The sequence below is a fragment of the Lissotriton vulgaris genome, chromosome 8 (genome assembly GCF_964263255.1).
Source record: "Lissotriton vulgaris chromosome 8, aLisVul1.2, whole genome shotgun sequence".
Taxonomy (NCBI): Eukaryota; Metazoa; Chordata; class Amphibia; order Caudata; family Salamandridae; genus Lissotriton; species Lissotriton vulgaris.
The window spans coordinates 1,119,345,326-1,119,489,504 of record NC_141696.1 but is presented as its reverse complement, the minus strand read 5'-3'; the positions used below and the strand labels follow the sequence as shown (position 1 = coordinate 1,119,489,504).

Sequence of the window (144,179 nt, the reverse complement as noted above, 5' to 3'; positions counted from 1 at the left end):
TCGTGCTGTAAGGGCTGACGTGCATTCCCCAGCCCTTCAGAACAAAGTCCAGTTCAGTGGCGGTGCTAGCCTCCTACGGCAGGAGAGGCCGCGTTTAATTTATTCACACAAGCTCCAAGCTTAAGGCAGCACTCCACGAAGGTGAGTTTCACAAAACTTTTTATTTCAGAAAGCGGCATGATTGCACAGCTGTCTCTTTCCTTCCCAACGCGTTTCAATGCTAACAAGCATCTTAGTCATGGGGCGGCATGTGGCAAGACCTGGACCGGACCTCTGCATTCAATCCCTTTATTGGCGTTTGTTCACCAGTAAACAATACGCCAGGAGTAGAAGTCCCAATTATCCCATTTCAGTATGGCCAGTGTTCCGCCAAACTCGAGCCGATTTTCAGCATTCTTTACTTCCCTTCAGTGGGTCTCTGTGCCGCTCACCCGCTTTATTTCTTTGACACCCTCGTGCTGTAAGGGCTGACGTGCATTCCCCAGCCCTTCAGAACAAAGTCCAGTTCAGTGGCGGTGCTAGCCTCCTACGGCAGGAGAGGCCGCGTTTAATTTATTCACACAAGCTCCAAGCTTAAGGCAGCACTCCACGAAGGTGAGTTTCACAAAACTTTTTATTTCAGAAAGCGGCATGATTGCACAGCTGTCTCTTTCCTTCCCAACGCGTTTCAATGCTAACAAGCATCTTAGTCATGGGGCGGCATGTGGCAAGACCTGGACCGGACCTCTGCATTCAATCCCTTTATTGGCGTTTGTTCACCAGTAAACAATACGCCAGGAGTAGAAGTCCCAATTATCCCATTTCAGTATGGCCAGTGTTCCGCCAAACTCGAGCCGATTTTCAGCATTCTTTACTTCCCTTCAGTGGGTCTCTGTGCCGCTCACCCGCTTTATTTCTTTGACACCCTCGTGCTGTAAGGGCTGACGTGCATTCCCCAGCCCTTCAGAACAAAGTCCAGTTCAGTGGCGGTGCTAGCCTCCTACGGCAGGAGAGGCCGCGTTTAATTTATTCACACAAGCTCCAAGCTTAAGGCAGCACTCCACGAAGGTGAGTTTCACAAAACTTTTTATTTCAGAAAGCGGCATGATTGCACAGCTGTCTCTTTCCTTCCCAACGCGTTTCAATGCTAACAAGCATCTTAGTCATGGGGCGGCATGTGGCAAGACCTGGACCGGACCTCTGCATTCAATCCCTTTATTGGCGTTTGTTCACCAGTAAACAATACGCCAGGAGTAGAAGTCCCAATTATCCCATTTCAGTATGGCCAGTGTTCCGCCAAACTCGAGCCGATTTTCAGCATTCTTTACTTCCCTTCAGTGGGTCTCTGTGCCGCTCACCCGCTTTATTTCTTTGACACCCTCGTGCTGTAAGGGCTGACGTGCATTCCCCAGCCCTTCAGAACAAAGTCCAGTTCAGTGGCGGTGCTAGCCTCCTACGGCAGGAGAGGCCGCGTTTAATTTATTCACACAAGCTCCAAGCTTAAGGCAGCACTCCACGAAGGTGAGTTTCACAAAACTTTTTATTTCAGAAAGCGGCATGATTGCACAGCTGTCTCTTTCCTTCCCAACGCGTTTCAATGCTAACAAGCATCTTAGTCATGGGGCGGCATGTGGCAAGACATGGACCGGACCTCTGCATTCAATCCCTTTATTGGCGTTTGTTCACCAGTAAACAATACGCCAGGAGTAGAAGTCCCAATTATCCCATTTCAGTATGGCCAGTGTTCCGCCAAACTCGAGCCGATTTTCAGCATTCTTTACTTCCCTTCAGTGGGTCTCTGTGCCGCTCACCCGCTTTATTTCTTTGACACCCTCGTGCTGTAAGGGCTGACGTGCATTCCCCAGCCCTTCAGAACAAAGTCCAGTTCAGTGGCGGTGCTAGCCTCCTACGGCAGGAGAGGCCGCGTTTAATTTATTCACACAAGCTCCAAGCTTAAGGCAGCACTCCACGAAGGTGAGTTTCACAAAACTTTTTATTTCAGAAAGCGGCATGATTGCACAGCTGTCTCTTTCCTTCCCAACGCGTTTCAATGCTAACAAGCATCTTAGTCATGGGGCGGCATGTGGCAAGACCTGGACCGGACCTCTGCATTCAATCCCTTTATTGGCGTTTGTTCACCAGTAAACAATACGCCAGGAGTAGAAGTCCCAATTATCCCATTTCAGTATGGCCAGTGTTCCGCCAAACTCTAGCCGATTTTCAGCATTCTTTACTTCCCTTCAGTGGGTCTCTGTGCCGCTCACCCGCTTTATTTCTTTGACACCCTCGTGCTGTAAGGGCTGATGTGCATTCCCCAGCCCTTCAGAACAAAGTCCAGTTCAGTGGCGGTGCTAGCCTCCTACGGCAGGAGAGGCCGCGTTTAATTTATTCACACAAGCTCCAAGCTTAAGGCAGCACTCCACGAAGGTGAGTTTCACAAAACTTTTTATTTCAGAAAGCGGCATGATTGCACAGCTGTCTCTTTCCTTCCCAACGCGTTTCAATGCTAACAAGCATCTTAGTCATGGGGCGGCATGTGGCAAGACCTGGACCGGACCTCTGCATTCAATCCCTTTATTGGCGTTTGTTCACCAGTAAACAATACGCCAGGAGTAGAAGTCCCAATTATCCCATTTCAGTATGGCCAGTGTTCCGCCAAACTCGAGCCGATTTTCAGCATTCTTTACTTCCCTTCAGTGGGTCTCTGTGCCGCTCACCCACTTTATTTCTTTGACACCCTCGTGCTGTAAGGGCTGACGTGCATTCCCCAGCCCTTCAGAACAAAGTCCAGTTCAGTGGCGGTGCTAGCCTCCTACGGCAGGAGAGGCCGCGTTTAATTTATTCACACAAGCTCCAAGCTTAAGGCAGCACTCCAAGAAGGTGAGTTTCACAAAACTTTTTATTTCAGAAAGCGGCATGATTGCACAGCTGTCTCTTTCCTTCCCAACGCGTTTCAATGCTAACAAGCATCTTAGTCATGGGGCGGCATGTGGCAAGACCTGGACCGGACCTCTGCATTCAATCCCTTTATTGGCGTTTGTTCACCAGTAAACAATACGCCAGGAGTAGAAGTCCCAATTATCCCATTTCAGTATGGCCAGTGTTCCGCCAAACTCGAGCCGATTTTCAGCATTCTTTACTTCCCTTCAGTGGGTCTCTGTGCCGCTCACCCGCTTTATTTCTTTGACACCCTCGTGCTGTAAGGGCTGACGTGCATTCCCCAGCCCTTCAGAACAAAGTCCAGTTCAGTGGCGGTGCTAGCCTCCTACGGCAGGAGAGGCCGCGTTTAATTTATTCACACAAGCTCCAAGCTTAAGGCAGCACTCCACGAAGGTGAGTTTCACAAAACTTTTTATTTCAGAAAGCGGCATGATTGCACAGCTGTCTCTTTCCTTCCCAACGCGTTTCAATGCTAACAAGCATCTTAGTCATGGGGCGGCATGTGGCAAGACCTGGACCGGACCTCTGCATTCAATCCCTTTATTGGCGTTTGTTCACCAGTAAACAATACGCCAGGAGTAGAAGTCCCAATTATCCCATTTCAGTATGGCCAGTGTTCCGCCAAACTCGAGCCGATTTTCAGCATTCTTTACTTCCCTTCAGTGGGTCTCTGTGCCGCTCACCCGCTTTATTTCTTTGACACCCTCGTGCTGTAAGGGCTGACGTGCATTCCCCAGCCCTTCAGAACAAAGTCCAGTTCAGTGGCGGTGCTAGCCTCCTACGGCAGGAGAGGCCGCGTTTAATTTATTCACACAAGCTCCAAGCTTAAGGCAGCACTCCACGAAGGTGAGTTTCACAAAACTTTTTATTTCAGAAAGCGGCATGATTGCACAGCTGTCTCTTTCCTTCCCAACCCGTTTCAATGCTAACAAGCATCTTAGTCATGGGGCGGCATGTGGCAAGACCTGGACCGGACCTCTGCATTCAATCCCTTTATTGGCGTTTGTTCACCAGTAAACAATACGCCAGGAGTAGAAGTCCCAATTATCCCATTTCAGTATGGCCAGTGTTCCGCCAAACTCGAGCCGATTTTCAGCATTCTTTACTTCCCTTCAGTGGGTCTCTGTGCCGCTCACCCGCTTTATTTCTTTGACACCCTCGTGTTGTAAGGGCTGACGTGCATTCCCCAGCCCTTCAGAACAAAGTCCAGTTCAGTGGCGGTGCTAGCCTCCTACGGCAGGAGAGGCCGCGTTTAATTTATTCACACAAGCTCCAAGCTTAAGGCAGCACTCCACGAAGGTGAGTTTCACAAAACTTTTTATTTCAGAAAGCGGCATGATTGCACAGCTGTCTCTTTCCTTCCCAACGCGTTTCAATGCTAACAAGCATCTTAGTCATGGGGCGGCATGTGGCAAGACCTGGACCGGACCTCTGCATTCAATCCCTTTATTGGCGTTTGTTCACCAGTAAACAATACGCCAGGAGTAGAAGTCCCAATTATCCCATTTCAGTATGGCCAGTGTTCCGCCAAACTCGAGCCGATTTTCAGCATTCTTTACTTCCCTTCAGTGGGTCTCTGTGCCGCTCACCCGCTTTATTTCTTTGACACCCTCGTGCTGTAAGGGCTGACGTGCATTCCCCAGCCCTTCAGAACAAAGTCCAGTTCAGTGGCGGTGCTAGCCTCCTACGGCAGGAGAGGCCGCGTTTAATTTATTCACACAAGCTCCAAGCTTAAGGCAGCACTCCACGAAGGTGAGTTTCACAAAACTTTTTATTTCAGAAAGCGGCATGATTGCACAGCTGTCTCTTTCCTTCCCAACGCGTTTCAATGCTAACAAGCATCTTAGTCATGGGGCGGCATGTGGCAAGACCTGGACCGGACCTCTGCATTCAATCCCTTTATTGGCGTTTGTTCACCAGTAAACAATACGCCAGGAGTAGAAGTCCCAATTATCCCATTTCAGTATGGCCAGTGTTCCGCCAAACTCGAGCCGATTTTCAGCATTCTTTACTTCCCTTCAGTGGGTCTCTGTGCCGCTCACCCGCTTTATTTCTTTGACACCCTCGTGCTGTAAGGGCTGACGTGCATTCCCCAGCCCTTCAGAACAAAGTCCAGTTCAGTGGCGGTGCTAGCCTCCTACGGCAGGAGAGGCCGCGTTTAATTTATTCACACAAGCTCCAAGCTTAAGGCAGCACTCCACGAAGGTGAGTTTCACAAAACTTTTTATTTCAGAAAGCGGCATGATTGCACAGCTGTCTCTTTCCTTCCCAACGCGTTTCAATGCTAACAAGCATCTTAGTCATGGGGCGGCATGTGGCAAGACATGGACCGGACCTCTGCATTCAATCCCTTTATTGGCGTTTGTTCACCAGTAAACAATACGCCAGGAGTAGAAGTCCCAATTATCCCATTTCAGTATGGCCAGTGTTCCGCCAAACTCGAGCCGATTTTCAGCATTCTTTACTTCCCTTCAGTGGGTCTCTGTGCCGCTCACCCGCTTTATTTCTTTGACACCCTCGTGCTGTAAGGGCTGACGTGCATTCCCCAGCCCTTCAGAACAAAGTCCAGTTCAGTGGCGGTGCTAGCCTCCTACGGCAGGAGAGGCCGCGTTTAATTTATTCACACAAGCTCCAAGCTTAAGGCAGCACTCCACGAAGGTGAGTTTCACAAAACTTTTTATTTCAGAAAGCGGCATGATTGCACAGCTGTCTCTTTCCTTCCCAACGCGTTTCAATGCTAACAAGCATCTTAGTCATGGGGCGGCATGTGGCAAGACCTGGACCGGACCTCTGCATTCAATCCCTTTATTGGCGTTTGTTCACCAGTAAACAATACGCCAGGAGTAGAAGTCCCAATTATCCCATTTCAGTATGGCCAGTGTTCCGCCAAACTCTAGCCGATTTTCAGCATTCTTTACTTCCCTTCAGTGGGTCTCTGTGCCGCTCACCCGCTTTATTTCTTTGACACCCTCGTGCTGTAAGGGCTGATGTGCATTCCCCAGCCCTTCAGAACAAAGTCCAGTTCAGTGGCGGTGCTAGCCTCCTACGGCAGGAGAGGCCGCGTTTAATTTATTCACACAAGCTCCAAGCTTAAGGCAGCACTCCACGAAGGTGAGTTTCACAAAACTTTTTATTTCAGAAAGCGGCATGATTGCACAGCTGTCTCTTTCCTTCCCAACGCGTTTCAATGCTAACAAGCATCTTAGTCATGGGGCGGCATGTGGCAAGACCTGGACCGGACCTCTGCATTCAATCCCTTTATTGGCGTTTGTTCACCAGTAAACAATACGCCAGGAGTAGAAGTCCCAATTATCCCATTTCAGTATGGCCAGTGTTCCGCCAAACTCGAGCCGATTTTCAGCATTCTTTACTTCCCTTCAGTGGGTCTCTGTGCCGCTCACCCACTTTATTTCTTTGACACCCTCGTGCTGTAAGGGCTGACGTGCATTCCCCAGCCCTTCAGAACAAAGTCCAGTTCAGTGGCGGTGCTAGCCTCCTACGGCAGGAGAGGCCGCGTTTAATTTATTCACACAAGCTCCAAGCTTAAGGCAGCACTCCAAGAAGGTGAGTTTCACAAAACTTTTTATTTCAGAAAGCGGCATGATTGCACAGCTGTCTCTTTCCTTCCCAACGCGTTTCAATGCTAACAAGCATCTTAGTCATGGGGCGGCATGTGGCAAGACCTGGACCGGACCTCTGCATTCAATCCCTTTATTGGCGTTTGTTCACCAGTAAACAATACGCCAGGAGTAGAAGTCCCAATTATCCCATTTCAGTATGGCCAGTGTTCCGCCAAACTCGAGCCGATTTTCAGCATTCTTTACTTCCCTTCAGTGGGTCTCTGTGCCGCTCACCCGCTTTATTTCTTTGACACCCTCGTGCTGTAAGGGCTGACGTGCATTCCCCAGCCCTTCAGAACAAAGTCCAGTTCAGTGGCGGTGCTAGCCTCCTACGGCAGGAGAGGCCGCGTTTAATTTATTCACACAAGCTCCAAGCTTAAGGCAGCACTCCACGAAGGTGAGTTTCACAAAACTTTTTATTTCAGAAAGCGGCATGATTGCACAGCTGTCTCTTTCCTTCCCAACGCGTTTCAATGCTAACAAGCATCTTAGTCATGGGGCGGCATGTGGCAAGACCTGGACCGGACCTCTGCATTCAATCCCTTTATTGGCGTTTGTTCACCAGTAAACAATACGCCAGGAGTAGAAGTCCCAATTATCCCATTTCAGTATGGCCAGTGTTCCGCCAAACTCTAGCCGATTTTCAGCATTCTTTACTTCCCTTCAGTGGGTCTCTGTGCCGCTCACCCGCTTTATTTCTTTGACACCCTCGTGCTGTAAGGGCTGACGTGCATTCCCCAGCCCTTCAGAACAAAGTCCAGTTCAGTGGCGGTGCTAGCCTCCTACGGCAGGAGAGGCCGCGTTTAATTTATTCACACAAGCTCCAAGCTTAAGGCAGCACTCCACGAAGGTGAGTTTCACAAAACTTTTTATTTCAGAAAGCGGCATGATTGCACAGCTGTCTCTTTCCTTCCCAACGCGTTTCAATGCTAACAAGCATCTTAGTCATGGGGCGGCATGTGGCAAGACCTGGACCGGACCTCTGCATTCAATCCCTTTATTGGCGTTTGTTCACCAGTAAACAATACGCCAGGAGTAGAAGTCCCAATTATCCCATTTCAGTATGGCCAGTGTTCCGCCAAACTCGAGCCGATTTTCAGCATTCTTTACTTCCCTTCAGTGGGTCTCTGTGCCGCTCACCCACTTTATTTCTTTGACACCCTCGTGCTGTAAGGGCTGACGTGCATTCCCCAGCCCTTCAGAACAAAGTCCAGTTCAGTGGCGGTGCTAGCCTCCTACGGCAGGAGAGGCCGCGTTTAATTTATTCACACAAGCTCCAAGCTTAAGGCAGCACTCCACGAAGGTGAGTTTCACAAAACTTTTTATTTCAGAAAGCGGCATGATTGCACAGCTGTCTCTTTCCTTCCCAACGCGTTTCAATGCTAACAAGCATCTTAGTCATGGGGCGGCATGTGGCAAGACCTGGACCGGACCTCTGCATTCAATCCCTTTATTGGCGTTTGTTCACCAGTAAACAATACGCCAGGAGTAGAAGTCCCAATTATCAAATTTCAGTATGGCCAGTGTTCCGCCAAACTCGAGCCGATTTTCAGCATTCTTTACTTCCCTTCAGTGGGTCTCTGTGCCGCTCACCCACTTTATTTCTTTGACACCCTCGTGCTGTAAGGGCTGACGTGCATTCCCCAGCCCTTCAGAACAAAGTCCAGTTCAGTGGCGGTGCTAGCCTCCTACGGCAGGAGAGGCCGCGTTTAATTTATTCACACAAGCTCCAAGCTTAAGGCAGCACTCCAAGAAGGTGAGTTTCACAAAACTTTTTATTTCAGAAAGCGGCATGATTGCACAGCTGTCTCTTTCCTTCCCAACGCGTTTCAATGCTAACAAGCATCTTAGTCATGGGGCGGCATGTGGCAAGACCTGGACCGGACCTCTGCATTCAATCCCTTTATTGGCGTTTGTTCACCAGTAAACAATACGCCAGGAGTAGAAGTCCCAATTATCCCATTTCAGTATGGCCAGTGTTCCGCCAAACTCGAGCCGATTTTCAGCATTCTTTACTTCCCTTCAGTGGGTCTCTGTGCCGCTCACCCGCTTTATTTCTTTGACACCCTCGTGCTGTAAGGGCTGACGTGCATTCCCCAGCCCTTCAGAACAAAGTCCAGTTCAGTGGCGGTGCTAGCCTCCTACGGCAGGAGAGGCCGCGTTTAATTTATTCACACAAGCTCCAAGCTTAAGGCAGCACTCCACGAAGGTGAGTTTCACAAAACTTTTTATTTCAGAAAGCGGCATGATTGCACAGCTGTCTCTTTCCTTCCCAACGCGTTTCAATGCTAACAAGCATCTTAGTCATGGGGCGGCATGTGGCAAGACCTGGACCGGACCGCTGCATTCAATCCCTTTATTGGCGTTTGTTCACCAGTAAACAATACGCCAGGAGTAGAAGTCCCAATTATCCCATTTCAGTATGGCCAGTGTTCCGCCAAACTCTAGCCGATTTTCAGCATTCTTTACTTCCCTTCAGTGGGTCTCTGTGCCGCTCACCCGCTTTATTTCTTTGACACCCTCGTGCTGTAAGGGCTGACGTGCATTCCCCAGCCCTTCAGAACAAAGTCCAGTTCAGTGGCGGTGCTAGCCTCCTACGGCAGGAGAGGCCGCGTTTAATTTATTCACACAAGCTCCAAGCTTAAGGCAGCACTCCACGAAGGTGAGTTTCACAAAACTTTTTATTTCAGAAAGCGGCATGATTGCACAGCTGTCTCTTTCCTTCCCAACGCGTTTCAATGCTAACAAGCATCTTAGTCATGGGGCGGCATGTGGCAAGACCTGGACCGGACCTCTGCATTCAATCCCTTTATTGGCGTTTGTTCACCAGTAAACAATACGCCAGGAGTAGAAGTCCCAATTATCCCATTTCAGTATGGCCAGTGTTCCGCCAAACTCGAGCCGATTTTCAGCATTCTTTACTTCCCTTCAGTGGGTCTCTGTGCCGCTCACCCACTTTATTTCTTTGACACCCTCGTGCTGTAAGGGCTGACGTGCATTCCCCAGCCCTTCAGAACAAAGTCCAGTTCAGTGGCGGTGCTAGCCTCCTACGGCAGGAGAGGCCGCGTTTAATTTATTCACACAAGCTCCAAGCTTAAGGCAGCACTCCACGAAGGTGAGTTTCACAAAACTTTTTATTTCAGAAAGCGGCATGATTGCACAGCTGTCTCTTTCCTTCCCAACGCGTTTCAATGCTAACAAGCATCTTAGTCATGGGGCGGCATGTGGCAAGACCTGGACCGGACCTCTGCATTCAATCCCTTTATTGGCGTTTGTTCACCAGTAAACAATACGCCAGGAGTAGAAGTCCCAATTATCCCATTTCAGTATGGCCAGTGTTCCGCCAAACTCGAGCCGATTTTCAGCATTCTTTACTTCCCTTCAGTGGGTCTCTGTGCCGCTCACCCGCTTTATTTCTTTGACACCCTCGTGCTGTAAGGGCTGACGTGCATTCCCCAGCCCTTCAGAACAAAGTCCAGTTCAGTGGCGGTGCTAGCCTCCTACGGCAGGAGAGGCCGCATTTAATTTATTCACACAAGCTCCAAGCTTAAGGCAGCACTCCACGAAGGTGAGTTTCACAAAACTTTTTATTTCAGAAAGCGGCATGATTGCACAGCTGTCTCTTTCCTTCCCAACGCGTTTCAATGCTAACAAGCATCTTAGTCATGGGGCGGCATGTGGCAAGACCTGGACCGGACCTCTGCATTCAATCCCTTTATTGGCGTTTGTTCACCAGTAAACAATACGCCAGGAGTAGAAGTCCCAATTATCCCATTTCAGTATGGCCAGTGTTCCGCCAAACTCGAGCCGATTTTCAGCATTCTTTACTTCCCTTCAGTGGGTCTCTGTGCCGCTCACCCGCTTTATTTCTTTGACACCCTCGTGCTGTAAGGGCTGACGTGCATTCCCCAGCCCTTCAGAACAAAGTCCAGTTCAGTGGCGGTGCTAGCCTCCTACGGCAGGAGAGGCCGCGTTTAATTTATTCACACAAGCTCCACGTCAGCCCTTACAGCACGAGGGTGTCAAAGAAATAAAGCGGGTGAGCGGCACAGAGACCCACTGAAGGGAAGTAAAGAATGCTGAAAATCGGCTCGAGTTTGGCGGAACACTGGCCATACTGAAATGGGATAATTGGGACTTCTACTCCTGGCGTATTGTTTACTGGTGAACAAACGCCAATAAAGGGATTGAATGCAGAGGTCCGGTCCAGGTCTTGCCACATGCCGCCCCATGACTAAGATGCTTGTTAGCATTGAAACACGTTGGGAAGGAAAGAGACAGCTGTGCAATCATGCCGCTTTCTGAAATAAAAAGTTTTGTGAAACTCACCTTCGTGGAGTGCTGCCTTAAGCTTTGAGCTTGTGTGAATAAATTAAACGCGGCCTCTCCTGCCGTAGGAGGCTAGCACCGCCACTGAACTGGACTTTGTTCTGAAGGGCTGGGGAATGCACGTCAGCCCTTACAGCACGAGGGTGTCAAAGAAATAAAGCGGGTGAGCGGCACAGAGACCCACTGAAGGGAAGTAAAGAATGCTGAAAATCGGCTCGAGTTTGGCGGAACACTGGCCATACTGAAATGGGATAATTGGGACTTCTACTCCTGGCGTATTGTTTACTGGTGAACAAACGCCAATAAAGGGATTGAATGCAGAGGTCCGGTCCAGGTCTTGCCACATGCCGCCCCATGACTAAGATGCTTGTTAGCATTGAAACGCGTTGGGAAGGAAAGAGACAGCTGTGCAATCATGCCGCTTTCTGAAATAAAAAGTTTTGTGAAACTCACCTTCGTGGAGTGCTGCCTTAAGCTTGGAGCTTGTGTGAATAAATTAAACGCGGCCTCTCCTGCCGTAGGAGGCTAGCACCGCCACTGAACTGGACTTTGTTCTGAAGGGCTGGGGAATGCACGTCAGCCCTTACAGCACGAGGGTGTCAAAGAAATAAAGCGGGTGAGCGGCACAGAGACCCACTGAAGGGAAGTAAAGAATGCTGAAAATCGGCTCGAGTTTGGCGGAACACTGGCCATACTGAAATGGGATAATTGGGACTTCTACTCCTGGCGTATTGTTTACTGGTGAACAAACGCCAATAAAGGGATTGAATGCAGAGGTCCGGTCCAGGTCTTGCCACATGCCGCCCCATGACTAAGATGCTTGTTAGCATTGAAACGCGTTGGGAAGGAAAGAGACAGCTGTGCAATCATGCCGCTTTCTGAAATAAAAAGTTTTGTGAAACTCACCTTCGTGGAGTGCTGCCTTAAGCTTGGAGCTTGTGTGAATAAATTAAACGCGGCCTCTCCTGCCGTAGGAGGCTAGCACCGCCACTGAACTGGACTTTGTTCTGAAGGGCTGGGGAATGCACGTCAGCCCTTCAGCACGAGGGTGTCAAAGAAATAAAGCGGGTGAGCGGCACAGAGACCCACTGAAGGGAAGTAAAGAATGCTGAAAATCGGCTCGAGTTTGGCGGAACACTGGCCATACTGAAATGGGATAATTGGGACTTCTACTCCTGGCGTATTGTTTACTGGTGAACAAACGCCAATAAAGGGATTGAATGCAGAGGTCCGGTCCAGGTCTTGCCACATGCCGCCCCATGACTAAGATGCTTGTTAGCATTGAAACGCGTTGGGAAGGAAAGAGACAGCTGTGCAATCATGCCGCTTTCTGAAATAAAAAGTTTTGTGAAACTCACCTTCGTGGAGTGCTGCCTTAAGCTTGGAGCTTGTGTGAATAAATTAAACGCGGCCTCTCCTGCCGTAGGAGGCTAGCACCGCCACTGAACTGGACTTTGTTCTGAAGGGCTGGGGAATGCACGTCAGCCCTTACAGCACGAGGGTGTCAAAGAAATAAAGCGGGTGAGCGGCACAGAGACCCACTGAAGGGAAGTAAAGAATGCTGAAAATCGGCTCGAGTTTGGCGGAACACTGGCCATACTGAAATGGGATAATTGGGACTTCTACTCCTGGCGTATTGTTTACTGGTGAACAAACGCCAATAAAGGGATTGAATGCAGAGGTCCGGTCCAGGTCTTGCCACATGCCGCCCCATGACTAAGATGCTTGTTAGCATTGAAACGCGTTGGGAAGGAAAGAGACAGCTGTGCAATCATGCCGCTTTCTGAAATAAAAAGTTTTGTGAAACTCACCTTCGTGGAGTGCTGCCTTAAGCTTGGAGCTTGTGTGAATAAATTAAACGCGGCCTCTCCTGCCGTAGGAGGCTAGCACCGCCACTGAACTGGACTTTGTTCTGAAGGGCTGGGGAATGCACGTCAGCCCTTACAGCACGAGGGTGTCAAAGAAATAAAGCGGGTGAGCGGCACAGAGACCCACTGAAGGGAAGTAAAGAATGCTGAAAATCGGCTCGAGTTTGGCGGAACACTGGCCATACTGAAATGGGATAATTGGGACTTCTACTCCTGGCGTATTGTTTACTGGTGAACAAACGCCAATAAAGGGATTGAATGCAGAGGTCCGGTCCAGGTCTTGCCACATGCCGCCCCATGACTAAGATGCTTGTTAGCATTGAAACGCGTTGGGAAGGAAAGAGACAGCTGTGCAATCATGCCGCTTTCTGAAATAAAAAGTTTTGTGAAACTCACCTTCGTGGAGTGCTGCCTTAAGCTTGGAGCTTGTGTGAATAAATTAAACGCGGCCTCTCCTGCCGTAGGAGGCTAGCACCGCCACTGAACTGGACTTTGTTCTGAAGGGCTGGGGAATGCACGTCAGCCCTTACAGCACGAGGGTGTCAAAGAAATAAAGCGGGTGAGCGGCACAGAGACCCACTGAAGGGAAGTAAAGAATGCTGAAAATCGGCTCGAGTTTGGCGGAACACTGGCCATACTGAAATGGGATAATTGGGACTTCTACTCCTGGCGTATTGTTTACTGGTGAACAAACGCCAATAAAGGGATTGAATGCAGAGGTCCGGTCCAGGTCTTGCCACATGCCGCCCCATGACTAAGATGCTTGTTAGCATTGAAACGCGTTGGGAAGGAAAGAGACAGCTGTGCAATCATGCCGCTTTCTGAAATAAAAAGTTTTGTGAAACTCACCTTCGTGGAGTGCTGCCTTAAGCTTGGAGCTTGTGTGAATAAATTAAACGCGGCCTCTCCTGCCGTAGGAGGCTAGCACCGCCACTGAACTGGACTTTGTTCTGAAGGGCTGGGGAATGCACGTCAGCCCTTACAGCACGAGGGTGTCAAAGAAATAAAGCGGGTGAGCGGCACAGAGACCCACTGAAGGGAAGTAAAGAATGCTGAAAATCGGCTCGAGTTTGGCGGAACACTGGCCATACTGAAATGGGATAATTGGGACTTCTACTCCTGGCGTATTGTTTACTGGTGAACAAACGCCAATAAAGGGATTGAATGCAGAGGTCCGGTCCAGGTCTTGCCACATGCCGCCCCATGACTAAGATGCTTGTTAGCATTGAAACGCGTTGGGAAGGAAAGAGACAGCTGTGCAATCATGCCGCTTTCTGAAATAAAAAGTTTTGTGAAACTCACCTTCATGGAGTGCTGCCTTAAGCTTGGAGCTTGTGTGAATAAAATATATATATATATATATATATATATATCGTAGCTCCAAAGTCCCCCCTCTCCCAGCCGGGAAGGAAGGAAGCGGCACTAGTGGGGTGGTTTGATTCACAAGACTCGATTTATTTTTTCAATAAACACAGACGCGTTTCGGGAAACCCCTTTCTCAATGTGTTCACAGCAGTGAAACACAGAAACTTATTTTTAAAGGGACCCAACACGTACATGACTAAGGGATAGAGAGGTAGGACTACTCACCGACACACATCAGTGAGCGCCATCTTACAGAGTGCAAAAGTACAATGTATTTACAGTTAAAAACAGTTATGTTTTAAATGTACATTCACTTAAAATCTAAAACTCTCATTAAATCAATAACAAAAATATTAATAATTAGATATTTGATGAATTGTTGCACAAACTGTATAACAGTAAATCTTGCTGTGGATCGGCATGGGCGGCTCCAACATGAACCGCCAAAAGTACCTCCTGATTTTGCCGTCTATCAGCTCTTCCCTTAGTAAAGAAAATAGTTGGCAGCTAAAAGGGGAAAATATTGTACAGTATGGTCCAAAGAAGAAAGGAAAGTAGTAAGGTTCATTTACCTAAGTGCACAGCGAGCTCCTCACCACTATTCAGGCCTTTGGGGATCTTTGTCTGGAGATCAATTATAAATCTCGACTCCAGCCGCCTAAGTTTGATCAGTCTATCCCCCCCTCTCTCATGGTCAGGCACATGGTCAATGCCAAAATATTGCAGGGCGTCTCTATCACCATTATGTTTTATAGCATAATGTCTAGCTACCGGTGATTTCATATCCTTATTTGCTATGGCCCGCATATGTTCCAAAATTCTTAGCTTGACACCGTTTACCGTGCTTCCGATGTATTTGAGATTGCATGGGCAGATCAAGCAATAGACAACATATGGAGTTTGACAGGTGATAAATTTGGATATCTTTCTGCGCTCTTGTAATCCTGGCACCTCATATCCTAACACCCTCTTACTGAAAGCACAAGCTTTACACTTCCTGCACGGGAAGAATCCTCTCATATCTTTTAAGGTCGAATCTTTCTTTTTGGGGATATCAAGATGGCTGTGTACCAATAGGTCCTTGATAGATCTAGCCTTCTTAAAGGTAACTAGAGGGCTTGGGGGAATGTCTTGTCCAATAATAGGATCAGTTTTCAAGACATGCCAGTTTTTCTTAAGAGTGTTTTTCAAAAAGCTGGCATCCTCGGAAAATGATGTGATTAGACGGAACTTGCCTCCGTCCTTACTTTGTTTAGCTGCTTCTCTGGCATTAGTCAATAGTTGGTGACGTGGAATTTTAGACACTTTATTGAGAGTCCTAGTCAAAAGGGCACCGTCGTACCCCCTTGATTTGAATCTCTCAATACTTTCTGCAGCACATCTCATGAAATCCTGATCTTGGGAACAGTTGCGTTTGAGGCGCAACAGCTCCTCATAAGGGATACTATTTTTCAGGGAAACTGGGTGTCCGCTGTCAGCGTGTAGTGTGCTGTTACCAGCGGTGGGTTTTCTATACAATGATGTGGTCACCTCGTTACCCTTAATCTCTATCCTTAGGTCGAGGTAGCTCACTGCCACTGAGCTAACCTCGCCCGTGAAGCGGAGGTTTAGATTGTTGTCATTTAGATGTTTAATATAGTCCCTGGCGCTATCCGATGAACCCTCCCAGACCATGAAAAGGTCATCGATGTACCTGTGCCAGGTGACTATGTGGTTGGACCATACATGATTACCGTTGGACCAGGCCACCTGCTCCTCCCACCAGCCTACGAATAAATTCGCGTAGCTGGGGGCGAAGCAGGTGCCCATCGCGGTCCCGGAGACCTGTCTGTACATAGTGCCTTCAAATAGGAAGATGTTATTTAACAGGCAGAACTCTGTCATTTCAAGTAGCATGGTACTATGCCCGGCAAATTTCAACGGTCTTTTTTTCATATAGTACTCAACTGCCCTTAAACCCTGAGTATGTTCAATGCATGTATATAGACTTGTGATATCCATCACGATTAAAACGTATGAGTCATTCCATTTCAATTTCTCCAGCTTCATGATAAAATCCTTAGTATCCCTAATATAGGATTTTAGAGTAGTTACAGCTTCAAATAGAAAGTGATCAATGAAAATTGACAAGTTCTCAGTAAGACTGCCCATTGACGATACTATTGGTCGTCCGGGTGGTGTCCTGGCATCCTTGTGAATTTTGGGCAGTTGATAGAATGTTGGTATAACAGGATGATTAGATCTTAAAAATAAAAACTCATCAGTATCCAACATTTTTTTATTGTGCCATTTGAGAATCAGTTTGCCGTATTCATCGATACTTTCTTGGTATTTTTTCTGAGTCGTACGTTCATAGTGAGTGTTGTTTGTAAGTTGTTTCATCGCCTCACCCACATATTGCTCCCTAGTTAGCAACACGACATTGCCGCCTTTATCGGAGGGTTTAAAGATTATATTTGGTTCCTCCTGTAGTCTTTTTAAGGCAAGCGATTGTCCTTTGGTGAGTGTGCGTTTAGTCCATTTACATGTGTGAATGGGGTAGCAAAGGTCTAGGGATTTTAAGGCTTGAACAACACTTGAATAAGTAGTATTGATGGGTGGGTGGAGACACACTGGAAGCTCTGGACCTCTTGGGCTTCAAATAAAGAGACAGTTTTGAAAAGTGGTAAGTGTGTTCTCCACAGAAAATTACATCAATTTTCCAAGATTAATATCCATTCTTTCCAGATCGTGATATGGAGGACAGAGACATTTTTGTTTGCAGTGAAGGGATTCAACCCAAGAACCACCATGTCGGAAGGATTTTAGGATCAGGGGCATCAGCCTAACAAAAAATGTTTTACCTTTGAAGAATTATATTTTCGTATTTGGGACACTGTAAATATATGGAAACGACAACTTTCTACGTGATTTAGCCAACCTAGCCTTGAGAAAGCCCCGGCGCAAATCGCCAAGAGGGGGCGAAACACGTGTCGGCTGTCCTTGTCCTATGAATAAAAATAAAGAAACTTCACTGCAAACAAAAATGTCTCTGTCCTCCATATCACGATCTGGAAAGAATGGATATTAATCTTGGAAAATTGATGTAATTTTCTGTGGAGAACACACTTACCACTATCCATTTACGTGTGTCTTTACACCGGAATTCACCCAGATCTTTTAACACAGCGTCACTGAAGACATCAATGGCATCTTGTGGGGTCTGCGGAAGGAATTGGGAAATAGGTTTAAAGTTGGTTATTGGAGCTTCCTGGCCTATTCCCAAATTTCTGCTTCTCTGCGTCCAGATCTCACGATCTTGTTCCTCCATGCAAGTCTCTGTCCTGATCTCCTCAAGGGCTTCCAATGTTGTCAAATCATCAAGTTGTAAAATGTCGGTGTCCCTTATAGTGTCTTGTAGGAGTCTGGTCTCCTTAACTGTAGGTTTCAATTTATAATACTTGTGCAGTTTTAATTTTCTGACAAATTTGAAAAGATCTATTCTTGTTTGGGTGTACTCTAGGTTGGTAGGTGGACAAAATGAGAATCCAAGTTTCAATACGGACTCCTCATCAGGTGTTAATTTCCTATCAGTCAAATTTACTATAGTCAAATTGTCTGTTTTGTTCACCATCTCCCCCCTCTCTTTTTCTTCGTTGTGGCCGATTGATTTTGGCCTCTGCCTCTGCCCCTTCCTCTTCCTGCCTCCCCTCCTGGTTCTCCTGTATTTTGTTCTGGGGGTTTGGTTTTGCCTCCCCGTAGCCATGTTGATCTGATCAGATCGAATTCCTCGTGAAAAAGGGTTTTCTTGGGGGGCCCTGCTGGTTCAGCCAAGTCATCCCCTGAATGCTCCGATGCTGTTAACTCCGATTCTGATGTTTCAACTCTGGCAGAGGGCTTAGGTGGATTCTGTTTCTTGCGCATCATTTCCTTCCGGGGCCCATCAAATTTTTTTGCGAAAGTCAAAATACGGCCCATTGAATAGTCTCTCTCGTCTCTGTCAAATTTTTCTTCCTTCCGTTGTCGAATTTTTAATTCATATTTCTGTAGTCTTTTTGTCATTTCTCCCATGATGTCCTCTTGTTCCTTTTTATCCGGATTCTTTTCCAACTCTTCTTCCAATATTTTGATCTCTTCGAGTGCTTTGGCTCTATCACTCCAAGCAAACCTGATCAAAAGCTGTAGACTCCCTTTACAGAAGGAAGCCGTATGGATTTTCCATTCCTCCAAGAGTTGTGGGTCTGGGTTTTCATATGCGGGAATGGTGTACACCCGCAACCCACGGGGGACCCTCTCCACTTCAATGTAATTTTGGAGAGAGGTTGCCTCCCACCACTTTCGGACTTCTCTCTCATGTAGTCTCTCAAGTTTTAGATATTTAGCTGCAAGGGTGCCAGAGGTCTTCCTATTTGCTAAATTGCCATTTGGTGCAGCTTCATTCTTTTTCTTCTTAAACATCCCTAGAGCTGCCTCCTCACGTGCTGCGTCACTAAACATTTCGTAAGATGTCTTTGTTTGGATACCGAGCCCGGTATCAATGTGAGTTTTCACTTGTGTTTACCACTCCTTCGCCTCGCCCTGAATTCCCACGTATATCGTCCCGCTTGTTATTTGTAAACAATCAAGCAAACGCTGCTTACCCGGCTATCCCGGCAACCCGACACTCTTCTGCCGTTTTCCGGGGGATCCAATCTCCTGCAGCTTTTAGCTTCACGGGGCGATTCTTCTTCCGAGATTTGGGCGGTGCTGCTGCTGTACTTTTCCTCTTCAACGCTCCGTGTTGCACCAAAACAGCAGCGCATTCAAAGGCGGGTGCCGCCGTGACGGTAGTGCTCCGTCCAAAATATCGTAGCTCCAAAGTCCCCCCTCTCCCAGCCGGGAAGGAAGGAAGCGGCACTCTAGTATATATATATACACACAAATTGGCATTAAAATGATAAAGCCTAACTATTTACAACGGCAACGGAAAAGAATGAAGGTGCATTATGGAACATTGAGTCCCCGCCATTTCCGTTCTCGTTATCCATTGAAGGAGGTGCCGTTACAGATGGAGAAGCCCGATCCAATCAGGATGCAGAGAGGATTTGAAATATCGAAGGCTGAACAGGGCATTGACAATTGGTTTGGCACTGAGGAAGGTAGAATTACCGAAATGCATTTGCCATATTAAACCTATAATTTGTTGAACAAAAAAAAAAAATTAAAAAAAAATGCCATATTAAACCTATAATTTGTTGAACAATCCCGTCTGTGCTCCGTGTGTTTAAAGTTGCTGGCGAGGCGAAAAGGAGTCACCTACCTTGCGGAGGCACCCGCTGCTGCGTTCGGCTGCTGGTGGACTGGTGTTGCGAAAATATATATATATATATATATCTCAATAATTTAAAATGTAACAAAAAACATTCTATGACAAATTAAAACATAAAAAATAAAAAATATTTAAACTTACATTTCCCAATACGACCAGTGCAACAGTAGGAAAAGTATTGGATAGCGGAAAGGTAAAGATTATTATTCCCCTGCCAATAAGTACAACAGTAGGTAAAGTGTTGGCTAGAGAAAGAGTAAACATTACTATTTCAACTCCAATGAGCACAACAGTGGGGTAAGTGTTGGATAGAGGAGGGATACATTTACTATTCCAACTCCAATGAGTGCAACAGTAGGAAAAGTGTTGGATAGCGGAGGCATAAAATTTACTATTCCCACTCCAGGGAGTGCAACAGTAGAGATAGTGCTGGATAGTGGAGGGGTAAAAAGTACTATTCCCACTCTAGTGAGTTCAACAGTAGGGAAAGTGTTGGATAGCAGAGGGGTAACATTGACTATTCCCACTCCAATGAGCACAATAGGAGGGAAAGTGTTGGATAGCGAAGGGGTAAAAATTACTATTCCCACTCCAATAACTGCAACAGTAGGGAAAGTGGTGAATAGCGAAGAAGTACATTTTACTATTCCCACTCCAATGAGTACAACAGTAGGGAAAGTGAAGAATAGCGAAGGAGTAAATATTAATATTCCCACTCCAAAGAGTACAACAGTAGGGAAAGTGTTGGATAGCAAAGGGGTACAAATTACTATTCCCCCTCCAGTGAGTTCAACAGTAGGGAACGTGTTGGATAGAGAAGGGATACAATTTACTTTTCCCACTCCAGTCACTTAAAAAATGAAATCAAAATAAATATTTAAATATATATATATATATATATATATATATATATATATATATATATATATATATATATATATATATATATATATATATAAAAATATATAAATATAAAAAATAAAAACAAATATATAAAAATAAATAAAAACATTATAATAATAATTACGTATAAGAAATACCTAAAAATATTATTTAAAATAAAAATATATTAAACTAGAAAAGGTTTACAAACAAAAACATTAATTATAACATACATTTATTTATTTTATTTCCTACCCTATACCACACAAATCACATGCTTCTAAAGTTTAAATTATTTTTACTTATTAATAAAAAATCAATTACAATTAATTAACTACACACACTTTAACCCTATAATCCCCACAATGCACACCTAAATTGAACTGTAAAATAATAAATTACACAATTAAAACTTATTTTAAAATTAATAACTATTACTATTAAACAACTAATTATGAAGTAAGTAAAATGTAATACCCACCCTTTACCCCTTTCAAAGTAAAAACAACACATAAAAAATTAAACAATTACACAAAATAAATAACAAATAATTATCATTAATAAACAACTATATATTAAATAATTAAACACAAGTTAATTCCTGCCATTTACCCCTGTAAACACCACAACACACACCAAAAATTAAGTACACAATTACCATAATTATTTTTAATTACATTAATTAATATCAATTAACAAATAATTAATAATAAAAAAATACTTGCCACCCTTTACCCCTATACACCCCGAAACACACACATAACATTAATTACACAATTACAATAATTAATCACAATTAAATAATTGATATTAATTAACAAATTATTAATTCAGCAATAAAAAAAATTGTTCCCAACCTTTACACCTTTAAACACCAAAACGTACACCTAAAATTAATTACACTATTACCATAATGAACTACAATGAATGCATTAATATTAATTACCAACTAATTATTAATTAATTAATAATAAATTACTTTACACATTCAACACTATAATATCTCAATTAAATCAATATTATTACCTAAAAAATAATCATTAGTTTAATATAATTAAATTACTTTACACCCTATTCCCCTATAAACCCACATCCCGCTACAGAAAAACGCAAAATTCAAATAACTATTTTTATAACTACTAAAAATGTAACACATATATTAAAAAAGGGAAACAATTCTTATACAAAAAAACACATCACATACATTTTAAACATACTAAAATACAAACCATTAATACAAATATCAATATTTTTAACAACTGTATTTTTGCAAACGATATTAAACACTTCGATATTTTTTAAATCGATATTACTTACCTTAAGTCGATATGTATAACTCGATATTTCTTCCAGTCAATATAAAAAACGAAATATTTTGTCTGCACACCATATGACTTATATATGAACGTAAATAAATAAACAATATCGCCCCTACAAGGGACACTTGGACAGGGCACCTGGGCCACAAAAATGACATCCACCACAAAAGGGCTGCAGAACCCCGGTGTCTATCTCATCTCCTGCGGCTCCTAAACCATTTACAAAATCACCCCTTTCCTATTCCCCCATCCTGGTTTCATCAAATCAATGCTATGCTCGGACAGTTCCTATGGGGTGGAGGCGCCTACTGAGTTGCGCTCCGTACCTATTTCCAGCCAACATACTGCTGTGGAATCGCTGCTGCCGATATGCAGGCCTATCATGCGGCATCACATCTGCAGGTAGTCAATAATTGGTGGTATGGGCCAAGCAATGACCCGGCTTATGCTGTAGAGAGATGGCTTCTTGATGATCCTACACTTACATCATATTTATACAGCCGACTGGATGTCCAGGCCCTACCACCCGCTACCAAAGTGGTAATATTCATGTGGCGACAAGCTCTTAGGTTGATGGGGTGGTGAGGCCACCTTACACGGGTAACACCCCTATGGAGCAATTGACTGCTGTCTCACTTAACTGATCTGAGGGACTTTCAGGGCTGGGACCAGATTAGAATCTCCACCATCAGAGATGTAATGCATGGTCTTAATCTTAATTCTGTCCAAGAACTCAGCCATGAATATTCTATGCCAAACACCCAATTCTACAAATACCTGCAGTTCTGACATACTACCACACCACATATAACCCAAGTCGAATTCCTCCCGGACTTCAACCCACTAGAGGGTAAACTTCTGACTGGAGATCTGGGAGACCACAAAATCTCTAAAATATATCAATCTCTCATCACAACACTACATTAGAAAAACTAAGAACCTCCTGGCAATTAGATATTGGCCCCCTAGATACGGATAACTGGGTCGAGGCCCTGGAATCCCCACAAGGAGCTGCCATTTCCAAAAGATTGAGAGTAACCGTCACTTACTGTGGGTGGGTCTCACCTTAGTCAAAAGGCATGTTGCGAGACTATGGAAATCAGATAAACTACCGGCAATCTGGGCATGGAAAAAAGGTATGGACTTTTGATTGGGGTTAGAACTGAGGGTGTTTCGAGCCAGAAGCATTTCAAATTTTGGAAAAGAAGAGCTGAGTACAGTGGACTAATACTTTACTCCCTCGATTTCAGATATCATAGACTCTATCCCCCAAACAAGGAATTCGACAACATGACTTGTGCATAGCCACTCTTGATGTTCTTCAATGCTACTAGATGATTGACCTATACAAATGCAATTAATCTGGCATTGGGTTTAAATGTTTTGTTTGATCAGTTAATATGTGACATGATAAATGTATATGGCTTATTGGCCACTGAGTTTTTAAAATGCAATAAAATGTGTTATGAATTGTTTTTGGATATCAATTTTGAAGTGTTTATTATAAACTTTTTGTGAATCAGCCTACCAGATCAGAAAGCTGTGTTCTGTGCAACTTGATAGCAGACATTCTGTAACAGGGTGGTCTCAGGTGACTCGTTTTCCTCATGCATTCTGTTGATGATACTTCGTGGATCAGGAGTAAGGGAGTCTCCTCCTATTTATTGCAACTGAGACTTCCTGATACCATATAATTGCTAACCACCTCTTACACAAGCTAACCATCTCTTACACAACTCTTACACGACTAGCAATCTGGCTCCAGATCACGCTTCAAAACAGACACTGCTACTTTACACATCATAGTCAATGCTGTGAAGAAGACTTTTGCTCCTGATATTGCTGGACCTCCCAGCTGCCTTCAACAAAGTTGACCATCACAGGCATCCTGGAGTCACACAGGTCATTTCACCAGCAATATCCTCCCATGCTTTTCATCCTCACCAATTTGTTCACAGAGGCACCTCCAGGTAAAGAAAATATCTCTGCCATTTCTGAACGCCGCCCGCCCGACCGGGTTACATACTGTCATCTTTAACCTTACATCATCAAGATTTACCAATATGCAGTTCATACCCAACTCTACTTGGATGTTTCCTCTACTTTAGATATGAAATGCCTCAGACATAGATCTGGACATCATCCAGACCTGGATGCCCAGCCCCTAGCTGAAACTCAACAAATACCAAGACAGGATGTCTGTAATTTGCCATGAACAACAAACAAGATACAGTAGAAACCTGGCTCAATGACATGACCTTTAATGGCTTTGAATCTCAACTGTGACTGAATGGCAAGTCACTTGGATTCGCCCTGAACATAAATCAAATCTCATCCTAAAGAAACCCACAGCCAAAAATCAAAGATCAGCTGGTACCAGCTCTATCTTTAAAGAAAGTCAAACCATTTCTTTTGGAAAGCGACTTCAGAACAACTGTCCAAGCCCTCACCCTCTTGCATCCGGATGATGGTAATACCCTCCTCCATGGCCACTCAGACGCAACACTGGCATCCCTTAGTGGCATCCGACATTTCGAAATAGGTTTCCTCCAGAGCCTGAAGAAATATGATCACGTGACCCCCGTCCTGATGGAACTCCATTAACTCCCCTTGCTGGCCCACACCATCTTCAAAATCAGCAGCATCATTTACAAAACGATCATGACTAGCACCAATTTACATCTTGTAAACATGCTCATCGACCCTGGTTCTATTTGGCACATCCACAGCCAGGGCACCATTAGACTGTAGACAAAGTAGTATAGAAAAATATAAAAACAAGAAATCAGGCAAATGCTCCCAGGTTCTGAAACAAAATCTCTGTATCCATCAGGACCACCCAACTGCTGTTCAAATTTAGGAAAGAGTTGAAGAAGCACCTCTTTAACAAATACATCACAATGCATTAACCATTCCTAACTCATTACATTATTACTCATTGACTTTGTGCTCTGCTGCTTTTTGGCTAGAATTGTTTAAATACCATATACATAAATATATGCATGCATAGATGGATCCTTGCATAATAATTGTGTGGTGATGAAGGTGACTAGCGGCCAAGGGAATTTCTTGACTCACACAGGCATTTTAAGTAGAGGCTTTCTTAAAATAATGTTTCAAAACCTCGTTTGGTAGGATATTCTTTATTATAATCCAGTTTTCAATAATTTTTTGGGCAGACCCAGCTAACGTGTTTATCCCTTATAGGGACTTCCTCAGGGCAAAAAAGCTTTTGTACAACTCATAAGAATATCTGGAAAAAACTCAAACACTTGGCGAATAATTCCCAACAGAAGGAAAGACTGCACTTATGAAGTGATTACCTCTATATAAAAAAACATGGATATGTGAATGGAGAACATGTTGCCCTCCTACCAAAAAGAGTTTGTGATTTATTTGTGTGTTTTGTGGGCAGTCGAAACTCTAGGAGTAGGTGCAAGGTACATGGAATTTTGGGATTTTGGGATTTTGACCAGTGCAGATTGAAAGAATCACTACTGCTATTGCTTTGAATCTCTTTAAAATAACTTTTGTAAATATGGAATTTCTTTCCAATAGTGCACAAAGGAAAGCATCAGTTATAGCATAGATGTAATTCTTGAAGCATGTCTCCAGCATGCATCTTTTGTGGAACCAACGCCAAATCCTGCAATTTCACATAGAGCACCAGACATTTCACCAGTTGGTTTCTTCATCACAGAGGATGTGTTCTCGTCAAACTCCACACTCGGCCTTCATGCTTTATTCTCTCTATACTACAGCACTTGGTACATTGATTAGCCCCAGCAGAAGTACAGAAGGGATCAAGGTAATTTACAGATCATCTTGACCATGTGACCGCTAGCAGCAGCCAACAATAGGGTAATGTAGGCTTTACTCTGCCATACCTCAAAGTCAGCAGTCCGGACCATTACATATTAACATAGCCACTGACAGTTGCCTTGTATCACCTCTGGGAATCTTGATAAGTTCTCCAAGCTGTACCCAGATCTTTTGTTATTTCTATAGGGGTAAGGCGCCAGTAGGTGGCCTATACAAATGTATGTGTGTGGATCAAAAATGAACTGGTAGTTTCTGATCTTCTTCTGCAAAGTTTTAATTTAGACATCCTCACTGTCTCTAAAACCTGGCTAATGGAAGGGCTGGAAACTGGTAAGAACTTTCACCCATCTGCATATTTAGTTGTGAGGAAAGACTGCCCTGGTGAAAAAGGGGTAGTGGTGTAGCACTTACTGTTAGGCCTAATTCTAAAATTCTGTTGTCAAAGGCATTGTAAATCAAAATTGTAAATTGATACTTGTATAGCGCACTACTCACCCGCAAGGGTCTCAAGGCGCTTGTACAAATACTGCTGTGGAACCCATCCTGGCTTTCCCTGTGAGGCGCCCACTCCTGGGCACCCCCAAGGTAGAGGCCAGGCATCCTTAGCGTTGTGGGGGCTATTGTGGAGATTAAGCAAGCTATTGCCCAGAGTTGGACTCCATGATTGGAATAGGCACCGAGGCGAGAATTGTCAGGTCTGTGGAAATTTTGAACCCAAGACCCGCCAGGCAGGGAATTGAACCCTGGTCCCAGGCTAGATCTCTGCATCAGAGTCTGCAGCTCTAATCATTGAGCCACACTTCTCCACAATCATTGAGCCACACTTCTCCACTAATCCTTCAGGAATTTGTGGCTTTCCATGCCACAAATGCAGAACGTCTTGTAGTCTTGCCTCAAGTGGTATGCCTCCAGTATACATAATGTTAGTTTACCTCCCTCCTTCCCTCCCAGTGATTTCCTTCAGGAATTTTTCAGTGTTCTTAATGAATTTTCCCTGGTTCAGGTGATGTCTGTCGTACAGGGAGATTTTAATATACAATTAGACACCCACCTTAACACTAAACGACTTTCCTGTGCTGAGGACTGTGATTTACCTCAATTCATCAATGTACCCAAACTTACTGGGGGTTCATTCTATTGACTTACTTAGTGCCTCCCCAAGTTGTATAAGTTCGATACAGGTCAAATCTCAGATATGGATGGGCCATTATTTTAATTTATTACTGCTAATAATTTCTGGGCTACAAAAATCAAATGTGCCGGTTGCCCATCCTTTCAAACCAGATCGACCATGGCACATAGTTGATTTCTAAACAATTAACAATTAATTAACATCATGTCAGGCCTTTGGTTTAACAAGGAGCTGCAGGATGCCAGATTACAGTTGAGGCAGGCTAAACGAAAATGGCACACACTCTATGATCCATCACTTAAAGTTGTTTATAAGTCAGCATCACACGTATTTAAACAGTCATAAAGAAAGTGCTCACAATATTAACATATCCACAGGCGGTAACATACAGAGAGAACATTTTAAGGTTCTTGATCATATTGCCAGTAATTTCTCTATGATGGCTGAAAGGATTATGTCACAGGACTTTGCAATTAGTTACCCTGTTTTTTTAACAGTAGATGCTTAAGGTTTAAACAGGTATTGGTCTCATAGATTCAAGGGATGAAGTTTGAATTGAGCGGCAGGAGTCCTCTGCCTCTTGATGATTAAATTGTGCAAATCAGACTCACAGGTTTACGTTCTTTCTCTCAAAAATCTTCATTCTACCTTAACCATTTTGAATTCTAACATAATTCAGTCCTCTCTGAAACATGAAATTGCTTCTAAGGAGGCTATACTCAGGATTGTTAAACCACTATTGAAAAAGTGGGACTAAACCCAGAACACCCTTCCAATAATCGTCCTGTTACTTTATTTGCAGGGTTTGCCAAGATCTTAGAAAGGGTGTGTGCCAATCAACTGATTAACTATCTGGAGTCCAATCTGCATCATCATGATCCTTAAGTTGATTTTAGATTGTGCTGTAGTACGAAATTACCCTTGCTTGCAGTACAAAATACCCTGTTAAGGGCTGCTGACAAGAACATCACAGGTGTGATAAACATGCTTGATTTGCCTTTGACACAGTTGAACAGTATGTTCCCATTATTTGCCTGGCCAAGTGCTTCAAGGAGGGGGTAGTGCTGGAGTGGTTCAAATCATTTCTCACTGAAAGATCCACAGATAGTTTCCCTACAGAGTTGGATGACCGTGCCATCTGCAGTACATACTGGAGTACCTCAAGGCTCCAGTTTCCTTTTAACATTCATATTAAAACGCTGATATTGATTGCTAGAAGATCAGGATAATTACTATACTCTTACACTGATTATACCCAGCATATCTTCCTAACGTCTAAGGTGGATAAATCCCTCCCTACTTTATTCAAGTGTATAAAAAAACCTCAGGAGACAGATGATCCGCAATAGCTCAAGATAAATTTGGACAAGACAGAAACCCTCATAGTAACAAACAATCTCTCTTCTTGGCAGGCAGTTTCGGGTTTGGAAGATCTTGGTGAAGATCCTTCTTCTAAGTTATCTAAATAATCTGAGAGTGAAATTTGATGAAGAACTGAAATTTAGTTTCTAAAACTTAATTCCTTGTATCTGTCTTTCTCTCTCTAGCTTCAAGAGATCCCTTGGTATGAACATGTGTTATAACATAACATATGTTCAAAACTGTTAGCCCTCACCTCATCTCTATGTAATCCTTGCCTGTTGACATTGTTACAGTGTAAGGCATCCTCATAGAGGTTGGTCCAGGTACACTATACAAATGGATAAATAAAATGTAAAAATACATCAAAAATCCTAGATGTGAACTGATCATCCATGCTCGTCCGTATCTGTAACATCCCATTCACCAGGAATTGGACTGAAAATGCAGCCTTTGACTTCTATCTACTCCTCTTCAGACAGTTTTGTTTATTCAAGGGAATTTCAATGAACCTTATTTAATCATCATCAGATGCTAATATAGACTTTCTACTTTCTGATCACCAATAAACTGGTGAACATCCATTCTCCTCTCAAGACCTGCTTCTCAACAACCATACCTCCACTTTCTGTCACACGTGAGGGCTCCTGGACAACAACTGATCCATCAGAATTCAGAGAAATAAAAGTGGTATTGAACACAATCACAAGAAGAACTTTCACTTTTGAAAACACTCCATGCTTCCCATAGGAAGCTGCTCATGAACACCACAGTGGTACAAAAGGGGGTGGTGATGGACGGAGCATCTGAATCAATCAAACACTCACACCCAGTCAAAAGATCTGGGTTTAATCCATCACCGTTCTTTAGCCCACTCTGCCACCCCAGTTCAGACATGGCTATATGCAAATCAGTCTGACCCTGTGCCTCATGGGAACAGTCCAGCCCGAACTGCCAAGCCATGTCTTCCCTGGACCGGAAACAAGCTTCCGAGGACCGGTTTTTGGCATTCCAGCCATCTTCAGCCCGGCTTGCTTGAATCCAGTGGCAAAGTGAGCAATGGACTCACGTCTGAGCATACCCTGCCACACTTATGGCGGCCAAAAGCGTAACAAAAGGGGGTGGTGATGGACAGAGCATCTGAATCAATCAAACACTCACACCCAGTCAAAAGATCTGGGTTTAATCCATCACCGTTCTTTAGCCCACTCTGCCACCCCAGTTCAGACATGGCTATATGCAAATCAGTCTGACCCTGTGCCTCATGGGAACAGTCCAGCCCGAACTGCTAAGCCATGTCTTCCCTGGACCGGAAACAATCTTCCGAGGACCGGTTTCTGGCATTCCAGCCGTCTTCAGCCCAGCTTGCTTGAATCCAGTGGCAAAGTGAGTAAGGGACTCACGTCTGAGCATACCCTGCCACACTTATGGAGGCCAAAAGCGGTACAAAAGGGGGTGGTGATTGACGGAGCATCTGAATCAATCAAACACTCACACCCCGTCAAAAGATCTGGGTTTAATCCATCACCGTTCTTTAGCCCACTCTGCCACCCCAGTTCAGACATGGCTATATGCAAATCAGTCTGACCCTGTGCCTCATGGGAACAGTCCAGCCCGAACTGCCAAGCCATGTCTTCATGGCTTGGCAGTCCGCTGCAAAAAGAGAGGCGGAAAGGGATTTCGTAATTTCTATGGCGGTGCCTGCAAGCACCTCCACAATGCTGCCCTGCGTCCTGGTTCTACAAGGTGGGCAGAAAAGGTCCACCTTGCGGAACCGTGGCAGGGCGGACACATTGGGATTCCCACCGCCATCCTAATTTGGCATAGGGAATTTCCTGTGTGATGGCGGAATGGCCGCCACTGCCGACCCGGCTGTGGCGGTCCTTCTGCCATCATAATGAGCCCCTAACTTCCACCTTCTGAGCACCCCATGGTAATGCACACTGTATTTAACATTTTCAGTGAGCTGATAAAATCAGAGTACATAACAACACAGAAGCAAAGGCCATCAGTCCTGGTACCACCCGACAATGCATCGAAGTGGACCCACTTCAACACACTGACCATGGATGGCTTCACGACTCCTTGATTTGCTGAATGTCACATCCTTTAAGGAAGACTTCATCCTAGTGTATACAGAGAAGAAGAGTGAAGGCAAAACACTCTCAGGATCAAATAGATCATGCCACTGATGAAGTAGCCTAACCTGAAACCAAATGATGTCACAAACCGCCCTTCCATCAGCCACCTACAGTTCCGGGACAAGATCATTGAGAAAACTGATGTTCTGTGTAGTAAATTACTTCTTTACTGTTCTCCACTGTATAGAATGTACCATGACATCATGGAATGCCTGGGTGTCTCTCTGTGCTCACAGTGTCAGTTGGTCAACTCAGGCTGAGCTGCTTGTAGCCTGCTCCTGGTGGGGTTTTATCTATACTTCCTATCTTCTCCTACTTACCTATCCTAGAAGCAATCTACAATAAAGGATTATCTACTTATATATAGCTGGACTGTGTATCTTCCTTTACTACAACTTGGCGACGATCTTGAACCTACGCTTGGAGTAAGGAGAAAGGACAACTTAGGAACCAAGGAACTAAAGGACAAGGCATTAAAGACATTAAGGATTTTCAAAATGTGCCATTGAAACCCAAAGATAATGCCCCAGCTAGCCCCACCAGTGTCCTGTACTATCTAGACAGCCTGCAACCTGGGCGTTTGTTACTGATGAGTCTACTGTCACCCTGCTGCTGTCTGGAAAAAGTCTCTCCAGCAACGCTCTTCCCTGAGCCCTGTAGTGTTTATCTATTTCATCTGGCCTTCATTTTGAGTGGGAAGCATCGTGGTATAACAGTAGGTTTCATCTGCTTCCTCAGTGAACTACTTATGTATCTGGATCTAAAATCAGTATCCAGCAGAGTCTGCCTGTGTATTTTTAACAGCGTCTTTAACAAACAGCAACGGTCTTGAACGTGCCTACATCCACTTTGATCTATGCGTGAGTCTCTCACAGTCTTGGCAGTGTTACATGTTGAGGGAGTTCCTCCAACTGCTCCAGACACGGCTTGTCAACCTACTTGTTGTCGCTCTGTGTGTGCAAATTGACGCTTCGAGAGAAACATAGAGCTTTGTATAGGAACCAAAAGTGTGGGTCAATTTGGCCTGTGTGGACTCTCAACGCACTGCTGCTGTGCTTTGGATGAAGGCGTCTTGTTGTGTGAAGCGTGACATGTGCCCATGTCAGAATGGGCAGAAGTTGCGTTTTGTTTTGCGGTGAGTGGACATACTTTATTTTTGCTTATTGGGTTGCTTTGAAGGTTACACTTTGACAGTTAACTGCTACCGTTCAAATACCTCCCACCACGCGCATACTTCAACACGTGCAGACTTACCTTTGCGTCATGCCTCCAACTCCTGTGACGTTCGCATCTTCTTCAAGCTGCTCACTATGGTCTGCGTTGTGGTGCACGCTCTTGCCGATAGCTATCTGGCGCGGTGTCTGGAGGCGTGCCGCCATTTTGTGTCTGGCCCTGGTTCATGCTATTTCTTTAATAACGCCTCAGATTGCCGGACATGTTCGTTCTGCTTCCTTCAGCTTGGCAATCAAGGCAAAGAAGTTTCAGCAAACATGGTGCTGTCTGGCCCGCACAAGTTTGGCCTGTATGGTCGGTGCCACACTTACTTCCGGTTGTGGACGGTCTGGGCGACAGGTGAAACACGAGATGTATTGGTTGGAGAGGGTGTGGAGCAACGGAACTCTTGACTCTTCGTCAGATGTTGCATCCCATAGACTGCCTAACACTTCACTTTTGTGGAGAAATTCAGAGGCGACTGCGGGGAGCTGGGTACGAAGACCCCGGGTGAGAGATCGCTCACCGGAGCTCAAGTTATTTATTTATTTTTGTATTGCTTAGCATCTCAGTGCATGTTTTGGGTGTGTTCCCTGTTTGGGCATAGTCTCTTGTTCTGGTTGCACTATTTTTGGGTAGGTTTCTGTAGTGTTCGCCCTATTGTGTGTTTTTGCGGGTGTTTTTGATTCAGTTTTGGAAAAGTTGTGGGTTTTTCATTTGGGAAATTTGTGGTGCCCTTATGAAAAGTGTCTTGTGAGCTGTGGTGCCTGCATGGACCTACAGCTAGAGTTACATGGAACTCGCTCTAGGGTGTCTAGTACTCTGAGTTGTACCCTATTTTGGGTAGATTGTACCCTTTCATGGGAAATTTGGTTTCCTAGGGTCACATTTTTTAACCCTATGGTGTACCCTTCTTTGGGGAGGTTGTGGGGCCAGTCAATAGCCAATTCTGTTTTCTAGGGTGATGTTGTACCTTACGGTGTACCCTATGTAGGGGATGTTATAGTTTTTTTCCCAGGGTGAGTACCCTGTGGTGTACCTTACTTCACAGAGGTTGTGTTGTTTGTGTGTAGTCAATGCCCCATATCAGGGTGAGTATCCTGTGGTGTACCCTACTTTGGGGAGGTGGTGGTGTTTGTGGGTAGTCAATGCCCCATATTAGTTCCCAGGGTGAGTATCCTGTGGTGTACTCTACTTTGGGGAGGTGGTGGTGTTTGTGGGTAGTCAATGCCCCATATCTGTTCCCAGGGTTAGTACCCTGTGGTGTACCCTACTAAGGGGAGGTTCAGTTGTTTTCCATGGTGAGTATCCCGTGGTGTAGCCTACTTAGGGGAGGTGGCGTAATTTTCAGGGTGAATACCCTGTGCTGTTTTCTTGTTTGGTGGAAGGTGATTTGTCAGTTCTAAGGGTTACTATCCATATATCCTTTTCATTTTGACACTATGCTCAGGTCAAAGTCTACCTGCTTGGAACTCGTGGACAAGGGTTTTATGTTGGTAGGACTTTGAGTGAGAAGCTTTATTCTAGTTTTCAGTGTCAGCATGCCTTCCATCCTGATCAGGGGAACTTTTGGTTTCTTTCCATACCATTTTTCTCTGGTGTATTTCTGTTGTGGGGGTTACACTCTTCCTGTTATCTAGAGTGAATCTTACCTCTGGTGTACCTTTTATGGGGGATGTTGTATACCTCCCAAGGGTCTGTGTCTACACCCACCTTTGTTTACCAGGGTGCCTACCCTGTCGTGTACCCATGTTTGGGGAGGTTGTGGGGGTGACCACCCTTCTTTGTCGCATTGGTTTTTATTAATCTAAGCCATGCTTTGCTTTCTCTAAGGGTGGGGGATGGGGCGTGTAGTAGTAATGTTAGCATCTTATTGTATTTCTGCTCATGCTAATGGTATTTCGATACCTCATGTAGTACATTATTTGATTTGTGTATCTCATTATTGTACTTTCATGGAAATGTTATATTTGAGGTATCTTACTTATCTGTCTCTCTATTTCTGATGTCATTCCCTAAGTAAGGAGGATGTGTAGTACATTACTTCTCTACTGTTCTCCACTGTGTAGAATGTACCATGAGATCATGGAATGCCTGGGTGTCTCTCTGTGCTCACAGTGTCAGTTAGTCAACTCAGGCTGAGCTGTTTGGAGCCTGCTCCTGGTGGGGTTTTCTCTATACTTCCTATCTTCTCCTACGTAGCTATCCTAGAAGCAATCTACAATAAAGGATTATCTACTTATATAGCTTGACTGTGTATCTTCCTTTACTACATTGTGCAGCCGAGAAGATCAAGTGCAGTGCCTTAGTCCAAGACTATCAATTTAGATTCAAAAGCCACTGCAATACTGTGAGGCAACTATTGATGTCATCACACTCTGGTTCACTTACAGTGGTGACACCGTTTTCCTCATATTGCTCAACCTATCAGCCTCCCATATCACTGATCATTGAGCTCTACTCAAAAATGGACTTTAAAAGCATCACCCTGTGTTGGATCACATTGTGCGAGACCAACAGATTGCAATTAGTCCATAAGAGTCTTCTACATATCTGGTCATATCCCCATTTACTGTTGCATATAACGTGACTAATAATAATAATGAAAATAGATTATAATAATTGTAAGAAATTGTGTTGTTGGTTTATGAGTGTGGAAACTAAGTATGGGCCGAAAATTTGTTCCGCTCGCGGAATTTGCGGATTCTCGCGAAATTGCGGCAAAATCTGCGAGTCCGCGAGCAGGATGAATTTTTGTTCAGGAAGCACTTACAGGGTTACAGCAGGTGCCCAAGTTGAAGCTAATTTCTTTGTAACCATTTACAAAATGGTTCCAAAGAAATTAACTTCAACGTGGGTACCTGCTGTAACCCTGTAAGTGCTTCCTGAGCAGCGCCTCGTTGCCTACTTGCAACTATTCTCTGACCCTGCTCTGACCCTTGAAGGAGTGTCAGAGAATAGTTACAAGCAGACAACGAGGCTCCTGTCACAAAAATTAAACCTCAACAGGAAGCACTTACAGATATAAATAAAGCAGGTGCCCGAGTTGAAGCTCAAATTCAGTAACTCCTTAATCAGCCCCAAAAAATTGTGTGCTTTGTCGAGGCTGGGCAGGTGTGCTTTCTCCCAATATCTCCCGTCGAAAATTAGATATGATGCTTGATGAACACGGTCTGGTTGTGACATCCCAAAGTGCCACAGATGACAGTGTGAGAAGTGAAAAATGTGTGCACAAAAGTAAAAACAGGGCCAGCAATCCAAGCAAACAGAACATCTTCAGCATTTTAATAAGACTTGAACCTCTGCCACCGAACCTCCCGCTCCCACCCCCTCTACTCCCACCCCCTCTGGCTAACACAAACACCAGCTTTTAATCCATTACCTGCACTGGAAATGATCTCAGGTGTGAGGAAGACTTCATAAGTATTTACAAGGACAATACAAAGTGCACTCGCTCGACAATAAAGGTGTAAAGGGCGTCCGTGGCAAAAAAAAAATTTAAATATGAACTAAGCATTTGCTATGAGTTTAGACATCTCGGGCATTTCACCCTCATCGAATTTATAACATACCATGTGTATTTGTAAAGCGCAGCTTCACCCAAGGCTATCTTGGCTCTGAATAACAGGTGCTTGTTATGTTATGTTATGTTATGTTATGTTATTTGGGTTCTTCTATAGCGCAACGGCTACTCCAGTAAGAGTGTCCCGGCGCTTTAGCGAAGAGGTCCTTTAAGAAGAGGAAACATAACTGCAGAATAAAAGGAACAGCGAAGTTAACTGGTAAACAGCCAGGTTTTTAATGCCTTTCTGAACGACATCAGACTAGGGGCCTGTCTGAGAGAAATGGGAAGCTCATTCCAGGCGCGCGGGGCCAGGTAATGAAAATAGCACCCCCCTTGTCTGGTTCGCTTGATGGACGGAACAACCATTTTAGACAAGGAGGCAGATCGCAAAGTTCTGCTCGGCTTGTAAAGAGCAAGGCGTTTCCTAATGTACCTAGGGCCTGAGTCATGAAGGGCCTTGTAGGTCAGCGTCAGGCTTTTAAAGAGAGCCCTCTTGGCTATAGGAAGCCAGTGCAGTTCCTTCAACAAGTCAGAAGCACTAGCTCGTCTAGGGAGTCCATAAATAGCCCTGGCAGCTGAATTTTGGACTACTTGAAGTCTCCTCACAAGATATTTAGGGAGTCCTAGATAGAGGGCATTTGCATAGTCCAAACGCGACCCGACAAGTGCTTGGACAATGACCCTTCGATGGTTCATAGAAATCAAGGGGAGGAATTTCCTGAGCATCCGCAGGATCCCGAAACATTTCCCCGAAAGACAGGATATTTGAGGCCCAAAGGTTAACTCATTGTCAACAATGATACCTAGATTTTTAGCCTTGGTACTTGCATTAACCGGTGGAAACAGGTCTTGTGGCCACCAACTTTTCCAGTTTGGTTCAGAGACACATCCAAAAAAAAGCAGCTCCGATTTATCGGAGTTGCATTTTAAGCTGTGTCTTTTGAACCAATCAAAGACTGCTTCTAGGCAGCCTCTGATGCGGATCCCATCGAACATCTCATTCTTGTCGTATGTGAACAAGAGCTGGGTGTCGTCAGCGTAAGACACGATCTGAGCGCCGAACGACTCCGCAACCTCTGCAAGGGGGGCCAGAAAGATGTTAAAGAGCAGGGGGCTAAGAATAGACCCCTGAGGGACCCCCACTTCCAGAGTTGCCATAGCTGCGGAGTAAGGTGGCGCCCAGATCGTTTGTCGATGGCTAGCTAGAAATGATTTGAGCCAGTTCCACACCGTCCCCCGGAGACCACAATCCCAGAGTCGAATTAGGAGGGTATCATGGGGAACGGTGTCGAACGCCGCCGACAGGTCCAACATGACCAACATGGCCTTTCCTCCAGTATCCAAGACCTCTCTGATGGCAGTGGTGACTTCAAGTAGCGCGGTCTCTGTGCTGTAATTCGCACGAAACCCAGATTGAGTGGGGTGCAACAGATTGTTATTCTCGATGAAGTCAGAGATAGATCTGTGCACATGTCTTTCCGCCACCTTTGCCAGAGCAAGGAGGAGAGAAATAGGCCTGTAGTTGGCATGTATGATGGGATCCAAAGCTGGTTTTTTTATGAGTGGAAGGATGAGAGCACTCTTCCAAGCCTGAGGGACTACGCCAGAAGACAATGAGGAATTAAGAATGGAATTGATGGGGCCATTTAGCACAGGGGCTATTTTGTTAAGGCAAGAGACCGGGCAAGGATCTAGAGGAGAGCCCGACTTTAAGCTTGTCAGATGGTCTAATGAGGCAGCAAGGCTCAGCTGCGGGAATTCCCAGAGGGTGGGTTGTGAAGAGGAGAGGGCACCAAGAGCAGCATCCTGAGGCTGTTTTGAGTAAATGGCAAGAGAGGCTTGAATAGATGTTATTTTATCTACAAAATAGTGTGCCAGTTCAGTCAGCCAAGGTTCTGAGTGAGACTGAGCAGAGATGCCTAGGGACGGAGAAGTAAAATCCTTGACAATTTTAAAGAGTTCCTTACAGGAGTTTTCAGATTCGTCTATCCGACGTTCAAGATAGGATTTTTTTCCGCTCCAAATCATCTTGTGGTAAGATCTAGTTAAGTTTTTGAATTTTTCTTTCTCAAGAGGATTGTAGTTGTAGTTGTTACCCAACCCAATGGTTTTCGACCTTAGACGGATGAAGGGCTGAGTGGACCTTTACGCAGCTGTAGTGTAGGAAAAGCACTATACATTTAACCAGGAAAAGCAAATAATGATGCTATGATCCTTGCAGGCAGACTTCCTGTGATATTCAGTAGTGCAAGTCTCTGACATACAAGAATGGTGCTTTGATCCTTGCACAAGACTCCCTGTGAAATCCAATAGAGCAGCTTGTCCAACATACAAGAATGGTGCTATTATCCTTGTACACATATTCCGTGTGAAGTCCTGTAGCACCATTTCCCTGAAGTTCAGGGCGCACACTCACTGTGAAATTATAGAGTGCATGGCCTCTCCCAGGAATCCCAGGAAATCCAAAACTGCATTATAGCTGCCTCATAAGAATGGTGCTTCGAGCCCTGCACACATACTCATTGTTACATCCCAAAGTGAAGGGTCTCTGACTCACTAGATGGTGGTACAACCCTTGCACAAGCTCCCTGTGAAACCCAATAATGCAAAGACTCTAACTTACAAGGATGGTGTTAAGATCCCAGAACACACTCTGGTTGTGACATCCCACACTGCAGGGTCCCTGAACTGCAATCATGTTTCTACGGTCCTTGAACACGGTCTGGATGTGACATCCCAAAGTGCCACAGATGACAGTGTGAGAAGTGCAAGATGTGTGCACAAAAGTAAAAACAGGGCCAGCAATCCAAGCGAACAGAACATCTTCAGCATTTTAATAAGACTTGAACCTCTGCCACCGAACCCCAGCTCCCGCCTCCCCTCTACCCCTCCCACCCCCTCTGGCTAACACAAACTCCAGCTTTTAATCCACTACCTGCACTGGAAATGATCTCAGGTGTGAGGAAGGACCAGGAAGACTTCACAAGTATTTACAAGGACGATACAAAGTGCACTCGCTCAACGATGAAGGTGTAAAGTGCGTCCGTGGCAAAAACAATTAATTTAAATATGAACTAAGCATTTGCTGTGAGTTTAGACATCTTGGGCATTTCACCCTCATCGAATTTATAACATACCATGTGCATTTGTAAAGCGCAGCTTCACCCAAGGCTATCTTGGCGCTGAATAACAGGTGCTTGTTGTTACCCAACCCAATGGTTTTCGACCTCAGACGGATGAAGGGCTGAGTGGCCCCGCAGGGATGAAGTCACGCACATGCCCCTGCAGTGGAAGCATTAGTCCACCAAGCCCCAGACCCCCTCACCTGACCCGGCACAGACCCTCATTTATTGAATCTTTCTAAAGCAGACAAGGTGCAGGACGCTCTCCTGTAAAGAGCGTTCACCAGTGTAAGTGTGACGTGCACCCTCTGCTCACATGTCCGTCATTTCTGTAAGTGCACAACACGTGCAGTGCTCACTGATGCCATCTGTGAAACGGATGAGACGCTGACCTGCTGCTAATGTTTACACACTATGATGGACAGCTCACTCGAGGGACCCCGGCGCGCTTCGAAGCGATGGCAAAGTTACACACACATGGTCACTGGAGGCAACTCTTCTGGCGCTTTACGCAGCTGTAGTGTAGGAAAAGCACTATACATTTCCCAACGAGGTAGCACTTACTGATTAGCCAGTAGAAAGTACTCCAGTTAAGTATGGTGCAACTTGCAAAAAAATCAGCGGTTTCGCAGGGAAATCCACAAATTCGCGGATTTTTTTGCGATTTCGCGGACCGCGGATCCGCAAAATTCGCCCATACTTAGTGGAAACCACACTCAGGCAACAACCAAAATCCTTGTCAGAGTGAGCCACAAACATCACTAAATTACCTGTGCTTAACCCTCAGAGATAGCTTGGCGCAAAGCAGTCAGGCTTAACTTAGAGGCAAAGTGTAAAGTATTTATGCAGCACACAAAGGCCTAATAACGATGCTGGTTGGATGAGCATCTGACCAACATTGTTGCGGTAATGGGGCCATCCGACAAGGAGTCAGATGTGCTATCCGCCATATTAGGATGCAACCGCCAGCACATTGGACGGGAAAATACCCTTTACTATTGCACAATGGTCTGGCGGTCGCAAAATGGCCACAGCACAACCAGCAATGGCAAACGCCATGTAAACAAACATCCATGCACCGTATGACAGACACCACATGGTGCCTGGCACACAGTGCATGGATGTTTGTGGGAGGGGTACCGCCTAGTGGAGGCTGCGGAGGAACGGGGCCATGCTATGGGCCCCCAAAATCCATTTCCGACAGCCTCTATGGTGGTAGGACCACCATAAAAAGGCTGTCTGAAAGGGACATTGTAATTCCGATGGCGGTGGCCATTATTGTTGGAAATTACATTCCGACCGATAGTCAGACGGGCTCTCAGTGCCCTTAGGACCCGTTAGTCGGTCCCTACGCCCTGCCACCAACCACAGCGCATCTTAATGCAGCTGTCGGAAAACCGACAGGCCAACATCAATTTTCAAAAATGTCTATGTTTGATAGGTCGTACTGGGTAGTGGTCGAATTTCGGCCCAAACACCACAACCAAAACATGTCATTTTTTGGACAGGAAATGCAGATTTATCTTCGTTGCAAATTGGGGCCTTTTGTGTCACAGGCATTAGGCCGAGCGACACAAGGGCGGAAGGGTTTTTATTGGGGCAAATATGGGAACACAGAACAGTAAAACATTTGTTATTTTTCTCTATTATGGGCTTTTAAATGTAAGCAAATGTGCAAGATAGATCAGGTTTGCAAATTGTCCTTTTTATCACATGATAGTATGGTATACCCAAAGAGATGTACAAATACCTACTATTCCTAAACTCAGTATCTTGTACACAACTCAAAAATACATAGGCTTTTTTCAAACCTATTTTTCTATCATTAGGCTATATCATATGAATTGCTGTATCAATGAAAAATCATTACAAGCTGCAGCTCAGTTGTTGAATTTGCCTATTTATTGCATGTTTTGCATGTTTTTGAAAAACCAACAAACAGAAGAGCGTGACAACATAACACTATGTTACCTTTGTTAAGTGGAAATCTTGGTAAAGACTCAAAGCTAAACCTCTTGCCTCTATTTACTATTTTTCCTCCATATTTAAATGATTTCTTTTTATAGCAACTATATGTTTCTTTGGGAAAACCATGAGCATTCTACACAAAAGACCTCTTGCTGAATTAAGAATTGTTGTCTAGGTTTCAGAAAGGTTTAGCTTTTTTTGTGGTACACCATGGGTTTCACACTTGATTCCAGCTAAATTTGCAAGTAGGTTGTAACCAGAAAAATGAGGAAAAATAGACTACTAACTTTGCCTGTTCCTGGAAGCTGGGAAGATAATCATGGCACAGCAGACCTGTTGTTGGTGTAATTATTAGGAAAAAACATACACTTTCTTACACAGTACTTTTTCACATTTTTCCCAAAAACATATTTTACTATATTTTGACTATTTTCTTGTTTTTTTCTAGAGGAATCCAGATTCTCTGGATACTTGTAAAGTCGCCATATGTGGGAAAGGTATACAAATTTGGGAAATATCTTTTGTGGAAAAAAGTTAGGAAGGCTTAAGCGTTAACTTCCCCAAACATCCAAGAAAGAACACACCACTAGGTGGGAAAATCCAAGCTGTCAAGTGGTTAAGTACATGGTGTCTGGTTTGGATCAATAAGCATTAAACGCTCTAGTGGGGAAGAATCAAGCCACTTCATAAATTGAGGTTGTTAAAGTATGCCAAACAGTTTAAGTATGGCACTCTGCCACTGCCATAAGATACATCCTACCACTCACATATGCCCTCATGCAGAGCCACAGAAGATTGGTCCTGATGTATAAAACATTGAAGCTGTCTTGTAGGTACCTGTTTAAGCACAATCTTATTGCACTGGTGCCTCTTCATTCATTATGCATATTCCTGTCATGTGCATCATACAACTGGCTCAGAGATTACTATTTAACAAGAATGGTTGGTGCTATAGAAATGTCAAAAAATGAAAAATGAAAAACCTTGCCTTAATTCTGTGAGCCTGTATACCGCATACAACTGGTGCTTTGTTGAAAAAGTTCCATACCATGACTCTAAGGTGCCCTGACTTCCTTGCTGTTCAAGTCCATTTCCCATATAGTGTTTTAGTCTCATAAGGCTCATGGTATTTACATCATCTACAAGTTGTGATACCAGAATATAGACCCAACAACCCTTTTTGCTTGTGGTGCCGCTAAGTATCTCAGTTGTGCTTGGCTTGTCAGGTCCTGATTCTTATGCAGGTCTGATATCACACTGTGAACTTTTATTATATTTTAAAATTGTCTTCAAATACCCTGAATGAGACTTAAAGCACTGTCACTTTATCTAATCATCTTTTTATATACATATTGATTGAATTTTACTATTTATCGGAAGCATGAATCAATTTTCCATCCTGAATTTGGGATCATCTCGTTTATTTTTATAATCAATAATGAAACGAATAACTGTTAATATATTGTGCCCTGATGGATGTTATATTCCTTGTTACTAATAACGCTTTTATGATAACCTGTATTTTTTTTATTGAACTGCATGAATGATGATGCTTTTATGATACTTGTTATTGAAATAAAGCTATTTGACTGACTGACTAAATATAGAGTAACATAATTATTGTGTTCACATTATCATCTATAAAACATCGCCCCAATCAATCATCAATCAAGACATTTGTAAAGCGCGCTACTCACCTGTACGGGTCTCAAGGCGCTGGGGGAGGGGTGCTGCTACTGCTCGAACAGCCAGGTCCTGAGTAGCCTCCTGAAGGTTAGTAGGTCTTCGGTCTGCCGTAGGAGGATGGGGAGGGTGTTCCAGAACTTGGCAGCGAGGTGGGAGAACGATCTGCCGCTGGTGGTCGCTCTTCAGATGCGGGGGACGGTGGCGAGGGCAAGGTCGGTGGAGCGGAGCTGGCGGTTCGGGGTGTAGAAGGTGAATCTTTGATGAGGTATGCTGGTCCAGTGTTGTGAAGTGCCTTGTGTGCGTGGGTGAGGAGCTTGAAGGTGATCCTCTTGTTGACGGGAAGCCAGTTCAGGTCTCTCAGGTGGGGTGTGATATGACTGTGGCAAGGGATGTCGAGGATCAGGCCTGCAGAGGTGTTCTGTATGCTTTGCAGTCGTTTCAGTAGTTTGGCCGGGGCTCCCGCATAGAGGGCGTTTCCGTAGTCCAGTCTGCTGCTGACGAGGGCTTGGATGACCGTTCTTCTAGTGTCGGTTGGGATCCGCCTGTAGATCTTACAGAGGAGGTGGAGGGTGTTGAAGCAGGAGGATGAGATGGCGTTGACTTGCTTGGTCATGGAGAGTGTTGAATCGAGGATGAATCCCAGGTTGGGTGTGTGGTCGGTGGGTGTCTGTGCTGCTCCCAGGGCCGTTGGTTCCGAGTTCAGCTTCAGACGGCTGTTCTTCATCCATTAGGCGATGGCTTTCATTCCTTTGTGGAGGTTGGTTTTGGTGGTGAGAAGATCCTTGGTGAGGGAGAGGATCAGTTGTGTGTCGTCAGCGAGGAGATGCTGTTGAAGTCGTGCAGTCTGGCGACGTGGGCGAGCGGGGCCATGTAGATGTTGAACAACGTCGGGCTGAGGGAGGATCCTTGGGAACGCCATAGATGATCTTGGAGGCTTCGGATCGGAAGGGAGGGAGGCGGACACTCTGCGTTCTGCCGGAGAGGAAGGAGGGGGTCCAGTCCAGTGTTTTGCCTCGGATTCCTGTGTTGTGGAGGCGAGTGCGTAGGGTGCGGTGGCAGACCGTTGTCCAGCAGGGCCTTGATCTCTTCGGTGGCGGAGATGAGGGCTGTTTCGGTGCTGTAGTTGCTGCGGTACCCGGACTGGGACGGGTCCAGGATGTTGTTTTCCTCTAGGTAGCAGGTCTGTTGACAGTTTTGTCGTTGACCTTCAACGGGAACAGGAGCAGGAAGATGGTCCTGAAGTTCTTGAGGTTCCTCGGGTCTGCCTTGGCTTTCTTGAGAAGGGCGCTGATCTCGGCGTGTTTCCAGCTCTCTAGGAAGGTTGCGGTCTCGAAGGAGATGTTGATGGCCTTGCGGAGGTGGGTGCGATGGTGGTGCTGGCTTTGTTGAAGATGTGGTGAGGGCACGGGTCTGACGGGGAGCTGGAGTGGATGTTGCTTATAACTTTGATGGTGTCGTGGTCGTTGATGTTGGTCCAGGTGAGTAGGGGGGCGCAATGGGCGGTGGCCGTGAGGTCTGAGGTGTTGCTGGCTGCCGTGGTAGACTGGTTGTCAAAGCTGTTGTGGATATCTGCGATCTTGCGGTAGAAGAAAGAGGCCAGAGAGTTGCACAGGTCTTGTGATGGTGGGATGTCGTTGGTGTTGGAGCTGGGCTTGGAGAGTTTCTTTACAATGTTGAAGAGCTCTTTGCTGTTGTGTGCGTTGTTGTTAAGGCAGTCCTTGAAGGAGGTCTTTTTGGTGGATCTGATGAGGTGATGGTGTTGGCGCATGGCGTTCTTGTGGGCTGCTTGGTTTCTTCGTGGCGCCATTTCTTCTCCAGCTTTCAGCAGTTTTGGTTGGAGGACTGGAGGTCCGCCGTGAACCAGTTGGCAGGCTTGTTGGTGCGTGTGTTGGAGGGATTTTTGATTGGGGCGAGGGTGTTGGTGCAGTCTTCGATCCAGCGTCTGAGGTTGCTGGTGGCAGTGTCGGGGTCGGTGAGGTCTGGGGGTGGACTTCGGGCGAGGGAGGTGTGTTGCTGGTCTTCTGTTATTTTGCTCCAGCAGCGGCGGGGATCTGTTGGACGTGGTGGTGCGTGGTAGGCTTCTTGAAGGTGAAGTGGAGGCAGCAATGGTCCAGTGGAGTTTGTGGTGAGGCTGAAGAAGACATGGGAGCTTGCGGAGAAGATGGGATCAAGCATGGGGCCGGCGGAGTGGCTGGGCATTGTCACAAGCTGTCTGAGTCCGAGGTTGGCGAGGTTGTCGATCAGGGTGGTGAAATGGGAGTTGTTGTTGTTCTCGAGGTAGAAATTCAAGTCCTCGAGGAGGATGTAGTCCGTGGCGCAAGGGCCTGCGTGCTGACGAAGTCCGCGATGGAGTCGCTGAACTGTTGCCTGGGTTGGGGGGGCCTGTAGATCAGAGTATCTCTGAGGGTGGTGTTGGGATCATTGTGGATCTGGAAGTGCAGGTGTTTGGCGGTGTTGAGGGTGTCGTCGGAGTTGGTTGAGACCTTGAGGGTGAACTTGTGGATGATGGTGATTCCACCTCCTACTACGTTGGTGCATCTCTGCGGGTGATCTTGTAGCCATCCGGGATGGTTATGGCGATTTCTGGTGCCGAGGAGTTGTTCATCCAGGTCTCAGTCAGGAAGGCAACGTCCGGGGAGGACGTGTCGAGCAGGTCCCAGAGTTCGACGGCATGTTTGCGTGCGGAGCGGGTGTTCAGGAGTATGCATCTGAGGTGGTTTCGTCCTGTCCTGTTGGGTGGATAGGCAGGTCTGCTGCTGGTGAAGCTGCAGTTCCGGCAGAAGAAGGGTCCTTTGGTGTGCTTGGGGGCGGCCAAGCAGCAGGTGCGTGATCGTCCGGCATTGAGTGTGTGGAGGGACCTGGAGTCGTAGCAGAGACGGGCATCATGGCGGTCGCGGGGGCCAGGGGTTCAGGCACTGGGCGTGGTACAGGCGCGGACGGGCGCGGACGGGTGCGGACGGGCGCAGACGGGTTTGCCTTAGGCGTGCCTTCGGCGAATGGATGAGTTGGGGGTGGGCCACAGGGGACGCAGCGGCGGGAAAACAGGAGGATGGAACGGCAAAGGGAAACAGAAGGCAAAAGGCACAAAGAAGAAGGGGAATGAAAAACGATCACAGTAAATAATTACCAAAATACAGTGCAAATAACAGAAAAAGAACAGAATCAGTAAAACAAAATACAGTGCAGATATCATAAGCAACCCTACGACCAACCACTGGCCACCAGGGATGAGGTGCAGGTGGTAGACTGCGGGTGGAGGCGGGCCTCGATCACAGTTAGCAGCAGCGGCAGCCGGGCTTAGGACACGGGCACAGACAGGTGGAGCTGCGCGGCGTGGGGAGCGGCCTGCCTGGAAACAGCATAATTATTAATAAAAAATCTACTTATAATGGGACAATATTTATGACAATGTACTTATGTTAGAAAATATTTCTATATCTGATATTTTAACACAAAACTCTTCTACTGGGCAAGAGAACTAGGCCTGCTACTCACACTCTGACTTTGAGCTGCTTGTAGCACGTTAGATTATTATCAGGGACATGGTGTGGAAACAAATACTGGCATAGTCAGTAGGTCTAGCTTTTTTACTGAAGGAGCTTTGATTGTTTTTTTTATTTTGAGGCTTTGTGGATTGGTTAGTCGGTGAATGCAATACTAGGTCAAAAGGGGGAAAATGTATTTGTCAATAATTACATGGAAGAATGAATGGGTGTGCGACAGAGTGCATCAATGGATTTGTGCATGAATGGTTGGGTGCAAGAATGAGTGAATTAATTGTGAACAATCCAGAGAGTTGATGGATGGGGGGCTGAACACATGAATAGATGGCTAGATAAAAAATTAAATAGTGATAAATCAATGAGTGCCTGGATGGCTAAATTGGGAAGATGATACTGAGTAAGTGCATGGCTGGCTGAGGCCAGGATCCAGGAGTTTTCCACAGTCCCTTTGATTCTCTGGTGGTGCTCTGGTACAGGAGGCTGCTCTCTCCATCACTTGTCCATACATGTGCACAGTAATCCCCTCATTTATCTATCCATTGACTAAACCATTCACATATTCAAACATCAATGCACTCACTTGGCCATCCATCCACCCATTGATTCATTTTCTCATTCATACAGCCACTCAGCCATAGTCCCTCCAACGAATGAAAAAATACTCTCCGATAAAACAAGCATTGGCAATGCGAATATGTCTGGCTTATATCTAAAGGTGCCAGTCTTGATGAGGTTAGACACTCAATAAATCATCATGCATTATTTGCTTCACTTATCCTTATACTTGTGCATCCACCCACAGAATAATTCACAGTAAAATACACATGCAAACTCAATAAGCATGCATAGGATAAATTAAAGTTAGAAACAGACAATATGATGATGTCTAAACTTTGCTGACATATGCTTGCAAAATAAAAGAAAATTTGACACACCCATGGGCAGCTTTTTTGGAGTGGTATTTTGCTTAATATTTCAGTGTATTAAGGTTCCAAAATGACCTCCATAGTTACAGCAGCATGGTGGCCATCTTGATGCAGTACAAATCAATGATACAGCCTGCGCAATAACAATTTTTGAAGGCCAATCAGTAAGCATTACATTGGGAGTCCATCTATTAATTTTAATGTACATAGGATATCGTGGGTGTTCCGAAACAAGATGGCTGACTTAGCGGATGGGCAAGCCCTGATACACTGTTGACAATATCAATCCACACAGTTAAAAGCAAAGCCTGAATGGGATATGGAGACTGTAGCCGAAAAGAGTGGCAATCCACACGGCTGTTAGCACTCATGGGAGTGCTGCAGGATGATCTAAAAACAAAATCAAAAAGAAGAAAAGGTATGAAAAGGGACCTGTAAAAGTAAAAAGTGGAAGACTAAAGGACTGGCCCTGGCACTGAAAGGCACTCAATTTCAGGCATATGTGAGCATGTGATCAGGCAAAATGCTGTCTTTCAAAGAGCCATAGAGCCAATGTCTTAAGTGGGCTAACCCATTGCTCCATGCTTTATGCTCTCATAGGCGAAAGCTTTGAATGACACTCAAACAGACCGATACACACGAGGGCTAACCTAACACTTCTCTATATGTGTATATGATCGTACATTTTATTGTTTATTACATGTTAAGGTAATCTTTAATGGTTCCATGTAACAACATACATGTCAACATATCTTAACAAATTGTAATATTCATATCACAACAGTAAAGGACTATTGGTTTTAAAACTTATTTTTCACAAGAAATACTTTAGGTCTGCTGCATTTGTTATAATTTTTCATTATAACCATATAAGACCTATAGTATTTGACATACCATTTTGCAAATAACCACTCAGACTATTGCCTTTGTCATTATCTGTCGCCATCCCCAACTCAGGCACAGTGTATTGAGCACAGCTTTCTCATAAGGCAACCATCAGGCATACATCTATATCTATATAAATAAAAATGTAAATGTTCGCTTGGTCAAAATCGCAAATCTCCGAAAGTACTTCACCGATTGCTTTGAAATTTTGACACAACGTTGGATTCGAATATGCGCATGTTTTTATATACACAAAGTTGGATTCCAATACATGCATGTTTTTAATCGAAAGCCCGAACAGACACATAAAAATGTCAATGTTCGTTTGTTCAAATTCCTAAATCTCCGAAAGTTGGTCGCAGATTGCTTTGAAATTTTGACACACCATTGGATTTGATTAAGCACGTGTTTATATATACACAACAGTGGATTAGAATATGTGTGTGTCCAATACGCGCGTGTTTTTAATCGAAAGGCCGAACAGACCCTATCGATTTGGTTGCTACGCAACAACTACAAGGGACGCATAGAGACAATAGCCTACATATATTAGAATGGACAGTTGGTCTCAGGATGGCAGACCGGGAAGTGGGTGGAGGGAGGGGGGAGGAGTAGGTTCATTTTAAAACATTAAGAAAGGACGCATAGAGACAATAGTCTACATATATTAGGATGGACAGTTGGTGTCAGGAGGGCAGACCGAGAAGTGGGTGGAGGGAGGGGGGAGGAGTTGGCTCACTTTGCAACATTAGCGCGTATTTATAGATACGCAACGTTGGATTCGAATACGCGCATGTCCAATAGGCGCTTGTTTTTAATCGAAAGGGCGAACAGACCCTATGGATTTACTTGCTGCTTAACAACTATAAGGGAAGCATAGAGACAATAGTCACAAAAACATATTGTATGCCCACAAGCATTGTGCAACTAAACATATTAGAAACCTGCGCTTACTATTTTCTTTCCCTGCCATTTAACCAGACTGAGCCACAGCAACTCGTGGCTGGGTACAGCTAGTTCATAAAATTAAAAATATGTACAAAATTCCATATGGTAAAAGAAAATACAACCCCTCCAAACAAAGCATAACAAGGATTATTATCATTTACAACACAAATCTTACCCATCCAGAGATTGTCAGAAGGGATGAACAATACCAAAACCATTACCTACTACAGTAATCTGTGAATTCTACAGCCTTTAAAACAGTATAGTAAAAATCCATCCTTAAAGTTCTATTGGTTTAGAAAAAAAATTGTTTTCATAATACAAATGACATGCGTCCTACCTTTGTCATAACTTTTCATAACAGAGGAAATCTAGAGCTTTTTTATGTTCAAAATATTTTATTGAATTTTCATAATATACAACAAAAACAGACAATACAGAAAAAATATTATTAAGCGAAAATACCTAATCAGAATGTAAAATTTACAGAACAACATTTGAAATACATTAGGTAATGAAGTATAAAAATTCATTAAAGAAGGAATAATAAATAAAAAGTGGAGGAGGGATGGGAACCATGTATAATTACTATTTCATCAATTATAAATAGAGCTACATAAACATACAATTAATGTGATATAATGACAGAAAAAAGATATATCAATTATTAATATACAATTATGAAGATAAATATATATCAATAGGTAACCAAATGATTGAAAAAAGTTAGAGTTATGAATAATCCCATTCAGGGATAACTGAGCTCCTCTTCTTGTAAAAATGACCTATGGCCACCAAGCATGAACTGATAATGATGAAATATCCTTCCAGCAAAAAGAAATGAATTTTAAAGCAGCAGAAAATAGAAAATTAAAAAGTTTACCTTATATCTCAGCTAAATTGTGCAAAAGACCAACAGATTTACATATTAACAGTTTGTAGGAAACAACATCATGGATATTCAGGATCTTTTTTATAATATCCCAAACGTCAGACCAAAATAAAAAAATTAAAGGACAATCAAAAAGCATATGTTGTAACAATACAGGATATAGCTTACAATGCCAACATGTTTCAGATTGTATAAGTTTAGCACGAAATAAACAATTGAATAAAATATAAGAATTAGTTTAGTAAAGCGAAACAGGTAGCCAGCATGAAATACTATTAAGCCAAATATTCTTCCAAGTATCATTAGATAAAGAAAGTGAAAGTTCATTGTTCCAAAATACTGAGATTATATTTAAATTGTTTCCTATAGAATTTGTTCATTTTTTTATATAAAAGAGAAACCCCATGAGATGACGTGGAGACAGTTTGAATATATATTACTAAATCTGCTTTAACATTAGATGGAATACCATGAGAGAAAAGAGTCTAAAATTGAATTACATAAGTACTCAAATTTAATAAAAGCAGATTGAGGTAAACTAAATTGTGTTTGTAAAGCCTCAAAGGGTATGAAAGCATTATTGGAATAGACATCTTTAAGATAAAAAATACCAGCATTAATCCAAGAGTTCCAGAAATTAACATTTCTATTCAATTTAATGACATTACTATTCCATCATAATAAGGTCCTCAGTATTGAACATAGTAGATAAAAAAATAGAATCCAAGTCATTAAAAATTAGTTTCGTGGATTTAATAATAACAGATTGGCGAAAAAATGTTGATTAATTAGACATGGTTAGCAAGGTAGGTAATGGAAAAGGATATACTATAGATTTCTGTATATGAAGCCAAGTAGGAGGATTATTTAACAAGGAAGAATAAACCATATGGAACTTTGTTTTAATATAAATGCTTTGTGATATAGAAAAAAGTCAGGTAAGCCAAATCCTGCATTATATTTGGATATTTTTATTTTTTTATTACCAATACGAGGCGACTTATTGTTCCAAAGAAATTTGGAAAGAAGTCTATCAACATCTTTATAAAAATGTAATGAAAATTGAGTAGGAATCATAGCAAGGGTATAAAAAATTTAGGAGCAATAATCATTTTGATGGAGTCCATTCTACCCCACCATGAGAGATGAAGTGAAGACGATTTAGACGTTTTATCTTTAATATAGTTTAAGATAAAGTTACTATTCAATGTTAAGATAACATATCATGAGTACAAAAGATGTTTAAGAGGAAAAATTCAGTTTTATTAGTATTAAGTTTGTATCCAGAAATTATGGAATATTTTGCAATAATGTCTGATAAGGAGGGAAATGAAGATATAGGATCACTAATAAATAAAAGCACATCATCAGCATAAGCCAAGGTTTTGATGGTAACATCATTCTGCGTGATTCCTTTAATATTATAACATTTGCTTATATGAGTAAGGAAAGGTTCAATACCAATGAGAAATAAAAGAGGAGAAAGGGGGCAGCCTTGTCTTGTGCCTCTGAAAAGGGAAAATTGACTTGAAACTTGACCATTGATAAATAAACGAGCAGTGGGATCAAAATCATGCTGGGACCAAAATGAAATGATAACAAGGTCTGAAATAAATTTTGCCAATGAATATATTTAAAAGCTTTCTCTGCATCCAAAGCTAAAATTCCCAAGTGTGAAGTTAACCCCTTGCATGCTCATGACGAGCTCAGCTCGTCATGAGCTACAGTGCTCCGGTGCTCATGACGAGCTGAGCTCGTCATGGCCTTTAGAACGCTCGCATGCTGGGATAATTCCCCTGCTGTGCTGAACGTTCTAAAGAAACGGGTGTGGCCGTGACGAGCTCAGCTCATCTTGAGCACAGGAGCACTGTAGCTCATGACGAGCTGAGCTCGTCATGAGCATGCGGGCGCTGCGCGCGCCCCCCTCCCCCCAGCACAGCGGGGGAATGTACCCAGCAGGGAAGGGGTTAAATCGGAACTTTGTTCAATGACATGTAGTAAGGTTCTTGTGTTATTTATAGAGTGTCTATTCTTCATAAAACCAGATTGATCTGGGTGTATAATAGAATTCAATACAGGGGCTAATCTAGAAGCAAGTATTTTAGCATATAATTTACAGTCTTGATTAATTAAAGATATAGGACGATAATTTGAAACAAGAGTGGGATCTTTATCCGGTTAGTGGAGTACAATAATTAAAGCATCAGTAAAAGAACCTGAGATAGTTCCTGAAGAACCAAAAAAAGTAAAGAGTTGAAATAAGTAAGGCTAAAGTTGTGATTGACATTCTTTATAAAACTCAGCTGGGATACCGTCGGGACCAGGAGGCTTATTTTTTTTAAGAGATTTTATGGCTGATAACATTTCATCTATAGTAATAGGTAAGTCCATTTTTATCTGAATGAGAAATCTTGGGCAAATCACATGTAGTTAAAAAGGAGTCAAGTACAGAGACATATTGAAATTCCGGCTTGTCATATAGATTAGAATAAAAATATAAATATTCTTTACCAATATCATTGTGAGATAATGCAATTTTGCCATTAGGGCCATAAATTGAAGTTATTTGAGTTTTATCTTTTTGTATACGTAGATAATTAGCTAAAAGGTTCCCAGATCTGTTGGCATTAAAACGAAATTTAGCTTAGAATTAGAGATTTAGATGCCAGCTCTTTTACTAAGGATTGAGTTAAATTCATATCGTAGATTTTGTAGTTTGACTCTGTACTGAAGATCATTGGACGTAATAAAAAGTCCCTCAAATTTCGCAATTTGTTTTTCCAATTTTTTGATATTTGCATTAAATGTTTTATTTTCGTAGGCCATAATAGAAATAGTTACACCCCTCATGTAAGCTTTAAAAGTGTCCCATCTATTGACCATAGAAGTGGAACCTTCAGGGTTGAGTAAAAAATAATCTTGAATTGCATTTAAGAGTTTTGGTTTTTTATGTTCATTGAGAACAATTCCAGGGGAAGAGTGAGGAGGGAGATGAGAAAAAAGAGATAAAGACTGCCACTGATCGGGTCTTCCTCTTCCTTTTCTTCTTTTCTCTTTCCCCATCTCACATGATGGCAGGCTTAAATTCGTATTAAGAGGCTACCTTATGGATAGTTGTGGGCAGGCCGGGTTTCCTTTTCTTGGTAGGGGCTTTCTTCTTCTTTTTCTGCTTTGGCACTCTTGGGTGACTTTTTTTTTCTCTTTGTAGAGGGGGTTTTGGGTGGAAATTATCCGGACTTCATCTGTCCGGATGATTGGGGGTTGGGTTCTCTATGGGTGGGGGGCAGTGTGGGATGGGGGAGCGGTAGGTGAGGGCGGAGGGGGAGAATAATTGCAAAAAAATCCAAATTTTTGCTATTTTTAATATGTCCAGTCTTGGAATTGAGGTAAAGGGCACAGGCAAGGTGCTCAAGGCATTAATAGCCGGCAGTACGTATTTTGATATGGTAGAGAAGGGAGAGCCACCATGATTTCTTTTCAGATTCTTTCCTGGAACGTCAATGGCATGTGCACTATTCCAAGGAGAGATACGGTCTTACAATATCTGCGGGACTCCATTGCGCAGGTCATTGTCCTCCAGGAAACACATTTATTGGAAAATTAAATGATTTCCCTGTTAAAGCCCCAAACTTGTTTGTGTTCCCGTGTCAGCACAAATCAATCTGCTAATATCCGAGGAGTATCAAATATTTTTAAGAAGTCAGCTAGGGCCCATGTCTGCTCTTAAAAGACCCAAATGGCAGATGGGTGATTGTCAAAGCTTTAATTATGGATACCCTGTTAACCTTAACTGGATACTACGGCCCTAACCAGGACAATCCTACCAGTTTAAAGACCATTTGTTTGCATTTATTGGATTTTCCAGAGCTAATGGTTCTTGCAGCTGATTTCAACATCGTTTTAAACCCTGTATTGGACAAATCTCCATCTAACAGGGTGGTGGCCCTGTCTAAATCTCAAGAATATTTGCTGGGGGCTATGAGGCAGTTTACCCTATCGGACATTTGGAGAGATAGATCTGGGCAGCAGCAAGGGGTGTCGTATAGGAATTTTAAATATAGACATCAGTCACGTATCAACTTTGTGCTGGTTAGCTACTCACTAAGGAGCCTGGTTAAAAGTATAGAATATTTGGCACCCCACCTTTCGGACCATTCTGGGGTCCTTCTGACTCTTAAACGCCAAGCGCCCAGTTCAATCAGAACTTGGGGCCAGATGTAGGTAGCCCAATACCGGTCGGTAATGGCCGAAATTACCGAATTTCATGCGTTACTGATTGGTATTTGGCATTTGAGATGTAGGAGGCAGGTTTAAGTCTTCGGAAATTTACCAAACGGTAATTTAAGGAATCGGTAAATTACCGAATTCTTGAATACCGATTCGGTAAATTACTGAATCCTTAATGTCGGGAGCTCTCAAGTGAATGCATTTTTCATTTAAGGATTCGGTATTTACCACCAACTACAAGTTGGTGGTAAATATCGAAAACCTTTGAAAAAGCAAATTTGTGCTTTTCCAAAAGTGCCATGTGGCAGACATACATGCCCTTAGGGAGTGTATGTGTGCCACATGTGCACCCATGCACTATTCAGGGGTGCAACAGGGTGTCAATGTGACACCCTGCCGCCCTTGTAAGTATTCCCCCTATTACTGATTCGGTATTTACCGAATCTGTAATTCTCATTCGTTCCTATGGGCCTCCAGGCCCATAGGAATGAATGGGAATTACTGAATCGGTAAATACCAAATCAGTAATTACCGAATTTTACCGATTTGGTAACATTTACCGAATTTTTTCCTACATAGCATTTACTGATTCTAAAATACCGAATCAGTAAAATTCTGTATTTTATAATCGGTAAATATAGATTACCTACATATGGCCGTTGGTCTTTTAACCGTGCTATACTTTTGGAGAAGGAAGAAGAACTCAATTTTTCACAAGAGGTGTCTTGGCTTTTAGAGGTGAATGTGGGCCCAGCCTTAATCACCTCAGTCTGGGACTCTTTGAAAGCCTTCCTGTGTGGCCAAATTACCAACAGGTCCTCTTATAGGAACAGAATATACAAGGAGGAGATCACAGATTTCGAGCATAGGTTGAAGGATGCAGCGGTAGGTCTATCTGCTCCAGTGCACCCCGAAATCCTACAGGAGAAGCGAGTTAAGATCAGGGATCTGAAAGCCCAGCTTGAAAGCATTCTGAACATCAGGCTTTTCCGAAGGTGGGAAGCCAGTAAGATCTCAAACTTTGAATATGGCGAAGGAGCGGGCAAGCTCCTTGCTTGGAAGAGTAAATCAGACCGAGCAAAGAGCTACATTAGAAAGATCAGAGATGAAAGGGGCACTTCTGCTATGGATGAGGAAATTCGGGATGCTTTTCAGTCCTTCTTCCAGAACATCTAATACGAGGATGGCAATGTAGACAGCCAGTGTGCTCAGAGGTGGCTTGAAGACATTTTTCTTCCTTCTCTTAGTCCGGAGCAACAACGATATCTGGACAGGGACTCCTCTTGCTCCAAAGTAAGGAAGGCAATCTTTAACACTAAGAATGGCAAGGCCGCAGGTCCAGATGGCTTACCTTCCGAGTTCTTTAAGGTAATAGGGGATCAGGCTATCCCTACTATGACCAAACTCTTCAATCAGATCTTGCAAGAAGGCCTGATACTGCCAGACTCATGTAACGAGGCTACCATAGTCTTGATAATGAAAACAGAGAAATCAGCATCTAATTGTGGGTCTTATAGACCCATATCTTTATTGAATGCTGATTATAACATTTTTACATCTATAATGGCAGCACGTCTGGGTACAGTGGTTAGGGATAGCCTGCATCCAGATCGGAAGGGCTTTGTGAAGGCCTGCTAGTTATCACACCTAATTTACGATCTATTGGGGCAATAGACCTGGCGTCTACATATGCTATACCTCTGGCAGCAATGACTCTAGACGCCACCAAGGCCGGGTGAATTGGTCATACCTGTCGGAGGCCTTGAAAAAATTCAATCTTGGCGAGAAGTTCTGTCGCACTGTACAGTCTATTTACAGGAACCCCTCGGCTAGGTTGTTGGTAAATGGTGGGGTTACGGCACCCTTTAACATATCTAGGGGCACTAGACAGGGCTGCCCACTCTCCCCTCTCCTTTCCGATCTATACATCGAGCCATTCGCTCAATGGCTAAGGGAGGATATCAACATTTGGCCTTTCAGATACGGAGAGTGGGAGAGGACGGTAGCCTTGTATGCCGATAATATTTTAATCTTTACGGCCGACCTTGACAGGGCCTTCCCAGCTGTCATCAGCCAAGCCCAGGATTTCGGTTTAGTCCTGGGGTATGAAATTAACACGACTAAAACTGTGGTAATGGTTTGGAACTAGGTGGCAAGCCAGTATCAGCATCAGATAAGCCCCAGAATGAGGTATTTAGGGGTCAATATAGTTCAACATATAGCCAAGATTGCTGAGGCTAATCTGGCTGCGGTGGCGAGAGAGTGTAAAGCTGATGAAGATCTGGGCTCTGTTGCCTCACTCGGTCATCGGTAGAGCTAAACTTGGCTAAAATGTCGATACTTCCTAAAATCACTTTTCTTTTTATCTGCATCCCAATGCACTTTGATAAAACACAAATTGTTATAATCCAGAGGGAGATCAACTCTTTTCTTTGGGGGTATAAATATGAGAGATTAGCCTTGAAAAAGCTGAGACGCCGAAGAGGATCTGGCTCTGCCTGATATTCAGCTCTATGCTTGGGCCTGAGGTACCGGGTTTTTATGAACCCGGCGGTGCCAGGGAGAACACCCAAAGACCTCGAGTCCTTCCTGTTTCAGACTACAGAAACACAGAGTCTTCTAGGTGAAATCAAGGATCGTATTTATTGGCTGCAACCAGTAACAGGTATCCTAGAAGTACAACAGCATGTATGTTCTCAGGAGACTGCTTGTTTTTACAGAACCAGTCTTCTCTTTTTATACTAAATAATAAGCTTCAGGCAAACATTCCTTGTTTTACAGTCAACCATACAAATATTTTCACTACAAAGAAAAAGCAAAGTCATGATGACAAGCCCACATTTCAGTTTGTCCAGTTCGTGATAGATTACCCGGCAGGGCCCAGAACTTCCATCAGATATCGACGGACCCCTAATAAAATCGGGCACCTCCCCCTTGTAAAACAGATCATACAAAAGAAACAGGGACAGGTGTGTGTGAGATTAGGCATAGCTTGTGTGCGATGAACGGTTTATGACATGTTGCGCCTTGATACTAATCTCGTTCAGCCACTGGGAAAGGAACTGCCCGAACAGGTTTGGCTTGAGGCAGTGGAGTCAGCTCGCCCAGGTCACAGAGGAGACAGCAAAGGTGTACGTGTCCTTTCAGATCAAATTCAGCTTTAGTCATTTGGCTATGTAAGGGCAATCACAAAATGGCTGCCGCTCACAAAATGGAACCCGAGGGTTCAAAGACGAAAACTACGATTTCAGGGTGATTTCGTCACTCGATCATGACAGAAATGCTTAGGTATAGTATTTAAGCCATTTCCGGTCTGCTAGTACCAAAATCGTCATGGTACGAGGATATTTATGACACGAGTGCAGAGCTTCGGTACCACACAATAGCGGAGTCCGGAATTTTCAGTACCACAGACCCTCCTTTTGCCCTTATATAGGCAATAACCCATACTCATGCTAATCTGAGTCCAGGTCTGTATTCATGAAGTCATTGAGATGTTGCTGTAACATCATCCCATTACTTAGTTCATCTCTTGATACAGGTTTCCTTACACATGATGTAGCACAGAGGCCACATATTGCAGGAGCACACTGCACACACAGACAGAACAGGAAAAGGATGGCTAAGACCATCCCAATGACTATCAGAATCTTCCATCCCCAGGCAGATATCAGTTCCCAGAACCACCCCATTAAGGACCAGTCTCCTTCATCCACGTGAATGGACTCGGAGATCCTATGCAGTTTGGAGATGGTCTGGTATACTGTCGGAGCGTTATCGGGGATGAAAATACAGCAACTCGATTGGATCACTTTACATACCCCACCACGGTCTGCAAGTATGACATCTAACGCAACCCTGTTCTGAAGAGTCATAAGGCTATCCGACTGGAGCTCAGCAGTCAAATTACTAAGGGCACCAGCAGTCTCAACTACAGTGGATTCAACCACCCTTGTCAATTGCCTTATGTTCCTGCTGTTCACCATAGGCCCCCAAAACGGCAGAAAACCCTTTGCAAAATTTCCGAATTCTTGTCCTGCAGTGTCCTCTTTACTAATGACACCTCTAACTATCCTTGTCCTATGGTAATCTGCCTCGGCCGTGTAGGTGGGAGGCAACAGGAACGAGACAAAACATGTGCCCGAGAAGTCGGGGGGCAACCATGTATAGGCTCTATCATGGCAGATGAAATAAGTACCCTTAGCTGCTAAGAATGAAGGGGAAGTCCGAGATGCAAACACATATGTTTCCGTGCAGACGCTCTTCCCCAACTGAGCTCTGGGATTTTCACCATTACCTTGCAGACACAGGTGACCCTGATGGAGTACAATCCAAATAGAGGAGGATCTCTTCGCTCGCTGGTTCTCACTCAAAGCAATTCCATATTTCGTCATATTCCATCTAACATAAGCTTGTAACTCATCTTTAGGAATCATTCTGTATGAGTCAATTGTTCTGCTCATATTTGTAATTCCTACTAGTAATGCTTTGTTGCTCGAGTTACCCTTCGTGGAATGTGGGGAATATGGTTCGATGGTGAATATGAACATTGTTTGGAACGCCCATAATGAACCATTGTAACTAAATGGTAAGACCAGGTATGGGATACCCTTGCCTGTCGTATGCGGCATAAGACCACACACCCAACAGTTAGTTGTGTTTACTACTAATTGGTGTTGGTGTAAGAGCTGGATGAAAGAGTTATTAATGAACTCTAATCTTCTTGAGGACTCATGTTCAGGCAGGGGGTGAAAAGAGTGCAAGGAAACAGTAGGAGGAGGTATGGACTGAGTAGTGGGCGCAAATGAAACTTGAAAAGTGTATAAAACATAGCCTATTAAAAACATCATGACACCAAGCAACATAAAGATACCACATATTAATGATCTCTTTTTTGACATTAATATACACATTTTATCTTTAAAGTTCATTCGTTTGGCAGGTCTCTCCATCTCAGAAAACTCCATCCTCTCTAATTTGCTGCCCGCTATGGTAGGGTGTTTCTGCTGAAGAGTGCTTCCGTCAGTCCAGGGTAACTCCCTTGGACCAACCAGAACTGTCGACCTAACCGTCTCCAGCTGCACTCCAAAGACTTCGGCAACCGCGACCCTAGCAGCAGAACCGGATGGCGGTTCGAAAAAACAAAAATGAGCAAGTTTCTTGGATGAGAGAGCTGCACAATAAAAAGTAAAAAGAAAATATTTATTTATTTGTCCATAGTCATAGTTCTTGGCCTCAAATTATAACGGTTTCTGCCAGGTGCTGTCTGGTCCTGGAATAAGAGTTCAGGCTCTGTAGTGTTCAATCGAATTGACGGAGGCACAGCTTCTTGCACAATTTTATCGCTCTCCTTTTCAGAAGTTGTTCCTTTTATCTGTGCATCACTAAAAGGTAGGAAACGAGGCACGGTTTCAGCTTCAGAGTCAGCGATTCCCTCCTGGACCCATCGGTCATACGGAAGAGGCAGGGGGACCCTCTTATAATGATTGCCGTGCACCCAATGCTTCTTTCCTTCTACTCGAACGGCAGATCTTGTCGAGAGAAGAACTAGATGAGGGCCGGTCCATCGGGGCTGGTCATTCTTTGTTCGCTGGAAATTCTTGACCAGCACATAGGATCCAGAATCAATAGGATGCCCTGGAGCTTCGGAGGCCTGAGGTAGTGTGTCGTGGACCTGTTGATGTAAAACACGCAATTTAGCCGTCAATTCATACAGATAATCAAGCAGTACAGGGTGTTCTATTTCACTAAACCTGGTGGGCCTTGGCACTCCCCATATGTTGGCTGGGCGGCCGAACACAACTTCATAGGGACTAAGTCCCACTCTAGAGTAAACAGTCATTCTCGTTGATAGGAGTGCCAAGGGCAGAGCGTCAGGCCATTTAAGACCTGTGCTTGCTTGAATCTTGGCCAGTTTCAGTTTTAACGTGCCATTATAGCACTCTACTAGTCCAGCTGATTGGGGGTGATTTGCAGCGTGGAATTTTTGCTGGATGCCTAGCCCCTCACACACTCTCTTCATCACTCGACCCACAAATTCACTCCCATTATCACTCCAAACCATTCTAGGCATTCCAAATCTAGGGAAAAACTCTTTGACAAGGGCTTTGGCTGTGGACAAAGCAGTATTGTCCTTCAGGGGGTATGCTTCGACCCATCTTGAAAAGGCACAAACAACAACGAGTACGTATTTCAAATTGTTGCACCTTTCCATGTGGATGAATTCTAGCTGCAAAACCTCAAACGGATACGTTGGAGGCGCAAAATGACCAGCTGGAGTTGGAGTTCCCCTACCAGGGTTGTATTTCATACCATACAATTCTTGACCACATTCTCTGCACACTTAGGGATTCCACCATTTTGCCATACTGGAGCCAGCAACTTACAAATCCCTTTCACGCTGATATGAGCCATTCCATGAGCCATTGTCACCACTGCAAGCACATACGCATCGGGTAACAACCATCTCTGATGCTCTGATAATTCAATCCAACAACCATTCGCATCCAATTTACCTTTCCTTTCTCTCCATTCATTCAACTCTTTCTCTGTGGCTTCAGCTTGAATAGACTTCACACTCTCAATCGTATCTTTGCACATACCAACATCACCAATCCATCTCGCAGGGCAGGCAACATACATTCGACTCATTACATTCCTAGCAGTTTCTTTCGCAACTTCATCCGCAAACGCATTTCCACGACCAACATCATCCGTAACCTTTTTGTGCGCACTGTATTTCACAATTGCAACCTGTAGCGGCAAGGTCAGTGACTCGAGAAGCTCATTCACTAACTGACCATGCTGGATCTTAGCACCATGCGAAGTCAGGAACCCACGTTCTTTCCACAATCGTCCAAAACTGTGAGCCACACCAAATGCGTATTGACTGTCCGTGTACACATTCACTCGTTTTCCTTTCGCCAACACACACGCTCTTGTAAGTGCAATCAACTCTGCTGCTTGCGCTGAATTGTGGGGGATACGTGCAGTTTCAACAATAGTATGCAAAGTCGTCACAGCATATGCTGCAGTCGTATCACCATTCGGCAACTTGAAACACGAACCATCAACCCACAAAGTACCATCACATTCAGGAAGAGGAGTGTCTCTGAGGTCTATCCTCCCTTTTGTCTCTTCCTCTGTTCTCACAAAACAGTCATGCTGATCTTCACTATCATCGTCTGTCTCAGCTAAAATCGGCAACAATGTGGCTGGGTTTAGTGTATTGCACCTCTTTATGTGCACATGACTTGCCAACAGTGTCAGCTCATACCCTGACAACCGAGCACTAGTTAAGTGCTGTGTCTTTGTTCTGTTTAACAAAATGTCCACTGCATGCGGGACCATTACAATTAGCATGTTATTCATTACTAACCCAGCAGACTGTCGAATAGAAACAGCTGCTGCCGCAGTGGCTCTCAAGCAACTTGGCAACGCCTTAGCTACCGGATCCAGAGTCGCTGAAAAATACGCGCATGGACGCTGTTTGTCCCCAAAAGATTGTGTCAAAACTGACAATGCGCAACCTTCTTTCTCATGGACATATAATGTAAAAGGCTTACTGTAGTCGGGAGTACCCAACACAGGAGCCGAACACAATGCATCACGCAATTCGGAAAAACTTTTCTGACACTCTTCAGACCACGGAATGGGTTTCGGTGTATCTTTACAAGTTAATGCCACCAGAGGTTTGGCCAATAAAGAAAAATTTGGTATCCATTATCTGCAATATGGTGTAATGCCCAAGAAAGCACGCACTTCTCTCTGTGTCCTTGGGACACTTAATTTTGCAATTACCTGAATTCTCTCTGGGGTCAGTTTCCTTCCCTCCTTCGATAAGAGGTGACCTAAGTAGGTTACTTCTTGTCGACAATATTGTAACTTCGAAAGAGAAACTTTGTGGCGCAAATCACACAAATGACGCAACAACGACAATGTTGCTTCTTTACAAATATCCTCAGTATCTGCAGCTATTAGCAAATCATCGACGTACTGAATAAGAGTAGCGCCATCAGGTAGAACAATCGTATCAAGGTGTGTTTTCAAAGCCTGACTGAATATTGATGGACTTTCACAGTAGCCCTGAGGAGCGCGCTTGAAGCGGAAACTTCGGCCTCCTAAATTGAAGCCAAAAATATCCCTGCTCTCCTCGGCAATCGGGATGCTGAAGAAAGCATTCTTCAAGTCAATCACTGAGAACCAAGCGGCTGAAGCTGGAATCATAGTCAATGGGGCAGTGATATCAGGGACAACGGGAAACTGCGGCACAACAATCTTATTGACCTCCCTAAGATCAATCACGAATCTGTAAACAGGTGGCTGGGAAGGATCAGTACGCTTCAAAACTGGCAGAACAGGACTATTACAGATGTTGCCTCTTGTCTCTTCAATTACATCTTTCTCAATCAAATCATAGATAATCGCTAACAACGCCTTTTCACCTTCACTAGAGATCTTGTATTGGGGAATATGCGGCATTCTCACATTAGCTTTCAGTGTTACAACATATTGCGCTATTTCCAAGAGACCCACATCATTGGAGACAGTAGCCCAAAGAATATCCGGAAGAGAAGACAATTCTGTCGGAAGTTTATCCTTCGATAAGTACATTGGAGAAACCACTTTCTTACCCAGTGTAAGTTGTACTCCCGAAGGAGAACAGTACAAAGTCGCATATAATCGTTTCAACAGATCTAAACCCAACAAGTTTTCACCACAACCTGTTGTAAGAATGAGGGGTGCTTCGAATTCACAAGGTCCAACAGAAAGGGAGATAGGACTAGAAATCGGGTTCCTAACCGGGCGCCAGAAAAACCAACTGAAACATTCATTTCGCCAGACAAAGATGCGCCAGGGAGTTTTGAGTGCATAATAGAACTCTTTGTAGCACCAGTATCCAACAGAAAAGGCTCTGACACACCTGATGTAATTACCTCAACATAAGGCCCACTCTGATCTACTGGAACTGAAACAACTCCCTCTCTTTGTCCATGGCTGTCCTAGCAATCATTACCTTCCATATTCTCATCTTCTGCATAGTAGTCATCAGCATAGTACTGAGCCGTCCTAGCAAACGCGTTATTCTGCTGGTCGAAACTATTCATAGAGTTCTGAGGCGGGAAGGAACGAGCGTTCTGGGGGAAGTTTCCCCGTCCCCTACCTCTAGGACCTTGTTGAACACCTCGACCTCTTGCACCAGAAGTACCATTTGTACGCTGTAACAAAACCGGACAACTACTCTTGAAATGACCCTCTTCTTTACAATACGCACACTGATTGGGGCCATACGGTAAGCGTTGCTGAGAAAACTCGTTTCTTTGCGAGTTTCTCGAATATTGCTGAGGTTGCTGATAGTCGCGCTGGCTATTATTTCGAGGTGGATAAGCTTGCTGCAGGAGGACTTTAGTTTTCAATTCCTTAGTCTTTTTATCCGCTTTCTCTAACTCATCTTTACGCCTATTCTCATAGTACTGGGCCGTGGCCAAAATCTGTGCTGACGTGGAAACAGCCCAAGCACTCTCAGAATCCTTCAACTTATTACATAATTCAGGAAGCAAATTATGTACAAATTTGTCAACGAACAATCTTTGGCCATCCTCCGTAGTCATATCCTGACCACTATGATCTACAAAAGTCTCCTCGAACCTCGTGAAGAAGTCAGACACAGTCTCATCTTTCTTTTGTTTGCATGCAGACAACTTGTCCCAATTAACACGCAATTCGGGCATTAAAGTCTTCATATACGTAATAATCCTACCAGGAAGTTCTGCTACTAAAGGCTCACGTTTAGCACCACCAACTTGTCTAGCATCAGCAGCGGCAATATTTACCCATGTGTCGCCTAACTCTTGATCATGATCCGTATGACGAATCTTTCCCCATAAAGGCTGTGGAACAACATTTCCAAACAACATATCTACACCGGCTAAATTCATGATACAGGAGCCTGCAGTCTGTGATAATTCTTTGTAATATCCTGCAGGATTTTTACGGGGATCAGGCAATGTCTGCTTAGGAGCCAAAACTTCAGCTCGCTTCCATGGGACATGTACCCACACACGTTGGAAATGTGGCAGAATAGCTGGAACAGCATTTGCGTCCCCTTCCCTGCAAACTGGGGGAACTTCTCTAATGGGATATTGTCTTGCCTTTGTCTTAACCTCAGAGTCAAACAACGACTGGGAAACGCCCTCACTCCTAAACGACAACAATGTCGCAACTGCTTTCTCAACATCGGAGCCTACAATTGTGCCTTTTGCAAACTCGAACCGCACACGATACAACTCAGACATATTGCGTTCCGAATTATCTTCCTCTAATTCCTCGCAAAGGAAAACACACATTTTCTCAAAGACGTATCTCTGTTTCGATGCTTCCCACTGGTGGAAGACATCCATAATAGAATCTAGCTCATATCGCACCGGGTCTGTAACCCATTTATGTGCCAAACGATCCAATATCTCTTTCTCTCTAGAGTCAGGCAACTGACTGCGTGACTGTCTACGCTCTGTAGCAGGGGACATACCCAATTGGACCAACAAAGGAGAAAAGAAACCCGAAACGGCAGCGGTCATTCGCTGTCTGGCAGAAGGAGAAGAGGAAAGAATAAAGGTAGATGGAGAAGAATCCAGAGTCAGAGCAAGAGGAGCATTAGGAACAGACGTAGAAGTAGCAGGCAAAGGCAAAGTCGGCGGCCCCTGAGGAGGCTGCGCCGAAGGAATGGCAACCAACGGAAGAGGAGCTGGTTGTGGAGGAATCACAGGAGGCACAACATTCGGAGGTTGTACAGCCACAACTGGTGGCGGAGGTGCCGTAGCATTCTGTGCATAAGGGGGTGGTGAACACAGGAGATGTGACATCAATGAATCTTTCTCAAGATCGTTCCTCGCTTCCTGTTCTTTAGTTGGCAAAGCTGGGTAGCATCTATCTACCGCTAACTTCTTTACTCGTTTCATCTGTTCACTTTCTTGTTCTTCTTCATTATCCCTAAATGCAACAGCAGCTTGTACCATTGACATGCCTCGTTCACGTTTATTTTTCTTCGCTAATTTCATTTCTTTCTGTTTGGCTTCTTTGCGCCATAGGCGAAAAGAGTCAAACATCGCCGGCCGGGCTTTCTTCTTAAAACGTTTAACCTCTAGATTATCCAAGATTTCTGTGTCAAAGCTACCATATTGTGGCCTTTTTAAAACACCATCCTTCCTGGTGTATCGGACCCATATTTCGTTATATGTGATAGGGCCTACGCCAAAGTTCACATAGAGTTCATATGTTGGAGTTCCAATCGGAGGAACCGGACACGAGTCCTCCAACCGGGAATCCCTACTACAACCAAGACAAAACAAATTCCCAAGTCTGCTAAGACCAGGCATCTTCGCTCTCTAGTCTAGCTTCAAACTTCAAAGGATTATCGAATACGATAGTCTCGTGAATACACGAGTCCTTCGGCTTTGGCACTTGCAAGTTCCAAATCAAAGCGATCCCGAAGGGATACCAAACTTAGAGCCAAACTAAGGACTGGGAGACGCTCCACTTATACTTGACTGAGGTATCGATGACGTCACCAGAAGACTCGTCTATCGTTTCGCTCTACCACTCATCAAGGGTCCAAAACAGGGCGATAGTCAGGGCAGCAGTCCTTCGTAGCCGTCGGGACGCGGGGAACCTCGCAGCAAAGACCTTCGGACCACGTCGACATGTAGGGGTCGCTGAAGTGGTTGGCCGTCCTCCGGAATTTTCACACGAAGCTCCTCACGAACCTCTGGCTTGGACCGGTACCGCTGATACCGCCCTACGTTGGGCGCCAACTGAGGTACCGGGTTTTTATGATCCCGGCGGTGCCAGGGAGAACACCCAAAGACCTCGAGTCCTTCCTGTTTCAGACTACAGAAACACAGAGTCTTCTAGGTGAAATTAAGGATCGTATTTATTGGCTGCAACCAGTAACCGGTATCCTAGAAGTACAACAGCATGTATGTTCTCAGGAGACTGCTCGTTTTTACAGTACCAGTCTTCTCTTTTTATACTAAATAATAAGCTTCAGGCAAACATTCCTTGTTTTACAGTCAACCATACAAATATTTTCACTACAAAGAAAAAGCAAAGTCATGATGACAAGCCCACATTTCAGTTTGTCCAGTTCGTGATAGATTACCCGGCAGGGCCCAGAACTTCCATCAGATATCGACGGACCCCTAATAAAATCGGGCACCTCCCCCTCGTAAAACAGATCATACAAAAGAAACAGGGACAGGTGTGTGTGAGATTAGGCATAGCTTGTGTGCGATGAACGGTTTATGACATGTTGCGCCTTGATACTAATCTCGTTCAGCCACTGGGAAAGGAACTGCCCGAACAGGTTTGGCTTGAGGCAGTGGAGTCAGCTCGCCCAGGTCACAGAGGAGACAGCAAAGGTGTACATGTCCTTTCAGATCGAATTCAGCTTTAGTCATTTGGCTATGTAAGGGCAATCACAAAATGGCTGCCGCTCACAAAATGGAACCCGAGGGTTCAAAGACGAAAACTACGATTTCAGGGTGATTTCGTCACTCGATCATGACAGAAATGCTTAGGTATAGTATTTAAGCCATTTCCGGTCTGCTAGTACCAAAATCGTCATGGTACGATGATATTTATGACACGAGTGCAGAGCTTTGGTACCACACAATAGCGGAGTCCGGAATTTTCAGTACCACATGCCTTTCAACTCTCTCATGCCTGTATGCTCTTAAAAATGCTGGTTAATACCGGAATAGGAGTGATGTTTTAAGCAATGCTTCAGTGTGCACATTTACCGGTGGAGGGCTTTTTGTTTAAGTTTGGCAATGTTAAGTTCTTCAAGAAAGTTAGGCTTAAGGTGCTGCAGGGCCTGGCAAAAACATGGGCAGACTTGAGGAGGTGGGTCACTTTGGGTTATTTCTCTAGTATGGCCCCATTGTGGGATTCACCCGGGGGTCCAGAATGCCTGAGGGATAGTTTGGCAGGTCTGCTAAGAGAATCCGGCCTAGCAGTCTGGGGGTACCTGATCTCAGATGGTACACTGTTAACATGGGAACAACTTAGTGAGAGGGTTGGGCCAGGTCTATCTAGGTTCAAATACCTCCAGCTGGCTAGCTGGGTTCAGGCTCAGATACAAACTACCAAGGGTGGCTTTTTAGGGGAAGGCAATCACTTAGAGTTGAATCTTGTGACCAGACCTCAAGGGAAGAAAGAAGTCTCCTTCTGGTACCAGGCAGTGTTGGAGGCAGTGGACGGAGAGTTCAAACTAGCTCAAGATCTATGGGGGAGTGTTTTACCTGGCCAAGATTGCGGCACTCTGTAGCAGACTTCGTGTAAACTCCTGTATGATATAGAAAAGCTGGCATGGCTAAAAAGGAATGATCTGTACATCATCCACAGGGTTTACTTTACAATACTGAAGCTTTCTAAAATTAACAAATAGCTGCCCGTATGTTGCAAGAAATGTGGTCTGGACTTGGCTTCTGACAAGAATATGTTTAAAGATTGTCCAGCTCTGGCCTCTTTTTAGGGCAGTTTTGGCAAATGTGTGTGGGACCTAATTGGAATCTCGATAATCATCGATATATCCTTGGTCTTTTTTGGCCTTCAGGAGAATGTTAGAGGCCATATAAGATCGCTACTTTTTTACGCTGTGCTCCTGGCCAGGAGACAAATATGCATAAAATGGACAGAACCTATCCCTCCTTCCTTTTTAGAATGGCAATCTTCGGTCCTGGCAACTTCTAAGTTGGATCTATTGAGAACTGGCAGCCAAAAGAAGAGAACTTTCTGGAATATTTTCAAATCACGATGAGACCCGGAGAAGTGAGGTTTTTCCTTCTTGGGTCCTATGATTATGCTGCCTGAACACTCTAAGGCCAGGTCGGGACCACTCCCAGGATAAGCAGGGAGCCTCTAAGACAAGGCCATCTAACTCCTGAAGCTTGTAAAATAGAGTCATCTCAGTGGGCATCTGGGAGTACACATCAGCAAGTCTTAGTGCCGGTAGGTGGACGAGTTTAAACTCTTAGCCGCCTATGCCGCTCAGTTCGCTGAGTGTGGGTACAGACGATCTGAATGTACACTCAAAGCGAGATGGGCGGTAAATGAGGACAAAAAAAAAACAAAGACAATTCCAGTATTCATTTGCCATCTAGATTGTTTTGTAAAAGTTGAATTTAAATTCAAAACAAAAGAAATCAAGGCATGGTCTGAAATGTCAATATTACCAATCTTAGGAGTTATTACAGATTGGATTAATTGTGCGAAAATTAATAGATAATCAATCCTAGAATGTGAATTATGTGGGTTGGAAAAGAATGTAAAACATTTTTCTGTAGGGAAATGCAATCGCCAAATGTCAACTATCTTAGTGGTTTGAATAAATGATTTAAAAGCATGAAAAACCTTTGGAGGGCAAAATGTAGTACTAGATAGTCAATCTATAATGGGTCAGCAATAACATTAAAAACCCCTCCAACAATTAAAGGAACGTTACCCAACTTTAGAACCTCAGTAGTAATATTAGACCAAAAAACAGGGTCATCCGCAGTAGGGCCATAAACATTAAGTAAAAATATGACTGAATCATGAACTTTAATTTTAACTATGATATATCTCCCAGCAGCATCCGACGTTTTACTAATAACTTGGCAATGTAGTTTTTTTGCAAAGAAAATAGCCACACCATTTTTTTTCCATTAGCAGGCGAAGAAACAATAGTATCTACCCACTTTTTCTTCATATTATTACGATCTATATAAGTCTCTTGAACAAAACAAATATCTGCCTTACAACTACCTAAATAATCTAAAGTTTTTGTACGCTTAACTGGACGACTTAATCCTTTAACATTTAATGGGACAACTTTAATATTGTGAACATTAGCCGTAGTGAAAAAAGAGAGTATAAGAAGTCAAGAAGAGGAAAGGAAGAGATAGAGAAAGAGTATGAATAAATAGTAGCTCCAGAACTAGTAAAAGGACAGGAAAAAATTAAAATAAGGAAAAAACGACAAACAGAATACATAAATTTCAAGAATGAAACGCACACACGTTCTACAAGCATGACCGGAACCGTTGGAGCACTACGTAAGATAAACCATTAATCTGTCAGAAAATACGCAGTCAGGTGAAATCAAGTATTAGATCCATGAGTATCAATGGAGTGTTGTGATTGTTGATCCAAAAAGGTCGATGAAAAGATTTTGAAAGATTGTCTTTCCAGATACGCATTGTTGAAGGATCAAAAAGACCATATTTGAAACCAAGACTTCGTAGTTGAGGACGAAGAGCAGTGAATTCTTTGCAAATTGAAACTGCCTCCTTAGCAAAGTCTTGATGAATAAATATTTTATTCCCATTGACCATCAAAGAAGGGATTTCTAGTGCTGCTTTTTGAATCAAAACCAGGTGGTGATGTCGGAGAACTTTGAATATCATTTGTTGAGGTTTAGTGTTTTGAGGATTGGATGTGAAGGAATCCTGTGGGCCTTTTCAATCTCAAATTTTTCTGGATATTTAATTTGTAGGAGGCCAGGAACCAGATTTTCCAAATTTTATCTGCAGTTGTTATCCTCAACATTCTCTGGCAAATTAAAAATGCGTAGGTTGTATTATCTGTTGCGATTTTCCATATCTAAAAGTCGGGTAGACATAGGTAAAAGTTTCTTGCTTAGCCTTACTGTCTTGTATTTTAATTGAGTTATCAGAGATTTTCATTGACAAACTCACCATTTCTTTTCAGACATTTTAAATCTCTGATGCAATAGTATCTGTGTTGAGACGAAGTGCTTGAATTTCCTCTAATATTAAGGATAATTAAGGTTCAGATGACTCTACCACTTTAGATTTAATTGGCGGAGGTGATACCTGCTGTCTCCTTTTATTATGAATAGTATTTTTATTATCCATTTTCTTGTATTAAGAAGTAAAATTCGTAAAAAAATAGAAAGATTGGAGAAAAATATGAATGAAGCAGTGAAGAAATCCTTAACATGGCTGTTGCAGCAGCTAAAATGGGCTGTGGAAGTGGCTAGGCCCAAGCCAGGTCCTTTCCTGAATGATTACTCCGCCCCCTGACTAACAAGCCTGTCTGTACCTGTAGGCAGAGCTGGAAGCAGAGGCTGGGAGAAGAAAAACGCCACTTTCACCTGTCAGAAACGAGAGAAACCGCACCACTCCACAGGTACCGACTTTATCATTTCAGCGACCTCATTTTAGCCACAATTCTGACAGAAAATCATCATAAATTGATAAAAATGTGCAGGAGATCACCGGGAGGCGGCCATCTTGTATAGCGTGCTCGCGCGTCTTGGAAATCTAGAGCTTTGAACATTGACTTGAAACAACAGCCGAGACAGCTCTGCTGTATTGAGTATAAGCTTACCTATCAAGCAAAAAGTGCAATAGAAGCACTATTTTTAGCACACATCCTATGCCAATGAAATGTTGTACTCAAAGGAATCAACATGTTGGCAGAGCCAAAGCCCTTTTCTCAGTAGTGCTTTTTAAAGTTGTGCTTTTGTTCACGTAAGGTTTTGTGCTCTCTGAGCTGTCAAGTCAGGTCTCAAAAACAACGGTATTGGCTTTCAGAATTCTTGTTCTTGATGAGCTTTCGATTCAGAATTCACTGTTAGGCCTTCATCACGAGTTGGCCACAATTCTCGTTCCAGCCAAAAATGTCGATTTGCATCCGAAACAGAAACTACACGTTTTGTGGTAATTACGACCACATATCCACCTGCTGACAGTTGGTGACTATCCAGTCTGAAAAAAGCTATTGGGTTAGTTATTTCCCATTCTATTTGGATCTTAAACAAGATAATTCATCATCCTCTGGTAACAGCATGGCCTGGTATTACCGATATCTCAGTATCAATAATGACTGCTCTGGTATTACCACCACAGTAAGGGCCAACTTGTATTGAGGGTAGTGGTGACTTGCTTAATGAATGAGGGGCATATTATCAAGACAGGCGATAAAATTATCGCCGCTTTTGCGGCAAAGAACTGCCGTTAAAATGGCGATAATGGGGTTGATAATATGCTATATGGAATTCCAATTGAAGCCCATGTTAAATGTGAAGGACATCTAACATGGGCGTCAATTGGAATTCCATAGAGCATATTATCACGCCAATTATCGCCGATTTAGCGGCAGTTTTCTGCCGCTACAGCGTCGATAATTTTATCGCCTATCTTGATAATATGCCCCTCAGTGTTTTAAACCACCCAGGGACTGTTCCGCTATCAGGGAAACATATCCCTGGTTCTCAAAGGGTTGGGTCTTGTGGGCGAGTTTGTAATGTATGTGGAAGGTAGCATGCACATATTTATTTATATGTAGAGATTTGTGTAGCACAAATCTAGCTACAACCCTGCAGGGCCCTGTTGTCTGCTATTATCGAGAAGCCGCTTTCAGGCGTCTGTTTTGTTCAATTTAATGACTGTGAAAATTGCCTGAAAATACCATGAACCACAAGTTGTGACCAAATGTATTTTTAGATATCTGGTACAGTATGCCTTGTCGTTAACTTGCACACATTGCCCTAATATGACTTTCAAGGACCATTGATGTCATTTAGAGAGCGGACAGAGGTAACAGGGGTTATTAAGAATTACATGCAAGGTTCTTGGTGACATATCAGGATTCAGTCTGCTTCCTCGAAGCCAAAACATCTAAGACAAAACATCCTCTCGTTAACATATGTTTTGGGTGTTGCTGGGTAATATCAAATGATGTCATGCTGTTAATTGCACACCATCATGTCAGCACAACTGAACTTCCAGACAGAGCCAAGCAAAAAACGAACAGAATTCTAAAAAAAAACCACTTTAGAAATCTTTCTTGGATGAGGATCTTTTGTATTTCACTACATGCAGCAAAACTACGCGATGACACACGCGAGACAAGACACCAAAATGTTGAAAGTCAGACAATTGTGGAATCATTAATCTTACAGTACATGTGGTATCAGCGCAGTATAAACAGTTGCATTGTTATGAGTAAAAATAAACAGAAATCATTCTGACTTTCTCTTTAAAAACAGGCCAGCATGTAATCAGGCCATCTTAGACCACCTCCCACTCACTGGCAGCACATTGTCTAAGTAAGGGGTTTCTCAGGCACCGGGGGGCAGATTTACAAGCCCCTTGCAGGGGCGTAACACAGGCCCCCGCATCCTCCGCAGTGCGGGGGGGGCCACGAGCTCCAGGAGGCCACCTCAGCCCTGCACTTTGGCGGGGGAGATCCTGATAGAGTCTCGAGGGGGCCCCTCTATGTACCTTGCAGGTTGGCCCCCTCAATTATCGTTATGCCACTGGCCCATTGAGCCACATTTACCCCGCCACTGCGTCACAGAAGTGAACCATGGGCCACGTTGCGCCTTATTTACAACGTGACACATCTAGGGAGATGCGCCACGGTGTAAAGCCCTGCGCCACATGAAACCTGCGTTAGGTTTCATGTGGGCGTACCGTTTGTAAAAGTGACACAGTGAATTCTACAAGATTTCACTGAGTTACTTTTCCAAGGCCGCTGCGACAAAACGTTATGCCTGCTTGAAGCAGGCGTAAGGAATGGCGAACCACGTTAGGTATGGGCGGCCTCTGTGCATTGCTGGAGTTGCGTCGCAAGCGCGATGCAACTCCAGCAATGCGCCGCCCTTACGCCACAAGACGCGACACGCATCTGCCTATCCTTGCATCACAGTGCGACTCATTGTAAATGCGACGCATCCGTGGTGGCTGAAGGGGAGACTTGCGTGTGCATCTGTTCTGGCGCGTCCCTGCTGATTTGCAGAGATGCGCCAGACATTGTAAATATGCCCCCAAGTACCTATAGTCTCTCTTTAGGTCTATATCCAACCCACAAATGTATATTGATGAACACCGTGACCTGATTCGAAGATTTGTGAACCAAAAAACTATTTCAAAAATGTAATGTGGCGTTATGGTAGCTTGATGCAGTAGTAAATCTAAGTTGGGGATGGGTTTATGAGTGTTTCTGGGTGCAGCACCTTGCAGATGGAGGTGCACAGTGAGACATATATGGACCTTCATTACATGTGGCCATATGTTCGGACCATATTTGTCGGGCATGATAAATTCGAATACAATGGGTAGGAATTTTTTGTGTCCAACAAATAGCCCTCAATTAAAGTTGTGTCCTCGATAATAGGGATTAACTTCTGGATTTTGCGGTATTATCCACCAAAATATGCATGACCTGGTAATTATCAAACATTCTTCTCACCAATACATTTTGGCAGGTTTGACCTGCGAAAATGTATTGGGGATAAACTGAGGGAGTGCAGTGTTAGTCACTAAGCTCCTAATTGCGACATATGCAGGTTCAATAGTTACTGAAATATTGCAATTCAATTGGGCCACTCGTAATGAGGTCCGAGTCTTTCGAGTATTCCCCTACCTTTTGCACAAGGTTTCCCACCCCAGAAATACAGGTTTTTCCATTGAAGGTGGGATTAAATGCCTTTTAAAGGTTCGAAATGGGAGGCACTATTAAGATATTGAAAACGACTTTAGGAGATTCTTTGATAAAAAAAATCCCCGTGGAAAAAAAATGAAAACATTTATATGTGGCAATCCAAATTTAAACATGGAAAGTTTTTACCTAATGGAAATCCAATATGTGTAAATGTTGTGCACTGGAGTACTAGGCGCCATGTTATAGTAAGGGTGAACTGTTGCTGTTTGCGCCACAGCGCACCATCAACTGGGTGTGCTTTGTGCAATCAAGAACAGTGTGCCCCAATTACTGATTATGCGCTGCCCCTAAGGCAGTCAAAAAAATTGTGCTGCCTGGGGGGCAGCCCATTAGTGAAAGAATTTGGACTGATTGAAGCAGGTGGCACCCGGCCAATGGGGCGAGGGACCCCCCCTGCAGGTGAGTGCAGCGAGTGGCCAAACCCCCTTGCCTAGGGATGTCTGGGAGGTCAGTGCGCCACCTCTTTTCTTCCCTCCAGACGTGCACCTCTGCCTTTTTACCTCTGTTCCTATGTCCATATTGCAGCTCAGGTGCAGAATCGAAGTTATTTCCCCATTTGCTTGGGGCCACGTCACCATGCAAATTAGGGAATATTCCTTTAGTATAGCATAGTTGCTAAATGCATGACTGCCCCTATCTGTATGATGGAAGAGGCAGCAAAAGCGTCTCCAGCCTCCTCTGTGATATTGAAGCACCATGTGTCAGGACTTGGAAGGAAGAGGTAGGTGTGTAAGAAATGGGGTTATATTGGTTGTGTGGAATGGAAGCCCTACTCAGGCAACAACCACAATCCTTCTCAAGGTGAGCCACAAAAAGCCACTAAATCAACCTGTGTTTAAACCTCTGGTAGCTTGGCACAAATCAGTCAAGTTTAAGTTAGAGGTAATGTGTAAAGTATTTATGCAGCACAAAAACGAATACATTGAAAACATTACACAAGAAAAATCCCAACCCACTTTAGAAAAATAGAGTACATTTTAATAAATAAAATGATGCCAGAATGACAAAAATCCAATCAGCTGCATCGAAGATATTACATTTTAAATGTTTACATGAAAATAGCACCGAAAAGCACAAAGCGCCCCTCGGAGGTATCTGGTCGCACTGGACCGGGTTAATGTCACAAGTTCGGGCCGATCGTGATGGAATGTGGGCCAGATACAGGGGCCAGGTTAGTCCCGCTGGAAAGTTCAGTGTAAAGAGTTGTGTACACACAGTGGAGAAGTGTGGCTCAATGGTTAGAGCGGCAGACCCTGATGCAGAGGTCTGGCCCGGGACCAGGGTTCAATTCCCCGCCTCGGTGGGTCTTGGGCTCAAAATTCCACGGACCTGATAATTCTCGCCTCAGTACCTATTCCAATCATGGAGTCCCACTCTGCAACTCTGGGCAATAGCTTGCTTAATCTCCACAACGGCCCCCACAACGCTAAGGATGCCTGGCCTCCACCTTGGGGGTGCCCAGGAGTGGACACCTCACAGGGAAAGCCAGGATGGGTTCCACAGCGGTATTCGTACAAGCGCCTTGAGACCCTTGCGGGTGAGTAGTGCGCTATACAAGTATCAATTTACATTACATTTACACATTGGAGGAGGCAGCAAGGAGGAGGCTGAGCATCACGGATGGTCTTTGCTGCAGTGTAAAGAACCCATCAAGCATCGCAGATAGTCATTCTTGAACAGTAGTCAAACACTGGTGCACTGTGAGAACCACTGCCTCCTCTTGAATGTTACAAAAAACTATTGAAGAAATTGTTTCAGACTTGCCTTTTAATTTCATACCTGAATCAAGAGCTTGATCAGCTCCATGCCCCCTCTGTATTTGTTTTAATACCTCTGGTAATACTGCCAATGAGGGTGTGTCTTGTGCAGTAGTCTAGGTACTAGTAACCATTGTTCCCCATGTTGTGCACTCCTCTACAGGTGGTACCATACCAAGTGGAACACATAAATAGTCATATTAATAGAGTCATAAGCGCTGAACCTCAAAACGATACCTGCACTTTGTGATACAACAATGACAGCTCGCAACAACTGCCAATATGAAACTGCAGTAATGGGAGCTTTCTAAAATTACTTCAGAAGTAAATACCTCTGTAGGCCAGGATTCATTTGGTTCTCAAGCTGCAAAAAATGCATCTTAAAACTAAAAATGAGTCTAAGAGTTCTGGTCAACTTATATACTGGGGTTTACGGTACTCCCAAGAGATCACTTTGCATAGGTTAGGTTTTTTGCTTTACATATATCATGCGTTTCATGTGCCTTTTCTATCTTTCTCTTGCCCAAACAGTGTTATTCAGAGAAAAACATTGCATTTTTCAATGTTAGTTATAAGACCTATGTCTGTCGACTTTTTGCACATATTTATCCAAGAAGTGTTGAAAAATCACAGTACTTGTGAAGCTCACCCAGGAGGGAAAGTACCAGGTGCTACCACCGTTCGCAAAAGACCTTCGCTGTCAGGGTGTTTGTAATAGAAAAGCCAATGCTTTGCAAAATGCTCACACGCAGAAGAAACCATCACATGCAAAGATGTTATTGATAAGGAAATGCAACGAGCACAGAGGTTTTCGACATTGATCATGTAAGCTCAATAATCATGATGCAACCAAGAAATTAAGTGGTGTAATGATAATAACATAAAAATGGTGCGCACAAGTTTCAAAGTTGAATTGAAATCAGCTAATGCAAGCACTAGTCGGTTGAGGAAAAGTCCTCATAAATACAAAACTACATTAACCAGCATGCCTTGCCACCCACGTCCAATGCAAACGGAATTGAAACAGGAAGTTCTTTTTCAACAAAACGAGCTCTCAGGTAGTAACAGCGTTCCAGAGAGCCAGCTGGATGTGGAAGGAATGACTATGAATGTTTGCAAAAACGTGAGTGCTGACAACGAGTTGTTTTGAAATATTTGACTCTAGCAGTTAAAAGGAGATGCTTAACAAGATATTGATTTTGCTCATGTTCTCTTTAGGACAAAGCCATGATTAGCAACAAGAGTGATTATCATCCTGATTCATGAAGCAAAATAGCGAGCGCAATAGCTGCGAAAATGCTATTGCGAGCGCAATTTCATAAATAGGTATTCTCCAAGAAAAGTGCGAAATCGCAAACACAGAATAGCGAAATCGCTAAAAGATTCGCAGAATCCCGGCAGTAGACCATTAGCGAATCGGAATTTGCGATAAACCACGTATTCTGTGAATAAAATAGCGAATTCGCAATACAATCACAATCGGTAATCATGAAAAATCGCAAATAGCAAAAAACCCTAAATCGCTGTTTGCGAGGTGCAATTTAAGGACAACCCAAAGCAGGTGGTAACCATCAAAGTCATTGTAAATTTTTTTTTGAAAATCCGTTGCCCAACCAGTAACAGGTGCAGGCCTGACCAAACACACTTAAGGAGATGCAGCATCAGCATAAGAAGTCTCAGAATGCCAGGACTCTACATGGTGGTCAGGCGGCGAAGGCTACAGCGAGCAGCACGGAGGAGACGCAGAATCCAGGACAGGATATTCCGCCAGGGGGTCACCCTGCTGGGCCAAACCAGAGAGCAAATATACGCAACGTACCGCCTGAATGGGCCAATGATCATCAAGCTAATTCAGGACCTTGACCCCCTGATGCAGCACCCAACAAGGCGGACCAATGCCGTGCCCACACATGTCCAGGTATTGTGTAGCCTGCATCTCCTGGCCTCTGGGAGCTTCCAGGGGATAGTTGCGGCCGCTGGGGGGATATCCCAGCCCACCATGTCCCGCTGCCTAGGGAGTTTCCTTGACGCAATGCTTACCCAGCTACACCACCACTTCAAATTTCCCACCAGCCAACAGGATTTGGATGAGACCAAGCATCAATTCTACAATGTTGCGCATTTCCCACATGTGATAGGATGCATAGACTGTACCCACATCCAAATCTGCCCACCAGCTGCAATGGAGTACATGTACCGCAATCGCAAGTCCTACCACTCCCTCAACATCCAGATGGTCTGCAATGCTAAGACATACATCACGGACATAGTGGCACAGTACCCGGGGAGTACACATGACTCCTTCATATTCCGGCACTGCGGCCTCCACACACGACTGGCCGGTGGAGACTTTGGTGAAGGACACCTACTTGGTAAGTACACTTGGCCCACAATGTTACACTGCGATGAAGTAGCTGCACTGAACAGGCACTCACCCTCTGCTCCTCTCATTCAGGTGACAGTGGCTACGCCCTCCGTGAATACCTCCTCACCCCATACCTCAACCCTGCTACACCACAGCAACGGCGTTACAATGTAGCACACATACGCACAAGGAATTGCATTGAGAGGACATTTGGGCTACTGAAGAGCAGATTCCGCATACTGCACAAGACTGGTGGGGCCATGTACTACAGTCCTGATGTGTGCTGCCGCATTGTGGCTGTGTGTGCAATACTACACAACATTGCTACCAAGCGCCGGATACCTGTAGAGATCTCTGGCAGTGAGTCGGAAGGGGATGACCGGCCACCTGCACATGCGCGTCATGCACGCGGGGAGAACCCAGCTGAAGGACGCAGACGCCGCAACCACATCACAATGAACAGTTTCTAGTGCACCCACTCCCCTCACCCAACAAATCACAAATGCATGCCAATGGAAATAATGACAGGAGGCCGATGTATGATGCTAGAATAAATATTATTGTTAAAGGCACAATAATAATGTAATGTTTCTATTCTTTACATGCAAGCAGTATTGCGCCAAACTGCTACAAACAATACACAGGACATGCTTGTATCATCAGTATGTCCCAGCCAATGTACATGAAAGTCAAGTGCGCCTCCGGCGCGCAGCACCCAATTGCCTCTCTGGCTCTTCCTCTGGGACGGCACGTGACCCTGCAGTGGGCCTGGTGCTGCGGCGCAACACGCCAACCTGTGAGGCAGACAGGCTGCTGACACTGGAGGTGCCCTCACTGGTGTCGTCCCCACCGACATTGCCTTGCCCAGTAGGATGGAGTGCCAGTACGGCACTGGTGACCTGCTCCAAGACTCGTGCCACATCCTCGCAGCATTGCACCATTTGCTGCTGCATAGCCAGGGACCGTCGTGAGAGCTGGGAGGTGGCATTCCCAATTGCATAGTTTTAGCGGGTATAGGCTGATAGCCGCGTAAGTAGTTGGTGTTGGCGGCGGCGGGCGGTGTTACGCTGTGATATGAGGGCTGCAGTGTTAGCCTCCATGGCTGTTGTCATGCGCTCCATCCTGTCGGAGACATTTGCGACATTGCGGCCAATGTTGTGGAGCTGGAGCTGTATTGCCCCTTGCCGTCGTGCCTGCAACTGATGGATTCTCAGCATCCGGCGCTCTATGCTGAGGCCTGGTACGCGCACAGCCATCCCCCTCCTGCTGCTGCGTGCTGTGTTCTGCTGGCGAGCCCTGCCTTGCCTGCTGTGCTGGCTGGCCACAGTGGGTGTGCGCACTGTCACCACACTAGCAGCACCAGATGTAGAGGGTCCTGCTGGTGGTGAAGTTGTGGTTGTCAATGGTGCTGCGCCTGATGGTGCTGGCGCAGATGGTGGTGCCCTGGCTGCGGGGATAGGTGCAGCGCCTGATGGTGCTGGCGCAGATGGTGGTGCCCTGGCTGCGGGGATAGGTGCAGCGCCTGGTGGTGCTGGCGCAGATGGTGGTGCCCTGGCTGCGGGGATAGGTGCAGCGCCTGATGGTGCTGGCGCAGATGGTGTTGCCCTGGCTGCTGGGATAGGTGCAGCGCCTGATGGTGCAGGATGTCTGGCTGTTGGCACCTCCTCAGCATCCTCCGGTGCCTCGTCAATGAGCAGCCTGTCGCTGTCGCTGCTGTTGTCAGCGCCACCTGTGGGGGAAGTGGACGTAGATTAATTGCATGTATCTGTCACACGTTCAGTTGCTACATGCATGCTGGCTGACATTCCCTGACTGGCTGTGGCATTGCGTACTTCGGGACATGTCTGGCTGCATTGGGGTTCTTGTACATTGTGGGCAGACTACATGTCCCACAATGCTTTTGGGCATGACCTACTGTGCATGGATTTCATGACTTTGGATGATTATGGGAGGCTATAGGGTCATGGCCATTGTTAGGGGACAGGGTCGCAGTCGCATTCCACTTACCTTGGCTGTCTTGGGTGGGTCGGGATGAGTCCAGATTGATGACCCCTATGCACGCCTCTCGCTCAAGTGTGTCCTCCACGCGGTCCTCCAAGGGGTGTTGGGAGGGACTGTAGAATCTCCACCTCCAGTAGCCAGGGTCTCGCCCAGACTCTCTCGCCCACAGCGTTTACTTTTGCGGCTATCCCAAGCCAGAGTCAGCGTTTCTCCGCCTCAGGCACCCTCCTGGAGTCCTTTCCAAAAAGTTTTGGGTGGTTATCAACCACTCCGTCAATCAGGTGCTACAACTCCTGCTCAGAGAATTTGAGCTTCCGCTTGCGCCCGGTGTCGCTGGGCCCTGGTGCTGCATCCTCTGCCATTGCTGCAGTCACAAAAGTAAAGGATTTTGAAGTTTGAAGGTGTCCTGGAAGAAGCTCTGTGAGATGCAGCCTCAAGATCAGCCTCACTGTTCTGAATGGGGGTGGGAACTGCCTGCTTCCTGGTTGTGATGTCATCACTGTGCTCGAAATGCGACTTCCCGTTTTTGCGATCTCGCTAAATGCGAGATCGCATTTAGCGATCTCGCAATTTGCGATTCCTACACGCAATTCGCAATTCCTACACGGATGTTGACGGAAATTGCGATTTATCTGCGATTTTTGAAAATCGCTAACGCTTTTTGCGGCCACGTGCGAATCGCTTTATTTTCTCGGTAATTTTGATGAATGCCGGTCTGCGATTTCTAAATTGCGATTCGCTGTAAATCGCAATTTAAAAATCGCAGAATTCGGTTTTCATGAATCAGGCTGTTAGATCCTTGTATTTATGCCACGGCGAGCGCTAACTGTCACTAGTAACTTAAACTGCAAGTAAGTGCTAGAACAAAGGATTTTGCACTTATGCGCCAGTCTTTCAATTAAAAGCCTAGAGCCTCCATCCCTCCATTGATAATAATTTTGTGTCTGCAGGCTCATAAACAAATCGGCACCACAAGCCACGTCAAATATAGCGTTAAGCTGAAGGATAGGTGAATGTTGAAGCCAAAGGGAAATTTTTCACAAGTAAGTGAAATCTGTGATAAATCTACAAACATCCACAAACAACTAATTATTAACAATTTAAAAATGGGCAATGAGTAACTAAATTACCTTGTCCTTTTACGAAACCAATTTCACAACGGTCTCCCATTTCCTTGAAGAGATGCCGAAGACCAATTTGAGGTAAATATAATCTTGAAATATCTACGAGTGCAATAGAGATGATAGAGAATGAGGAGTGTGTACTAAAACATTACACATGGGTTTATTGGTTTTTACAGAATCCAGTCACATCCCTAAAGAGAGACCCCAAAAATAGAGTGGGACCTGAAACGTGTTGGCACTTCTAACCAACGGGAAGAATTTAAATCAGAATGTGTAGCAACTTAGGGAAATATATGTATTGAATACTGTACCCCTTTGTTACCTGAAATGTTCTTTACCCCCGTTGTGTGGTAACCCCAGTGCTTCTTGAAACTTTGATTTGTGTGTTACCAGTTTTTTTCTGCTTTTGGACTGGAAACAATCTAAAAAAAAATCAGTTATTTGTCACTATGTCTCAATTCTGTTTGGTTTGATGCAGTGGTGGCTGGTGACATTTGAAAGTGGTAGGGCGTAAAAATGTTGACGTACTGCACTCCGACGAGTGAGCGCAAAAATGCCTGTTTGTAACAGCAAAGGCTTCCCATGTTATCTTTTCCCATTAGAAAAGCCATCCCAGGGTCTGAGGTAGGACTTATAAGCTTTTTTTCACTCTATGGTCCCCTCAGGCTCCTTATGTTGGTGCCCTTGGAATCCTTCTCAATCTATTGCCACATAATATCCCTGTTCTCCCTTATGCCATGCAGGTCTTGTGCACTATTACCTGGAAACTCTACGCTTGCCTTGAAACATGTGTCTGCAAGGAAATGGTGCAACACTACCCTGACAATTCCCCAGAATATTCATCCAGTGAGAGCAGCACACTGTCCTCCAGCCTACCAGGGTATTTCCGCGTGTACTTCGTCATCATGGAAAAATCAGATGCGGTGGGAATATGATGGTCAAAGAAGAAATGTGACCTCGCTGTTTTAATAAATAGGTGACATGCTACTACGACAGGAAAGCAATACTGCATGTAGCGCTCTAGCAGAATGCAATGATTAAATACCTGCAGGCGTGTAATATAAACTGTGTAATAAATAATGTTCAGGGTTAGCTGCTGTCATACAGTAAAAGGTGCCTCGTACTGGGCTGTCCGACAAACTAAGATGAAAAGAAAGTAAGAAAAATGTGCCGATATTTCAAATATACATCTATGCACTTCCAAAAACACAATATCTGTATTATTAGTCTAAGCATTTGAAAATATCTTAATATTTGCATTGTGCCCTATCATAATTTAGTATCTGGGCACATCATGTCCACAGTCCACAAACTTTCCCTATTAAAAATAAGCAGAAAAAGCCTTGTAGTTTGAACACCTGTTCTCCACACAACTCAATAGTCCTCGTTAAATAAAAAAAACACATTCTCATCGTTATCAAGTGAAGAACCATGAAATGCCATCCCTCACTGTCTGCTCACTGAAAGAGGCTCTGTACAGCTTCAATGAGTGCTGGTGCCAAGGGTATCCGGGCTGTGGTGCCGGTCGGGGCTGATGGACCATCAGAGACAGGGGAGCATCAGACACACAGCGCTGAATACAAGGAGATCTCACCTCACTAGTATGTAAGGGCTCACTAAAGCTGATCTGTACTGGTAGTGTTGGTAGCAGTTTCATTAAGGTTTGAAGAACTTTGAGCAAGTGGTGATGAATGAAAAGTTTCTGTTTCCTTCTCATTGAAGGCACACCACCAAGACTGGGCTACATTGCAGTTCACACACTGTAAACATTAACCACTGGCCACGCTGCACTAAGACTCTTCCTCCCCCTGCTCCCTTCATGTCTTCACAAACATTTGCTCACACTGGTCCTATCCTCTTTCTATCAGTCATATCTACTTGTTTTATATGAGTATTGTATGAATGTTCTGTTTGTTGTGTCAGTACACTCACTCGAAATGCAATTTTTGCAGCCCATAAATCATTAGCATTTCACGACATTTCACAGCGCGCACATTACAGGCACATTGAAGTGTATATACGATTCCAAACATTTGAATTTAGGGGGAGATATAAAACCTGAGAGGATATCACAGCTCCAGCGAGAAGGAGAGCAGCTGTAAATGGAGCCAGCGCGCGCTGAAGTAACAAACAAGACGAGCAAATTACTGTCGGCTTAATGCGGCGTTAAGTGTAAACAGAGCCCGCGCGAACATGCCTAAAATCAACAACAGAGTGAGGGCAGCGTGCGCCGGGATCTCGCTGCTCCCGGAGAAAAATACTGGGCATTGAGGGCAGAGGTGTGATGCTGAAATCGGAATTTATGTAAAATCATTTAGTAAGGTTCTGTGGTTGGCACATGCATCACTCTCAGAATCACATTGGGGCTGAGATGCGCTTCCAAAAGGAAGGGAAAATCCAAAGTATAAGTGTAGCGCACGCAGAGCCGTGGGCAGAATGTGGATCCATAATCAAGAACCATCTCTGGAATAAATACAAAAAAAATATGAAAAACTGACCTTACCTCCGGGCCGGACTCCTGTGTTGCGCCTCCCGCTCTCTGAAAATAGGAAGCAGTAACAGGCAGCCTCCCTCCTTCCCCTAAGCCAATCACAACGCTGCAATGGCAGCGTTGTGATTGGATAGGCCGCCGTCCTTACAGGCGTCTTAGGGGAGGCCGTTTTTTCCATGCGGACTGCGCTGCAGCCTACATGAAGAAAACAGAGAGTGCTATGACTGGTTTGGTCGGCCCTGGGGCCGGCCAAAGAGTCAGCGCCCATGACATTGGGCTAGCCACTCCTCCCTTAACCGCCCACCTGCCCGTCCACAACCCGGCAATCAGGCATACCCTTCTGCTTTCTCGCAGTGCGAGAAGAAGAAACCTAACATGGTACCATTTTTTACGTTTCTGCTTCACGCACTGTGGGAAAGCAGTGGGGCAACGCCCCGACGCCCACGTGGTGTAACCGCCACTGGTTTGATGTAATGTGAACGTTATGTGTATCTGACCTCTGCCTCGAGGATTTATAAAATGAAATGATTGAAAATGAATAAGTAAACGTAATAGACCAACTGATTCGTGAATTTGGTCTGAGTCTGTCTAAAAGTTAGCAGCGAACAAATAGTCAGCTAGAAGTTTTGACTTTTTTTAACTTTTAGAAAGTTGGCATCTTCTTGTCGTAACCATATAATGCCTGCAGCCTGTTTCCTAGGTCACATAACTAGGCTGTGTTGTCCTTTCTGTATTTCTCCTTGAAAACCACACAATATGGGGACTAAGTGTTGGCAGCAAGGGCCATCCAAGGCAGGAGGGGGGGTAGCGATGTGAACAACGTTAATTGCACTCCAAAGACTCAGCATCAGCTTACACAGAAAGACCTTCATCCAAGCCTATTGTGCCTGCAGACAGATTGAGGCAAAGACAAAGAGGCAGTAAATTCCAGCACTTCTGTGGGGAGAAAACTCCATAAGTTTTGTCTACTTCAAAGGGGGCACCAGGTATAAAACAAGAGCTCTCTGACTCACTCATCAGTTCACTTGTAGACCAGCGAAAACACTCTCAGAGCACTGCCCTGCTGCCTTGTGGCTTGCTGTGTACTTCAGTGGACTGCCCTGCTGCGTTGAGGAGTGACCTACTGTCCAAATCTTGCCCTGTGCTCTAGGAGGACTGCCCTGCTCTTTGAGACCAGCTTTTCTGGTTGAACACAGGACTTCCAGAGTGACTTAGATGCCTAGTTGACTAGCCTCATGATCAGAGCCTCAGGGACAGAAAGGGCTAGGTCACTTGACTAGGTAGCATCTTGAACACGCAACTGGACCCAGCCTAAGTGAGCCCTGACCACCCAAGTGGTAAGGCTCCAGTCCTGTACGTTTGGAAGTGGTGCTAAATGTGCCAACATAGTGCAAATCCCAAGCTTGAGATGTGGAAGATTTGCTGCTAAAAAGTACTAGAGAACTGAGAGAAGATCAGGACCTCTCTGCTCAAGGTGCATTATCAATCGGCGTGAATTCGCGACAGCTCCCGCTACGTTTTTCTCTGCAGCAGCAAATCCTGTTCATCAGCTTCTGAGCAGATGAGGGATTTGGCCTTGTGCAGTCCTCATCAGCTACAAGCCTGCAGTTGAATCTTGCAGGAGATTATCAACTTTCATAAAAGAGACTAAGTCCGAACGTAGAAATCTTCACTGCTACTTCGTTCCGAGGGCCCTGATGACAATGCCTCCTCAGACACCACTGGCTGCCTTTCTGAACTTTACATTCTCAGATATATTTCTTCCAAAGTTTTTCTAAGTCCAAAGGTAAGCGGAGACCAGGCCCAATTGACTTTGTGTATCCAAACTGCTATCCATCATGGTCAGCCATAACTTTCAACTTTGTCCCTGTGTCACGTCACTAGATGTCCACGGTTGGCGCTTTGATCTTTTAAGTGCTATTTTACACTTTAAACTTTAAACATTTATAACTCGGGTTTTACTGATTGGATTTCGTCATTGCTGGTGTCAAATAATGTATTAAATGTACTCTATTTTTCTAAATTGGCGTGGGTTTTTTCTTGTGTTGTGTTTTCAAGTTATTATTGTTTTAAGTGCTGTATAAATACGTTACACATTGCCGCCAAGTTTAGCATGACTTCTTTTGTGCCAAGATATCCTGCACAGGATAATTTACTGACTGTGTGGTTCATCCTGACAATGATTTTGACTGTTGCTGGAGTAGGGTTTCACCCCTCTGAACCAACAACTCAATTTCTCACAATCCCATTGTGGCTTACAATGTAATTACACTTCTACTGATGATGCACTATTTTCTTGAAAATCCAATACTCCAATACTGTCCATTGACATTCAGGATCTGCACCACATACATGTTCTGACTGAAATAAAAGGGATTATTCTTTTATTAAAATCAGTGTGTACCCTTTGCTGGATGGTGATACATGGGAAGCAGTGTCTTATTAAATTTTGGGCCCTGCAGCTTATATTTCGCCCAAGCCTAATGTAAATGCTGTTAACCTACTGATGACTTGAGTTTTTTTTATTTGCTTTTTAACAAGAGTCAGAATAATCAATGCAATCACTGATAAATGAGTACCAAGTGGCTCCAGTAAAAAAGAGGAGTAACACAGAATGATATACAAACAAGATTCACGATTGATGAATACATTAGACCAGGATGGCCAAATAGAGATATATTCGACTAAGACCAACGCCAAATAGACCATATTTCCCCTGCTTCTTTAACTGATCAAGGACCCCAGCTTTAGCAATAGCAGTCTCACATTCATAAATCTGATGAAGAATTGACCAAAATTCCCACATCGTTTGTGGCATAGGATCAATCCATGCCCTAGCAACACAAAGACAAGCATTAACAATTATAATCATGATTAATGCTCTCAAACTGGGGGCCAATCCATATTTAATACCCAACATGGTTTCCTTCTCACTCAAGTATATTTTGATGCCGGTATCCGTTGTTGTTAGACCTGACATCATTGGCTTGAGTCTCTCCTCCATTTTTTCTGTTTGCCTCCACTGTTTTACGATGTTTTTGCTGGTGTAATGCTTTGGGCACTGTGCCACTGCTGATCAGTGCCACAGTGCAAGTGCTCCCTATGTTAAAATACTGTATTAATTGAATTCCATGTTTGGCTTATTTGGTTTACTGTCAGTCCCTAGTCTAGTGCACCAGGAGTGCCAGGGCTTGTAAATACAAATGCTGCTAGTGGGCCTGCAGCACATGTTGTGCCACCCACAAGAGCAGCCTAGTAAAAGTATGTCTACAGGTCTGCCATTGCTAGACCTACGTGCAGTCTGGTACTGTCACGCTGACTGCGCAAGTACACCTACTTGCCAGTCCCTAAAACCTTCCCTTAACTTCATATTAGTCACCCCTATGGTAGGCCCACGGGCAGGGTGCATTGTAAGCATAAGGTAGGACAAGCCTGACCAAGTTGGCATGTCCTAATAGTGAATTACAGCCATATTCGTTTTTCACTATTGTAAGGTAACCTGCTCTCCATTAGTTAGAATGGGCTGCCAGGATTATTAATGCTATAATCCTAGCTGGCTCAGGGAGCATGGTGCAATGTCGAGTTTGGTATCCCTGAACTCGGGGTTTAATCACGCATCCATTGGTGTGGATGGTTTTTGGACTCTGGGTTTGAAAATAGCACTTTTAGAAAGTGTCTATTTCCTTGTCTAACTATTTCTGGTTTCTGCTGGTTTGGTGTGTGTGTGACAGGAGCTGGGTGGCTCCAGAGATCTGCTGAGTCAGAGTGGGATGAGTGGGACATTTGCATTGAGAGTAGGGGGAGAGTAGCTTCTGATAGCCTGCCCTGCCTGATACAATGCCGGCTCCACCTCCTGCCAAGCGACTGATGGCTCTGTGCCTGCCATGGACGATCCTAGCCCCACCTCCTGCCAGGAGGCCGATAGCTCTGCTCCTGCCAGTGACAATGCTGGCTCCACCTCCTGCTGGGCGTCTGAGGACCCAGCCCTGCTCAGTGAATAGGCCAGGTGCCTCTGCCTGGCTACACCCACAACAGACCCAGGATGTTGGGAAATTCCCCTGCATGGACAAAGGGATCAAAGCCAAAAAGGGGTATAAGAGAAGGACCCCTGAACCAAGACTTTAGATCACTTCTGACAAGGAACCCTGAAACCAAGGACAAGAAGCCTGCTGATCCAAGGACTTGCCTACCCCTTCTGCCAGTGTGCTGTTTGCTGGGGGGAATCCTGCATTGCTTCTTTATTTTTGCCAAGGAACCAGGAGAGAGGAACTTTGTGTGTACTCTCAGACTTTGCTAAGAAAATCTCCAAGGACTGGAAGAGTGCCAGTCTCCTGTTGAAGTCACAGGGCTAAAGGACTTCATCTGCTTAAAGTGCTATTTGCTGGAACCTGTGAATCCAGCACCTTTGAAAGAAACCAGCAATCTCGACGCCGACGGACGCTGCCGAATCCAGCTCGACATCGTGAGTAACGGCTCCAGTGTCCCGCTTCCTCGACGCCGGCCGCCGGGCCCGATCAACGCCAGCAGCAACGCCAGTGAGTAGCGAGTTCGGCTCCAGCTCCAAGTGACTTCGTGTCTGCACCGCTGCTGATCGCATCGACTTCGAAGCCCTCTCGACGCCGTGAGCGCTGCTCACTCTTTACATCATCATCGACATCGACGACGACGCCGTATCCTGCTTCACCTCGTGAGCGCTGCTCCTGCCCGACATCGGTCGACGCCGCTGCAGGTCGCCCAGACTCCGAGGTCGGATCGACGCCGAAGACGCGACGCCGGACATCTCGACGCCGCTGATCATCGTGTGCTTCGCTTTTCCAAGGTACTGTGTTGTGGGGGTCAGTGCGACTCCGGGCTCAACGTAGCGCTCCTCGCGGTCGACGCCGAACCTTTGGATTAACTTTGCCTCGACGTCGTGTGACTCCAGTGGGAGTTACATTGTTGCCAAGAACTGTGTTTTAAAGAAGAAGAGTTGCTTTTGATAACTAAAGACTTTTTGTGCTAAGAAGAAACTACACTTGAACTATTATTTTTCCTTCCAAGAGTATTTATTAAGACTGTGGTGTATTTTTGTCGTTATTTGGTCTTGTGCTAAGCCTTATATAAAAATACTTATTTTTATAATACTACTGTGTCGTGTCCATTTGTAGTGTATTCACTTTATTACTGTATGTGGTCATAAATGCTTAACACACAGCCTCTGAGATAAGCCTGTCTGCTCTGCCAAGCTACCAAGGGGGTGAGCAGGGGTTATCAAAGGGTGTGATCCCCTTGCCCTGACTAGAAAAGGTGTGTCCCTATTTGTCAGAAGTACATACCTCTGCCAACTAGAGACAGCCGGTTCTAACATTGGACGCAGTGGTGAGGATTTGAACCTTGCATTTATGACCCATGTGCAGTGATTAGTGTGCGCTACATAGTGAAAGCAGACCATAGCGCAGCCACAGTCTAATTTGGAAGAATTCTATTTTTGGTTCTCCGCTTTTCTGAAGCTTGATTTTTTGAACACTGCCAGTTTTGACCATGAGTGACACCGGAGTCACTGCCCCTGTTGTTGTTGTTGTGGAGGAATTTGAGAGAAACAAGTTAAAGAAATACAGGAAGAAACAGCTGCAACACTTTTGCGAGCATTTTAAAGTTCCTACCACAGGCCTTGAAAGGAAAGAGGATTTTCGCAAAGCACTGGAGGCCTGGTTGGAGTCCAGAGATCCCTCTGATGCGGTGGTGGTACCGCCAGGGGAAGGGGATGAGGAGGCGCCAGTGAATGGGCCTGTGTCCTCTCCCGGTAGCAGTGTTTCCTCCAAAGGTCTTTCCCCTGAAGAAAGAGAAGAAAGGGCGAAAGAGCATGCATACAACATGGAAATGGCAAGGCTTAAGATAAATGGGCAGTTGGAGTTAGAAAATGCAAGAGGTATAAGAGAAGCTGATTTGGAGACCAAAAGGTTGGAATTTGAGAGAGAGAAGTTAGCTTTGGAGCGTGATACCAAGTTGAGGGAGTTGGAGATCCAAGTTAAGAAGTTAGAATTGAATCCCTCTGGTGGCAGCATCCCATCTGTGCCTGCAGAAAGTAGGTTTTGTTTTCCCAAAGATGTGATAAAAGATTATCAGAAGAATGAAGATATTGGCCAGTGGTTCAAAGCGTATGAGTTAGCATTGTTGGCCCACCGGGTCCCTGAGAAGGATTGGGGAGCGGGGTTGTGGGGTCGCTTTGTGAATGAGGGGAGAGATACCCTGTTAGACATGCCTGTTGAAGATAGGGCGTCTTATGCTCATATGAAGGATGCTTTAATGTTGAGGTATGGCCTAACCCCAGAAAAGTACAGACAAGCTTTTAGAGAATGCAAGAAGTTGCCTGGTACGACGTGGGTTGAATATGTGTCTTATTTTTGCAGAGCCATGGATGGTTGGGTAAAGGGCAGCAAAGTGGAAAGTTATGAAGCTCTTTATGATTTGTTTGCTTGGGAGCACTTGTCTAATAACTGTTTTCCAGAGCTGCGCCAGCACCTTATTGATAGCAAGATATCTAACCCTAGAAAACTTGCTGAGGAGGCGGACCGCTGGGTCAGTACCAGGGTCCACAAGGGTCCAGTGGGAGACTCAGCCAAAGGTGGGCAGGGTCCCCAGCAGAAGAGTGGGGGGGACAAGGGAAAACAGAAGGAGTTCCAGAAAGGGCCCCAAAGTAATCCCCGAGGGAACCAAGGGAAGGGTTCCCAGCCTCCCCCTGTGAAGAAGCCAGGGGCCCCGACAGGTAAACCTGTTCATAGGGGCCCAATGACCTGCTATGTTTGCAAGCAGGTAGGACATCGTTTTTATGATCCCCAGTGTCCCATGAGGGACTCTAGTGCACCACCACGTGCACCCCCCCGTCAGTTGGCGAGTGTAGCCCTGGAAGGGGAGGAGATTGTTGCCCCTGGTGGGAGGGGTCCCGCAGAGATGTCCCTGGTCTCGCTAGGAGACATGGAAATGGTCCCTCCACCCCCTCTGCCTAGTAACACTAATAAATATAGGCAGTGGGTGACCATTAATGGCCATAGAGTGGAAGCCCTCAGAGACACCGGAGCGAGTGTGACAGCTGTCAAGTGTCACTTGGTGTCCAGAGAGCAGGTGGTTCCCCACGCATTCTACCCCGTGATAGCTGCTGACAACTCCCAGAAAGAGTGTGAGGTAGCTCCAGTTTCCTTTGAATGGGGGGGAGTTTCAGGTACTCTTCAGGTTGCTGTGAGGCCCGCCATGCCTGTTGATTGTCTCCTGGGCAATGATTTAGAAGACTCCCCTTGGGCTAAGGTGGAGAGGGAGACACATCTGAAAATGTTGGGTGTGCCAGAGTGGGTGTGTGCAACCACTCGCTCCATGACAGCAAGTAAGGGTGTTGATGTGGTCCCGGAGCCTGAAAATATGGCCCAGGACCCAGCTGTAAAGAGAAGAGGCAGGAGGCGCGGGAAACCGGCCCCCGTAGTTCCCGTGGTCCAGGAGGAGGTAGACCCTGAGGGGGATGCCCTGGAGCCCACAGGGGAACAAGTTGCCGAACTGGGCGACCTGCCCGAGCTGACCCATTGGCAGCAGGATGGTGGTCCCTCCAGGGAGGAATTCTGTGCAGAACAGAAAGTTTGCCCTTCTCTTGTGGGTATGAGGCAGCAGGCCTCAGCCCAAACCTCAGGTGATCAGTCAGGGTCACATTTTGTGTACTGGGAGAACGACCTCCTGTATAGCGAGCCTAAGGCTGCTGAGCCTGGGTCAGCCTGTGTGCTGGTGGTACCCCAGCGCTTCAGAGCCTTCCTACTGGGTTTGGCTCATGACGTTCCGTTAGCTGGACATCTGGGGCAGGACAAGACCTATGACAGGCTTGTCACCCATTTTTATTGGCCTCAGATGCGAAGGGATGTAGACATCCATTGTAAGACTTGTCACACTTGCCAGGCAAGTGGGAAAAGCGGAAGGAAGCAGAAGGCTCCCCTCCAACCTTTTCCAGTGGTCAGTACCCCCTTTGACCGGGTGGGGATTGACATTGTTGGGCCCCTGGACCCCAAGACAGCCCTGGGCAACAGGTTCATCCTGGTCTTGGTGGACCATGCCACACGGTACCCGGAAGCCATCCCTCTCCGAACAGTGATGGCCCCCGTGGTGGGACGGGCACTGATGAGTGTTTTCTCCCGAATGGGGTTCCCCAGAGAGGTGGTGTCAGACCGGGGCACCAACTTCATTTCCAATTATATGAAGTCTCTGTGGAAGGAGTGTGGGGTAACCTACAAGTTCACCACTCCTTACCACCCTCAAGGAAATGGGCTGGTTGAGAGATTCAACCGGACCCTTAAAGGCATGATCATGGGTCTTGAAGAACCAATGAGGCGGAAATGGGACGTCCTCTTGCCATGCCTGTTGTTTGCTTACCGTGAGGTGCCAGAGAAGTCTCTAGGGTTCAGCCCCTTTGAGCTTTTGTATGGTCACCCGGTAAGAGGACCTTTGAGTCTGGTTAAAGAAGGCTGGGAGCAATCTCCCAGGAAACCTCCCCAGGATGTATACAGTTACATGCTGGCCTTTAGGAACCAGACTAGGCGCTTCAGAGATCTTGCTCAGGCAAATCTGGAGGCCAGCCAGGAGGAGATGAAGCGATGGTACGACCGGAATGCCACTCTGGTAGAGCTTCAGCCTGATCAGGAAGTTTGGGTCATGTCCCCTGTGGAACCTTGTGCGCTCAAGGACAGGTGGACTGGACCGTTTAAGGTTGTGGAGAAGAAGAGCGATGTCACCTACTTGGTGGACTTGAAATCTCCCAGGAACCCCTTGCGGGTCCTGCATGTCAACCGTTTGAAGCCCCACTTAGAAAGGTCCGAAGTGGGCATGCTCCTAGCTACAGATGATGGAATGGAGGAGGAGAGTGAGCCTCTTCCTGACCTCCTGTGTGCTAAAGAGCAAGATGGGTCAGTGGATGGTGTTGTCCTCTCTGACACACTGACCCTTGAGCAGAAGCAGGATTGTCGCCAACTGTTGGGACAATTCCCTGATCTGTTTTCCTTGGTTCCTGGTGTCACTCATTGGTGTGTCCATGATGTTGACACCGGAGACAGCACTCCTGTGAAGCACAAGGCTTACAGGGTGACTGACAAGGTCAGAGCATACATTAAGGAGGAGGTCTCCAAAATGTTTGCCTTAGGGGTGGTTGAGTCCTCTAGCAGTCCTTGGGCCAGCCCAGTGGTCTTGGTCCCGAAGGCTGCAGCGCCTGGTGCTTCGCCAGAGCTTCGGTTCTGCGTGGATTACCGAGGACTCAATTCAGTCACCAAGACTGACGCGCACCCCATCCCCAGAGCTGATGAGCTCATAGATCGGTTGGGGGCTGCCCGGTACCTTAGTACGTTTGATTTGACGTCTGGGTACTGGCAGATCGCCTTGACTGATGGGGCAAAGGAGAGGTCAGCATTCTCCACACCAGATGGGCTCTACCAGTTCCGGGTGATGCCCTTTGGGATGAAGAATGCCCCTGCCACCTTCCAGAGGTTGGTCAACCAGGTCTTGGCTGGACTGGAGGATTTCAGTGCCACCTACCTGGACGACATTGCAGTGTTCAGCGCCAGCTGGGAGGAACACTTGCGCCACCTCCAGGAAGTGTTGTTGGCCCTGCGCAGAGCAGGCCTCACAATCAAAGCCAGTAAGTGCCAGATTGGGCAGGGTTCTGTGGTGTACTTGGGGCACCAAGTAGGGAGCGGCAAGGTGGCCCCCCTGCAACCCAAGATTGATACCATCCTGGCATGGGCACCGCCCAAAACCCAAACTCAGGTGAGAGCCTTCTTAGGTCTCACGGGTTACTACAGGAGGTTTGTCAAGGATTATGGTACCATTGTGCACCCCTTGACTTCGCTGACTTCCAGGAAGCAGCCACGAAATGTGATCTGGACTGATGCCTGTCAAACGGCCTTTGACACCCTGAAAACTGCAATGTGCACAGCACCTATACTCCAGGCACCCGACTTTTCTAAAGAATTTGTTGTCCAGACGGACGCTTCAGAGCATGGCGTGGGAGCTGTTCTAGCTCAGGTGAATGAAGAGGGCCGAGACTTACCTGTAGCCTTCATCAGTAGAAGGTTACTTCCCAGGGAAACAAGGTGGAGTGCGATAGAGCGAGAAGCATTTGCTGTGGTCTGGGCGCTGAAGAAGCTAAGACCCTACCTGTTTGGGACTCACTTCCGGGTTCAGACAGACCACAGGCCCCTCGGATGGTTGATGCAGATGAGGGGTGAGAATCCAAAACTGTTGAGGTGGTCCATTTCTCTACAGGGTATGGACTTTACGGTGGAACACCGCCCTGGTACAGATCACGCCAATGCTGATGGTCTGTCCAGATTTTTCCGCCTTAGTGATGAGAACTCCCCAGGGGAAGGGTAGTTCTCCCCACATTTCAGCTGGAGGGGACACGTGTTAGACCTGACATCATTGGCTTGAGTCTCTCCTCCATTTTTTCTGTTTGCCTCCACTGTTTTACGATGTTTTTGCTGGTGTAATGCTTTGGGCACTGTGCCACTGCTGATCAGTGCCACAGTGCAAGTGCTCCCTATGTTAAAATACTGTATTAATTGAATTCCATGTTTGGCTTATTTGGTTTACTGTCAGTCCCTAGTCTAGTGCACCAGGAGTGCCAGGGCTTGTAAATACAAATGCTGCTAGTGGGCCTGCAGCACATGTTGTGCCACCCACTAGAGCAGCCTAGTAAAAGTATGTCTACAGGTCTGCCATTGCTAGACCTACGTGCAGTCTGGTACTGTCACGCTGACTGCGCAAGTACACCTACTTGCCAGTCCCTAAAACCTTCCCTTAACTTCATATTAGTCACCCCTATGGTAGGCCCACGGGCAGGGTGCATTGTAAGCATAAGGTAGGACAAGCCTGACCAAGTTGGCATGTCCTAATAGTGAATTACAGCCATATTCGTTTTTCACTATTGTAAGGTAACCTGCTCTCCATTAGTTAGAATGGGCTGCCAGGATTATTAATGCTATAATCCTAGCTGGCTCGGGGAGCATGGTGCAATGTCGAGCTTGGTATCCCTGAACTCGGGGTTTAATCACGCATCCATTGGTGTGGATGGTTTTTGGACTCTGGGTTTGAAAATAGCACTTTTAGAAAGTGTCTATTTTCTTGTCTAACTATTTCTGGTTTCTGCTGGTTTGGTGTGTGTGTGACAGGAGCTGGGTGGCTCCAGAGATCTGCTGAGTCAGAGTGGGATGAGTGGGACATTTGCATTGAGAGTAGGGGGAGAGTAGCTTCTGATAGCCTGCCCTGCCTGATACAATGCCGGCTCCACCTCCTGCCAAGCGACTGATGGCTCTGTGCCTGCCATGGACGATCCTAGCCCCACCTCCTGCCAGGAGGCCGATAGCTCTGCTCCTGCCAGTGACAATGCTGGCTCCACCTCCTGCTGGGCGTCTGAGGACCCAGCCCTGCTCAGTGAATAGGCCAGGTGCCTCTGCCTGGCTACACCCACAACAGACCCAGGATGTTGGGAAATTCCCCTGCATGGACAAAGGGATCAAAGCCAAAAAGGGGTATAAGAGAAGGACCCCTGAACCAAGACTTTAGATCACTTCTGACAAGGAACCCTGAAACCAAGGACAAGAAGCCTGCTGATCCAAGGACTTGCCTACCCCTTCTGCCAGTGTGCTGTTTGCTGGGGGGAATCCTGCATTGCTTCTTTATTTTTGCCAAGGAACCAGGAGAGAGGAACTTTGTGTGTACTCTCAGACTTTGCTAAGAAAATCTCCAAGGACTGGAAGAGTGCCAGTTTCCTGTTGAAGTCACAGGGCTAAAGGACTTCATCTGCTTAAAGTGCTATTTGCTGGAACCTGTGAATCCAGCACCTTTGAAAGAAACCAGCAATCTCGACGCCGACGGACGCCGCCGAATCCAGCTCGACATCGTGAGTAACGGCTCCAGTGTCCCGCTTCCTCGACGCCGGCCGCCGGGCCCGATCGACGCCAGCAGCAACGCCAGTGAGTAGCGAGTTCGGCTCCAGCTCCAAGTGACTTCGTGTCTGCACGGCTGCTGATCGCATCGACTTCGAAGCCCTCTCGACGCCGTGAGCGCTGCTCACTCTTTGCATCATCATCGACATCGACGACGACGCCGTATCCTGCTTCACCTCGTGAGCGCTGCTCCTGCCCGACATCGGTCGACGCCGCTGCAGGTCGCCCAGACTCCGAGGTCGGATCGACGCCGAAGACGCGACGCCGGACATCTCGACGCCGCTGATCATCGTGTGCTTCGCTTTTCCAAGGTACTGTGTTGTGGGGGTCAGTGCGACTCCGGGCTCGACGTAGCGCTCCTCGCGGTCGACGCCGAACCTTTGGATTAACTTTGCCTCGACGTCGTGTGACTCCAGTGGGAGTTACATTGTTGCCAAGAACTGTGTTTTAAAGAAGAAGAGTTGCTTTTGATAACTAAAGACTTTTTGTGCTAAGAAGAAACTACACTTGAACTATTATTTTTCCTTCCAAGAGTATTTATTAAGACTGTGGTGTATTTTTGTCGTTATTTGGTCTTGTGCTAAGCCTTATATAAAAATACTTATTTTTATAATACTACTGTGTCGTGTCCATTTGTAGTGTATTCACTTTATTACTGTATGTGGTCATAAATGCTTAACACACAGCCTCTGAGATAAGCCTGTCTGCTCTGCCAAGCTACCAAGGGGGTGAGCAGGGGTTATCAAAGGGTGTGATCCCCTTGCCCTGACTAGAAAAGGTGTGTCCCTATTTGTCAGAAGTACATACCTCTGCCAACTAGAGACAGCCGGTTCTAACAGTTGTAATTAATTCAGATATGTTATCCCAATAACCTTTAAGCTTAGGACAGTTAATTAACATGTGTACTAGATCTGCTGCATATAGCTTACATTTGAGGCAATATGAACGCTCTAAAGTCCCAACTGAACTCCATTTCAAAATACGATCAGGTGAGTAGTATAACATACAAATTTTCTTAAATTGCTGTAATTTAAGACTGGTCGAGGTAATTGACTGATCTAGGACAGCTAATGCATCCTTTAGCTCGGTCGCCGTTTCTGTAATCATCAGATGCTGGCTTCATTTTAAAGCAAGCTTAGAACTATTATCAGGAACAGAAAGCATGTACTTCTGATAAATTATACTTATACTGGCCATCTTTGCCTCCTGTCCAGAAATATATCTGGTATGAAGGTCAGTCGTTGCTGTATCACTCCTATACTTAAGTTCAATAACTATATAGTCCCCCACCTGTAGATATTTGTAAAAATGATGCTGTCGAAGCCCAAATTCAGCCTGTAGTGAAGCAAATGTCGGCAAATCCTGCCTATCAAACAGCTGTACCAGATCAGCTATGCCCACCTGACCCCAAAGTCACCCCACTTTATCATAAAAATATATTGTGAAAGAGAGGATTTCCCCAAAGAGGAATCAACGAGCGTGCAGTTGATAATGAGAATCTTGTACAAATTTCTTGCCCAATCCGAACTATATCCCTCACTACTCTGAACCTCACCCGTTTATATAATTGGGATCCATCAGTTTATGTATAGGTAATCGAGAATCAATCCCTAGTGCTAATTGATACCCATATTCAGTTGGTTCAGCATTATATCCAACCAGTAAACTTCGAATACGGCCAGTAAATTTAGCCCAAAAAATAACTTAAAGTCTGGGAGTCTAAATCCACCCTGTATATAAGATAACTTCAAAAGACGAATAGCACGCCTAGGACTCCTATAACACCATAGGAAGCTACTGATTGCCCCATCCAATCGCTTAAAAAAAGAGTCTGGAACTCAGAGTGGCATTGAATAAAACAGGTACAAAAACTTAGCAAGTATATACATTTTCACAATATTACATCTACCCAGGATGCTCAAAGGAAGCTTATGCCATTGGTGCAGTTTTGCTACAACTCTTTTCAAAAGAGGTTCATAGTTTAATAGAATAATGTTATCAACTTGACTACATAGGCGTATGCCAAGATAGTGAGCAGTATCAGCCACCCCCATCACAGGAGTGTGAGGCTTAAAATTTTAAATAACCTGTGTATTGTAGAGTTTCAGCTAGTGGCTGGAAAAAGAGCAAAATTATTCAGCTTCCTTAGCATCCTTCGGGTTGCTAGTGAACACTTCAACATCATCAGTGCAAGCCATCATTTTCAGATCAATGCCATTCAACCGAGCAGTTTGTGTGCCCTTATTCTGATTCAAGTGTCTTATATAGGGTTCAATGCACAAGGCAAACAGCAAGGGAGAGAGTGGACAGCCCTGCTGTGTGCCCTGGCCTATCGGGAAAGATGAGGACGAGTGGCCACCAACCATTACTCTAGCAACCGGGTTCTTATAAAGGCTCTGAATGAGTGTAATAAACCAACTTCCTATTCCACATTTATCCACGATCAACCAGAGAGCACCCCATATGACCCAGTCGAAAGCCTTCTCTCCATCTAACATAATGATACCTATATTAACTTTAGTTTTACCAGCCACATTGAATGCCACAATCACAGTATTAGCATGAACTATAGTGTCTCTGCCAGGTATAAACCTGTGCTGTTGATCTGAAACCACATCTTGCATAACTGGAGCAAGGCTCTGTGCTAGGATTTTTTAAAAAGATCTTGGCGTCCACGTTTATCAGGGAGATAGGCCAATAAGAGCTCCATTTTTCAGGAGGTTTATCTTTTTTGAGAAAAACAATAATATTAGTATACTCCCATGATCGAGGAAAGGCCTCTCCATTGATAATAGCATGTTGGCCAACTCAAACAGCTCTGGTGCTAACATATCTATGAACCTTTTTATAAAACTCAAGAGGTATTGAATCTTCCCGGGCTGCTTTCCCTGTAAAATCGTACATTAATAACTGTCTCCACCTTGCCAGCACTGCCTTCCCCTTCAAGAATCTGTTGCTGTTGAAAATTAAGTTGGGGCATTCTGCATTCCTGTAGATATTTAGCTGCAATCCGATAGTCTATGCTATCAGACCTGTGATACAAATTTTGACAAAATATGGCAAATTGTTCCATAATGGATTGAGGGTTTGTGTGGATTACACCGTTTCCCCTGCCATCCGACGGATAGTACTATTTTATTTTTTATCAGAAATCTGATAAGCCAACAACTGCCCCTCCTTTTCTCCATACTAATATTGAGTGGCCCTGTTCTTCTGAAAGATGGCAGCCACCCTCTCCTTCAATCCCCTTCTAAGCATTTGTTGCCTCTCAATTAGTTTCAAGAATAATGGCTGCTCCCACGGATCTTTTAATGGGATTGCCTGTGCATGATCTTTTTCCAAATCCAAGCTTCCGTCTGAAATTGGACTTCCTCTAAGCGTTTACTCTTGTTTTGAGCTGTGATAAACTGAAGCGTCGCCCCCCCCACCCACCCCCCGTATATCTGCTTTTACACAATCCCAAACTATCGAAATCGGGGCAGTACCTTTATTCTTTAGTAAATATTCTAGGAGTAAACATTTCATATAAACCTGATATTCGATGTGAAGCATACAAACTCAAGTCATCACGGGTATGCTACATTGGACAATTAAGATCAATATCTAGATGTGGAGAATCATTAAGATCTGTTCTATTTCCATTGTTATGGACATTACTAGATTCATATATCTATCAGCCCGAGGGAAGTATATAACTTTGTACAGTGGGGGCATTGGCGATCTAGCTGCGAGACTCATCTCTGATTGTAAAAAATGTGATCACATCTCCCCTGTCCTCAAAAATCTCAATTGGCTCCCAATAGAAAGAAGATCCACCTACAAGATTGTCTGCATCACTCACAAAGCTCTTCACCAAAACACCCCTTCTTACCTTACAACGAAACGACACAAAGCCGGTTGCTCCAGGTCCCTGAGGAGCACAAACTCCCTTTTCTTGATCCCACCCAGACTCAAATGTCAAAAGACCCAATCCTGTGCGTTCTCTGGTAACGCTCCTACAATTTGGAACTCTCTCCCTAAGGATATTTGCTGCAACCCCTCTTACCCTCTCTTCAAAAAGGAACTCAAAGTACTACTTCTCAACAAATACTGGGGTATCTAACGTTACTGACTCTGAACATGTCCACTCCTCTCTCTTCGCTTGTCCGCTCCTCTTCCCACCCCCTCTCAATCCATTCATTTTTCTCACTCCCCCTCTCTTCACCCCCTCTCTATCCTAACTTTTAATATTCACTTTCCACTTAATGTTATCTCTCGGTTTCTTTGCCCCCTTAGCCCTGTTGAATGCATTATCATACTGTAACTCTTTTTCGCTTAACTGTTAATTTTATCTCATTATGTTCACCATCCTTGTAAAGCGCTCTGATACTCTTGGGTCCAGTAGCGCTATATAAAACCTTTGAAATAAATAAATAAATTAACCCTTCTAAAGAGAAGGTTTAAATATTTTAACAGTATTGACACTTCTGCATTTCATTATTTTCAGGAACCTGAACAATTTGTAAAGAATGTGATTACTGTTCATAGATGTATCTATTCATCGCAGTTCATTGGTTCATTTTTAGAACAATGTTACAAATATTAGAGAGAAAATATGAATGAAAAGAGCATCTGAGGAGCTAAATTTGGGAAACTTGAGTAAACTGATATCTTGTTCAGAGCATACACGTTTCCTAGAAATAATATAGTTTAAAATAAGACTGCAACAAACAACTTGCCTGAGCTTTGGCCTCTTAATATTTAAAAATAGGATTAATAGTGTAAACTAATTCGACACATTTTGCTAATTGGAAGTGGAAAGAAAATATTGCTGTTAATGATTTGAATAAAATGATACACAATGGAACTTAAAATTAAATTGAACACTATTTTGTTCCGATTGTATAGCCTTATTGCCAACAAATACTGGCACATGTTAGTCTAGGTTTCTGTCTAAAGCTGTCAGTCATTAGCAAAAAAAACAGATCCTCGGTATAATGCATATTCCACAATGACTAACACCACTTATAGTGTATGGAAGTTGTGCTAAAGATGGCTAACACAATTTAGTTTGAGGGCTGCGAAGAAATACATGGCAAAATAAGAGACAACATATATTTAAGTGTTTTTCTTCTGGGGGGCATCCAGTAAAAAAAAAAGGCTTATAGTTACTATGATTTATGCTGCTATAAAAGAAGAAATTACATATTCTGAAAGGAAAGCTGCAGAGATAATTAGGGATGCTGGTAGAAAAACAATGCAAACCATTTTCAAAGTTATTGATAGTGGTTTTCAGACTCTTTCTAAAAGCATTTACAAAGTCTCTTCAATAGCCCCCTCTACTTTGAATCTTTTGAAGGAAGATTTGAGCTCTTTACAAGATGTGCAAGCTCGAATGTGTAGACTGACTCAGTTCAGTTGGACACAATCAAAACTTAAACTGCATAAGGTGTCATGGTTACCCAAATTATTCGACCATCTTTCTACCCTACAGTCTTAATGATAGACATAACGATCGCTAAAAAAGAGACATTCTATAATCTTCCTACAGAGCACACCTTTTTCTGTCACTGAAGTTACTGAAGATCGTACGTGGCTCATGTATGGAGTATTAGTAGGTTAGCCCAGGGTTTCATGCATTTAATAACTGTTAAAATGTAAAATATTGTGGTATTGCATTTCATTCTTCCCCAAAAGAAAGATAGACAATATAAATACGCATTTAGATAAACTAAACAAACTTATACCAGACCTAACTCTGAAAAATGTACATTTAACCTATTCTGCTTCTAAGATCTATTGCCTTTTGCAAGCTCGGTTTCCAACACATTTTAGTACCATATCACCTGGCCCGAGTTTATTACTATCTATAGACAGGGCACCAGAGTGGGGAAACTGTATGTACCCAGAAGTCACCCACAGGGGTGACTAGTTTAGCCCTAGGATAGGCTCTCCTGTTTTAGGTTTAAAGCCATAATAACTGTTAAAACCCCAACGAAAGGGAAATAGCCCTCATCAGTGTAAAAATATAAACAGCAATAAACACCTGCACAACGGCAAAATAAAATGCCATTCAAATAAATGAAATTCATTGAATGAGTCATTATTTTATTTCCGAAGGGGGCCAATACAGTGTAAATCTGTTATACAAGGTGGCAGCAAGAAAGACAGGTCTTGGATTATTCTGTTTGAGTTCTTTTGTTTAGTGATATCACAAAATACTGTTTCTTCTTCCTTCTGTGTCCTCCAGTTTTGTGAGGTTTGATAAAAGATGCAGGGTTTAGAATTATATTTAAGGTCGGATCTACTTATTGTATATACTGTAGAGAATCTAGGAAGAATACAATCATATTTGATCTTTTAACAGCTTTTAATTATTTCACTGCATGGTGAAATGGCTGGTTCATAATAATCGTGGCTAATATGTACAATTGTGTTTACCAACAGACAGAGAATGGGTAACACTTTGATACATCAGCATCCTTTTCTAACAAGTTAGTAATGGTCGTATGGCATTTATCAAACACCATGGGTTTTAAGCATTCAATACAAGGTGTCGCGAAATATACCTGTGAAGAGTGTTGTCACCATACTAATGAGATAGTAGTGAAAACATGACACAAGAATTTCCACATACCAACACAATTCATAGCAGCAAGGTGTCCCATTGGTATGTGTGAAATGTTGGCTAATCCTGACTTTTTACTCAACTGTGCTTTACTGCTGGGGGTTTCAAACCCATAGTTTCAACATTAACAGCACAAGCTCAAGGCCCAGAATCAACGTGAAATCTGTTGTGAACTGACTTAAAGTGGGACATTTGCCATGTGGACACTTACAGCTATGAATGCTCACACAACAACAGCACTAGCTTAATGTAGTCAGGCAAAGAGTACAGAAACACAGGGGTGAAAAGCTTAAAGGATTAAGTTTCAAAAGCCTTAAACACAGGGCTACAAAGTATTCTGGTGTAAATAGAAATGTGAAAGTTTTCATAAGGTCCTATGCAGTTGGCAAGGTTGACTACCCCTACAATGCCATCATATTTAGTAATGCGTAGGTGAAAGACCCCCAAATATGTCCAGAAATGTGGTAGTGAAAACATTTAAATATAACACTCTTGCTTTTTTAATTCATTAATCATCCTGTAAATGAGTCCGAGTCCTGACATATGTGAGAGGTAATGAAGTGTGAGTGAGGGTAATGAGATGTGAGTGAGAGTGCAATACACTGTGTGTTTAAAACAGTCTAACATAAGTCCATTGGACACACTGCACATGGGAAGACAATACATATTCTGCATTACGTTGCCTTTAAATTAAATATGTGTTTTATAATTGTTAGAAATTGAGGTTTGTGGTTTGTGGAGTACACACCCTGCCCAAGCAGGAGCCACAATCCTGCTCAGGGTAGGTCAGATGCACAACTTGAATTAACCTGTGCTCACCCACTGGTAGCTTGGCACAGAGTAGTCAGGCTTAACTTAAGAGCTCATGCGTAAAGTATTTGTGCAACACATTAATTACAGTAACTGAATGAAAAAAAGACAAAAGACTCCGCAAAACCAGAGACTATTTATCTGAGTACAACAAAGCCAAAACAACAATAATCCAATAAGCAGAAGTCGAGATATGAATTTTTAAATATTAAATGTGAATACATCGCTTAGAAGTCACCTGCCGTCAAAAGGTTCCTTGAGGGGGAGAGGGACCGGTGCGAATCTAAAGTTCAGGCTGTCCACCTTAGAGGGCAGGCAGGCTACAGAAACCATGCAGGGTCCGCTGAAAAAGTTCCTTGATGTGTCGGGTGCAGTCGGGTCACTGGGTCCCCATCGGATTTCATTGAGTTACAGGCAATGTGACATTGTCGAGCCACACAGAGCATCATCATCAAACCGCGCAGCGATGTTGAGAAGAATTGCCCAAAATCCTAAAGCCAGCAAAAATTAGGTCAGAAAAACAGGAGGTCAGGAAGCAAAAAGTCAGAGGTAGAAAACTGCTGGGGGCGCCCGCGAACCCACGTTTTTTTTTTACTTTTTACATTTTGACTTCCCACATGGCCCTAGGGTACAGGCTGTACCAATCCTGCCGCCTTATATGGCTAAGGATTTGTTTGGTTCAGGACTTGGGGACTGAGTCCTCTAGACATGTAATGGTTGCCACAATATATTATCCATGTTGTGGCCAGCCAATCAGTATTCACACACCCACTCTGAATGAGCCTGAGCATATATTCTGGACTCCAATGCTATACACACACAAACACACACACACACATATATATATATATATATATATATATATATATATATATATATATATTACCTACTGGCGGTCACCAGTAGGTAGTTATAGTTAGGATTTTTTTCAATGTTAAATCTCAAAATTCTATTTGGAATAACTTTGGCGCCGGTTGACGAATCTGCCTGAAAATTTCCTCAAAATGGCCTCGCGGCGCTACGGTCCTTCCTTGAAAGTTTCGGTGGGATTCGTCAAGCGGGGGCCGAGATAAAAGGGGGGTCCCAAAACGCGTTTTCCCCATGTTAATTTCCATAGGGCGGTCGACCTCACTTTTAGCCCGAACGGCTGAATGGATTTCCACCAAACTTGGCAAAATTGTAGGGACTGGTAGCCCGATGTGCCTTTGCTATGTCTCAAGATATGTGTTCCAGTGGATTTTGAGTAATTTAGGTTCCAAAAAATATATATATCTATGGCAGCGCCCCGGTACGCGCTCCGGGGAGCGCTCCGGGCGCGCCACGCGACTTGCGCACAGAAAGCTGATTGGCTCTCGGGTGTCTGTAAACATTCGAAACAGTGCGGAGCGGCCGCCATCTTGTGTCTCGGTAGGATAGAGACACAAGAGGTGGAAAAAAAAGGGGGAAATGACCATAAGGGGGCAGTGATAGACTCACCCTGACCCCCTAAGTTTGTTGTGGGGGCCATAAAAGGGCCCGAGGGGCAACAACATTTTTTTTTTTTTTGCTTTGCGCGGGGGGAGCGCCCGGTACGCGCACCGGGGAGCGGACCGGGGAGCGTAGCATGGGGAAAAATGAATAATAGAGTTTTTAAAAAATGTAGCCTTTTTTTAAAAATTGGAGGTAGTTCTAAAAAGAACTGTTTTTTTCTTTTTTTTGTTGTTTTATATTTTTTTTATTGTTTTTTGAACATTTTGTGGGTTTTCTGAACACTTTTATATTGTTTTTGTATTTTTCAAGGGGAGAAACGAAAAAACAGGGAATTGAAAATGGCTCAACTGGAGTGAAAAAAAAGAAAATAAATAATTAGGGTTGATTGGGGCATTTGTGGTTGTACCCAGCAAGGACGATGAGCTTTACGCTCTGTTCTCCGTAGGAGATGGTCTTCCCTCAATATTTACATGTGATTCTGAAATCAGCAAATCGTGGCTGAATGCACGGCATCGTCTCACTTTCCTCTGGTGCAGACGCAGTGGGTTGCTTCCTTTTTGAGCTGGTTCGTGTTGATTGGGGAGGGTTACTGGCCAGTTCCCTCATCTCTGCAGCAGAATAGTTTATAGGAGGCTTGCGCTGCATGTGACGGATCATTGTGTGATTTCCAAAGGAATATTTTTTATTAGGGTTCCCCCTAGAAAGTTCCATGTCACAGATCAGGCAAGTCACCTTGGCTGCATTTACCTTTTTCTTCCCCTGTGGAACCGAAAAAAACTCCCAAATAATATGTGGTCTGGGCTGGTATGGGGTATTATGTTCTTGGAGAAATGGTCTCCTCACTTCTTCCTCCTCCTCCTCCTCCTCTTCCTCCTCTTGTTGACCACCAATGAAATCTTGTGGTGGTCCTCTTGGTTGTTGTGGTGGTGGTGGTGGTGCAGATGCACCAGCTGCTGCTGCTACTGAAGCCATTATAATGATCAAAATGGTACAGAGAGGTACAAGCAGGTCTTCCTAAGTCAAAGGACAAAGTCAGAATAAGGAAAAAAGGTGGGGTCTTTCATCCTTTTGAAAAAAACAAATGTATTGAACCAATGAAAAGTGTTATTTTTAGGTCACATGATCAGTGGCTTCATCATTATGAAACCAAAACTGTTATGAACCAATGAAAAGTGTTATTTTCAGGTCACATGACCCAACGCGCTTACGCTACGTGCCCCGGGGCGCGCCCGGGGGCGCGCTCCGGGTCGCGTAGCGTAAGCGCATCGGAAGTTTACGATGTGCGATCGTATTCGCACGAGTGCTTCCGGGTGCGCTTACGCCGTGCGTTTCACGCAGACGCGGCTACGCGATACGTCACGATCATGTTTTCGTTCGCGATAATGGCGCTTACGGGACGCTAACCGGTGCGCGCCCCGGGGCGCTTCATATAATTACGCTTTCCGGTGCACTCCCCCGGGGCGCGCACCGAGAGCGCACCAAGGCAAAAAAAAAAATATATATATATTAAAAAAAAAAAGGCAAAATTGTAGGGACTGGTAGCCCGATGTGCCTTTGCTATGTCTCAAGATATATGCTCAAGTGGTTTTAACGAAAGTTAACTTTGAAAAAATATATATTGGGCTACATTGGGATTTATATATGTTAGAGCCCAAATGTAGACCAAATGTAGCCCAATGTAGCCCAATATAGCCCAATATAGCCCAAAGATGGCCACCAGAGACAAAAAAAACAAATGTAGCTAAAATATTAGCCAGATGTAGCCCAAATATAGACCAATGACAGAATGTCCCAGAGTGTTCTAAAGAACAACTAGTGCGCTAATAGTCTTACTTATAAACTGAGATTTATAGTTAGCAATTAGCATTAAAAAAACTTTGAAATTCACTGAAAAAAAACATAGGTTTCACACCAGTTATAGTTAGGAATTAGCATTTAAAAAACCTATGAAATTCACTGAAAAAACCATAGGTTTCACACCAGTTATAGTTAGGAATTAGCATTTTAAAAACCTAAGAAATTCACTGAAAAAAACATAGGTTTCACAGCAGTTATAGTTACCTGGAAATTTTACTGACATAAAACCAATGAAATTCCAACGTTATAGTTAGTTGGACTCACTATAACTTGCGCGCCTGCAATGCACTGCTGATGACGTCACATATTACATCACTCATGACATGGTCAGTGACATCACTCATGACATCACTGATGACACCATCCTAATATTAAAAAAAATGGAGATACCCATACCAGTTACAACAACCAATTCAGTAATTCCACCATCTATACACACATCCACTCATTCACCAACAGTTCTATATACTCACTCATACATATACTCACTCATCATATGTAGTGATACACCTATACATCCTGTTACACACCGACAGTCATCCAAAAGTTACTCACACATGCAAATAAACTATTGAACATCCATTTATTTGCATATACAACTATACACACACTACCACCTTACTTCTAAGGAAACTTACACATACTTACTCACTTAAACAATCACTTATAGAAACACATACTTATTTAAACAGGAACTCTTACAATCTCTCACTCTCTCATATACTCACTTATATACATCAATACTCACATATACTAGATTAAAACATATCTTGTTACTGATAAAGACACTAGTGAGACAGTCATTCACTCACTAACACACACATATACACACTCATCCACCCATACAGTCCTGCACATATGCTGTCTTCAAAACACATACAAACAGTGAGTCAGTCACCAACCCATGCAGCCACTTATACACAAAGTGAAACACTGATACATATATTACAATATTTAAAAGTTACTCGCTAATATATGTATTCACTAAGATACACTTAATAAGGCAGTTAACCAATCAATTCTTTTAAAAAAAATATCCATTTACACACTTAGGTAACCATTTATTCTTCCATCGTCCTTTACAAATACATATATAAAACATATTTATTTTTCAGAAAGACACACATTCACTGGATGGTGTCATCAGTGATGTCATGAGTGATGTCACTGACCATGTCATGAGTGATGTAATATGTGACGTCATCAGCAGTGCATTGCAGGCGCGCAAGTTATAGTGAGTCCAACTAACTATAACGTTGGAATTTCATTGGTTTTATGTCAGTAAAATTTCCAGGTAACTATAACTGCTGTGAAACCTATGTTTTATTCAGTGAATTTCTTAGGTTTTTAAAATGCTAATTCCTAACTATAACTGGTGTGAAACCTATGGTTTTTTCAGTGAATTTATATATATAAATATATATATATTACCTACTGGCGATAGCCAGTAGGTATATATAGTTAGGATTTTTTCTCTATGGAACTTTTGAAAATTCTATGTCTAATAACTTTGGCGTTTGTGGACGGAATCGGCTGAATATTTCAGGAAAATGGCACATTTTGTTTCTGAGCAGCCCCTGAAAATTTTGGGGGGGGTCGTCAAGGGGGGGCCGAGAAAAAAGGGGGGTCCCAAAACGCGTTTTTCCCATGTTAATTTCCATAGGGCGGTTGGCCTCACTTTTAGCCCGAACGGCTGAATGGATTTCCACCAAACTTGGCAAAATTGTAGGGACTGTTAGCCCGATGTGCCTTTGCTGGGTCTCAATATATGTGCTCCAGTGGTTTTTGAGAAATTAACGTTTAAAACAAGATATATATCTGTAACAGCGCTCCGGGCAGCGCTCCGGTTCGCGTACTTTTCGCGTACTTTTCGCGTACTTTTCGCGTAACGGAACTTTGCGATGCGAAGCTGATTGGCTCTCCGGTGTCTGTCAACATTCTAAACAGTCCGGAGCGGCCGCCATCTTGTCTCTCGGTAGGATCGAGAGACAAGAGGAGGCCAAAACAAAGGGGGAAATGAAGGAAAGGGGGCAAGGTAGACCCCTTCTGACCCCCTAGGATTGATGAGGAGGATATTATAGAGCCACGCGGGGCCCAAAAAAAAAAAAAAAAAAACCCGATTTTTTCGCCGTAGAGGCGCGCCCCGGTACGCGAACCGGGCAGCTAACCGGGCAGCTAACCGGGAAGCTAACCGGCAGTGTAACGGGAGTCTGAGGAGTAGCTGATTGGCTGTCAACATTGTAAACAGTCCGGAGCGGCCGCCATCTTGTCTCTATATAGTTAGGATTTTTTCTCTATGGAACTTTTGAAAATTCTATGTCTAATAACTTTGGCGTTTGTGGACGGAATTGGCTGAAATTTTCAGGAAAATGGCACATTTTGTTTCTGAGCAGCCCCTTAAAATTTGGGGGGGGTCGTCAAGGGGGGGCCGAGAAAAAAGGGGGGTCCCAAAACGCGTTTTTCCCATTCATTTTTCCATAGGGCGGTTGGCCTCACTTTTAGCTCGAACGGCTGAATGGATTTGCACGAAACTTGGCAAAATTGTAGGGACTGTCAGCCCGATGTGCCTTTGCTAGGTCTCAATATATGTGCTTCAGTGGATTTTGAGAAATTAACGTTTAAAATAAGATATATATCTGTAACAGCGCTCCGGCCAGCGTTCCGGTTCGCGTACTTTTCGCGTAATGGAACTTTGCGATGCGAAGCTGATTGGCTCTCCGGTGTCTGTCAACATTCTAAACAGTCCGGAGCGGCCGCCATCTTGTCTCTCGGTAGGATCGAGAGACAAGAGGAGGCCAAAACAAAGGGGGAAATGAAGGAAAGGGGGCAAGGTAGACCCCTTCTGACCCCCTAGGATTGATGAGGGGGATATTATAGAGCCACGCGGGGCCCCAAAAAAAAAAAAAATTCCGATTTTTTCGCCGTAGAGGCGCGCCCCGGTACGCGAACCGGGCAGCTAACCGGGCAGCTAACCGGGAAGCTAACCGGCAGTGTAACGGGAGTCTGAGGAGTAGCTGATTGGCTGTCAACATTGTAAACATTCCGGAGCGGCCGCCATCTTGTCTCTCGGTAGGATCGAGAGACAAGAGGAGGCCAAAACAAAGGGGGAAATGAAGGAAAGAGGGCAAGGTAGACCCCTTCTGACCGCCTAGGATTGATGAGGGGGATATTATAAAGCCACACGGGGCCAAAAAAAAAAAAAAAAATCGGATTTTTCCGCCGTAGAGACGCGTCTTGGTACGCGAACCGGGCAGCTAACCGGGAAGCTAACCGGCAGTGTAACGGGAGTCTGAGGAGAAGCTCATTGTAAACAGTCTGGAGCGGCCGCCATCTTGTCTCTCTGTGGGATCGAGAGACAAGAGGTGGAAAAAAAAAAAGGTGTAAATGAATGAAAGGGGTAAGGCAGACCCCTCCTGAACCCCTAGGATTGATGAGGGGGCTATTAAAGTTCCCTGCGGGGCAAAAGAAAAAAAAAATTGCGATTTTTCGTGGTAAAGGTGCTTCCTGGTACGTTAACTGGGCAGCTAACCGGCAGCGTAACGGGAGTCCGACATATTGTGTTTTTTGAACGTTTGTGATATGTGCACGTGTGGATTTTGTCTAATTAAGGTTAAAAAAATATATATATCTTTAAGCGTGTTCTGGCGCGCTTACGTTTTGGGTTTGGTTTGCGCTGCAGAGACGATACGTCACTGTTATGCGATGCATCATGAGGCGTCTCACGGGCTACGTGATACGTCACTTAATAAAGAATATATTTTACAGCTATAGATATTAGCTTTTAAAAAACCAATGAAATTCACAGAAAAAACCATAGGTTATAGACCATATATAGTTAGGAATTTGCATTTACAAAACCTTGAAAATTCACTGAAAAAACCATAGGTTATAGACCATATATAGTTAGGGATTAGCATTTAAAAAACCTTATTTTATTTGCACAAAACCATTGAAATTCCATATATAGTTAGTTGCACTAACTATATATCGCGGACCCGCAATCCACTGCTAATGATGTCACATATTACATCATTCATGACATGGTCAGTGACATCACTGATGACATCACTGATGACATCTCAAATGACATCACTGATGACATCACTGATGACATCTCAAATGACATCACTGATGACATCACTAACATCTCATTTGACATTACTGATTACATCACTGATGATATCATTTATGTGATAATACATCTTCAGACTCTAATATAACCTTAGATACACTCAGTGTAAACAGGCACTCACAGACTGTCACACATCCATGGAGTTACTCACACACCTAGTCAGTCATGCAAAGAATCAATCACATCTCCATTTCCTCAACTATACAGTTATACACACCTTACTTATTCAAATATATACTAACACATATTTACTCTCTTATACAATCCTTGATACAAGTTCACAATGATTCATACAGCCACTCTCACATTCACTGGCTCTTATGTTCAGTTATTTATATATGTCAACTCTCACATGGAGTGTGTTTTACATATGTACTTACTTTGACATGTAGCACTGAGATATCCATTCACTCACCAATATACTCATGCACACAGTCAACTGTCCATACAGCTGTTTCTACATGCACTTTTGAACCCATACACCTAGGGAATCAACTGCTCACACATCTATGCACAGATTTATACACCTCCCAGCCACCCACACACATACTCAGTCTCCCATACAAATACTTGGGCAACCATTCAATAACCCATATAGTTTCTGATATAGCTACTGATTTAAACATGCAGCAGTTTACAGAACAACATAAATAATAATTGCCAAATTAAGACACTTTAATCACTAACCCATGCACTCAGTGAGACACATTTAATCATTCTCTCATACAGTCAGTCATGCACCTACTAAATCCTTCATCCAGACACTTATACATCCACTCATTCTTCAATATGTAAGACATATTTTAACTTTACAGAAACATACAGTCACTGGGTGTTGTCATCAGTGATGTCATCAGTGATGTCATTTGAGATGTCATCAGTGATGTCATCAGTGATGTCACTGACCATGTCATGAATGATGTAATATGTGACATCATTAGCAGTGGATTGCGGGTCCGCGATATATAGTTAGTGCAACTAACTATATATGGAATTTCAATGGTTTTGTGCAAATAAAATAAGGTTTTTTAAATGCTAATCCCTAACTATATATGGTCTATAACCTATGGTTTTTTCAGTGAATATATATATATATATATATTTATATATATATAAACACACGAAGCTCGCCCCAATGGAAGGAAAACAGCCGGCAGGTAAATAAATCCCTCTTTAATTACAGCATTCATGCAAGCAGGCAGCTGAAAGTGCAAATGCATTCGAATTCATCTTGAGCCAAACGCGTTTCAGGAACTTCATTTCCATTCTTCAATGGCTGATGGTGCTAAAATAACATGACGGCTTGCATCGCACTATATAGTTCCAAGGTCCTGCCCCAGTGGGCCTGACAACTGTGCACTCTGGTCCTTGTAGTGCCGTTACAACAGAAGCAAGTCCGTCACTGTTACAGTCAGTAAGCAAGTATTCCCCTCGTGGGTTGATGCATAGTCCATTCAACATCACCTGCACCACTTTATTGAATGATGCTGGATTACTGCCTCCCTTTATTGCTGATGTTCGAGTGACACCAACACGGGCCCGCTGTTCAAGCGGTGAGCTTCCTTCCGCGGCCTGGCGAAGCCGCTAAACTTTAAACACACAAAGGTCGCCCCAATGGAAGGAAACCAGCCGGCAGGTAAATAAATCCCTCTTTAATGACAGCATTCATGCAAGCAGACAGCTGAAAGTGCAAATGCATTCGAATTCATCTTGAGCCAAACGCGTTTCAGGAACTCCATTTCCCTTCTTCAATGGCTGATGGTGCTAAAATAACATGACGGCTTGCATCGCACTATATAGTTCCAAGGTCCTGCCCCAGTGGGCGTGACAACTGTGCACTCTGGTCCTTGTAGTGCCGTTACAAACGGAAGCAAGTCCGTCACTGTTACAGTCAGTAAGCAAGTATTCCCCTCGTGGGTTGATGCATAGTCCATTCAACATCACCTGCACCGCTTTATTGAATGATGCTGGATTACTGCCTCCCGTTATTGCTGATTTTCGAGTGACACCAACACGGGCCCGCTGTTCAAGCGGTGAGCTTCCTTCCGCGGCCTGGCGAAGCCGCTAAACTTTAAACACACGAAGGTCGCCCCAATGGAAGGAAACCAGCCGGCAGGTAAATAAATCCCTCTTTAATGACAGCATTCATGCAAGCAGGCAGCTGAAAGTGCAAATGCATTCGAATTCATCTTGAGCCAAACGCGTTTCAGGAACTCCATTTCCCTTCTTCAATGGCTGATGGTGCTAAAATAACATGACGGCTTGCATCGCACTATATAGTTCCAAGGTCCTGCCCCAGTGGGCGTGACAACTGTGCACTCTGGTCCTTGTAGTGCCGTTACAAACGGAAGCAAGTTCGTCACTGTTACAGTCAGTAAGCAAGTATTCCCCTCGTGGGTTGATGCATAGTCCATTCAACATCACCTGCACCGCTTTATTGAATGATGCTGGATTACTGCCTCCCGTTATTGCTGATGTTCGAGTGACACCAACACGGGCCCGCTGTTCAAGCGGTGAGCTTCCTTCCGCGGCCTGGCGAAGCCGCTAAACTTTAAACACACAAAGGTCGCCCCAATGGAAGGAAACCAGCCGGCAGGTAAATAAATCCCTCTTTAATGACAGCATTCATGCAAGCAGGCAGCTGAAAGTGCAAATGCATTCGAATTCATCTTGAGCCAAACGCGTTTCAGGAACTCCATTTCCCTTCTTCAATGGCTGATGGTGCTAAAATAACATGACGGCTTGCATCGCACTATATAGTTCCAAGGTCCTGCCCCAGTGGGCGTGACAACTGTGCACTCTAGTCCTTGTAGTGCCATTACAAACGGAAGCAAGTCCGTCACTGTTACAGTCAGTAAGCAAGTTTTCCCCTCGTGGTTTGATGCATAGACCATTCAACATCACCTGCACCGCTTTATTGAATGATGCTGGATTACTGCCTCCCGTTATTGCTGATGTTCGAGTGACACCAACACTGGCCCGCTGTTCAAGCGGTGAGCTTCCTTCCGCGGCCTGGCGAAGCCGCTAAACTTTAAACACACGAAGGTCGCCCCAATGGAAGGAAACCAGCCGGCAGGTAAATAAATCCCTCTTTAATGACAGCATTCATGCAAGCAGGCAGCTGAAAGTGCAAATGCATTCGAATTCATCTTGAGCCAAACACGTTTCAGGAACTCCATTTCCCTTCTTCAATGGCTGTTGGTGCTAAAATAACATGACGGCTATATAATGGAGTTCCTGAAACGCGTTTGGCGTATATATATATATATATATATATATATATATATATCTTCAGAACAAAAAAAGCCAGACTGCAGCCCCGGATCCCCAGGGCCGAACAGATGACTCAACGAATCCGATCTGAGGCAGGTGACTTTATTGAGCAAAGCTGGACAGAAGCAAAAACTGACGCTTTTCGGGCGGATGCCCTTGATCACAGTCAAATCTTAACCCCTCATGCCTGAACTTTTAAAGTGCTAGTGCACACCATGTGATAACAATAGAGATGGAAAAAATACTATTAATACGTATCACTGGCATGGGTTTGAGGCAGGAAGGAAGACAATTAATATGCATGCTTAAAGTCTCCCAAACACCAATTAATATCTGAATAAATTCATTAATGTATAAAACCAAGATTGCTTCTGTATAAATGCTTGAAAATTGGGAAAGGTGGTAAAATACAAACATGTATATACTATAGGCAATTACACATATCAGCAGCTTGCATGATGGATACATACTGACCTCCATAAAACTTGATACGGAAAAGAGCATGTATAGACAAGATAATGTCGCTGAACACACATACTATATCACTAAAAGGTATCATTATGATTAAACGTTCTAAAATGCAGCATATACCTATACAATAAAAATGATATATTATGTACAAAAATTGCCAATAAATACTATACATATATACAAAAAAAAGCCCTAAGCCATATTTACAATCTTGTGGGGACATCTAATATTGATGGCAACCCCTACTCGGTGCTGATATTGAGGGGACATCTAAACATGATGGCAACCCCTCCTTTGTCAAACCCATTTCCTACGTCTGGTAGTTAATCTCCAAATTTGGTGAAATGTGTGCCCAACATCTAATAAGTGAGATAAACAAATGAAAAAGAAAAAAAGAGTTTTTCTATATTATATAGTCCAATAAAGACTAGTAATTTGGGATCACTCCTAAGTTCAATGAATGAGAAAATATATAGTCAGGGTAAATGAAGAATGAAAACTAAAAAAGGAAGGGAACAAAAAATCTTCTTTTTGGGTTACGAGGAAGGTCAATATGATTTCAAATAGGCGGACTTATACTCCAAAAACTGAACACAAATTATAAGATCTCAGTGGGTTACAGAAACAGGGTAAAGATATATAGACAGGACAATCTTAAAGAAAATGGTACAGGTCTTCTGTGGTGTTGAGACCATTTGGAACCTTCGTATCAAGCTCTAATATCATTTTAGATTCAAGTTAGCGAAGCATTTTGTCTCTGTCCCCTCCCCGACGGGGTTGGGGTACAGATGTCAAAACATAGTAGCTGAGACACTCCAGATTGTTGTTGTGTACACTCTTGAAGTGTCTCCCCACTGGATAAGAATTGTCATTATTGACAATTGCACGGAGATGCTGTAATATCCTGGCATGCACCGCAAGCCGAGTACTACCGACGTACCTCAGGCCGCAAGTGCAAGCCAGGACATAAACAGCAAACTCCGTCCTGTAATTGTAATTACCCTTGATCTGTATTGGTGTTGGACTGAATGGAGTCATGTAGGTGCTGGTGTTAACACCGAACTTGCCAGCTCGGCAACTAGAGCATTTAAAAAAACCTCGACGTTGCGGGAACCAGGGTATCTGGTTAGAATTTCAGGGAATGGATTGGTGACATGTTTGCATAAAGAAGGTCCTCTCCTGAAAGTGATTTTAGGGTTATCAGGGAGTTCAGGTGAGATAACACTGTCTGTTTGAAGGATTGGCCAACTCTTCGTTAGGATTGATCTTATTTTCCTATTTTGACAACTGTATGGTGTAATACATCTCAGCACTGATTTTTCAGGCTCTTCACTAATTGTTGATCTCATTCCTTTCTGTTGAAGGAGGCAGTCTCTAGACTTCTGATTCATTTTATTGACTGCTCTTTTAAGAGTATCAACATGGTACCCTCTTATTTTGAACCTACTCAGAGCTTCCATTGTACACTTCTCCAATTCCTCTTCACTGCTACAAATCCTTTTAAGACGGAGCAGTTCCCCATAAGGGATATTTTCAATTGTATGGTACGGATGGGCACTACTAGCGTGCAGAGTAGAATTACCCGCAGTGGCCTTTCTATGGAGGGTGGTAGCTAACTTGCCTGACTTATGGAATACTTTAACGTCTAAGAAATCAACTGATTTACTGCTGATATGGTGGGTGAACTTTAGATTATACTCATTAGCGTTAAGTTTGTCAATAAAAGCAAGTGCACTCAATTCATCCCCTCTCCAAATTAAAAACACATCGTCAATAAATCTTACCCACATTTGCACTTTTTCTGTAAAGATGTCATGATGCGTGCCCATGAGGACCTGCTTTTCCTAATAGCCCACGTGCAAGCACGCGTAGCTAGGGGAAAAGCAGGCCCCCATCGCCACTCCCCTCCTTTGTAAATAGATGTCCTTGCCAAACATGAAAAAATTGTGATTGAGGGTCCATGCAACTAAAGCAACCAGTATCTTACTATGATTATAGCAATCTACAGGCCTGGTGCTCAGAAAGTATTCCAGAGCTCTAAGTCCAATTTGATGTTCTATGCTCGTATATAGAGCCTCAATGTCAAGCATAATCAAAAGAGAGTCTTCTATCCAAGTGGTATTGTTGATTTTATTCAAGAAATGTCCCGTGTCCTTAATATAGGTGGGCAACTTGACCACCAATAGTTGTAGAAAGTAATCTATGTATTGAGCAACATGTTCACCCATACTATTGATGGCCGAGATAATTGGCCGTCCAGGTACGGGGAATGTTTCCTTATGGACTTTGGGTATGAGATAAAAACGTGCCATGACCGGTAGTTCAACATGCAGGAATTTTAATTCTTGAGTGGAAATTAAACCCTCCCTCTTGTATTGAAGGAGGAGTTTCCCTAATTTCTCCCTGGCTAGGTCATATTGCTTGACACAAGTTTTAGTGTAATAGGCAGTATCTGATAATTGATGACTGGCCTCCGCGATGTATTGATCTTGAGGCCAGATCACAATGTTACCACCCTTATCAGAACTGCACACCACATTGCGATGGTCGTTTTTCAATTTCGAAACCAAAGCCCAATATTGTTTTTCTTGGTCTTGCTTGATTCTGCCTCGATGTTTCACCTGGTGGTGTAATTTCTTGAGGTCTGAGATCACTACCTCATGGAATGAGTCTATTGCATCCTTAGGCATGATGGGCACGAAACTAGACGATGGTTTGAAAGGACTCGATCCTGCTCCGATTTGTTGGATTTCAGCAGTCCTTAGCTCCTCTTGCGTTGACAAGTCATCACACGTATCATTCATTCCTTCACCCAGCTGGCATAAAGTGAGTAAGCCTCTAACATCACTAGATTGGAGACTTGAAGTGGAGGGTATTGCTAAGTTTGATTCCGTGGAGTTAGGATTCTGTTTAATTTTGAAGAATTTGGACAACTTTTGTTTCCGGATGTAGCGGAACACTTCTATTCTTGTGGCCGTGTAACTGTAGTCTGTAAGTGGACAGTAGGTAAGACCAAGACTGAGCAACTGTTTTTCCGCTGTTGTCAGTACTGTAGATGAAAGATTGATTATTGTTTTTTCATTTGATTTTTGTTCTTGCGCCAGAATTTTTTCTTTTTGTTGTTGGTTTTTGTGCCTGTTTTTTTGGCATCGCTCTTTTCTGCGGCGGTTAATTCTGGCCCTGTTTTCTGCTGTTTTTGTTTTTGTAATTGCTTCCGTGGGCGTAGAGTTTGCAATCGTGCATTGACTAAAAAGTCAATTTCTTCGCACAAATCCAAAACCATTGAAGGTTCGTCATCTTCGTCTCCTACTGTTGAGTTTTCACTATAGTTGCTGCTCTAATTGGAATTGGAGTCACTCGTACTGGATGCTCGTTCAATGAGATTTTCACGTGTACTGTTATTTGATGAGGTTGCTCCTCCACCTGCATGAACTGGTGCTTTATTTTGATTGATTTTCAACCGTTTTGCATTATCGAATTTGCGCGCGAAAGTATAGATTTTTCCGTGTTCGTAATCATCTTTATCGCGCGCAAACTTCCACGCTTTGCGCACCTTGATTTTTTCTTCATGGGCATTGACCCTTTCCTGGATCTCCCTTCTCATTGATATAATAAGATCATTGGGTTCAAATTTGAATAGCTCCTCATTAATTAAATCCAACTCCTTTAGCAAAGAATCACGGTCTATCTCAGCATATTCAATTGGAATAAGTATCAGATTTCGTGAAGCCTCTAAATTACTCTTCCCCCATTTTTTCAGCATTTCTGGATGGGGTTTGTCATAATTAGGGGCCAGTAAAATTCGTAACCCCCGTGGAACACGTTCTTCTGCAATGTACATTGTAAGTGATTTGTGTTCCCACCATTTGGTGACTTCATTTTTCATCACCTTCTCCAAGCGCTTCATGAGAGCTTTAATTTGTGTTTCATCTGACGGGGGGTGAGTTTGCATTGCCCCCGATATGCCTGCTATGTTCGTAGCTCCCCTCTGGGGGATTTTCGGCAAGTTGGAAAACAGTTTAAGCGAGGCCGCCTCCCGCCCCTTCACTGCATCTTCCGTCATTTTCAATTTAACTTCTGCTTGTCAGCGCGTGTGCTCGTTTGTTTGGTGCGGTGGGGACCGATATCGAAACTGCCCCCACCCGCAAACGCCTAATTCCTCCTCACCGCCAAATATGTTCGTAGATCACTCACCACACAGGAGTATCGCCACACCGATGTTAGCCTACTCGCTCAGATTTCACGAAGCCTTTTCACACAGCGTGCTTCTTTCAGCGCTCGGCGTTCTCGGCAGGCTTGTTTTTCTTGTGGGTATATATATATATAATTACCTACTGGCGGTCGCCAGTAGGTAGTTATAGTTAGGACCTAGCTACCATAGGAAATCCGTAACATTCTATTGGGAATAACTTTGGCGCCGGTTGAGGAATTTGCGTGTAATTTTCCAAAATTTTGGCCAGCTCCGTTCCGCTCCTTCCCTGAAAGTTTCGGGGGGATTTGTGAAGTGGGGGCTGAGAAAAAAGGGGGGTCCCAAAACGTGTTTTTCCCATGCAATTTTCCATAGGACGCGGCTACAGCCCGAACCGCTGAACGGAATTACGCCAAACTTTGCAAAATTGTAGGGACTGGTACGCAGATGTGCCTTTGCTATATTTGGTGAAATCGGCTCCGGTGGTTATTTTGAAAATTAACTTCAAAAACACAGATATATCTATAGGCGCGCTCCAAGCGCTCACCTGTACGCGTACCGGGGAGCGCACTCGGGGAGCTACGGGAGCGCGCGAGCGGAAAGCTGATTGGCTGTCGGATGTCTGTTAACATTCTAAACAGTCTGGAGAGTCCGCCATCTTGTGTCTCGGTAGAATCGAGACACAAGAGGTGAAAATAAAAAGGGGGAAATGTTTAAAAGGGGGCAGGGTACACGCCCCCTGACCCCCTAGGTTTTCTGAGGGGGGCCTAGAAGGACCCTGAAGGACGAAACAATTTTTTTTTTTTGGGCAATTTTCGCGGGGTAAGCTCTGGGTGCGTTCCCATGTACGCGCACCCTGAGCGCACCACAGGGTAAAACACTCATTTTCCTTTCCTCTCTCACTGCACTCCACTTCACTCACTCCTTTTGAATTTGTAAAGAATATAGCTCTTTTTGGAGAATTGGAGGTAGTTCTAAAAAGAACTGTTTTTTTTCTTCTTTTTTAGTTTTTTTTTTTTTTCTTTTTCCGAATGTTTTTAAAAAAAAATTGGTATTTTTATCAGAACAAAAACAAAAATAGGGAATGCCAAACTGCTCAACAGGAGCAAAAAAAAGGGGAAAAATTAGGGCTGGGGAGGGCAGCGGTGTTCTTCCCTTTTGCGAACAATCAGGAGGATACTCTGCTCTCCAACACAAAGCAGTTCATTACACTGCTTACACCTAATGTTGAGGTCACTGAAAACAGGCTGAATGTTGGGTATCAGCTCCACTGATCTTCCTATCCCCGATGATGTTGCTCCTCCGGTGGAAGTTGAGGCACCATCTCTCGGGGCATTCCGTGCCAGGTCACTGACACTCTCCCGGGCATAGTTCTGGGGGTGCCTCCTTTGAACATGCCGAATCATCGTGGAGTTCCCAAAACTATATTTTTTGGTACGGTCACCACAAGAAAGAACAGTTTGGCAAATCTTGCCCTCCACTTTAGGTGCATTTACCTTTTTCTCCCCTTCTGGAATTGTAAAAAAATTCCATATGAAGTGCTCCTTCACCTTTGGCTGAGGAGGGTCCTCCTCAAGTAAGTCATTAGACTCATCACTGCTGCATGGTGGTCTTGCAGCCATTCTTTGGAAAGAATTGAAGACAAGAAGAGAATAGGTCTTGCTCTCTCCAAAGTGAAAGTGGTAGTGAAGGAAATGGGTGGGGTTTTCATTAGTTGAAAAAAAAACTGAACATCCAATGAAAAGTGTTATTTTAAGGTCACATGACTTGACGTGCTTACGCTGCACGCACCGAAGCGCTTCTGGGGGCGCTTACGCGGCACGTACGTAGGCGCTTCCGGGGGCGCTTCCGCGGCACGTACGTAGGCGCTTCCGGGGGCACTTACGCGGTGCGCCTAAATGACGTTTTGTTAGATTTTAGGAAATGCGTTTAAAGTTAAAATATGGTTATTTAAAATCAAAAATACTACTTTTAGAAGTATGCCACTAAATGTCTTGCATTATTATTTACTTTAAATACATACTTTTTTTCCCGCACGCGGGAATAGTGCTCTCGCTACACTACCGGGTGCGCGCACCTTGAGCGCTCCAGGGTAAAATGATTTAAAAAAACATGAAAAATACTTTGGAAAATTAATTTTAGAAAAATATATATACATATATATATATATATAAAAATATAATAATTAATAGTTATAAAAAAACAACTAAAAAAACGTAATAATTCACTTTAAAAATCGTAGGTTACAAACTCGAAATTGCAAGGAATAAACTTTTAAAAAAACCTTAGAAATTCACTGAAAAAACCATAGGTTTCACAAACGTTATAGTTAGGAATTAGCATTTAAAAAACCTTTGAAATTCACTAAAAAAAACATAGGTTTCACACTCGTTATAGTTAGGAATTAGCATTTAAAAAACCTCTGAAATTCACTCAAAAAACCATAGGTTTCACACCAGTTATAGTTAGCTGAACATTTTACTCATACAAAACCATTGAAATTCCCACGTTATAGTTAGTTGGACTCACTATAACTCGCGCGCCCGCAATCCACTGCTGATGATGTCACATATTACATCATTCATGACATGGTCAGTAACATCACTGATGACATCACTGATGACATCTCAAATTACATCACTGATGACATCATCCATGTGATAATACGATGCACCTTCTCACACTCTAATCTAACCTTTGATACACCCAGTGTTAAATACAAACTACCATTCCTGAAATTATTGACACACCAATAGCAGTTACTACATACGCACTCACTGATTCCTAGGTGTACACACACATCCACTCATTCACCCATACAATCACTCATACATACAGTCACTCATCAATACAACACTATCATATGCACTCATACACCTATACAGACACTCACACACTGCCACTCATCCATGGAGTTACTCACACACCTAGTCTGTCATGCAAAGAATCAATCACACTCCCATTTCCTCATCTATACCGTTATACACACAAAACCTTACTTATTTAAACATAGACTAACACATACTTACTCTCTTTTACAATCACTGATACAAGTACACATTGATAGAAACTGTCACTTATGCAATCACAGGCTGTCATGTTTAGTCATTTATATATCCCAACTCTCACAAGCACTGTGTTTTACTTATATGTACTTACTTGGACATGTAGGACTGAGATATCCATTCACTCACCAACACACCCATGCACACAGTTAACCGCCCATACAGCTGTTTCCACATGCACTCTTGAACCCATACACCAAGTGAATCAACTGCTCACACATCTATGCACAGAGTCACACACCTCCCAGCCACCTCCACACACACTCCCCCTCACATACAAATACTTGGGCAACCAATCAATAACACATATAGCCACTCATATAGCTACTGATCAACACATGCAGCACCTTACACAACAACAACAGACATAATGATGCACACATTCAGACACTTTAGTCACTAACCCATGCATTCAGTAAGACACATTTAATCACTCACTCATACAGTCAGTCACGCACCTACAAAATCCTTCATCCAGGCATTCATACATACACTCATTCTTCAATATGTAACAAATATTTTAACTTTACAGAAACACACATTCACTGGATTTGAGATGTCATCAGTGATGTCAAGTTTATGTTTATGTTTATGTTTTTGGCATTTTTATTGCGCGCAAATACCCTGGGGTGCCTTGGCGCATATCGGACTTCCTGGGACAGAAAATGGCCAAGTGAATCATTGATTAAATAACCAGGTTTTCAGAAGTTTACAGAAGATAATGAGAGTGGGACTGGTTTTGATGGACAAAGGGAGAGAGTTCCACAGCCTGGGGGTTGCTACTAAGAAACGTCTTGTCTCCCCAGCTAGTGGTTCCGGTACGAGGAACAGAGAGGAGGAAGGTGCAGGATGAGCGAAGTGATCTTTTGGGAGCGTAAATCCGAAAAGCATCCTTAAGGAACCTGGGTCCTGTATCATGTATGGCCTTGTAGGCGATTCAGAGTGCTTTAAATTGTATCCGACTCTTGACTCTTAGCCATCAGTGATGTCATTTGAGATGTCATCAGTGATGTCATCAGTGATGTTACTGACCATGTCATGAATGATGTAATATGTGACATCATCAGCAGTGGATTGCGGGCGCGCGAGTTATAGTGAGTCCAACTAACTATAACGTGGGAATTTCAATGGTTTTGTATGAGTAAAATGTTCAGCTACCAATAACTGGTGTGAAACCTATGTTTTTTTCAGTGATTTTCAAAGGTTTTTTAAATGCTAATTCCTAACTATAACGAGTGTGAAACCTATGTTTTTTTTAGTGAATATATATATTTATATATAGAGAAAGAGTGAGTGAGAGGGATAGAGAGAGAGTGAGGATTGAAAGGAGTAATAAATGATATATCAGTAGGAAAGGAATATGAAAACATATTTATAAAGTCAAACAAAACATGGGAAAAATAAATGTGTAGTCACTCAACAGACTAACACAAAGGTATTCTGAAATTAGAATTATGAAGGTTTTTAATTTTTTTAATTTTTTTTTTAAATTTTGTAATGGCTAAATCTTTCATTGGACCAACACAGAGGTGTTAAGGTCAATGTTAGTCTATGTGCATTACCAAAATCGGCCATGGACAACACACTGAGCATAAATGAAAAACAATTATAAGAAAGCTGCACTACTTCACAAAGGTCAGTAGAGCAGAAACAGGGTTAGTTACCTTCCAGGATTTTACACTCAAATGCTCTCAAACCTCACATATTGCTTACTATCTTCCTACAGGCCACTCCAGGAGCTCCCAAAGTGCAAAGAATAACTCAATTTGATTTCAGAATAAAGATAGCAGGGTGAGATAGACTCAACCACTCTCTTCGGGAAGGGCTCTTACACTTGTCTCAGTTTCCACTCGGCTGCAGGTTTTTTCCGGGAAAGATGCTCTTCTTGACCTTTATGTTCTTCAACAAGGTCCCTGTTGAAGCTAGTCTGCTGGTTGTTCTGTAAATATGTCTCTCGTGTTTTTTATGCCCCTGTGAACACAACAGGCTTGCTGGGCTCACCCTTGAGAAGTGCTTCCAAAGCCTTGGTAGAAGAACATAGTAGGCCAGTCACCTCAGGCAGACAAAGTAGCAGATTTGCGCTCTTCAGTTCACCTCCAAGCCCTAGAATGGCAACAATTTCTTATAGCTGGGTAGTGATCCTAATCCTATTCTTAGAGAGTTCCAGAGGCAAGCCAGTACTCTTTTTCATTACTTAGTATCATTTTAATGCAAGCTCATCCCAGAAAACTATTATTAAGAACCAGATGAGTCTGAATCTAACATGAATCAACCCTCCCTTTGCTGTGATAGATGTTGCTGGTAAGCGCCCTAACACGGCGGATAGTGGGGAAGGGAGGGGAGTGAAAGAGTGAAACACAGCTGCAGTCAGACCTCTTCTGAGGATGATAGAGAACTCTCTCTGTACTACTTGGTCATCAGAAAAGTATTTGTCAAAGTTGTCAGCGATCTCTCTTGTTCACAATAGTACTGATGTGTATGACCATATTCGCAGCTGGCTCTTACCTCGATTTCCACCAGTGGTGCTGTTGCAGGGCCGGCTTTAGAGCTGGTGGCGCCCAGTGCGACCATCACTTTTGGCGCCCCCACGTCCCTTGACAGACTCCTCGAATTCTCTCACTACCACCTTTAAAAGTGCCCCTCATCTCTCCTATCATAAGATATTGCTAAGCACAGCGCTCCCCCCTGAGGTCACAGCGCCCCCTCAACAGGTCTGTGCCCAGTGCGGCCGAACCAGTCGCACAGCCCTATAGCCGGCCCTGTGCGGTTGTGATCATTGCAGAAGAAGATGAGATATTCCCAACAACCAGATGAAAGCCAAAGATATAGAAGCAAATTATTGTAGAGGGAGGAAGCAAACAGATGCAATAGCAACATCCTGCCTAACTGAGAAGGTATAAAATGAACCAAAGGAAGGGAACAGGAGAACAAAATTATTATGTAGGAGGGGAAGCCTGTGTGGCGAACTGGAGCTAACATAGACTTTGGAGTGAAGTAGCACATTTAGACCCTGATATATCATATATTTCCCTTAGTCACAAAATGGAAAAGAATGAATAAAAACTCTTTTATTGATAAGACCCTTACTTTTGTCCCTGTGGGTTTGTGGGCACTGAGGAGTGATTTGTGGGTGATTTAGGGAATGTGATATGTAGGCTATTCCACAGTTTCTGCCTATCTCCATTTAGAGCTGAAACAGCAATTCTGCAAAACCAGGCACAGCGTAGCTTTATTATTATACCAAACACCATTTTCAGTTGTGGTTAAAACTTCCCACCTTGACCATTTATTAATTCACACATAAATGCTGCGCCCATACATATGCGCCACAGTTTAACATATAGATATACAATATACAAATTGGCATCTCTAGAGGCGTGTTGTACCAGCAGGACACAACACCACCCCCTTTTTCCAAGCCACCAGCTACTAGGGTAGAGCCAGAGAGTCCAGGACCACCAGCAGGACGGCCCCCTCTCCCACCTGCCTAGAGCCGCCATAATTGCCTCCCCTGCTCCAGGGTCAACCGCTTTTCCATCCAAAAGGAGTCCCCCAGCCTTTTCTCTTAGAAGGGACCCCGCCCCCACCATTGAACTTAGCCACCAAGCTTCTCACATTACGGTGAGACCCTCCCCGTGACGTCCGGCTGCAGAATCGAAACTCACCTAGTGAGGCGAGCACGGAATGCCCACTAAAGGCCCCCCTCCCCTAGTCGCGGGGTGGCCTCTCATTACACGTGGGTGGTGTAGAACCACAAAGCAGCTCACATGTGACATCCTGACCTTTATCCCACTGGTCCCTATTGTGCCATATTGCTGTCACTTAGTCAGGCATGCCAGTAAGTTATGCCAGTAAGGACTAACCAAGGTTACTATGTTTACTAGACAGAGCACCAGCGGCAGCTCCTCCGCAATGTTGGAGGAGCGTCGCCCTACTGACTTAGAGCCAGCAGCTGAAACATAAAGCAATACTTTATTATTGTTTGGCTGGCCGTCTTAGGCCGGCCAAACAGACATGCGTAGTTAGGTTTCTCTAACCCGGCTGTAGAGAAAGGGCACAGACTCCCTGTGCCTGAGCTGAGCGTCAAACCAGCCCGCTCAGGCCAATCCCGGTATCCATAGTATGAGAGCAGCATCTGGATTGGTTGGGGAGTCTGTCCCAGGGACTGTCGGGAGCAGCAGGAGAACGGAGGGCCACCGAAGCGTGAGACAGCAGCAGGATCAGGTAAGCTTATTTTTTCTTTTATTTCTTGAATTTAACCCTTGCACTCACCCATCCCTGCTGCTATTGCTGCTGCTGCCCTGCCACCCCTCCACTGCATATTGCACTGTGTATCATAGCTCCCCAGTGCTCAAAGTCAAAACATTACAGTCTTTCCAGTCTCCAAAAAGCAAAAAATCTGGCAGGTGATGGAGAAAGGTGAATTTCCCTACATTTGGGATACACAGATGTAGAATTGATGGGGTTGTAGCTCTTTATTGGCGAGCCCACCTGCATAAGCATGTGTTTTTATTTACTTTTAGCATTTATCAGCTACCTGCAGATAGGTAGACACCTTGGAAACATACACACGCCTGTTCATGTCAAGGACAAGAGTAAGTGTTTTTCCAGGATGGTGAGAGGAGAATATAATCTAATATTTCCTGGTCTGGATAGGAATAGGTTTCTTCATGGTGAAATAAATTTTCCTTGTGGAGAAAGAAAAAAGTTAAATGTGCTAATGAATATTCGCGTCAAAGTCCTGTGTGCAGAATGTTCCACTTGGTAGAAATTCACAAGGGCGAATTTATACTGATGTCAGCACTCGTTGTAAACTATAACTTTTTCAGAAGAGTGTCTGGAGTTCATAAAAGTTGTACATTCGCTAAAAACTCAGGAGTAATCGTACAGGAGCATATTGCCAAACACTTTGTAGTAACGTTTGTAAATAAGGCTTAACCTTTCATTCTCGCAAGGTCAAATGACTATTATTATTATTATTATTATTATTATTATTATTATTATTATTATTATTATTATTATTATTAACGAGTTTTATATAGCGCCTGGTTACCCTTGGGCATCCCCGCGCTCGACCAGAGAAAATACGCTACCACAATAGGCACCGGAACTAGACAGGGAATAGATACGTTTTTAAAAGTTTGCGGAACTGTAGAAGACTCGCTTCCGAGCGTAAGTGCAGAGGGAGGGAATTCCACAGGGTGGCCACATTTATGGAGAACCTTCTGCCACCGGTTCTTGCCTTCCTCACCCTCCAAACCTGCAACAGGTGTTGATGGTCAGAACGGAGAGAGCGGGAGGCCTTGTAAGGCTGTACCATATCCCCTAGGATAGGTGGGCCTTTCCCCTGCAGAATTTTGTGGGCGATACAGAGTGCCTTAAATTTCACCCTCTCTCTAACAGGGAGCCAATGTAGCGCCTTCAGCGCAGGGCGAGCGGACTGACGCCTAGGAAGGCCCGTCAGGAGCCTGGCGGCCGTGTTCTGCACTTGCTGCAGTTTATTCAGGGTGAATTCTGGAGCACCCAGAAACAACGCGTTGCTGAAATCCAACCGCGAGATGATAAGCCCCTGAATGAGTAACCTCCTAGAGGCCACTGGGAGGAGGGGTAAGATCTTCCGGGCTGATCGGAGCAGGCCAAAACACACGCCTGCGGTCTTTTTTGCGTGTGTTTTAAAAGAAAGGTCCTGCTCGAGCCACACCCCCAGGCTACCGTATATGTTGCCATTGATCAATCATGCCTAGTGTACACAAATACCTTCTTATCACTTGTTCCCATGTATGCTCTGAGAATTAACATTTCAGCTGTTTTCCTCCATTTGCTGTAAAGCCTATTTATGTATAGGACAATTCGTGTCTCTTTTATTTGTCTAATTTCATTCAATTGCCAAGATAAACCCTTATATTTAATCATGTGCCTTTATTTGTGCACTTGTATTTATATTAATTGTTCGTTAGAAGAATCAAATGAGGATGAAATAGTTTGAAACGATTCGAGTGCATTTCGTCTACCTGCATATTTCTAAATTCTAAGAGAGATATTGTGGTAAACTGAATTGTTCTATGAAGGGGAAAGATATCTCGTTTCATTGACTGTACATTGCTTTTCCATTAGAAGTGCGCTATGATTTGGAAGACAAAAGGTTTTAGAAAACGAGCAGTTTCAAAAATAATTACCAGAGCCTGTCTCATGCCATATATTATTCACAGGGATTTGTTTCATCCCTCTGGTTAAACATTTACTGTATAAAAATGTTGGAATTTACAGTTGCACTCATTTAAAGAAAGTAAAAAAGGAAAAATACGGCCCATCCTAAAAAATGTAATAGAAGTATAGTACGAATTAGACCCATTAATAGAAGGCACAATTAACCTGTTGCTGCGTAATGGAAAACATGATTTTATCAACTTGAATGACCTCTTTGCCTAAACAATCTGCCCATTTAGCGACCTTAATAATATGGATAATGTAAACCACCTGGTGCCTAATTTGAAACATCGGTGTTTGAATGATGTGTTTTCCTTCTCATGTTGGAACTGCTCTCTGGGGACAGACACAAGTTCTACGATTAGGTTAAACGATTAATCTATGTATATTTATGTAGCTTTTCATCATATATTTCTGGTTACAGAATCTACTAATTATAGAGAAACATGCCCTTATCATTGCCGTTTATCTCAAACCTCAATAGAGAGAGGAAAAGAGAGTGTGAGTAAAAGGGAGAGGAAAGAACGCGTGTTCTTTATTCGTACATATGTTTATATATTTAGTGCTATTAATAGTTAATTCATGGTGTCGACATAATCCATCTAAACAACTGCAAAAAACGCAAGCAAATACCACATTGCAAAATTAATCAAATATTTTCATTAGATATATATTAACACTGATTTTAGGTTAATAACAATCCAAAAATTCACAAACCGGTCCATTACCTCAAAGCCCATCAATAATTTAAAGCCTTCATTCGAGTCCGTAATTTCATTTGTCCAGAAATATTCCTCTATAAATGCTTCGCTTTTTTTTAAGTAATTGCAGCCCAGCAGCATCTGAGTTTATGTTTTAACCTGAGCAGATCAACAGAATCTACTTCTCTTTTAATCCCAATCGCGGAGATCTCCCTATGGTAAAATATAATTAAGATAAAGTAAACAAGTTTATTATATTTGAAAAAATAGTAAAATACTTTTTGTGTTAAATATAAATATTAGATAATTTTACATATTTGTGTGAAATGTGGAACAAAATAGAAAAAATACTACAGCACTATAAACAATTGTTTTATTTAAAATGTAATTATTCAAAATATATTAAATTACAATTATTTTCTGAAGATGAAATTTAAAAAAATAACAGCTAGCAGTAAATTTAAAGTGATGTATAGGATTAATTAAAAGCAATTCGACTATATTTAAATACAAAATAATGTTACATTAATGTTAAAGAAAGGTTATTACCAGATTTGAAAATAAAAAATAACATTTTATATTTGTTTTGACATTAAATAAAATATATTTATATTTGTAGCAAGTTTAAAACTTGTAATTTAATTTCACTTTCTTTCCTATGGGATTGTATTTTAATTTCCTACCTTCATTATTCTCATATGGGAGATGTTGCAGTACCAGTGATTGGCCATGTGTGGCGCTGGAATTACTTCAGCTCCGAGGTGGAGTACTTTTAGTCCTTTTTGGCAACAGTAGCTTTAGAAGTGAATTTTGTAAATAGCAATGGGCTTACTCTTTTTAAGGTGGGTTTACGTCCCTCCCTACAACACCCCCTATCCTCCTCAACCTTTCCTTACTCATCCCTAAATTCTTCCCATTTAGTAGTAAGAATGTTACCTTTTCCTGCTACTTCCCCAGTCCATATCACATTTACTACTGAGTAGCAAACTTTCATGTGTGAGGACTTCCCCAAAGAAAAGATTGGAGAGGTGAAGGTGGAGATTTACCCTCATAGGTTTGTGAACTGCCTTTTGTATTAAGTAGTACAGAATAAGGGGTCCCAGTGAAAGTATCACAAATACACAAACAAAACACTTAATATCACACTATATAAAAATCACAAGCTAATAATTGGCCACACTGTTATTTATTCACAATGTGCATGTTCATATTTCATTATAACAAATTTATAACATATTTGTTGTAGTGCCCCAGGAGAGGGAAGGTGCGGGACAGTGATAGGTAGGGAGGGAATGTGCAAGATAGGTCATTCCACAGGTCGATGCAACCACCATCCTACTCATTAATTAGTAGCAGCGCTATTATGGTTTCTTTTTAAATGATTAGCATTTATATCTCATTTATTGTACTGGATCAGGGCTCTGAAGCCAGACATATTGATTGTTCAAGAATCATATACTGCTATTTATGTCACAAATGACCTACCTTGCACATTCCCTCCCTACCTATCACTGTCCCCCACCTTCCCTCTCCTGGGGCACTACAACAAATATGTTATAAATTTGTTAAAAAGAAATATGAACATGCGCATTGTGAATAAATAACAGTGTGGCCAATTATTAGCTTGTGATTTTTATATAGTGTGATATTAAGTGTTTTGTTTGTGTATTTGTGATACTTTCACTGGGACCCCTTATTCTGTACCATATAGCACCCAGGTCCCTAGTGACTCTATTGGGTAAAACCCCCCTTATTCAATTTTGTATTAAGTAGGTAGTACTGCTGTAGTACTACAAAATGCAGTTTGTGAATCAGGCCATCTATCTTTTGCTTTAAGCGATCAGACAATGAATGAGACAGAAAGAGATTTCAGAAAAACAGCATTGTTTACAGAATCTATTGAATGTGCCACCTTTGTAAGTAACCACAAGACCATAAAAGAGGAGACATTACATGATTATTTAACGACTGAGTGATGGAGTTACATTTTATTAATTAGGAACAGCCATTTTCTTTGTGAAGGTCTCACGTGATTGAAAGTCCTTTGATGCCACAGGCTGATACACAAGATTGCATGGTCTGAACAACCGGCAGTATAATATACATAATAGACTAGTTGCCTTATTGTGATAAAAAGAAAGTATGAAGTTGCAAATATCACCTGTAATACTAGTGGCAAAACTAGTTGCAAGACGAAAACATGCAAGTTGCCATTTACTATGTTCAGGGAACAGATATATATCAATGATTGTGTACAAATGCACATGGCACAGTGAAGAATGTCAGTGACTGCCCCATGATACATTTAACCGAGGGATCTGAGTGCTTTGAAAACTAAAAGTTTGGAGGGGACGTGGCTTAGCGCCTGACGGGAATGGCGGCACCCGTATGAGGCTCCTCGGCGGCACGGGGCGGCTGTTTCCTCTACGTGCTGCCTCAGTGCTCTTTTCCTCATGTAGAGCCGTCGGAACTTTTGCTCCACCGCTTCGGACCTTTCCGGCTCATTTTCAGCGCATCTTTTGCCATTTTCGGGGATAATGTGAGTTTCCCCTTACTGTCGCTATATCGCGACCGCCATTTTGTTTTTTACATGCTGCGCTGAGGTGCCGATTTTCCTTGCTTTAAATGGGTTGCTGTGGCTTTCTGCATCAGTTAAAGATTTTCTTCCTGCTTCCCCATCGCTCTGTGGATTAATATGATTTTTTATGCGCGCTCCCAGCACTATTGACCCTGCCTGCTTTGACTGATTATTTCTGACTGCCATTTTGTGCTTTTTTCTTCCTCAGTGTATTTTTGCGCATTTGTGGCCACCTACTTGTTGCTTCTATACATGGGCAGGTCCAAATGCTCTTTCTCCACAGTAACTTCAGCTAAACATATTTTCATCAAAAATTCAAAGGTTTTTTCTGAATTCTCTCGCCTACAAGACTCTGTTCCCCCGGCTGACGACATGGCGGCCTCTGACACTGCGTCGGCAACTTCTGGGAAGTCCCCCACTAAGCGTCTCAGACAAAATCCATTGTCGCCATCTAAATCTTCTTTGTCTGTCTCCATGGAGGTGTTACTGGAGGAAATCAGGGCATTACGCCCCTTTATGGAAGACACCAATGCTAAACTGGAGAACACCAATGCTAAAATGCAAGTTCTTACTGATACTTGGACACAATTTGGCAACAGAGTCACGGCTGTTGAACAGACCATTTCCTCCATCACGGACACTTGTACTAAAATTTCCCCTCTCCAATCTCAAGTTTCTCTGCTTTAGAGACAAGTGGAGGAGTTGGAAAATCGCAATAGGCGTAATAATCTCCGCATTTACGGCCTTGAGGAGGGACAGGAGGGATCTGACCCTCTTACTTTCTTTAAATCTTTTATTCCCAGAGTTCTTCATATGCCAGAAGGCACTGTTCTCAACATCCAGAGAGCACATAGACTGGGTCGTCCGGCTTCATCTGCTACTCCCTTGCAGAAATCTAGAGGGGTAATCCTGTATTTCCTGGAGTACACAGACTTACTGAAGGTTCTTTCTGCTGTCAAATCCTCTCAATGTGTTATTTGGTCTGGATCCACTTTATTCTTCGCCCAGGACGACGCTAAGGCCACTGCGAACAGGCGGAAGGCCTTCCTCAACATGAGACCTGCTCTTCGTGCAATGGGCGCTCAGTATGGACTTTTCCATCCTTGCCTTTTTAAGGTTACCTTTAACAATAGGACAACTTCTTGTGAGGATCCACTCCGTCTCCAGAGTTTCATAAATGCTCATCATACTGATGCCATGGATGCTTCCTCCTCCAGTGTTGGCTGATTCTTTTATGTTTCCCCCCTTTTTGCTTGTTTGTTTTGCATTCCAAGTATTGTTGGTTCACTATTGTATGTTTTAATTCTTCTTTCATCATACTTGTTTGGCTACTTAATTTCATATTGGGTTTGTATTTCTCCCCACAGCTCTTCCCTTCCTTGATGTGGTGCCTCCCGGTCCTCCGTCTTGCCTGTTCCCGGTTGTGCCATTCACCCCGTCTGGCTCTTCCCCTCCCCTTGTATCCTTGGATACTTTCTTTGTAGGTACGTTCTTCTTTCTTGTATTCTCTTGGTTATTTATATGTAAGATTTGCTCATTGCTCTCCTCTCTGTCTCCTACTTGTATTTTGTTCATAACACTTCTATCCTCCTCTCATCCTTTTTCTCTTTTTTTCTCTCTTTCTCATCTCCTTTCTTTCTATTCTATTTTCCTTTTCTGCTTTCTCCTTTCCCCTTCCCTTTTATCCCCTTTGTTCTCACTCGTTTTTTGTTCCTTTTCCATTTTCTTATTCCCTTTTTCATCTCTCAGATTCATTTACTCTAGGTTACTGCATAATTTGATTTCATGCTTGTTTATTGCATTGTATGCTTTTTTCTCAAGCATGGTTGTTTTTCATGAGTTGCATTCAGAGTTACTTCGTGGAATGTTAAAGGATTGAATAATTCCATTAAAAGATAACGAGTGCTCTCGCATTTGGCTAGACTGAAATCTGACATTGCTATGTTACAAGAGACCCACCTTACCGATGTTGAAGCTTCTAAACTGCAATGTCTTTGGGTCGATCATTTTTTTTCCTCCCCTGCTTCAGGGAAAAAGAATGGTGTCACTATCCTAGTTCACAAAAAGTTTAAGGTCTCTGTTACCCATCAAGAAATAGATTCTGATGGTCGTTGGGTGATCACCAAATTAACAGTTGATAATGTTCCTATTGTTATTTTTAATGTATATGCTCCAGTCTCTGTTAATAATACCTTCTGGCCTTTTATTTCAGACAAACTACTTTCTTTTGATGACAATTATATTATTTTTGGTGGTGATTGCAATCAAGTCCATGACCCCATCCTTGATAGACACTTTCCTGTTAAATTTGTTGCATCCAAAATGCACAACCAATTCACTTCTACCATTCGACGTAGCTCCCTGACTGACATTTGGAGACTCTGCCATCCTGATCTCCAAGAATAAGGCTACTTTTCTCCTCCTCACAAAACTCAATCCCGTATTGATTATCTTTTTCTTAGCAAGTCCCTGATCCAACATGTACTTTCCTCAGATATAGGTTCCATCCTAATATCCGATCATGCCCCCGTTATAGTTGATTTTGACCTCATCCCTTTCTCTCCTCCTTCTGGCAGATGGCTTTTTAATAATTCCCTTCTCACTGATACCAAATTCTCTGGCCAATTCAGTTCTATCGCTGATGATTTCTTCAATATTAATTCTCTTCCTGAAACTTCTCCAAACATGATTTGGGACTCATTCAAAGCTGCTGCTAGAGGCTTTATTATTAATTACGCTTCACAAAAGAAAAAAGGCTTCGAGAAGCAGTCCTCTCTTCTTCTCGCTAAGATTAAAAAGTTAGAATACTCCTATTATCAATCTCCCACGGAATCATCTTTAAAGGACCTTGTTACTTACTGCCAAGATCGCTTTTAATAAAATGTCTACTGATGCTGCGTCTTCCTATCTTTTAAAAAGTAGTGCCCGTTATTACGGAGGTCAAAGCCATCCTGATCTCCAAGAATAAGGCTACTTTTCTCCTCCTCACAAAACTCAATCCCGTATTGATTATCTTTTTCTTAGCAAGTCCCTGATCCAACATGTACTTTCCTCAGATATAGGTTCCATCCTAATATCCGATCATGCCCCCGTTATAGTTGATTTTGACCTCATCCCTTTCTCTCCTCCTTCTGGCAGATGGCTTTTTAATAATTCCCTTCTCACTGATACCAAATTCTCTGGCCAATTCAGTTCTTTCGCTGATGATTTCTTCAATATTAATTCTCTTCCTGAACCTTCTCCAAACTAAGCATGGGCGAATTTTGCGGATCTCGCGTTCGCGAATTTTGCGGATTTGCGGATTCGCAATCCGCAAAATCCGCGAATTCCCGCGAATTTGCGGATTTTTTTTTTTTTGTGTTCGCCCGTGTTTCTGCCAGTTCGCGAGGGTTTTTACAATTTCGCAATTTGCGAACTTACCTGTCGGGTCGCAAGTTTTGCGAACTTGTTGTTTCTACGTGTCCAGCCTGTTTGGGACACTCTTCTTCATCACTGCCACTCTCTGTCACCACTGCCACTCTCTGACTACTCATGCCACCCTCTGGCCCACCCATGCCACCCTCTGTTTCATCACCACACCCTCTGGTTGTCCAGTGTACATTATTTTCGGCAAAGCAAAGCACACCTTCCCTGCCTCAAGTGACCTGAATTAATTTGGGGCTGATTAATGTGTCACAGAATATTTTTTTAGCTGGCACCTGCTTCCTTAGTGCGCCCTGATTAGTGATCTTTTGCACTTGCTAAGTGCTTTCATTGTTGCAAAATTAGTTACAACACCTGCCCTGCCCCAACTGACAATAATGAATTAGGGGCTGATTAATGGATTTTAACTTCCAGCCTGGCTCCTGCTTGTCTCCCTTAGCTGTAATTCAGGACCTTTGTGGCATATGTGTAACTATTCTGAGGTTCAGAGCAGGGTCACATAATAGTTTCAACTGGCAACTGAACTCTGGAGGGGCCCCTCAGGAAGCACTACAGGAAATGGCTACTAATGATGAGCCTGAACTTTTGAACCTGGTAAGTAGTTACTTTCAGTTTTGCTAAGATCGTATTTCTGCAATTTTGCACTTATTCGCGGGGCGCGAACTCACGCGAACAGTGCGAGCAGTGCGAGCAAAATCCGCTGCTCGCGGATTTGCGGATTTTGCGGGAGATTCGCGAATCTCGCGGATTGCGAATTTCCCGAAAATCCGCAAAATCCGCGAGCGGAACGGATTTTCCGCCCATGCTTACTCCAAACATGATTTGGGACTCATTCAAAGCTGCTGCTAGAGGCTTTATTATTAATTACGCTTCACAAAAGAAAAAAGGCTTCGAGAAGCAGTCCTCTCTTCTTCTCGCTAAGATTAAAAAGTTAGAATACTCCTATTATCAATCTCCCACGGAATCATCTTTAAAGGACCTTGTTACTTACTGCCAAGATCGCTTTTAATAAAATGTCTACTGATGCTGCGTCTTCCTATCTTTTAAAAAGTAGTGCCCGTTATTACGGAGGTCAAAGCCATCCTGATCTCCAAGAATAAGGCTACTTTTCTCCTCCTCACAAAACTCAATCCCGTATTGATTATCTTTTTCTTAGCAAGTCCCTGATCCAACATGTACTTTCCTCAGATATAGGTTCCATCCTAATATCCGATCATGCCCCCGTTATAGTTGATTTTGACCTCATCCCTTTCTCTCCTCCTTCTGGCAGATGGCTTTTTAATAATTCCCTTCTCACTGATACCAAATTCTCTGGCCAATTCAGTTCTTTCGCTGATGATTTCTTCTATATTAATTCTCTTCCTGAAACTTCTCCAAACATGATTTGGGACTCATTCAAAGCTGCTGCTAGAGGCTTTATTATTAATTAAGTTTCACAAAAGAAAAAAGGCTTCGAGAAGCAGTCCTCTCTTCTTCTCGCTAAGATAAAAAAGTTAAAATACTCCTATTATCAATCTCCCACGGAATCATCTTTAAAGGACCTTGTTACTTACTGCCAAGATCGCTTTTAATAAAATGTCTACTGATGCTGCGTCTTCCTATCTTTTAAAAAGTAGTGCCCGTTATTACGGAGGTCAAAACAAAATGGGAAAACTTTTGGCTAACTATTTGAAAATTAGACAAGATAGAAATCGGGTTTCTTCCATCACTGATTCTTCTGGTACGTCTCATTTCAAAGATGCTGACATCTTACAGGAGTTTGTTACTTTCTATAAACATCTCTATACCCCTGAATCTATTCCACTTCCTTCGGATCTATCTTCTTATTTTCAATCACTCGATCCTCCCCCATCTTCTCATGTTGACTTTCACTCTCTTGAAACAGATATAACTTTGGCAGAAATTTCTCACGCAGTCTCGTTCCTAAAACACGGTAAAGCTCCTTGCCCGGATGGTTTCACTATTGAATTCCATCAACATTTTTCAAAAATTCTCCTCCCGACACATGCTCCTTCTCTTTAATTCCTTTATTGTTAATGATTTCTCCCAAGGTACATTTCAAGAAGCTATGATCTGTCTTATCCCTAAAGAAGGTAAAGATCCTGCTTTCTGCAAAAACTATCATCCCATTTCCCTTGTAAATACCGATTATAAAATCTTTGCCAAATTGCTTGCCCTACGTATTGACCCTATTCTACCTGAACTCATCGGCCCTGAACAATCTGGCTTCGTCAAAGGACGTCTTTCTTCTGATAACTCTCTGGTTTTCTTTAATATTCTTAGCAAGGCTTCATCCTTTAACTCTCCTAACCCTGGATGCTGAAAAGGCATTTGTTAGAATTAGTTGGGATTTTATGTTTCGCGCTCTTACCTGGATCGGTCCCCCCCCCCCCCCAAACTAATTTCCCTTATTTCTCTCTTGTACTCCAGTCTTAAGCTTCCATTTTTGCCAACAGGAAAATTTCTGATTATTTCTCCCTCTCCAGAGGAGTTCGACAAGACTGTCCTTTATCTCCCCTTTTGTTTATTGTGGCCCTCAAACCTTTTCTCACTAAGATACGTCAAGATTCCCAAATTACTGGTTACAATCCTGGCCCTAACCAGGTTAAACTATCTGTATATGCAGATGACATTCTTTTGTATTGCTCTAACCCTAAATCCTCCATCCCTTTTTTTCTCCGCCAGGTTGATGCTTTTTCATTAGTCTTGGGGTATCGCCTTAATCGGGATAAATGTGAAGTTTTGTCCCTTAATATTCTGTGTCTCCGGCATTATTTTGACCAAACCGGTTTCTCCTGGCAACCGGCCAAGGTAAAATATTTAGGCTTATTTCCCTACTATTTCAGATACTCAGAAAGCTAACTTTGACTATATTACGAAAAAAATATCGGACTCCATCGCCAGGTGGCATCCTCTTTTCCTTTCCTGGTGGGGGAGATTAGACTCCATTAAAATGATGTTAGCCCCTATTACTTTATACTTTTTCTCTATGATCCCTGTTCGAATACCTTCATATTATGTTAAAAGATTGGATTCGGTTCTATCCAAATTTCTTTGGAAGAATAAACCCTCCCGGATTGCCTTATCCTCCCTTAAAAAAGATAAATCTAATGGTGGTCTCAAGTTCCCTGATTTCAAATCTTATCACTATTCCTTTATTCTCAAGCAAGCCTCCCATTGGTTGTCTACTAATCTTCCTACTTATCCTCCAGTTTGGCTATCTCTGGAAAAATCTCTGATCTCACCTTTTGACTTTCCCGAGATTCTGACTTTTTCTGCTACGACTTCCCGCTTGCGTTCTCCCATCATTGCTCACTCTCATCATCTTTTGAATCCATTATTACCCTCCTCATATCCCTCCCTTGCTTCTCTCCCTCAACAACCTATTTGGCACAATAAATTGCTTCGAATCAAGAACCATTCCTTTTTCTGGAATTCTTGGAAATCCAGAGGACTAATGTGGACCTCCCAACTCCTTCACGATGATGTTCCCCTAACCTTTGCTGATCTCCAATCCCACTTTCATCTTCCTAATTTTGCAAAAAAACAGTATGATCTTTTGCTTCCCGCTCTTCTCCATTATCTTCAATCTCTTCCTCCCACCCTTAATCTGCCTCCCCTTTGTAACACACTCTCCCCGCTTTTGTATTCCTCTCATTCGGCCTCTCACATTTATAATTCTTTGTTAAACCCTCCCACGCGTCCTAAAGCAAAGGCTGAATTGGCTTGGGAACGAGACTTATCAGTATCTTGGCCTATCTCTTTATGGGATAAATTATGGTTAAAAATTCAGCTTTTCTTCTTTCCTTAATTTAGAATAAGTGTTTATTGACTCCATTTTAATATGTATCTGGATGCACTGTTATATTCTTTTATTCTGCTTGGTTTCAAAAAACTTGAACTTAAAAAAAAAAAAGTTTGGAAGGTTCAGATATTTTACTCCAGTAAAACTGATTACATTTGTTTGGATGGTTGCAGAGGGTGAGCATTAACACTCATCTTTTGGGACCAAGGAGAAAGAAGGAAGAAGAGAAACATCGTAAAATGGGGACCAAGCGAGAACCTCAACGAGTAGGATAAAAATACTGGAAGTGTAGGCTGGTAGACAAAAGTGGCTTGCGTTGAAATTAAAAATAGACAGCCATGCTACATAGCAACCTGCGATTCAGCATTGATGATAGTGGATTCTTAAGAAAACTTTGACCCATAAACATATTATTTTTTTACAAATTAGGCACTTGGGTTAAATGTTTATCATATGGATAGTTCAAGACATGAGTTTTCTCTCTAATGCCTAGAGAATGTTCAGACCCAGCACACTTGTTGCGGACAGAATGTAAGGAAACGTGAATTTGGATTTCGTTGATACCTGTACAGGTATCAGATTGATTAAACCCATCACTGTGGGGGGCTTGGCCAGCAGCCCAATATGGCGGTCGCACCTTTAGGGAGCTTCTGTACCCGAGCCTCATTCCCCATGAAAATCTGCCAGTATCTGTCTAATGCCTGTGTGGGGGTGCCCCTCCATACCTTGAGGCAGCTAGACAGCCATGGGGAGTCCCTCCTCCTTACCGGGATCACAGTTTGCTGAGGCTGTTTTGGCAGGCCGCTGGAGAACAGGGCTGTGCGCACCTGAGGCAGCCTACCCTCTGAGAGGCCATGAAAGTGCTCCGACATCCATGCCGCCTGAGACAGAACACCCTTCGACCCAGCAGAGCTGTAGAGTGAGGTGGGAGAGGGTGAAGGCGAAGGTGAGGCCAGACTGCCACAAGAATCAGGCTGGCAGAGACCGAGGGTGGGGTAGCCTTGGGCGCATGCGACCTTCCCCTGCAAGGCGGTGAAAGTGCCGTGGACTCTGGCATCCACACCACCTGTGGGAAAGCGCCCATTGTACCTGTGGAGCTGTGGAGTGAAGCGGGAGAGGGCGACAGGGGGCCCGACCGCCAAAAGAGACGGTTCGGCAGAGAGACGAGAAAGAGCAAGACAGCCTTGGACGAAGCGCTGTGCATGTGCTCTAATTTCCTGCAGGCTGCCCAGGCCTGACTGCTCCTATGAATTGGGCTGACAGCCACGGAGCAGAGTGAGTGTACAGGGCCCGCAGCCCAGGGCACAAGTCAACTAATCCTAAAGGTGAGGGCCAGGCGGGCAGAATTTTCCTGAAGCATAACTGGACTGAGGGAAAGGATGTGGGGGTGCCCCGCTTCCCTCTTCTTTCTCTTCAAAGTTGATGAACAGACTCACCCCCCCAGGGGAACACTAGCATTCTGCACCCAGGAAGGCGCACAAGAGAGCGCCCTAGGAAAGAGAGCTCAGCCTGGTGGCAGTTCCATGAGGCAGCCACACCAACTGGCCACATGTTGAGGCCCGGTTGGGGTGGTTGTGTGGCAGGGTGCCCCCTTCTGATTCCCCACCCTGGCCGTCGGCAGCATGTGGTGTGGCAGTGTGGAAATAGCTCCTTGCAGGTGGTGGAGTGGAGCCAGGACAGTGCCCTTCCAATATGGCAGGGGGCTAGGACTTTAAAAAATTGTAGCAAAACAAAATGGAGAATAGATTCCACTCTTAACGAGTAGTGGCCAGATCAGGGAGGAAAATATCTGTAACCATCTCTCCGAGAAATTATGGCCAAATGCAAAGTATAAAGGGCACTCTCGAACCGAAACTTGACCCAGTGGTGTCCGAAATGTTGCTCATAAGAGCTTAGCTCAATAAAGAAAAGGACCACCTCTGTGACACAGTGCAGAAGTCGCAGACGTTACTGAGGCCACAGCTCAGCTATGGAAACAGATAACCTCCCTACAATTGGACAATGCAATTATGCATGCGCATCTGGAAGACATGGACGGCAGATCCAGACACAATAACATCCAGCTAGGTTGGGGTCCCGGAGCAGAGGAAAGAATCTTATAAGGACTTCTTTGTGGAAAACTTGATAACTAACATGCTGCAGCCCAAAAGCCTCTCAAACTTTATCACTGTCAAACGGGCCCATAGAGTCCCCATGTCAGCTCCCAGCACTATTATTGCATGACTATTTAACCACAGAGATGCCAACTCCAGGTGGCGAGGTGTGCTCCAGACTTGAAATATGAGGGTGCAACGATCAGCCTCTACCCAGACTTTACCCTCAAGGTCCAACAGCTACACTGGAGATTTTTGGAGGGCATGAAAGAGCTTAGGAAGCGAGACATCAAATATATGATGCCATTCCCAGCCAAACTTTGAGTCATTGCAGAGGGAAAAACGTGGTGTTTCAAATCTCCGGAGACAGCCTGGGAGTGGCTGGAGGGCTGGCGCCCTGCAGTGACTGGCAAGAGACAGAGAAGATTACAATCCCAATGCTGGGACAGAGAGGAGGGAACAACCTGCAACGGGTACATGAACTGTGTTGGGCCTGACTGGGCTCATTTCCATGCCCAAGGATCTAGTCTGACAAACTGGAACAATGAGCAAGCTTATCTTGAGATGCTCAGGGGGGGGGCGGGGGGGGGGGGGTTCACACGGGCATATCCTGGGGTGACAAGTAAGTGTTGGGGTTGCACTGGCTAAGTGTCTCCCCCAGTAATGAGTTAACTACAATGTTCTCAGGGGTAACAGGGGCATTGCTATCTGGGGTTGGATAGGCAGTTTGAAACCCACCTTCCAGAGTGGCAGGGAGGGGGGTGGTTACATTTGAACAAGGGAAGGTACAGTTCAAATTACCGAGCAGCAACTATTACACTAGTCATCTTGGGCTCCTCCAATGCGTTGGCTATACCTAATACGATCCACCGCATAAAGTATAGCCATGACCTATAACGTCTAAAAAGTCTCTTGTTGAACGTGAACGCCCTTGGGAATAAGATTAAATGGCAAATGATTCATCAATACCTAAAAAGCAAATCCCTAACATAGTGCTATTCCAGGAGCCCAACCTATTGGGCAGCTCCTGCAGGGCTATGTCCATAGGGGGCTACAAAAGACAACTCATGCAGGATAAACCGCCGATTCATGGGGTGGCGAGGTACGCATTCTTATTAAGAACTCAGTCCAATTTATTCCGCACAAAACCTGGGATGCCCCCAGGGGTAGCAGGTGTCCCAGTCGGGCACTTGGGAGGGAATTCCCATCAGTCTGTGTACCGTTTATATCCTGCCTCGCCACCACTGCTACTCACTACCAAAATTGGGGGAGCTCCTACTCCAGATGCCGGAGGAGGTCTTGATTATGGGGGGACTTGCACGGTATCCCGTCATTTTACTCTTTGCAGGGGGATAAGGCAGGGATGCCCACTTTTTCCACTAATCTTTCCACTCGCTCTGGAGCCCCTGGCAGTGTGGGTCCAACAAGAGCCACTAAGTGGGAAGAAGCATTAGGGGCTTTTCGTGAAGTGGCAATTCATGCAGGATTCCGTTTGATCCAGTTACACGTTTTGGACAGTTCAATCTACTTCCGAACTGCCATTCGGGCAATGGGCCGATGCCCTACAAACCTCTGCCCTCAGGGTTGCGGTGAGAGTGGCATATTTTTTCACATCCTGTGGTCCTGCCCTGTCATACGATTCTAATGGTTGGCACTACAGAAACTTACTGGGGAGGTCATAGGGGTACTAATCCCGGACTCAGCAAAAATTTGTCTTTTGCACATCTGGGGGAGGAACCACCGCTGAGATATGGGAAAAAATTGTTATCTTTGGGTTTGCAGTGGCCAAACGCAACATCGTATGTCTGTGGGGTGCAAGAGAGGCTCCAATTGTGGTGGATTGAGTACGAGACATGGATTGGTGCATGTCAAATGAAAAAACAATGTATATGGTCAGGGGGTGTCCATTCAAATGGAAAAAATATGGTCAGGTTGGCACTATAGAGGATTGGGAGATGAGTCCAGTAAGGTCCAGATGTCCAAGAGGAGAATTATCTTTGATATTGTGATAACTAGTTTTGTATGGTGCATGATATATTACATTCTGAAGTCAAACTGTTATGCATGCATTAAGCGTCGGGGCCCCACCCCAATATTGACACATGACAATGATGCAGGATGTCTATGCTGCTGTTTATCTATAAAAAAGATGTTTTTGAAAAGCCCCTCACTGTGTGAATATCATGCGACCAAGGACATTAAATCAGTCAATAAAACTCTCTGCCTATCAGGATCAAATTACAGCTAACATATTTATAAATTGACATCTTCTGTGAGCCGAGTGCAAAGAGGATTGTATAGGATATGGCACAACAAGTTGTTCACCATAAATCATCATAGGTCCTACTGTGCCATACTCATGGCACTCATGCTTCATTTAGACGTGAGGCAGCCATCACATTTCTGACGGCAGACCTGTCATACTGAATGAATGAATGAAAATACATTTATACAGCGCGATTGCTGCCCTGGGGCGTCCAAGCGCTAGGGAACCAGAGGAGGGGGTGTAATGAGGCTGACAGAGACTGGGAGGAGGGTGGGGGGCTGAGATGATTACGGGGATTTGAATAGATGGGTTTTAAGTTGCTTGCGGAAGGAGGCGAGGTTAGGGTTAGATCTCAGGTGAGGGGGAAGGGTGTTCCAGATTTTTGAGGCGTTGAAGGTGAACATTCTTCCGCCTGCTCTTGACCTCTTGATTCTGGGAACTGTTGCCATAAAAGCCTGGCTAGAACGTAGTTCACGGCCTGGGTGGTATTGGCTGACTAGGCTGCGCATGAGTTTTGGGCCCGAGTCCCAGAAGGCCTGATGGGCGATGCACATTGCCTTGAAGGTGACTCTTTTACGTACTGGCAGCCAGTGAAGGCTGGTCAGTGCCTCTCTGACTGGGGTTCTTCGTGGAATTTGCAGTAGGGTGCGGGCCGCACAGTTCTGCACCAGTTGCAATCTATTTAATGTGTACTCTGGGGCTCCCAAGTAAAGGACATTATTTGAGTCCAGGCGTGATTGTATTATGCCCTGAATAGCTGTTTGTTTGGCCTCCATTGGGAGCAGGGGTAGGACCTTCTTCAATGTCCGGAGGAGTCCAAAGCAGATGGCAGAGAGCTTTGTGGCCTGGGTGTTAAAGGTAAGGTTCCTGTCCAGCCATACTGCACTTAGTGTACCACATACATAACATTCCAGTGGCGAGTGCTGTCAGTTGCCAATGATTATTGTCGGCTGTGCCATGCTGCGCGGAGTGAGTTACTCTGTCTCGGACTGTAAATAAACTGCAGTTGGGAAAGCTGTGGAGGAAGCATCTTCATTATTACATGTTTGGCGATGATTGTGTGCAGCCAGGTGTTCAAGCTTCGGAGGGCAGAGAACCCAAAGAAAAACCTCCATTGTGTCATAGACAAGGTGAGGCTCGTTTTTTATATTCCTGCAATGCTGGTTAAGGGACATACGAAGAGAGGCGCGTCCTCGTCATCTTGAAAGTAAGTGCTGCTAGTAGAACAGCAGTGCTTTGGGACTTCACTAGCGTCCGCTTGCCAGCAAGTCAAAACTACTGTGAGAGCTAGGTCACTTTTTCAGGTATGAGCTGGAAGTTCGTTTCTACTAGCGGGGGCTGCGCAGATAGTTTCCAATGCAAGGGCTGGGTGAGGCGCGTGAAAATGACAGTAAGCTCTACATACATTGTCCAGGTGCTTGCTGGGACTTTGTTTCAACCAGCTGGCGACTGCATAGATAGTTTCCAATGCAAGCGCTTGGTGAGGCGCATGGTCTGTGCGGGCCTCAGGTACTGCTAATGTTAATCAGTGGGCCTATAGTATCCCAGTGAAGCTCAGGCATTAGCTGCTAAGCTACACTTTATATGGTCTGATCAAAGACGTGAGCGAAGCATACCCTCAAGCCTTTGCCTCATATAAGGTGTTACGAGCAAGCAGGCAGCATGCATACAAAACAGTGTGCAGCCTGCACCTTTCCCTTGTGAGCCATAATTTTAGTGTCCCTCCAACAGCGAACAGCACGGAGAGCAAATATGCAGCTTTGTAGTTATGCTTTAGTCACATCTTGCAGTGCTCCCTGGGAAGTAGTCTTTTGGGCTATAAAAAAAAAACAGAAAACTAGAGAGCTACTTTTGATTAGTTAGGAAGAGCAGAAAAGTGCAGCATACTGATGGCTTCAGGCCACAAGGTGAGCTACCTTACCCTGTTACGCTAATTACATTTACCAGCGCAGTGGCCTTTAGCTAATTTCCTCCTGGTTGGTTTACCTGGTGGAAAAATCACAATCATGAATCTGGGAAATGCTATAATCATCCCACCCTCTTTTCTTATGTCTGCGAGTGATCCACCCATTGAGTGGGAGGACCGGATAGATTGTTTTGAGAACTAGTTGGTAGCCTCGGATGATACCAGATTCCCAGCGATCAGAAAGAAAGCATTGTTGTTGGGAGCTTTAGGCAAGGAAGGACAGCATGTTTTTAAGTATCTTCCTCAGCCAGTGGAGGAAGGATGTCTTAAAGGATGCTGTTCTGAGGTTAAGTGCTAGGTTTGCCAAACAAGAGAATATGATTATGCACAGCCTCAAGTTTTATACACAACCACAACGTGATACAGGAACAGTGGATGAGTTTGTCTCTAGATTAAGAGAGTTGTCTGCAAAATCTCAATTTGGGCAAATGACTGATGAAATGATAACAGATCAACTAATTGTTTACATTTATAGTAAGAAAACACAAGAAAGATAGTACGATGCAAAAAAACCTACACTAAACAAGGCTGTTGATATTATGTAAGTTGTGGAGAAGTCAGAAAATGTATGAAGGAGATGAAACACTATGCACAGAAAAAAGGGTCAGAAGTGGCCGTAATGCAAAGTGATTTGGAGTTTGTAAATGATATAAAGAGCAAATGTCAAATTACGGGAGGAATGACTTCAAAGAATAAACATGCAAAAGGTACCATGGGTTATAACACCCCAGCTAGGAGTAGGTCACATGTTTGTCACAGATGTAGCAGTACTTTCATTTGCCCGATTCCAAGAATGTCATAATGGTGGAAGAAAAGGGCCCTGTGCGCGCATGTATAGAGCAAATACGGAAAAAGTGGCTTTCTTGGAGGAGGAAGAAATTGAACGCAGAGTGTGTTATATCCTAGCTATATTGTAGTTTGTGTCATGCATTGCTCCAACAGTGGAACTCTATAATAAAGATGTAAAATAGAATGTTGGTCCCTGGAAACCACAGTTGGAGAATGGCTGAACACCTTGCTGGCTGCTCCTAGTGGGGCTGTATTACTGCTATACTATTGATCTACAATAAATACTCCTAAAAAATCTCAACCAG

General features: G+C 44.1%; 1 pseudogene; it reads right to left on the bottom strand.

Moving 5' to 3' along the window:
* Positions 1–77,297: 77,297 nt before the first annotated feature.
* Positions 77,298–113,830, bottom strand: LOC147698353 (uncharacterized; annotated as a pseudogene).
* Between the last annotated feature and the right edge of the window lie 30,349 nt (positions 113,831–144,179).